The sequence below is a fragment of the Argopecten irradians genome, chromosome 5 (genome assembly GCF_041381155.1).
Source record: "Argopecten irradians isolate NY chromosome 5, Ai_NY, whole genome shotgun sequence".
In the NCBI taxonomy this organism is placed as follows: domain Eukaryota; kingdom Metazoa; phylum Mollusca; class Bivalvia; order Pectinida; family Pectinidae; genus Argopecten; species Argopecten irradians.
This window is the reverse complement of record NC_091138.1, coordinates 8,526,840-8,671,018: the sequence shown is the minus strand read 5'-3', so window position 1 is coordinate 8,671,018 and position 144,179 is coordinate 8,526,840. Positions and strand designations below refer to the sequence as shown.

General features: G+C 36.0%; 8 protein-coding genes across 19 annotated transcripts in view; 4 read left to right on the top strand and 4 right to left on the bottom strand.

Moving 5' to 3' along the window:
- Positions 1-30,055: 30,055 nt before the first annotated feature.
- LOC138322793 (sodium-dependent proline transporter-like) lies at positions 30,056-38,922 on the bottom strand. The gene is made up of 13 exons (XM_069266901.1): positions 38,419-38,922; positions 38,050-38,181; positions 36,192-36,438; positions 35,812-35,944; positions 34,819-34,953; positions 34,496-34,599; positions 34,129-34,253; positions 33,676-33,788; positions 33,422-33,550; positions 32,855-32,951; positions 32,384-32,484; positions 30,538-30,708; positions 30,056-30,351 (listed from the first exon to the last, which is right to left on the bottom strand). The coding sequence occupies exons 1-13, from the start codon at positions 38,597-38,599 to the stop codon at positions 30,205-30,207; spliced, it is 1,815 nt and encodes a 604-aa protein (XP_069123002.1). The 5' UTR covers positions 38,600-38,922; the 3' UTR covers positions 30,056-30,204.
- Positions 38,923-60,335: 21,413 nt separating this feature from the next.
- LOC138322791 (uncharacterized) lies at positions 60,336-67,721 on the bottom strand. The gene is made up of 3 exons (XM_069266899.1): positions 67,042-67,721; positions 64,129-64,281; positions 60,336-61,473 (listed from the first exon to the last, which is right to left on the bottom strand). The coding sequence occupies exons 1-3, from the start codon at positions 67,271-67,273 to the stop codon at positions 60,995-60,997; spliced, it is 864 nt and encodes a 287-aa protein (XP_069123000.1). The 5' UTR covers positions 67,274-67,721; the 3' UTR covers positions 60,336-60,994.
- A 3,120-nt stretch (positions 67,722-70,841) lies between these two features.
- Positions 70,842-75,604, bottom strand: LOC138322792 (uncharacterized). The gene is made up of 3 exons (XM_069266900.1): positions 75,052-75,604; positions 72,815-72,970; positions 70,842-72,209 (listed from the first exon to the last, which is right to left on the bottom strand). The coding sequence occupies exons 1-3, from the start codon at positions 75,278-75,280 to the stop codon at positions 71,821-71,823; spliced, it is 774 nt and encodes a 257-aa protein (XP_069123001.1). The 5' UTR covers positions 75,281-75,604; the 3' UTR covers positions 70,842-71,820.
- Positions 75,605-75,825: 221 nt separating this feature from the next.
- On the top strand, positions 75,826-89,015 carry LOC138322790 (QRFP-like peptide receptor). Of its 3 annotated transcripts, none has more exons than XM_069266896.1 (7): positions 75,826-78,919; positions 79,880-80,022; positions 80,141-80,750; positions 81,855-82,288; positions 82,758-82,859; positions 85,968-86,133; positions 88,684-89,015. In XM_069266896.1, the coding sequence occupies exons 3-7, from the start codon at positions 80,381-80,383 to the stop codon at positions 88,773-88,775; spliced, it is 1,164 nt and encodes a 387-aa protein (XP_069122997.1). In that variant the 5' UTR covers positions 75,826-78,919; positions 79,880-80,022; positions 80,141-80,380; the 3' UTR covers positions 88,776-89,015. The 3 variants fall into 3 exon arrangements, with proteins under 3 accessions (XP_069122997.1, XP_069122999.1, XP_069122996.1); XM_069266898.1 differs by adding an exon at positions 86,712-86,736 and having other exon boundaries at positions 75,826-80,022; XM_069266895.1 differs by having other exon boundaries at positions 75,826-80,022.
- A 4,746-nt stretch (positions 89,016-93,761) lies between these two features.
- On the top strand, positions 93,762-98,174 carry LOC138322787 (QRFP-like peptide receptor). The gene is made up of 5 exons (XM_069266885.1): positions 93,762-94,954; positions 95,496-95,890; positions 96,824-96,931; positions 97,228-97,393; positions 97,561-98,174. Exons 1-5 carry the CDS (start codon positions 94,564-94,566, stop codon positions 97,656-97,658), a joined length of 1,158 nt encoding a protein of 385 aa, XP_069122986.1. The 5' UTR covers positions 93,762-94,563; the 3' UTR covers positions 97,659-98,174.
- A 7-nt stretch (positions 98,175-98,181) lies between these two features.
- On the bottom strand, positions 98,182-131,900 carry LOC138322788 (calmodulin-like). Of its 9 annotated transcripts, none has more exons than XM_069266887.1 (6): positions 130,845-131,893; positions 118,989-119,028; positions 114,097-114,255; positions 111,577-111,621; positions 101,813-102,055; positions 98,182-99,110 (listed from the first exon to the last, which is right to left on the bottom strand). In XM_069266887.1, exons 1-6 carry the CDS (start codon positions 130,845-130,847, stop codon positions 99,073-99,075), a joined length of 528 nt encoding a protein of 175 aa, XP_069122988.1. In that variant the 5' UTR covers positions 130,848-131,893; the 3' UTR covers positions 98,182-99,072. The 9 variants fall into 9 exon arrangements, with proteins under 9 accessions (XP_069122988.1, XP_069122990.1, XP_069122993.1 ...); XM_069266889.1 differs by having other exon boundaries at positions 98,182-98,935; positions 130,845-131,596; XM_069266886.1 differs by lacking the exon at positions 98,182-99,110 and adding an exon at positions 100,287-101,540 and having other exon boundaries at positions 130,845-131,900.
- Positions 131,901-133,394: 1,494 nt separating this feature from the next.
- LOC138324250 (mucin-4-like) lies at positions 133,395-136,879 on the top strand. The gene is made up of 2 exons (XM_069269328.1): positions 133,395-135,365; positions 136,415-136,879. Exons 1-2 carry the CDS (start codon positions 133,395-133,397, stop codon positions 136,877-136,879), a joined length of 2,436 nt encoding a protein of 811 aa, XP_069125429.1.
- A 5,031-nt stretch (positions 136,880-141,910) lies between these two features.
- Positions 141,911-144,179, top strand: part of LOC138322786 (troponin C) — a 12,758-nt gene continuing 10,489 nt past the window's right edge. For both annotated transcript variants that reach the window (XM_069266884.1, XM_069266882.1), the window contains exons 1-2: positions 141,911-142,051; positions 142,245-142,281. In XM_069266884.1, coding sequence (XP_069122985.1) covers positions 142,049-142,051; positions 142,245-142,281 — 40 coding nt within the window. In that variant the 5' untranslated portion in view covers positions 141,911-142,048. The remainder of the gene's footprint in view (positions 142,052-142,244; positions 142,282-144,179) is intronic.

Here is a 144,179-nt window from a genome sequence, read left to right as displayed (position 1 = left end):
CAAAATGAAGGTTAAAACATTTTATCACAACATATTGTCTATATCAAACTGAAGACGTTACTTTTGTACGCAGTGCCTCAATGCAATAAAATCAGTGTAAATATAAATGTCTCGATTATCATAAAAAATGAGAACAGCACGCTGACATTTAAAGAATTCAGACACTATTGGTTCTGGCTGTTTTCTTTTCCTTTTGATTGTCAGATGTTTCTGTACAACTCCATGAAATGACAAAATGGTGGTGACGGGTCTCGCTTAGAAGCAGGTATACCTGTCACTTCTGACGTATTACGTGATTCCCTTGGTGTCAACTATGTCCCCTGTAAGGCAGACGCACGCATATTGCTGTTTGCCATTCAGCTATTGGGTGATTATTTTGATTCCGCCTTTTCTTTGTGTAAACTTTGTTTTTTCCTAGACGATCCTTCAATAACTTTAAGTAGAAATAATTATATAAATTTATGATTCATCTAAATGTTGAATGTGAACACTTTTAAAGATATCCTTTAATGTATTGAAATTGATTTTGTATTCTACGCTTTAACAAAAATTGTTCCGTTTAGTTGAATGATATTTCATTAAAATGCAAAACGAAAATTGATAAATGTTAAGCGCGACTGTATTATCAAACATTAACTACAGTGTAAATAACGATTTACTAATTTCTGATATTATATAAAAATTGAATTCTCCCCAATGCTTGATTTCTGCCTCTAGTGATTTAAAGCATTATCACAGTTTTCAAGTTTTATATAGACACGTTTTGACACCTTATGAGGTAATATTGCCGTGGGGAGAAGACATCCGTCTCCGAATTGTCCGGCCATAACCCGACACCCGAAATGTGGGTATCGAAGGGAGCTAGAGAATGACAATGTATAAGTGATAGGCCACTCGAACTGATACCGGGCGTTACTGGAGGGCATACCCGTTATCTGTTATCGAGGGGATTTGTTAAAACATCACGTAGCATTAGGACCTACTTGTGTCACCCCAGGCCATACTTAACCGATGGAAAAAGACGAATACTGGTATCTAGAACTGATCCCATTTTAAGACTTCCATTTGATACCCCACATACCAAGATATTAAAATATTGACAGAATTGTATTATATAATGTTATACAATTAACCATAAAAATATGCTTTTTTAATGTATATATATAGCACACCGAAAAGACCACAACAAACACAATATCATGTGTTTTTAAATAGTAACAATATGTACAATAAAAACATACAAACGGTAAATAATGAAAAAATAAAAGACCGACAACTAGATCTTAATAGCGTATCTTTTAGATTACTTCTTCCTTAACTACGAGGCCTTTGTCTTTCACAATATGATAAAATTGGTAACAGTAATAAGGATAGAAATCTTATTTTATTTTCGTAGAAAAGGGATATAGATTATGTTTCAAACAAACCTATCAAACAAATTTGTATGCCTGCGATACCATCTTATCCAGTTACGGTCATACACTTTTACCTTTATGAATGAGTTCGTTAAGGAATAGTTAAAATGACTAGAATCCTATAGTACCACACCATATCCTGTAATAAAATGTGCTCTGAATCATCTATCGGTCTTATCATCATTCTTATTATAATAAGATGTAATAAAGATGTTACTTTTTATTTATGAAATCAGATTCATTCAGTTATAAGAATTTAGTTTTAATGACACCATTATATCGAAACGGTAATAGGAAACTCAAAATAATAAATACCTTCCAACTAGAACCTTCATATTGTGATGCAAATTTTATATTCAACACCTAAGGACTGTTGTTAGATATCATTTTTTTGTACACAGTAAATACATGACTAAGCACAATTTATTCCATACTGTTGATAGCGTTAATTGTTAGAACATTATAGTTACAATGTTTTAATATTGTCGACTCTTTTAATTTTGACCAACTCTACTCTAATTCAGTCGGCCTGTTTTCAGTTGTTTATGACTCCACCCAGAGGCACAAAGATCGACATACAACTATTACCTGAATTATTTAGTAAACACGATATTTGTGCGAGAGAGAAAAATCAAAGATCAAGTGTTCCTATTGTAGTAATGACCTTCCAACGATGTGCTAAGAGGTTTGTGTGTGCCGGTCTGGTGATTCTATCATTGTCACACCCACACCACAACCCCGGCACCCGCCACACTAACCGCCGGTACGCGCCAAAATATCACCTCCGTCCAGGCCTATATTCAAATTGACCATTGGCCGAAGTTTGACCGTCGGTCAGAACAAGACAACTGGAAGTAGATGTGGTTTAAGTTTCATTATAAATTCAAAAGAACCAGCTGGTCAGGACAGATCACTGTCTCCGGTTACTAGTTATTACCGAGCATCTAGGGATTGTATCGGGTACATTTGTATATATTTACATACAGTATACCCTTTAGGAGCGTAAACACCTTACTATACCATCTCATTAGATCGCCGAACGCATGCATCAATTAATTCAATATTGATGATAAAAACATAAATATGCATTTTAGACAAGACAGCAATGGGTATCACAATATAATTCTAGTAGCTTTAGCAGAAAGTAGTTTTCGCATCCTTCTAACATCGTGTGAAATGAAGTGCGAGAAGACGATTATGTGCGGCGTTGATTCAAAATACATTGTACATTAGCAGTTGTTTTGTTATCCGTAATGTAATACATGTTCATGATTTCAAGTACAACTGTAACTCTAATTTCAGTAAGTCGGTATCAACTTCTGACACATTTAAACTTCTGTGTGTTTTGTTATTCCAAAGTTATTGTGGGTGGCATGCAGTAAATATTTTAAAATACGATGCTGCGTTGTACACAGGGACCTACGAGGCCAGCTTCGAACATCAGTGCTCATTATCATATTGTCCAACAATAACTAATATAAAAATTAATGAATCTTAGTGAAGATGTGTGTAATTAAATACACACACTTCTGACCTTCTTAATGGTGCGAAACTAATTGATCAATACAAAATGCCAAGTCTGGATCACGCCCCAGTGACCGGGGGTGCGGGCGAAACTATCGAGGCACGCGACAGGAAAGGGCTGGCTAGGTTATTAGGGGTAAGATGGGGTTAACCGCCCGTAAACGTTATATAACGGACATAATTACGCTAGTCATTCTCGCATGGTTAAGGGACATCTGGAATTAAACTAGTGACCCCTAGACCCGAGCCCGAATCCCGAGGGACTTACAATGTGACACTTACCATTAATGCACTCGGGCGAATCCTGTATTTACATGCAGCTTCAGTGGTGGGATCAAAGATGGCGGACACGAAGAAAGGGGGCAGATGATTGGGGATGTTCGGACGATTTTCTGCTTTCTAATCCCGATTTTTTTATGAATTGATCGATTAACTATTTTGACCTATAATTACATGATTTGATATTAAGGAGAAGTATGATAGACTACAAGTATTAATCTTTCGAGACCTTATGACACGCGCTCAGAAACATCTTGTCGCGGGAGACGTTTCGGCACGCGCTCTATATATACGAACTCAAAATGTGTCCAGGACCGCTTCAGCATTAAACTCTGTAAATGGGTTTATCAAAGGTGGAAGCAATATTTACCTATGGGATAATAGTGTAATTTTGTGTATAATAAAAAATGTATATTAGGAACCTTGTTTAACAAAGACAGCTACAAAGATATGGACTGGGAATACTGAAACAAGACACTGGCCCATCACAAACACCTCAGTCAAAATCTACAGCATTTGAAAGGTTATCTCTATTCTCACCTCCGCCATATAAAATGAATTTTGGGAGGAAGTTTTTTGTGACCGAGTAGCTTTTAATTGAAATTACCATGGTACACATTGTAACCCCAAGAACATTTTGATAATTAATTCAAAATGCCTTGTAAATATCGACACCATCTAATTTCGATAACTAATATTCAATATCCAGGGATCCTTGATCTTGACGATGAAGCTGGCACACATAAGTCAGACTGGCTATTATAAAGACGACAGGGAAACAGGAATAAATGCAGAGTCAATTCGTAAAAACTAAGTTTCACATAGAACATTTTTATGGTAGTGTCAACTATGGAAATTTCGTATACGAAACTATTTGCTTTGTTACAGAACTTCTCTATAAACAAGTTAACGTTTGTTCTTTAATGCTAGGCGTACGGTATTTTGATTATCAATTCCGAGATTCCATTGTTGAATAATAACATGAAAGCTATTCGACATAAAAGGGAATGTGGAATGGTAGATAGAAGGTACCCCGCAGCCTCGTGAGCCATGGTTCAAGGAAGGCGTGCAATTAGATGTCAACAAGAAATAGAAGGAACCGATAGTCAACTCTCGTTCGTATCACCTAGGACATGGAATGAAAGGACTTGAAATCTGGGTCTTGTCCGAACCAACATCATCATCCGTGCCAACAAAGCGCCTGACTGACCCACATTGTAACATCATACGGAAGCTTTACATGGTTAATTATAACTTATTATAACCCCTGAAAAGGGATGTTGAATATAGGGATGCCCGTCTCAGCGTGAATTTAATCCCGATCAATTCTGGGTCTGTAATTAGTATGCTACGGTCTAGGAGGCTACCCGGCTAATATTAACGCGAGATCGCCGCTAATCTCAGACACATATATAAAGTGGGCGGGCAATGACGGGGTCACGTGGCCGCAGGTGCACACACGTCAAAGACATATTTTGGTGCGACCTTTAACCTTAGCTAGTAATGACTCGACTGAGTTGTGTAGTGTCATTATTGAAGGTGCAGATATCAATGTAGCTCTAGAACGTTCTGGATCATTAAATCCCACTTCATCAGCCCCTGTCGCCCGACCAGCTAAACATTGCCGGGCATTTATGTAAAATATAAAGATGGGTGTTTCATGTTGGACAGAAGTATAAAGTATACGGTCATCGAATCCTTCTGCCGCCAGTGATGAGATTGACATGTATTAGGGGAGATCTGGTTGAGCATGCACAGCGCATGTGACACGCGACAAAAGTCAGCGTTTTTAAAAGACATTTATTAGACTTTATTTTGTATGTTTGACTGGTATTTGCGGTTTCTTGACGATGTTTCTGTCCAACTACAGCGACTATTACAGATTAAATACGTAAACTTAACACGACACATGGGTGTAGTGACTGTCACATTAAACACGAGTAAATCGCGAACACACAACGCCATTCTTTGCCTATACACTTTGTCTTTACTTCAAAAAACATGCACATATCATCAGAAACTTCTTTTCCCATTTCTTATATTTATAAAATTTGTATTGTCATGTTGATCGGTGATCGTTAGAATTAAATAGTGTTCTTTGTTGTGGTGACTTTGTGTATCAGAACATTTCAGAGTTTAAGATTTTCTTTTAGGTGATTGATATTAATTAAGTACCAATATATCGAGATTTCAGTTGTTGTTGGTACTATGCTAATGGAATAGCACCATGAAGCTTTAGATTCAAACAATACTAACAGTAAATTAAGACGTTTCATACTGCTATTGATTTGTTTGTGTAAACGGTAATATCATTTAGATTATAGCAAAGTTTGTCTACGAAAGACAAATTTAAATATAATATAAAAATCTGACTCAACATGAAGTGGTTTCACGTTTGTTTTCATATGAAATATCTACCTGATGTAACTATAACAGATATATAATGATATAGTTATTGTTATAAAAAATCACAAAGTGCAAAATTCAATTGAGAATAGTTTTACCTTAGAGAAATTGCGTATCTACGATTTAAAGACGTCAGACTGTTGATAAAGATGCTTTACCGTTGATAAATGGTAATTTTCTCTACAAAAAAGGACAAACGAATATGTATTTTTCTTCGGTTACTTACTTCGCACCTTTACCACCATGGAAAAGTTGAACATCTTATTTTACTTCAAAATAAAAACATCAATAAAAAATTAATTGCGTTCCGAAAAAAGTTCATGGTTCTATGCACTATATGGAATGAAGTACTGATTGCGCATCGAACAAAAGTTATTTTTTCAGGGATGAAACTTTTTGAAGTTATTGTCTTGTCAATTACATATAAATATGTTATACATCACGAGAAATAAATTGAAATTTTGTGCTGGATGAAGGAATCTATAATTTGAAACTTAAAAGATTTTAAGAATTATAAAGGAGAAAAAATGCTAAATAGGTATCACACATAAAGTTATCGATAATTTCGTTCTGAAACATATTGTAGATAATAGAGTAAGGGCTGATTTTACTTAGTATGGAATTCGACTATTTTAATTTGTATTAAAGTCAAAATGCAAATTGTCAATATAATAACGCACGTGCAAGTGTTAGATACGTGGTAAACTAGGTGACCGAGCTGGTGGAAGCCTCTGAAGTGATAGCTTTGGAAGGGGTTGCTGGTTTTTATAAAAGCCGTCCACAATTAAAACTCGAGTTTTCATCCCACTTGATTTGGTTAACAATACCACCACCAGCTCTCTCGGATCCGGACTGCTTGAATTTCTGCGGTTTTGATGAGATGGGAGATTGAACCTCTCAAAATATTAGAAGACAAAAAATCGAAACGTCATCATCATCTAATTTTGTCGGATTGGGTGGTTCTGCAATGAAATTCAGCATCGCCTCACATTGTAATTATCTGCGCTTGGTCCTTCAGATTCTCCGTAAAGGGAGAGAGAAACGGGTCCTTTGGTGGACTCATTAGAGGACGGTTTCTGTGACCCTGCATTGAAGAACAATCAAGGCGAAATATGAAATCAGTGAACTTGAGTGAGAAGGTGGGACAGCACCTGTCCAGATCGAGGGATTGACAGACACTTCTAGCTTATCTAGCTATCACATTCCCAAATAAGATTTTCACTGCAAAACCGAATTTTATTACATTTGTTTTCTTCCACCGCGATAAGAAATGAATTGCCCTCCACCTGCTAACCGAAGATGATACACAATATAATGATGCATACCCGTTTCCTGATACTTTGGCGCGGCTATATGTTTATTGACCAGCTTTAATATTTACTCTGAAAACAAATTAAATTCCACCCTCTCATGCTAGGACAGTCTATTCAGTGTAAAGCCTATGTCAAGAAAGGTATCTTTACCTGCGAGGCGGAAAAGCTTTGTTGCATAGCCATTATTTTTAAATAATTGGCCGAGGTATTAATGTCACAATGCAAATATTTGTCGATTTAACATTTCACAGCACAATACACCAGTTTCAGCAATATAGTAATTTTCATATTTATCACTTTTCTTTTGAACTCGACGGAAGTGAGAGAATTCATGTTCGCGTGTAGGAGGTGTTATAGTACCGCTCGAGTGTGACGCCGTACAACCCGTCCACGTGCCGGGCTCGCGCTGTCGTTGCCTTTAGCGTACTTTAATCTACTACCAAAACAAAATCCTGCGTCTGTAAATAAAAGAACACCTACTTCACCATGTTTTAACCTGGAAGATAAAGCTCGGCTTAACGCCCGACGTGATCAAAACGCTAGAAGACTTTGAAGTGACGATATTCTACCTGCCGTGGTGTGAGGTACACGGGGCCTGCAGTCCTCCACGCGCCCCGTTCTAATCCCTGCACTACGTTACCACACGCCGGACAGATGGAGATAAACCTCTTACCTGTTAAACGATTACCTAATTACCTCTCAATTGGTGTTTACTTACTTTTTCTACACAACTCAGATTTAACCAGGGTCAACATTGCAATAAAGCTTTGAAAAATGAAACATTTTGTATATCGATTTTGAAGAGTTATTGATTTTCGGGGACTTTTTTTGTTCTCGTGGAATTAATGAGAAAAACCTTTTAGTTTCGCTGTAATTGACTTTGCATTTGTAAATGTTTACTTGTAATATCTCCGCACATTTGATTTTACTTAAATATGAGACATCCTACGTTTTATATAACCGATGAGCGTACTGGAAGCCGTTAATATTTGATTTACAATAATGATAAAACATCAAACGTATAAAACAAATATATTAACTTAAAGCTTATATTTTGTATTCTTCATAAATACTTATTATTTGACAAACAACTCTGCATCTAGATGTTATTTTTTATCTGACACAAATATTTATAGAGTTCAAACGTTCAAGTATGAAACTTATATCAAACCGCGGCACAATATTTTGTCGGCGTGAATGGCAGCGCCAAGCTCTTTATCATAATGGGAGACAATTTGAGATGCATGGGTGGCGATTTATCATTGAGGATCCTTCAATCTTCCATCAAGTAAATACTTAAAATAGGATCACATTGTCTGTCTATTATATTCAAATGCAGCGATCAGGGCAGGGAACAAAAGGTCATTTGACCTGTTGACCTGTGGCCCTGTAAGGGTTGGTATTTATGCTACCCCGGAGTTGCAATGACAAGGCCCGGGTCCGCGTCAGGCGTGGCGTTATATAAGGCGCCCAGGTAGAAACAAGTACCGTTTGAATGCTGCACTCTCCATGGGACGCTGTCGTATCCTGGTGACCTCTGTGTTGTCTAGGACACAGCATCGCTTGACCTTTTCACTAATAAATGTTCCTCCAATTCTTCAACAGGTGAAAAAGGGTTTAACAAGACGAAAAGTCGCCCGTGACTCTAATATGAATGCGCCTGCCGCTTGCGTCTTTGCTGCATTGTAATACTATAGTTACCTCCCAGATCAGGACAATCCTTGCACGTCTAATTACTGACGTGTCACTGAATTGTCACAGAGAATCTGCAATTGCGAATTGGATGAGCACTGGTTCGCTAATCCAAATGGCGATCATATATAAAAGCCTTTTCATGAATAGCTTTATTTGAAAATAGCAAGCTGAGAAATATTTTTTGTTGATAATGCTTCATAATCGCGATATTCCTCAGTTTTATTCACATAAAATAATCAAAGTCGGAGTGACAAATATTTAAGGATTAAACTAATGGTTTTGTTTACGTATAAGTGTGTGAAGAACACATGCAGGGATATCGCCAAACGGATTGGAATTCACAGATTAAAGCCTATTAATTTATTCTTCAAAGTATAAAATTTGAAGTGGTTATTAATTTGTTGACTTTGGAAATAACCGTTTTCGTACCGTGCCTAATAGGGGAAGTTTGAGGATCCTTGAGTAACCATCGGTTTGTAGTCAGTTTGTTTTTCGTGCGGGTACAATGGTCAGCAAGTCCAGTGTTGTTCTTTTGTAAATCTAAACGGTCAGTCTGGTCACCCGATCTCTCCGGCCATCAATTGATACAGCTCCGGACAATTTGATAAATCAGGTGACCTCGCTCTGGCCAGGTCACACCGGTGGGTGTCCATGTCAAATACTGGACAGCTGACCAGTGGCCGCCAAAGCTTGACCATCGATGACCGCAACTTTGCCCTCGCAGGTGAAATTCAGAAATTAGACCTTTCCATGCTTTCATGTTAAGAAAACCCTTTCAAGGACCCGATATTCCTCAGCCCTTACTCGACCCCATATCAACACCGAGAAGGTCAAAAGAACTCCGGCCATTCAGTAGTGGTCAGTTTTTGGTCAGATTTTGGACAACAGTAGTCATATCCTGTTTATTCAGCGTGAATTTCAACTTTCACCTTATAGAACAACAAGCCGGAATTCAAAAGACTATAAATTCTATTAATAAAGAAATATTTTTGTTCTGGATCAAAGTTAACGAAAATTGACGGACATATGCCATTGTGTTGATTTCATATAAACAGTTTCGCGTCATTGAGAATTACACTAAGCCACGGGGACAGGTGCGCGGGGAGATGGATTGCTATATATTTTATTGTCTGATAAGAAATCAAGATTGATTGATTGTACCACAAACCTATTAAAATAAAAAAAAGATGATACATTTTTTATCTTTAATACTGGTACTCATAAGGAAGGCATTTTGATAACTGTATTCAGTTAGTATTGACGACAAGCACTGCTTTTTATTGAGTGAATCAAAATAAAAAGTGATAATGGAAATGGTAAAAAAAACACACACAAAAACCCACAGAAAAAAAGCAAACCAAAATTAATAAAAAGGACCTTTATTTCTAATGCGATTGCAAAATAGATCCATAAAAAGTTTAATTACCACGGTGATAAGTTAAGTTTGCGTTAAAAAGCCTCATGGAATACTATACGAAAAGTAAATGAAATCATTTCATTTTATATAAACATCCCTAACAGATACCTACCTTAACCACATATCCATTAGTTGTTTAAGAGGGTGTCCTTCAGTGAGACAACACTATCAAATGGGCATTAATTTCACTATTACAAGGAGACACAACACGAACATACCGCCGTCTCCCAAACCGTACTCTCACTTCGCACACACAACACACCATGCTGTCTGCACTCGAGCTGTTTATAGGACGTAAGCGAGCAACAATACATAATTTCGTAATTCTTTTTAAAAACATTGACTCTGCCTGTTAATGTTCTTTAGAACTTTTTATTAATAGCAAACTTGGCTTAAATTAAGAATGATCTTCAATGATGTCTATATAAGGAAAGGTATAACGAGTGGCAAATTGAGCGAACCTCTTTTCTATGGAAAAGTTATCAAAATATGGTTACTTTTAAAAAATGTATAAGAGAAATATTCTTGGAGGAAAACACTTCTTTATTGGTTAGCTTTTTAAACATAGCATTAAAAACGTTTTCTGTGCATCTGAACAGCAGTATAGTTGCTGGAATGTTGTTCCTAATTTACCACTATACAATATTGAGGAAATTTTCCAACACATATCATTTTTAGCAGAAATAAATGGCAAATGCATTTCCGACTTCAGTTTCAATAAATGCTATTCCAATAAAAAGCAAAATGATTTGGAAAAATCCATCTTACTTATCTTGCAACAAATCCGTTTCGGAAAAATGAATTAACAACTTACAATCATGAAATACATGTACAATTTCATTTGATAGTAGTCCAATAGCAAATATTAGAATCATTAACATTTAGATATAAAAATACTTTAAAGGAAACACGAGACGACCCTTACAAACAAAAGGTCATATATCATCACAGTTCTAACACTACTCTATAGTTAGGCAAATCAAGAAAATTAAATCGGGTTCGATACGTCCATTGATGTAGTTGAACCTGAGAACTGTCTCCCTCGGTTTTGTCTTGAAGATCTAGCCAATTAGTACACCCACCTATTAACAAGCTCCTTTACGGGATTTATTGTCCACAGTGTCATCTAGGAGTTTTAAAGCAATTATTCCGAGTGTCGTGTTTGGGCTGGGGAGTAAATTTTGAGTGGAAATCTGACATTATAGGTAATTTATGTGAATTTAGAGGCGAATCTTATTTTATATGTACATTGTTGGACTCCCACAAGGTCAATTTACACACTTCACTAATTGTAGGATAAAAAAGGAAAAAGAACATTCCAAAAATCAATGAAGAGTTTGAAATAGAATATGCGCTGTTCTTAGATTAGTACCATTTATGCAACAAAAAACCGACGAAACCGACAATATATGTATTTTGGCTGCATGTTGAACGTCTTAAAAGGAAGGGGAATCTAAAAGGTGACACCATACCATGCCCTTATAAAAATGGAGAACAATTGTTCATTCAAAACAATATATGGACTGATGATAAATTCAAATCAAATATCCTATTATAATAAAGCATTCTATGTGATATTGAGAAAGGCGGGTATTGAGGACGTTTGATTAAGGACGATTTACATACCAGAAGTGAGACAGAAAAGTTATATTGATAGAAGATATCACATTTGAAGAGGTGACTTTTGAGGACTTGGGATTAAGAAAAGAGGTAGTGAGAATGAGTTGTGAGAATAAAACGTTTGTAAAGTTGCAAGTGAGAAGCATATTGATGGACTAAATGACAGAACGAAATTTATCTACGGAGGAAGGATATTGGGGAGACATAATAGATGATATGAAGAAGTAATCATTGGCGGGATACAATTGAGAAAATCAAACTTTCGGGGAATTACTTTAAAGATGGTAAATGAGGAAAATTGCTAGGTATGATTGGAGATAGAAAAAGAAAACATCGTGTTTTATTAGATATGCACGGATTAGTAAACGTGCCATTATAGCTGACTGCACGAAGGATTTGAGAGAGTTAACGATACCAATCTGAGATAAAGGCCTGAGACAAGAGGGCTTTGTGTGTGCACCTGCACGGCCACCCACTCCAAATCATCATTTCACGCTGTCAAGTAGTCGTCTTCTTAATTTTTCATTCACATATCTCATTAATTCATTATCACTGTTTAACAGCCGAACACATAATTGCTAACACGCAATCGGTCAAAATGTTTGGTGGCAAAGCCATCAATATACAAGGAAACTGTTACATTTAGTTAACTCATTAATTTTTGAAATAAAATGCATCATCAATAGAAATTTAATATTAATTTCACTCTGAAGCCTATGATTTCTACTTTTATCATTGATTCGCTTACCAAGAAAAATGGGGTTAGCGCTTAATTAGCAGAAATAAAATTTGTAATTAAAAGTTGAACGAACATGCAACTGTGGTGATATCGGAGAACATCGATTGTCCCTGGGGAGAACTGACTTCACTTTCACTGTGTTATCCCCATCGATCTGTGACGTAATTGCCTGTTTCTGAAACTCCATCTTCCCATTAGAAATTCAGAGTAATTAGTTGAGTTAGTCCTCAGCGGTTACATACACAAAGTGTGGAATTAAATATGTATATGATAATGATTGGTGAGAGTCTAACAAAAACAAGTATCAGTCTCGAAGTATTGATCGCACGTGCACGTGTCAGGCTGTTGGTGTGTGATTCAGGAATCAAGCGCAGAATGAGCGTCTTTACAAGGAAAACTATTTAAGAATATTTAAAGAGTTTCACTTCTGCTGATACGGTAGCTCGTACAAGAGCTATAGCAAACAGTAATTTCTACTATTTTTTATATACTCTTTGCAGGAATTTGTAGGATCTTGAATGCGTGTTCATTCCTATATTTTATGACGAACTCTTCGAGGCGAGTTTTATAAAATATCATGTGGAATGAGCACGTTAATATACTTTCTCATTACACAACTGCAGCAACCTAACTTTCAAAGATCTTCAACTTCAAAATACGCTGCAAACTTCCACCAAAAGCAGCCATTTTGACCTGCTGTCTTCGAAATCTTGACATCACGCCATTTCTCCTGAAGTCACTTTATTGTTTCTGCAATGGCTTTTGTGCTCAGCACAGCCAATGAAAATCGTTCCAGGTTGTGTGTACTAGCGCACCTACTACACGTGCGGAATCACTAGATATCTGACGGATGATGATATAATATATAACTAAGTATGTGTATGAACTATTTATTAATCTTCCTTCTAGTAAGATTCAGTTTAAGGGTACCTTATATTTTTTCTCAGAATATTTTGATATTTCAAATAAAACATTTGCTGCATTTGATGCTTAATTTTAGCAAATCAGTTATATGAATTATACTAATTACTTCTCCCTAAAATATTTACTTAGAAATCCCGTTGAATAGTTGATTTGTCTTTACAGAAGTTTAAGGTGATTTGATATATCTGATACACCTGGATAGCTAACGTCAGTGTTTTGTTGTATCTGTTATGTGTTAGGGTAAGTTATGATGTGCTACATCATAAAGTCAGCGAACAGTGGATCATTTCTCTGTTCTGGCACATTCACCCGGCCTATAAGCACAGATGGTTTACGACCTGCGAACATATCGTCATTTGTTCATACAAATGAGTCCGACAAGTAACTTCAGGAGCTTGCTTCATGCAATCCATCATATGGAATATATCGGGCAGAGGGAAATAAGAATGGTGAAATGAGGAGAGTGAAATGAGAAGTACTATTTAAGTCATTGGTTACATAATGGTCTGTAGCAAACACGTGCAGTGTATAGAACATCCGTAAAATTACTTATTTTATGTTAAACTGTAACGATAACTATCTTGTAGTTATTGCAGATAGTGAAAGAGCTGATCAGGTATGGCGTTATATAGACCTGTTACCATTACATGACAAAGTGACCCCTATCACACTCCCCAATCTGTCACTGTCCCGCGTGTGGAAGGGATCAACGTTTTATGTCCTTCTAATTAAATATTAATTTATTAACCTTAGGACGCCGTAATGTAACATTTTACAGCGTTAGATTTATGAACATGTTTTCTATTAGGTACATTTATTGGACAAAAAACAAAGTTAATGTATTTAAATGAAGTGATTTTACTTCTTTTGTGATTTAATTCCCTACAAGATGCGATAAATTCATCATTATTACATCTTTCATGATAAGGGACTATTTTTACTGTTAGAGCAACTTTTTGAGTGATAGTTTTCCCAGTTTAATTAAAAAAACTGGTATATTTTACACCACTAAATTATCGATCAAAACTCTCTTACAAATTCTAGACATTTTTATTTTTTTTGCTAGAACAATTGGTAAAATTATGCGGTACTACTGAAATGATTCGGGAATGAATAATAATTATTGATTAAAATATCCCAAATTCAAACGTCAGTTGATTATTTTATTTCATTTATTTAATAATCATAATAATTTTATACTTTTTAAGCGTTAAAACTAGATTGCAATGCCATGCTTTCAGACAGGACATATTCAAATTGTGATTTAAAGATAACGTGAACACATACGTGCTGTGTCGTCTGCTAGCAGGTGATATAGCGTAGTTATAACATTCTTTAAACTACTTGTTTGTGCCGGAATGGAGGAAATTTGAAAATTTCTTAATAATAAATCAGACTGCATCTTGAACTTTCCTCGATGAAATAATTTCAAAGTTATACAAATAAAGCTGTTAGGGATACAGTTATTTCGATATCACCAAGACGACTTAATAATTTCATATTAATATATTTTGACACTTTATTGATTACGACGAGATAATAACCACTTATTTAGCGTAATATGTGTTTAGGGACGAATCGTGACTTGACCAGGGAAATAAATCGAAACTTAATTATGCATATAATGCTTTAAGCTGTAAGACGCGTGTTCACCAGCAATATCCACCATTGGTCAGCTTAACGCTGAGGACTATTTATATAACATTTAAAATCTATGTAATACATATGGAAAGGAATTTGAATATATATAAATTTATGGGTGATGGTTCATTCTTATATCTTGTGTGTTGATAAGTATTTCGTTCAGTTAAGAAAAATAGACCATAAAAGAATAAAGTAACTGCACATCAAGTACACCGTGCTGACGTGATATCGTCCTTGTCTGTGAGTGGCTACACTGGGCAGGTGTCCTGTCCAACGTGTGGCTAGTCCGGACACTGGTGTCGGCGGTACAAGCGAATTACTGCCGCATAAATAATGTACTTATCAGTTTATGTGGCTATTTCCAAAACCCGAAATCCACTAAGCCTCAATGAAGAGATGTTTAAACACAGCAACATAAGATCTTTAATACTACGCTTCACATGTAAACCAAATTATTAAAGTAATAAAAATCACAAGTGTTCGCATTTATTTCATTTTTAAGTGACAAGTGTTTACAACATGTGTAAAGACTTGTGTTTAAGCAAACACAAACATTCCAATGTTCTCTTTGATATGAACTCGTAATTTTGAAGAAAAAAACTGGAAACTTGTTGATACACATCAGAATGTTGCCTTCAGTGGACAAAAAGAGAAAAAAATGGTTAGACCTTTAAATAACAATACCTGTATCATTAGTCAGAGTGAGGTTGACAGGTAATAAGATTTGATGCAGTATTTTTCTGACAAGATAAAGCCACGGTGAAAACTGACAGATTACTGTACATACGTGTGCACCATCACTGCATTTGCAGTTGGGGAAATGAAATACGAGAGAAAAGGGACTGTTATATAACGACATGAGATTAGGTGACAGAAAGATGATAACGACAAGGTTAATCTGTATTATATCTGCTATCATATTATTCTTGTTTCTTACTACAATACCCCCATGTAAATATGTGTTGAAGAGATAATGAGGTGGATAAATAGTTCTCCCCAATTAAAACTTTTCCAAAGATACACGACATTCCCCCAACGCACTCTAATCTTAGTGTAATGAGCATTTGTTGGTTATTCTTTAATTAGATTCCCAGCAAAAATTACTTACCGAAACCACCAATATTTTGACTCTGTCTTATATGACGAAATCTGCTTACGAATATGTAATACCACACTATTCAAACAATATCCTAATATCTTAAATAGATGGCAATACTGTTAATAACGCGAAATCAACCTGATACACACAACGGACGGCTTGATTTATTATGTTTGCTCTGCGTTTAGAAAGCTATACGCACAGACTGAAGAATTGGAGAGGATTTTTGCTCATTAAAAACCAGATTACAATTGTGCAGCTTGATGTATGGTTGCAAACAATCTGAACGTTTGTTAGATTTGGTTAATATGTTCACATCTGAATAGTAACTCGGTGGTAATGATGAACATTATACTCTACAATTGGTGAAATCAAAGCCCGCCTGTACAATGCCAATAAGCTGGCACTAACTGTAACTGTCTTTCCATGCTTTCTGTTGCTGTTTAATTTTGGAGTTACGTGACATCTCATGTCACGGTTCACTGAAACTCCGCCGAAACTCACCCAACCATTGAATTTTAACCATTGTTTAATCACTCAGCCACATAATGCAATCATATTGATTTTAGCTACAGTCCCCTACCAATTGTGAGTGTACATTTGTACATTAACCTGGCGATGAAGTTATATTACAACATATCAGATATGTATTTTTTCTATTAGAATTATTAAAATATGTCTCTAACCACAATATCAGCTTGAGAACAGAAAAATTAGGACGTGCATAAGTTTTAATATGTACATCATATAATAATATATAATATTCTTGGCAAACTGCTCAGTCTTTGAAACAGGAAAATTAGACTTAAGTTGTACCATTTTAAATGTTTCGATCAATCATTTTATATAACACGTTTACAATAACATTATATTTGGCGTAACTGGACGAACATTTTGACATGTCAATTTTCTTTAGTGTTCTATTGAAACCCATAGAGTTTGATTAATAAAGCTGTGAAAATCATTTAAATTGCTTCAGTAATAAGGTTAAGTGTGCTGTTAAAGCGTTGTACTGTACTTTTTTATGCTTTATGTATGTTTAGATGGACACGTACATGCAGTAATCAATTTACAATTGCTAATAACCTATAAAAATGTGAAATGAATTGGCTTCATGGTAAGACCGTATGTATTCATTTTACTTCACTTAGATGTATTGCCAAAATCATTTCCAACTATTATTTGTACTTGTAAAATTAAAAAGTATGAATTGGAAGTACTGTACTTCTCATAATGTTGATTATTCTTTGTGATAAATAACATATTTAAAACTCTTCTTGATTCGGGAATATGAAAAACACGGCACATAACACTTTAACACATCAAATGGAATTTTATTCGATGTTGTATTATAAACATATTTATACGAAATTCACAATAAAGTTGTTCTTTCAGAGTGAATACAAATAACGTTTATAGGTTTTTGAGAAGTTAATAATCCCAGGTATGATATAGATACTTTCGTCATTGACAACATGTTTAGTCACGTGATGCAGGCAGTATCTATCGACAGTAAACAAAGCCAGCCACTTAAATCCTCCAGATATTGAGGTGAGGTCCCGAGTCATTGCTTCTCAATTACAGCTTTTTGACACCGGAGGCTTTCCGCATTAATATTTATGATTAATGTTGTTATGAATTTGGATACATCGATCAAATTTTGAATCCTGATTTATCTTAAATGATTTGCATAAAATTCAAAAGTTCAAAGCAATTCTTTATTAGTATTTATTCTTTTATTTGTAACGTATCTAAAGTATCTACGAAACCCACTGAAAGATGCATGGATTTGATACATTTTGTCCTACATATTTGTTTCTTTTGATACTGTTATATCATTTTTATTTGTAACGAATATTTTAAAACTTAGAACTATCAATCTAAGGCAGAAAAAATGTCACGTTTTATTGCATTTTTCGTTTGTTTGTTTTTGAATAGCTGATTTTTCTTTCGATACTACAATATCAATTGTGAAATACTAATACAACTCACAACACACACTCTGAAAGGTGCTTTTATTTTTATGCCGAAAAGATAAACATATTGTCTACATTGTGTCTTTATGCAGAAGGAGATATATTGATTTTGTTTTAAATTTTATCTCTTGCAGGCTTTTAGGATTAAACAGAAATCCTAAGATAATAATTAGCGTAACTGTAATCCCATAAACAAAGTCACAAACCAAAACAAAAAAGAAATCAAAGAACATGTGGATAGAATGCCCAGGTGCAGCCTCTCACATTAATCAGTTTATGTTTCCGATTCCTCACCTAGGACAAACGGAATACTGACATTTAGTGGAGAGCCTACCCCTATAACAGTTCCAAAGCCGCTCTCAAACATCCAATGAAAAAGTCGAAAACAGTCGACAGTTCGGTTGAACAGGGCGAAAGAAGATACCAATCTTTGCCAAAGGCTAAAACAGGAATCAAAGGGAATTTTTGATTTCAATATTTGAAAAAAACACAGTAAATCAGTATTCTAATACATAACGTATAATTCCTTTTATTTAGGGAAGCAAAGACTTGGAGTTGAGCCTGAAGGCTGAGTGCTTATTGATGGTTAGTTAAGATACAGAAGGGCATGTGAGCCCAAGTGTGACGGATCAGTAACTCGTGGCCAACTTATCTGATTGGACAGGAAATGCTTTATTTTAAAAGCATATATTGAGCATAGAACTTTTTATACGTAAAATAATGCTGTCGCTTTTCCATTAAGATTGCGTTTTTTTTATTCAAATCGAATAATGTCATGCAAGGGTGATTTCAAAAGTAGCTGTCGATACTATTCTTATTCTAGTTTTTATTCAAGATAATTGTTGCAGGTTAAAATTATTTCACTATTTTTCAGAATGGCGTGACTCAATTTCAACTCACTAAAATTCTTGCTTTAAATAAATGGATATAACTTGTCCGGCGTTATATAGTTTGACGAGTTAAATTTTCACGATCATATTGATGGTTCTTGAAATAGGGAAAATATGATCCCCGTCAAAATAAGTGGTTACACGTAATCATCAGTGTCTAAATATAGCAACATAACACGTGCAGCGATCATCCCGTAAACTGATCTGTTAGATATGACATTTATCAGATATCACTCACAAATTATTTTCAATAGAAAGAAAAAAAATGCAACCTTTCTTCAAAAGTAAAAATGCCTTGGGGATAATTTCGTTCGAACGTCTCCATTATAGTATGTATTGTTTGAGAGATCTCGAGTTTTCTCGCAGCAGCCGTATGGGGTTGTCCTCTCGTGTAATGCCGATTCTGACGAACTGATTAGAAATATCCAGTAGTGGATAATGTATTCAAACAACAATGGCCTGTTACATCTGAAGCGACAATGCTTTCTCTTAACCTAGTAATTAACATTAAGGAAAGGACAGACAATATAACGGCCGATAATGTCTTCAATTGTGATCACAACAGCAGTACCAGGAATGGCGTCAATTATCACTCAACAAAATAATCATTTGGGTTTCTGTTTTTCCTGATTAGCGTGCATCTTCAGAATTGTTTTCCTCCCCTCCTTCCCCTGCCAATGCCATGCTGAAGCACCACAGGATAAGTGATTTTAAAGAACGCACGTGCAAAGTGTGAATTATACCCTTATTGAACTGTTCAAATATTGATATTACACAAGAGCATGGAAACTTTCAATTTATCTTAAAGCTACAATCCTTGTCATTGTAGTTATTAAAATACACTGGCATTGATAATCTATTTCCGATTTTTCATATCAGAATTGTTAATCTATTGAGCAATTTGGTGAAATCTGTAAAAAGTTTGGAATCTTTTAGATAGGGAATAATGCAAGTAAAACAATTTATCAACGTATTTCCTCCTTGTTCATTAAACCTTACACGGTTGGGTGGCTGTGGTTAACGTTTGTTGTAAACAGACAAATATATCAGACGTGAAAATATCAAGTGCGTGTCAATCAACTTTACAGACTTTAAAATTAATTTAAATCGAATTTAAACTTAACATATTAAACAAATCTATTAGAACATGCAGAAACACAAAAGTCAGTGTTATTGTAAGATACATACGTCATGATATTAAACAGTTAGGGGTAAACGCAGCGCGAGTAGTCAGTGTCCTGAGTCGACCTCTTCACGCACCAGATTAGAAAGGCATTCGTCATACGAAACATCTGTAGAATAATGATTCTGCTGTACCCGTACCTAGAAAATGGCGGAGCTAACATAAAGGCCAACTTCTATGCTTCATTTGATGCAGAGAACACACAACAAATCTGATGTGTTCTAAAACAACATGGAGATGATGAGAGCCCGTATTCGCTGATCATCGATGTCTGCTTTGAAAAACGATATTTCATCGTTAATGGGTCTGGCGTTGTATACCACGGCTGTGGTGTAGCTAGTCTAACCCAGGGCTGACCATTATCTGCTTTCCCTCTTTTGCTTCTCTCCCGTTGTTTCATTTGCATTTTTACTCGAAATGCTGTTTAGGAACATTATTATGACCCAGGCTAAGAGTACATTGATAAATAGATAAGCTATAACAGCACACTTTACCATAGCTAACCTGCTACTTTATAGCCTCTTCTTAGCGGATTTTATTTTGATACTATTGAGTGGGTTAACTCAAAAGACCTTGTAAAGATGATCTTTTACAGTTAATCTATTTTTTTCTGAAAAAAAATGTTTGTATAATATAACTTTGACAATGAAATCTGTCATTATCAGTGTCTTTAAATAACAACGAGACACTTATTGGTGAAACGCTGTTATAAGAGGTTAGAATCATCTCTCAATATTAATATCATTTCTTTTGTTCACAATGGATACATACAATATTTGATACCCCGTTCATCCAATATCAGATCATCGGCGAGATAGATTGAAGAAGTATTATATAAATCAATAGAGACAATGTAGGGGGAAAAAAGAGAAAAAAACCAATCCTTGAGGCATAAGAGTAACGTGGAGTGATCAGACATTAATGTAGTGCTAAAGAAAAGTAAAAATGGTGTCAGAGTTCAATGTGGCTTTAAGCTTTGATATCGGAGCTTTTCTATGTACCGTTTTTGTGGAAGATGAAATGTTGATAGTCTTGAAAGAAGGGATGCATTCCTGACCCTGTTTCCTTCCCTGAATGAGGCAATCAGTTATCATCTGTCATAGCAGATAGACAGAAGACGAATTCGTCAAATAAAGTACATGGCTGCAGGCTGACTCCAGACATACAGGAACATAAAAATTGGAATCCAATATGAAGCCATCTCCGTTAATACCTTTGCCTGTAGGCAGCTCATTTACTGTTTTTGCAGACAAAAATCGCGAAATCATCCGTTATCTAATATCGATGCCTTTTCAATATAAGACCATTGCACGGAATAACCTGGTAGCTGAATGAACTACCGTCCTCTATTTTTTTCACATCTATTGCGAAATGGCACCTGCTTCACCGACGTCACTGTACCGTGAAAACATCTGACTGGTTAGGGGACTTGTATCGGGAGGGGGAGCAGAAACAGTTACAAATCACGGCTGATTAAGTCCTCGGTTTTACTTTTATGTTTGTACTATTTTCTTATGAAAAAAGTCCTTTTGGTCAATATTAATTAATAAGTATGGAAAAGCGAAAATAGGAAAAAGAATTTGGCATATGAGCATATCTATGGAAATAGTATTTATAATGTGAACTATAAACTCAATTAAGATTTTAGGCATAACATTTTGTAAAATTACATTTTGTATTCGTTATGTATAAAGGCCGATAGGTCGTGGAATACTGTAATTGCAACAGTTGAAAATGTTCTTTTTTCAGTTTGTCTAGCATTATTCGTGACTTGTGCGTATAGAGCTTACAAATACCAGAGTGACATTGTCAGACTAGCGTCAAATCTATTTACCCCGTAAGTCAAGATTGACACACACGCGTTCGGCGCGTGCACCGGTAAATCACGACAAACAGTTTACAGGTTATTTTACGGTCCACATCACCGTGAAGATCGTGTTACCCCAGTCATCTATCACATTTCCTGTTTCTTTCATCGCTGGATTTACCTGTGACGATGTCACAATGTAAGGGTAAGGATGTAAAACGAGAAAACATCGGGAAGTCGACAGCCTCATTGCACAAAGGAATTCAAGTTTAAATGGCAGCGAATAAGATTGAAAAATATTAACAGATGGGGCATGAAATTGAAGTGATAATTTGAAGAATTAAAATTATAAAATGACAGTGTTATTTCATTAGAGATCAGAATGTGTAGCTTCAATAGTACGAATACACTGTCTGATACCGTATCGCACACATATTTAGTAACACAGTGTAACGAAATCATTTTATTTACATATTTCTAATTTACATGACAATTGTTGAAAAAAATATTTTGTCTCGAAATTCAATGGTCCGATATAGTTCTAATTATCGAATAGTGAAACTGCATTATAAGAATCATGTTCTTATCAACAAATAACTAAATATGTATTTTTTCTCATATCATAATTATTTGATTATTCTTTTTTATTTATCTAAGCACCTAATTTTGATAAATTAATGTTATTCGATGCCTCAAATTTAACTTAATTTGTTTCGTCGCCTTGATGATGTATATTCATGATGATCTATTTTAATTTTTAATAAGCCTTTACCACCATTTAGCTGTGAGAATATCCCCCCTGTACCCTTTATAGCTAGGGCTGTCTAGTGTTCCCGTATCTCACTATTACATCGTTTGATGAGGAGGTGAGATATGTACAATTACTGCAAGCTTGTCTTGGTTCCATCAGTTTATCAATGAGACATGCTGCTGACAAGCCGAGCATCCCCCCTCAGACAAAGTCATATCCTTTAACTCTTTGAAGTCATTGCACAGAAGGTATCTCCCTTTCTATAAAGGTGATAATGTCCTGATTAGGATGATAAACCACGCTGCGTGGTGTCATTAGATGTCGGCAAGTAGTTAAACAACATCAAAAATATGTCATCTGAACAAAAGGAATAGTGTAATAGGCTATGTATGTAATGTACCTCATCAGAACGGTGAACAACCGGGGTGATTAGAGACAAAGGTCGGTTATAGTGACTACAAACTTGAGACAGTGGTGGCCGAATGGTTAGACACCATTATCCCTCCACATCTGGAGTTCCAATCCCGCATGCGACAGTTATGTACTGACAGTAGGTCACTGGTTTTCTCCGGATACTCTGGCTTTCCTCTACCCATTACCTTGGACATCTTGACTGTTAATGGAGCGTACAGAGGATAATGCCACACGTGCAGTAATAATGGGTGGATATTTATAGTAAGAAGTTAATTTTAATGATCAGGATTATGTAGAACTGTATACATGGATCAGATACATATGTAACTACCCCCGATATATGTCAAAAGCACGCCAAGCTGGTTCGGTGGTAAGCTAAAAGACTGAAAAGAAATGGTGGAAAGCAAAAAGAAATACCGAACTTTTTCGTAATTGTGATTATTAACTAATAATACATTAATACATGAAATATTTCTATTTCGATGGATTTGCAAGTTGTAAAATGAAATGAAAATATTTAAATTTCAGATTTATAACTGTTTTGTATCTTAAAATATATGTTGACCTTATTCAAATTAAAATTTTTACTATGATATCCGCAGATGTAAGGCTCTGTTCGCTTTCCCATTGTTAGATAAATTGTGGTGGATTTCTACGAATGCATTGTCTTCATTATAAAATTTATGAAAGGGAAATGTAACAATGTTGAACTCAATTCCTGTATTAAGATAGCAGCGGGTTAAATGAGTGGAACCAGACACTGTGCTACTTCTCTACTCGTGTACACAAATAAGAAAATGTCGGCAGGGCACAATGAAACGCTCAAATAACAGTGAAATATCAAGCAATGTCAATGAATCAAAACAAACGAAGGAAAATGAGGAGGACATATAACTGTATTGTTTGGTGGGTAAACCCGAGCTAACGGAGGCTGATTGGTACCCGTGTTGTGAGGGCCAGCCTGGTACACGAGTAATTAGGGTAATTGTAGAGCAACCCAAAGGCCCATTCTATATAACCACCTTACCAACCACCAGCATCTTATTTGCACTTTTCATTTCTGTGATGACACGTTTCGCACTGGGATGTAATATTCATGAATCTAAAAGTACAAGCATCTGTAGAAAATGAAGAAAGGGTAGTTTAAGAATGTATCGTAAAAAAGGGAAAGAGAAAATGATATACAAAACGTTTCATATTAATAGCGAAACATAGAAAATCTGATGCAATCGTCAGAATACCCAGAAAAAAAGAAGAAAAAAAATGAAATAGAAAATATGGATTCAAAATGCTGCTAATGGTATAGATATTAGTGATGTTTAACACCAACCGTTTACACTTCATCTGTGTAGAGAAATATAAGCCGAGGTCTAGCGCATGTACCATTCAAAGTAGAAACTCTTAAATCAGTAGGTTATTGTTAGGATATGAATGGATGGCATTGATATTTTATTAGTTAACCTGGTTTGTGTAACGATTCAGAGGTTGTATTGCCTCCAATACACCACCAATGGGCCTGTTCATGTGGATCGTATTGCTCAGTTTACCGATTGCATGACGATGATTTGCAGCAGCGTTCACAACCAAACGTAAATAAGACGTGTACACATCAGCGCAAACAAAAACTCTAGGAAATTATTTCCATATCATACATAACTGCACGTGTACCAGCATTAATTCGGAGGCACTTATTCATTGAAGCGAGTAGGATAATTTACAAACCATATTCAAATATTGTTAATAGTGATGATGATATACAACCGGTTCCAACTGTGACACGAGTTCAAATTGAGATCAGAAAACAATATTCCTAAATATCTTGTACAAATTGAATTTAGACCTTTATTTAAAGTTACCCAACTTCGCCTTCCGGGCTCACTCGGCACAAGACCCGCACGTGTCCATACTATTGATATTGATGAATCCAAGTCATTCAAGCGTTTTGTTAATAAATCCGCGAGGTGTTGACGCTTGTTTGTTCCGGCCTGCCCCAAGCCAGTCTTCGGTTGTATTAGAGAGTCGCACTTCAGGGAAGTAATGAACCAAGCATTGCGACTACAAAAGCTCTAAGATGTGTATGTTCGGGGCCGTTGGTTTAACGGGAATGGACGGGCGGTTGGACTTGTCAAATTTAAGAGGTTGTCGGAAAATTGCTTAACACTTTATACACTTCCCACTATCTTTATTTTCCATTTATTCAAATGAGGCAAATTTATAGAAGGTTGCGTAAATAGTCTTGTGTTTGGCGAAAATGTCACTGATATGTGGGACACATCAAAACTCCAGTTCTGTCACGGTCCTGAGAGGTAGAGAGGAGAGGACGCGGGTACATATAGCGGAAGGGTGAGGGCACCCTTTTACAAGCAATGTTTCTTTGTTTACCCAATGTCTCAACATGATGGGGAAAATCGTAAATCATAAGCAGCGATACTTCCATCTCAAAAACTGTATTCTTCTGTAGCGACTCAAGTGCTGTGGTTTTGGCCGCTTTGATTTGCATAGCTGTTTTGTGAAAAATGGACAAATGCTAAATTTGTCAACGTCCGGGTTTGTTCGTTAGAGTCAGAATAATAAAACATATCCGAGTGTCAACAGCTCCTGGTGGGTGTGAGTAACAACATCGATTGCTTTTTACTGTTCCTATTCTGTTAGTTTTAAAATATTCAAGTAGGCAGCATCACATCTTACTGTACTAATGGCAATGGACGTTGTGAGGGTTGTTGACAATTGAGTAAATGCTGCTTAATTATTTGAAATTTAAATTATCGTACATTTATTATCATGTTTTCATTTATATCTTTGCAGCAAAAACCATAATTTGGTTAAACGGTTACTTTAATTATTTACTGATTTTTTTCTCTCGCGCCTTTCGCTTTGATATACTCTCATTTTCCCGTGTTTTGATCTGCTCTGCTATTATATGAGACATTTTGTTTCTCATACTGGCCATTCATTTGATACCAGGAATTTGTTGTGTAAAGTTACAAACTTATATGCAAGCACTTTATTGCGTTGTCATGGGGAAATAGGGTTCAACTTACTGTCTTCTTTTCTACCTTTAATTTTACAGTCATTCTGTGAAAGGACGTTTTTTGATTATATCCATAATTATTATTAATTAATTGATTCCTTAATATAATGTCAAATTATTTTATAATGATATTGAGGGTTTTTTGTCTTTGCATACTACAGAGATAGCTCGCTTGCGGGTAGTTATCGATTGTTACGTCATTATTCTGTGAGCGCAATTCACGTCGTTTTTACCATAAATGAATGATATGTTACGCTCGCAAAAACATGACGTCACAATCGATACCTACCCGCAAGTGCAGATAACTCTGTAATATGCAAAAACATAATAGTTATGTTGCATGTTATGTTTACATTTTAATAAAATTAAGTTAAAATTCTGAGATTTTGTTGATACACACACAGCTATTTCGTCACCGTGACTATGAACTTCACAGTGATCTGGTGATAAGGAAAACGATTAAACATCTCTTAATGGCGTAACAAGTTATCATTTCCTTAAAGCATAATGTAAAATAGAATTTCTGTACACTACACTCTGTTGACTTACTATCAATGTGGGAGTTACGGTGACCTAATTATTATGGACTTTATACATTTTATTAGCGCAGGTGTAATGTTGTATGTGATTAAATAACCTGTGATTAAATATCGCTTCGTTGTTAAATTATGATGATGTTTGATATTAGTTTAACACTAACAGTAAGGACATGGCGATACGTTATAAATGAGTTTCACCACAGGATTGGCAATCATTAGACTTCACGTGAACGTAGTCATAATGGACATTAAGGCAAATCAGAAGTCATAATAATAAAATGAATTGACAAAAATAAAGTCTCTGTCATAAAGATTATCACTTTATTAAAATGTGTTGCTTAACTCCGAAATAGAGATATTATTTTCCTTTTACACTAAATCAATACAGAGTGATCATTGTTTATAACAATTCAAGTATTTCTACATTAAAATCACTGCATGGATCATTGAGAATAGGCCTTATTTAAACCACATCAGTGGGGGTTGGTCCGTCAAATCGTAAATGACATCCATGCATCATATTTACGACATGTTTTTGATGCGCCTAGGGAGGGACCCATTAATATAATGGACAAGGCTGACTGACCACACGGAAGGCTTGACCGGTGAGGCTATTTTTTAGTCAGCGTCTTTCCACTCCAACATCTGTCAGTTTTTTAGCCTTGCTCTGTCTATCTTAGAGCGTTCATGATCTACTTTTTCACTGAAGGCACCAATGTAAACATGATTCGGCTTCACTCAAGTGTCTTATTAAATAGTACGTAGGAAAAAGTGGTCTTGTCTGCACTGCAGAACAAAGCTAGCAGGAACACAACACTAAGCTTCCCTCAAATTGCACGAACATGGTTTGGTTGAGCTTTTGTAAGCAACAATTTATGCATACTTAAAGTTAACGTTTGTGTTTGAGTTTCAACAAAACTGTTGACAATACTATTTTAAGGTTAAGTGCAGATGTATACACTTCTAAAGAGGATCGTCTTCAGAAACGTGTACAAAGACTGCAACCAACAGAAACACAGCGTACTAATTCTACTTGACCCCGTGGAGCAGTTTCCGTAGATATTCTCACTTTCCTGTTAAAATTCAAAGGCCTACATTTAATATGCAGAAAACAGCATTTTTCCAATGGACTATTAAATAGGTGAACTAAAGGTTACCAAACTATTTTAGGAACAAGTATCTCTTGACAACTTTGATTATCTTTAAAATGTTTTTGGTCAGAAATGCACACGTGATATTTGAATTTGGCCTCCAACATCCGCTAAATGCCACGCATTGTAGAATGGATAAATACATGGTATTTATACATACTCACGGATTGATATACCGACTAACTACACAATAAAAAAACAGTGTACAAACTTTTTTAATCTACAAAAACTTAAGTCTGATTTATCAGCGTGAATGCGATGCTTTGAAGTCAGTTCAATATATAATCAAGCGGTTCAAACGCTTTTATGATCCGACGAACATAATCTTCGTCCTGTAAAAACTCGATGCTTTTATACAAAGACATGAACATTTTTATTAAATTTAACAAATAGATACTTAGCATAATTGGTATTCAATTGCATGCTACTGTCATGATAAAATGGAAGTATTTGTCAAGATGGTTACAAGTACAAGGTAGAATATAGCTTAGAGGTGTAGCGTACTACGTAATATTGGTATTAAAAACTGCTTCACAAGCTGTAAATATTTATTTGACAATGTATACATTATAATAAAGCATCGTCAATTTTATACTTGTATGTTTATTTCTCACTCATGTCCCCCATTATCCTTTGTATAGCTCGCCTTATTGTTTTTATTATCTACTGTGAAATACATTTAGTTAACATTGTCTTGTTGTCATGATCAAACCAGAAGGTTCACTCACACTTATACACGCATGTAGAAATTTCTGCTAAATATAGATATTAATGCTAAATCAAACTTTTATCCAAACAGTTTAAGAAAATTCGTTCTTTATCAGAAATCCCTTAGGACATAAAATCGTCTTCAGACTTATTGTTTTAACATTACTGATTTTCCTATTAAACCACAACTCCCACAATGGTCTTTCTTTCAATTCATGACTTTTATAAAAATATTAACCTGTAAGAACTTCACTTTGGAAACTTACCAGATATCATCATTGTGCGTGGTATACATGGCAAGGGAGGTAATACAAAGAAAAGTGATGGACAAAAACATTTTGGATTTTGGTAAGAACCTGTCCTATTCGTCAGTTCCATTGTTTGTCTGTTTATCCGTGTTTTATATTCCGACTGACATCACTTACTGAAGTCAGATATAAAATTCGTCAAAAATAATGTCTGTCGTGTTATTTTGTGTTTTTTTTTTACAAATGTATAGCTCTAGTTGTTATTGATTAATGATAAGCACATCGAGAAAAACAAAAGTGTGTAGGTTTTTTCTTCAAAATAACTGTTGTAAAGTAAAATTGTTTGAAATTAAATAAAGAAAAATAAAAAGTGACAATTTATGGAAATGATCATGCAAAATTAAACTACATTTATTTTACATAAGTTCGGTGATAGCCAAATATTGTTCGATATGCTAGATATAATAAGTAGTAAGAACTTATAATCAATATTTCTTTGTTTTCGTACTAAATCTTACTTTTCAAATGGTCGATTGCTTCTCTTTCATAAGACATATGAAATAAAGGTAAGGCTATGGGAATAAACATTTGTATTTGCTTTGCTTGATAAATCAACCCAATCGTACATTGATAATTATGTTTTGTAAAAAAGTAAAAAAAAAATATTGAAACAAGGAAATTTACTTTATTTGTAAATATTTCTCTTACTTTTCTCAGATATTCTAAATAACTAGTATGCATTTGTATAAATAAATATATCCTTTTTGCATATTATAATTTTAAGTCGCAATCTGCATCTGCAGGTCGAAAGGACATCGACGTTTGTGCTTGTGTAAAATTATATCTAATCAAACAATTGATTTGGTTAGGTTTATTGGGCTTAAATTAACTAGAAAAGGTGTAGAGAAATTCAAAGGCATTGGCATTTGAAAAAAAAAGACACAAATTGTATTCAAATGTGTTGAGTATGCTGACGTTATTTTTTAGCATTAAATCTCTTGTATTGCTTTGTTCATGAAGCGATGAAAAATAAAACAATGCAATACAAAATGTTCCTGTTTTGCATTCTTTACAACACCACATTTTATTAAAGCTTCAAGATGTTTTTAAAAATCATTTTGTTTTCAAGAAAATTTTTTACTCAATACTACAAATGTATATGGTTGAAGGGAAGTAACTCTTTTTCAATAAAGTGACGTATTGTTAATAGCTAATATCATTGCTTTATTGGTGATTACAGTTCTCTCACTCTATCGACACCAGGTTAATAGACAATGTCTAGTTAATAGCAACATGTACCTCAACATTCAAACGTTTCGGCATAATCACATTTACTTGTATTTCTCTATTTTCTTTATTCTGTATCCATATGGCAACACAAAACAAATTCTGATTATTAGTGTTTGATACTACGTATTTGGTATATAAGGGCTATGTATTGCTGGGTCCGAACAAGTTTAACCTGACTCTGGTCCATAATGTTGTATTCTGGTATATATTATCATACACATATCCCCGAGCATGAGGCCGTGATGCCGGTCTCCACCGATCTGATGGTTCTGTAGCTTTTATCAATTTCTGAAAAATGGATGTTTAACTAAAATTATTTATTAAAGAAAAATATTTGCAACATCTTTGCGTAAAATTAATATATAAGACGATAATTCTGAAAAATTTGTAATATATGTACATTATGGACTTCATTGGGTTAATAATTATCAAAAAGCAATGTCATTGAACCATTGAGACACAAGGTCATCCTACCTTCATTATAGTTTTACCCTCTGCTCGATGAACTGCGACGCAAGCCAGAGCCAGAACAAGAACGAATGGCATAGCGCCGAGGAAAAGTCCTATGTTGACGGCGTACCGTGGGTATTCATACAGTCCGTAGGTAGGAGGCGAGTAGGTCCCAAATGCAAATACAGAGATAAACTGAAATGTAGGGCCATTATATAAGATAATATTTATCTTTACTTAAAATGGAAAAGTCTGTAGCGATATGACTCGTTATCTAAGGGTTAAGACCTTGTTTGATATAGTGTTTCTTTGTGTGCCTATATAGCACTTGTTAGGTGCACTTGAACATAACTTAGTTACTAAAACGTGTCTATGCATCCGTCATAAACTTAGATATTACTGTTGACTCGTCGAAAACATTTCAGTTTTGTCCACAGGGTTCAGTATATATTTCTGTCAGCAAATAACCATGCCATTATGTTAACTAGTGTTTATAGCATGTACTAAGAGCGCTTGTTTGACCAGATTCAACTTAACAAAGACACACACATCGAGTCATTTTAGTCACTGTCAGGAAAATGGCGGCTGTAGGTAATATGATGCAAATATAGCATAGAGGAAGGCTTTTCAATCATCTCAAATACGTCTGTTATATACTTTTAGGCACACTGAACATGAAACGAAGACTACTTGTGTGAGAAAATGTTGTATTTGGGGCAAAACTTGCAGATTTGTGGAAATGTACTGAAACTTTAAATCAAACATTGTTTCTTTAAAACATTATTCTCACTATCAAATGACATTATAACATTGAATATGTACATTGGTATCAATTGGGACGTCCCATATATGCATGTTAAAATATACAGCCGCCATTTTCCTGACAAGGTAAAAAAGGACTCAATGTGTATGTGTTTGTAAAGTTGAATCCAAGCAAGCCAGCGCTACTATTACATAATATAAACACTAGTAAACATTATGGCATGCTTATTTGGTGACAGAAATATAAACTGAACCCAGTTGTCTAGCAGAACTGAAATTTACGTGTTTTTTTGTATATTTTGCCAACATTTAAAAACAACACAACACTCTCCGAATCAATAGTAATATCTAAGGTTAGGACGGATGCATCAGACACTTTATATCAACTAACTTATGTTCAAGTACACTTAAGAAGTGATATATAAACATACAAAAATCATTAGTTTAAACAGGGTATTAAGCCTTAAGGATCTCCTCTGGTGATTTTTCAGTCTCGTTTTAACATTAATCAAAGACTTTTTGTGATTGTTAAAAAACTAAGTGTCTCATTCTGTAACAAGTTGCCATATAGAAAATATGAAAAAAAAAAAAAAAAAAAAAAAAATAGAAATTAGACTTCTATTGATTTTTTTTATTTGAATTTTTATACACAGATTTTAAGAAATGACCAACTTGACGGGCATTATGAAAAGGTGAATCTGTCAACAATTGTAAAACACATGGTATTCTCATCTTCAAGATTAAGAGTGAAGGGTTAACATATACAAGGGTTAACATATACAACTGAGAAAAACATTTCCTGTGTGATATGATTGGTTTTGTCAATTTTACCAATATTCATACTTATCAGACAGTTTGTCGTGTTAATGCTCAAAAAGTGAAATCCAGTAAAATCACAATTTACGTCAAATAGCTATCTTTCATTAAAACAAGCTCAAAATTTAGCACACGATCTTATTATTTTATTAAATTTGGTATCAATTCCAAAGTCTATATAAGAAAAAAAGTTAGTCATCAGAAAATTTTTACTTTTCACGAGAGCAGATCCTTAAGTGTAGTTGTATATCGTATATAAACTATATTCTGTGTATCCATAGATGTATCTTACCAGCATAATTAGTGGAACGATAAAACAAAGGGCGATCCGCATGGTGAAGGGAAGACCGTATCCAAGCATCATGCTAACGTCACGAGAAAACCGCTCGGCACCTGAGATGAGTAAATGTACTTGACTACAAACAGTTCTTGTTTGATAATTTGATATCTACGCTTGACTGCAGAAACGTCGCAACTTCTAAACATGGGATTCGAAATCAAAATCGCGAGATAGAGAGCTAGCGGTATAAGTTTGAATCACCTTAACCACTAGCCGACTACGACCCGTTTTGTTTCAAAGAATCCAGATGTGAATGTTTCTTAGCTATTTTTTGTTTCTTCAAGAGAAATCTAAGGATTGTAAATAATTTTTGACCATATTATTTATCTGAAAACGTTCTTAGCAAATACTGCATGATGAGAAGATAATTTTGTCTCTAAATGGATGTTTTGTTTGTAAGACGAATAGTATAGTAACACCAACCATATATCCAAGCTATGATGATACATTCCAGGAATCCAAAAACAGGAATAGATAGACCGATGTACCAGTCCAACAGATAAAATACATACATTCCTCCCTGTGGTAGACAAACGGTCAGTACTGAAGGATACTCCTTGGAAGACTAATGACGGAGATTTCAATACTACACTACATATGTACAGAGGGATGATATTAATCAGAATTTGAGATCTTATTATGGTCTATTTTATTGATAAATATTGTATCGATTCGTGTTTTTTTTCGATTCAACATTAAAATTTAACGTCTACACGTAATGAAGGTGTCATTGGCTGTAGCAGGATACGCTTACACTCTGAAGTACCCCAACTGTTCTGAAACCATTGTCCTCCCCTGATAATGTCTCCCTACTTCATTGTATATATTTCGAAGACGACAACGAGTAGTAAAGCTACAACTATTGCTGACTAGAATATTCATAAATCTTTAAATGTCTTTACATTTGACATTGTCCAGTCAAGGGTTATATTTTGTTTTCTGCTGTTTTTAAAGAGGTGCATTGTCTTACCCGAGAAACCATTATCTTACCTGAGAAACCATTATCAACCCAAAAAGGTACCAGACTACGCACATAACCACATGGATTACAAATCGTCTATGACGTAGAGACGGAAACTGGTCCAGCAGGGCTGTCACGAATGTTTCCAATGTCGAAAACTGTATTCAAACAACAAACTCGTTCAAATGGAATATGTCAATTATCCTATTTTAACTATTTACAAATGGTAATGCAATATTCACGACATTATTTTAATGGGTTTATATAAACAAGTAATATTTACCTGACTATCCAAACCGACACTTAAAATCATCACAAAAAATAAAACGGACCATAGATTCGGAAGAGGGAGTTTGGCCAATGTCTCTGGGTACGTCATGAAAACAAGTCCCGGTCCTACAATGTGTGTGTCCGAGTATTACTTTAAATATGGCCTTACGAAAAAGTGATATTGATGATGCGCCATACACATTGTATGATATACAATACTTAATATATTATACTTTGTATTCAGAAAAAGATGCAGCAGCTTCAGAGCTGAAGATATCTTTACCACATTCATCATCATCATCTTATATTCTTCCATGTTAGATTTGATAATATATTAGGTGTTTTATCCTTGCTGTGTATTACACAATTTTCAAACAGTATTTATTTCGTGTAAAATTGTATAGCATTATCTTTAATTAGTTTCTTACACACCATCTCATTTTTAACTTTTATAATTATTGCCTACCTGAAGTAACGACCGTTGAAATGTCCTTTCCAGTGTCGTGTGCGATGTAGCCAAGTACAGCAAACACAACGAACCCGCCAAATATACTGGTTCCCTCACAGATAAAGGTCAGCGTAATGGCGTCACTACCGGAATGATGCCATAATGAAGGTTTTCATGAATGTAATATATGTAATATGGGATAGATTCGTTTAATCAAACACATAATACAAGTACAAAGACTCTAATAAAGACGATTTTAAGTTTTGAAATGTGTATACGTATCATTCCAGCGCATTTAATTTGAATTATTGTATAATTCAGTGTCGCCATGGTACAGCTGGATTCGAGATAACAGAATCGTAAGGTCTTTCAGATGTAAACTTACCGGTAGCAATTGTTGTTGAATTGGTTATAACTGGCTAATGTCATGATAGGACCCCAGGCTGCACCTAGAGAGTAAAACACCTGAATAGCTGCCTCTAACCAGACCTAAAAAGTCAGACATTGAAACATCATTCAAAATCAATACCATTTTGCCAAGATATGAACTTATTTTTATCAATTAGATATGTAAGCTCTAAAATAAGTTACTTATCAGTAATCTTCAGAATCAACAGTTATAAAACCATTTGGAATCATCAAAAGAACAACAATACCATGTACAAGTTGGTAAAGGGAAATCACATGTTACCATCAGAAAGTAATTACCTGTAATTCCGTAAGTCGGTTTAAGTCTGGAGTTATATAGTACAGCATCCCATCGCCAGCCCCAGGTAACAGTGATGCTCTTATCAGAAGGACCGTCAACAGGACATAAGGCAGACTAGCGGTGACATACACAACCTTTCGAAGATTTAAATTGCAATTATGAAATTTTTCTGTTTGTTTGATTAATTAACGTCCTATTAACAGTTGGGGTCATGTAAGGACGGCCTCCCATGTATGCGGTGTGCAGCGTGTATGTAGTGTAGTATGCGGTGAATGTTTTGGAAGACTGCAGTATATCCATGTTGTGTCTTCAGGTAATATTGCCCTTTTTATAGTGCTATATCACTGAGGCATGCTGCCAAAGACACCAAGCAACACATCCTATCGGTCACATTATACTGACAACTGGCGAACCAGTCTTCCTACTCCCTGTATGCTGGGGCCAAGCAGGAGCAGCAAGTATCACTTTAATAGACTTTGGTGTGTCTCGGCCAGGGAACAGAACTCATAGCCTACCACAGAGGGGGGAGCACTTAACAAAAGGCCAAAAATGAGGCAGTGTCAAGGGAGACGTTAGGAAGAACGAAGTTAGTTAGGAAGGATAAAAGAGATAAGATCCTAAATTTACTTGCCTTTTACGATGATGCAATAGGTGCAGCAGGTACAATGAGTGAGTTTTTCAGAAGCGTCAGTTTCGATGATAATGGTTTATGATAAAATTATAATTCAACTTCTATATGTCGGCATACCTATAAGGGTATGGTTTTGATCATATTATATCTAGATGGGTTCCACTGGTGTGGTCGATACATTAGAAGACGTTTGTCCATTAAATCAAATACTGTTTAAAACAATGTATTTCATGTTTTTCTTTAAGTCTTAAATATAGGTATAGTTCAGGGAAACATCAAATCTACTATTTTAATTGTTTGACGAACTGAATCAAACCACAATTTCTAACGAACACTTGTGTTTCAACACTACCTGACTTACCTTTCCTGAGGAGTGAATACCACGCACCAGACACATAAACATGATGAGCCATGCAGCTAGCAGACACACACATAGGTGCCATGTTAGACCTCCTAAGTCTTCGATACCAGAGGACAACTGCAGTACACCGCGTCTGTGAAGATAGATAAAGGTCGTATGTACTACAGAAATTATGAATTTGATAAAATACGTCATTCAAGACAAGTCATTTGTCTACAAACCCAATCTTGCAGGTTACATTTATTTCGTAGTGGAAAAATTTATACTGATATTTACTTTACCATTTCTATTTTATTTATATTGATAGCAGGAACTAAAAACCTCAGGTGGCTGTTCTAAAATTTGATACTTGGTACTGCCCTCTGTAGGAATCTACATACTGCCAAAATTCCTCCTCTGATGTAACTAGTCCTGAAAGTGTTACATTTGATGCGGTACCAGCTGATGTATTTGAGACGGCGCCGATATTATGGGTGATGCAGCTGTTGGTGTTCCAGGTATTATCACAGGTTGTCCAAGGCAGGGGACTGTAGAAACTTTGGACCATGTAGTACAATGTCCAGGCTATGATAGTGGTGTAATACGTACTTATCACGGTGTTGACGAGCAACACCCCGGGACCTATACCTGAAGATGGACACACGGAGTAGGAATAACAAGAGGTAGAAGGGTTAACGGTCATCTATCTATCTTGCCACTAATTGCAAAGAAAGGGAATGAAATATTTGGCATTGGTCTTGGATTTTACGCTGACATAAGGTATTGTTTTTGCATTCATACATTTAAGCTATATCAGCCTAGTGGAACTAGAGAAGAAGCTTAATGTGTGTTTAAGAAGGCGGCTCTGCTGTGGTAGTCATTGTCACTTTGAATTTTGGACCGTCCAGCATTAGCAAATTTTAATAACACTTAAAGGTGGTTCGATACAGTTAGGCCTAAAAATTTCCCCTCGATTAGAGATTGGTTGATAAACTGTTTATTAAGGCTTTTATTTGAAATTTGACCGAGCGGTTTTGGAAATATTGTACTCTCAATAACCCATCTTTACCGTCTGTTTTTCTCAAAATACAATTTTACACACATATTTTCAAAGCTTGGTAATTGACTGAAATATTACAAACAACAACATTTTTTTATCTTTAATATCTAAGTTTATATGGCTATCAATGACCTCAATGTCGTTTCTACCCTTAAAAAATACATTGATTGTGAATTTTTTACGCGAATGCGTATAAATGAGACCTAAAAAGGGCCACTGTTCGCATGTGAATTTCAATTTAATACCTAATTTCAAAAAATTGTGTAGTTTAATTTTCTTTATTTTTTGTCCACATAATTAGACAGTTGATTGGGTTACGATGAAAGAATATAAAAAATTTGACCGCGGAATATTTGAGTAATTAGCCTTTCTATACCTCTACCCCCTAAAAAATTGACTTTTTTCACAATTATATTATCAGACCGAAATCGAACGGTAACATTTTTATAAAGTACTACTTATTTATTCAACATTATAAAGTGTAATAGTCTGATAATATAAATGGTTATAAATAATAATTTTATGTCCCGTTGCCACCGATTTGATGCTATACAAAACTAAGAAATGGCACAAATAAGCCATTATCCGAAGTAAACTAAAACAGATTTTTGGATCCTCAAGATTACTTGTTCTGCAAGTGTACGCCTATGAAAAAAATCTCTTCTTTTGAATCCTCGATCTACGTTCAGCTGATTACTGTACAGTAGACAGGAAAATAATTAGTCTATGCCTACATGTACAGGTTTAGTTCTATATCACAGATATAATACTGTTTCGTAAGATAGTATTTGATCAACTGAATCAGATTACTTCCATGCATTTTCTCAAAACCGGAAATACATGCATCACCTACAGTGTAATTACAGTAGTTACGTCTTATCGTACATGTATACAGTAAATATAGTCTTGTTTCCCGAACTTGTTAGTGCTTATTGAAGATCATATTAGCTAAACATGATACATGTAGACATCTACATACGCAATATTCATGAAATATACTGGCTTGTACAAATTGAACGAAAAGCAGGGATGGGGCGATGGGGAGGTGAAAATATTTCTGTATCTGTAGTTTTATACTAGGGGATTACTCGGCAAAATTGGAATATCTTGATTAAATTATGCATCTCCCTTAAAACACATGAATATCAAGTGTCAAATATTCACAGTCTAAGATTAATTTAAAATTATGTTTGCTTTACCTTTAAGCAATGGACAAATATCCCATGCATGTAAGGCTGTCTTTCCTGTGAACTGACCGATAGCTAAGTCAAGGAAAAACATCGGCAGTCCGCACACGACCAAGAAGAAAAGAAAGGCAAGGAGAAACGATCCTGTAGAAAAAGGATGATCATATCTTACATGTTAACGGACATTTCGTCAAAATTGTGTGTACAGTAACGTCGCTATATGCATGCTTCTTTAAATTTTATAACAAAAAACTTTTAAACAATAATGATTTTTATTGTTATCGTTCTAATTGCTACTTTGTTCCGGTAACCTATGGTTGTGCTATGAAAAACCAATGTTTATAAACACTTTCTCGCATTTAATACAAGCATATATCTTACCGCCGCCATTTCTCATACAGAAATACGGAAATCTCCAAATATTTCCCAGACCAACACAGTAGCCGATCAGCGAAAACATGGAGTCCATTTTGTGAAGCCAGTGCTCTCTCTCAAACTCCTCCACTGGACTTTCGTTGTGTAGGGATCCTTTCTCCTCGCCGTCAGTACTTTGGAGCTCCATAGCCTGCTGTTCAATAACTAAATAAACTAACAGATTCTGATTCCAGCTAAAATATCAAATAATCGGTTATAAGTCGAAGGGTTATAAACAGAAGTTTTCAAGTTAAACTACGATAGTATTTTTTTATTCCATTGATCTAAATACGATGGTTACAATAATGGACGAAATCCACAACAGATTAAAAAACAACTAGAAATGTTCGATTACATCAGGCATGCCAGTCATATGTCACCGGCCAAACATATCTCCTGTTTCAACCTCAGTGAAAAAGTAAACGCATTTAAATCAAAACTCAAAACAAGTGCAATTCAGTCATGTTCCATGGCAAACTCGTGTCTGTAAATGATTTAGTATATATTGTTGCCACATCAGATATAATTTATTGTATGACACTTTCAAAAGTCGGCCCCTCGAGGAAGTTTATCACATGGCTGGTTGGTTAGTTGTTTTATTAGTCCTAATGTCGTATCACTATCAAATGTCATTTTAAAACCCTTTAATATAGCGGAATTCTTGTCCTTTTTATAGTGCTATATCACTGACACTTGCTGCCGAATACACAAAACAACTCACCCGGTCACATTATACTGACAACGGGCGATCCGGTCGTCCCACTCCCTGATATGCTGAGCGCTAAGCAGGAGCCAAACTACCACTTTTATAGACTTTGATGTGTCTCGGCTAGGGGACAGAACCCAGAGCCTACCTAACAGGAACGACCGCCCAAAGAGAAGGCCAAAAGTGATGCGGTGTCAAGGGAGACGTTTCGAATAATAGACGAGAAAAGATAAAATCCTAGATTTAGTTGCTTCTTACGGTCATGCAATAGGGTCAGCAGGTAAAATTCTAATGCCCTACATACATTCTAGCAGATTCCTCAAACAGTTACACTAAACAATTGTGTTGGTCTGTAAAATTCAAGACCTGTTAATTACAGGTATGGAAAACAGCCTTACAAGGGGATGAAGTATTTATGTTACATGGATAACAGCAGCGTGATAGGGCGTTTTGTTAAAATTCCATGTATGGTATGTGAAATATTCATTTAGGTGAGTTATGACATTTCAAAGTGATTTTCAACTATGTAAAAAGGGTAGCATTACATCATTTTAATTCCTGCACAGATAAAGCAAAAATGTACGACGACCCGCCGTAAAACTGAGAACCTTGGCTAACACATTATACAATGCAAGTTATGACTCGCAGGCATCTCTCAAATTATATGCATGCCTGATATTGAACAAACCACATTGTTCAATGCCATGAAAAATAGGATTATTTTCTTAAAGATGTACTATTCTGAGATGTCAAAAGATCATACCACAGAAGAAAATGGAAGAAAACACATGTCCACTCAAAGATACCTAGTTGACAAAATATTGGATGTTATGGGAATTTTGGCCGTTTTGACCCTATACATGGGTGATTAAAGCCAGATTTTCCTAATGAGGTTTTTAATATCTATGGATATCTGCAGAATCTACTTTCCAGTGATCTTCACTAAAAATATATGATAAATAAGATATATTTTTTCGCAGAATAACAAGATATGCTACGCCTACTCCTTAATTTTGAGCTACAAAATCACCATTTTCAGCCATTTTTGCCAATTTAACCATTTATAGAAAACGTTCTGGTATGAAACTTTTGTAAATAGTTTGCATAAATGGGTCTTTATTAAAACGTATTTTTAACTATAAAAATGCCTTTGTAGTTTCAGCAGTGATAAATAATTATGTAGTCTTTTCATATTTATTACACTTTTGATTCTGGTTCCATTTTTACAAGCAATTGGTTGGCACAAGAATGAAATTCTTAGTCATTCGATCCTCATCACGTCTGTTTACTAACAATGTGGTCGGAATAACTGTCCATACAAGTGAATGAGTTTTGCGTTCATGTAATAATCACCACTAAGATGATGGTGAATGCGTAATAATGCGTAGTTGGGAGCTAAGCGGCTAAGGACGACCTCCCCTGTAGTTAATGTGTTACATGTGTGAATGCATGTGCTTTTTGGGAGACTGTGACATGTTTTTGTATCATTATGATAATGAAGCTTTTGTCGACGTTGCTATGGTGGCCATACGATTACATGCCGCTTTAATCTATAGGGTTTTATACATACACTGTTTTAAATCAAAATATCACCGAAAAGACTTCAAATAATTAGTCATATTTAGCATCTAAAGCAGAAAAAAAACTGAATATTTGCCGGGCAATCGACACATTGTAATGTATATACAACTTAATAGAATTAATGTGATCAAAAATGAAATACATTAAACCGAATTAAAGCTATATGTGCGTCTGAAAATCTAAATATCAAATCAAATATATTTTCCCTATTCAAATGAATTTACGAATTCAGATGTATTTTAATCAATCAAATATAATTTCCACATTCAAATATATTTTCAACATTCAAATGTATTTTCATTATTTAAATGTATTTCCATTATTTAAATGTATTTTCATTATTCAAATGTATTTTCAACATTCAAATGTATTTTCATTATTTAAATGTATTTTCATTATTCAAAAGTATTTTCAACATTCAAATGTATTTTCAACATTCAAATATTCAAGTGTTTTTTAGACAGTCTAATGTGTTTTCAACATTCAAATATATTTTCCACATTCAAATGCATTTTCCTCAATCAAATATATTTTGAACATTAAAATGTAATTTCCATATTCAAATTTAAAATTCCACATCCAAATGTATTTTCCACAGTCAATTGTTTTTCAACATTCAAATAGATATATTCCACATCCAAATGTATTTTCTACATTCAAATGTATTTTCCACATCCAAATGTATTTTCCACATTCAAATGTATTTTCCACATTCAAATGTATTTTCCACATTCAAATGTATTTTCCACATCCAAATGTATTTTCGACATCCAAATGTATTTTCCACATTCAAATGTATTTTCCAAATCCAAATGTATTTTCCACATTCAAATGTATTTTCCACCATTCAAATGTATTTTCCACATTCAAATGTATTTTCCACATCCAAATGTATTTTCCACATTCAAATGTATTTTCCACATTCAAATGTATTTTCATTAAGCAATGTTAGACGACTTTATTCTTTAGGTCAGCAGAAAAAACATTTAAATTATATGTTCATACTCATAAATCAATACAGCTTTTACTAGGTTATTCACCACCATAAATTACCAAACTTTGACAATTACATTACGTACCATGCATAGGTTTAAATTTTACATATACTATACAAATACGTGCTGAAAATGACAGTACTGTATTTCATGTATTTTCAGATACAGTCTGCGTTGAAATGATCATATACGATCGGACTATGAAGCTTATTTGTGGTCTACAATTTCATTTCAAATGCTTACAGTTTTATAAGTAATTTTTAAGCGATTTCTGAAGGTAAGCTTCCATACCCTAATGCATAAATTCTGTTTTGTAATAAATGTTTGTAAGGCATCATATATGCTTATATGTCCATTTGAATAATTTTTACTGCTTAATTAATGAAACCTAATGTTTTTAATAGATTACTGAGGAAACTTTAAAAACTGATTTATTTATTCAGATTCGATAAGTAGAAAACCAATTTATAAAACTTTACTTTTGTAAATAGAAAAAAATGCCTACCTATTTTTTAAACACCACTTCACAGCCAGCTTTCCACTCAATAAGTTTTAGAACATATTGTCATGTACCACGAGCCAACAAAACGTGTACCCTCATAATTTATCAGAGACCCAATGACTTTAAAGGTTATCTGACAAGCCTGGCATCAGTTCGATAGAAAAAGAAGTAAAAACAGCAAGCCTCGGGTTTTACCACATTGTATAACCTCTCGGATGGAATACTCTATCCCCCATGTATACATGTGAAAGAGTCTTATAATCATATGCAATACACTGACCCATGTCGTCTGAGGGTTAATTACACGACTTCCCATGCAATACAACGTCACTGCCCAATCAAAATTTCAACGCTATTTTTAAAATCAAGGCTAGCATTTTAAAAAAAATAAAGGACGCAAATAACGGGATTTGTGTACTTTGCACAGTTTTCATGTATAGAGAATTGAATTATAGTAGCAGTTTTATAACTTCGAACTTATTTTCATATGTCGAGATACATATAATATAATATTACAGTAAGTTTTGCAAGCAGCACAAGTCCCGTGTCATCAATTGCATTTTCTAATCTACGGCAAGTTATTATTGCTTAGATATGCTATCATTGTATGAAGTTTGAACAAGTTCTGTCTTAAGTTATTGTCCAGAAACAAAATTTGTGAAACAAACTATTGTTGTTGTTGTTGTTATTGCTGTTGTATTGAATTTCCCTCCAGTATATGGAGCACTCCTATTTAAAGGGTAGGTCTATTCTTCCGGTATATCTGGTATCATAAAAGTTCTAAGATGAGTTGAACGTCTCTATGTACATTATGTGCAGCCATATACAGCATATAAGAATCTGGTGGGTCTACCAGCAAAGTGTTCCTTATCATGCAGCCAGCATACATAATATTATATACAAGGATGCATCACATACACTGCTACTATAGTTCTTGGGTGAAAAGCGTTATTTTAGTAACAGTTATCTTTTGACCCCAAATTCAATCCCAAGCTATGTTTTCACCTATGTTACCATTGTATGAAATTTAAACAAATTCCGTTGAAGTGTTCTCAAATTATTGTCTGGAAACTAATATTTTGTGAAAAAATATATTTTTAGTAATACAATGTAGTGACCTTTGCAGTTGACCTTTTGACCCCAAATTTAATCACAAGCTGTATTTTCTCATATTTTACCATTGTGTGAAATTTGTTCAAAACCCGTTGATGTTTTTTCAAGTTGTCGTCTTGAAACTAATATTTTGTGAAACAATCTATTTTCAGTAACAGTGAACTATGTAGTTGACCTTTTGACCCCAAATTCAATCCCAAACTATATGTTTCCATATGCTACCATCGTGTGAAGTTTGGTCAAAGTCCGTTGATATTTTTCTCAAATTATAGCCTGGAAACTAAATCCGAACAGACAGACATACAGACGGACAGACAGACACACGAGACCTAACACTATAGTCCCCTCTCGTTTCACCGTAGGGGACTAATGAAAATACAAACGTTGAGGCACAGAGATAAATAAACTTCGCGTTTTGCAACATTTTGTGACATCGAAAGTAGAATATCCATATACTTCATATCCACATATGTCTCTCTTATAATCAGGATATTAGGTGGAGAAGATTACACAACTAGAATAACTTGGATAAGAATCAGACCAAATCACCCGTTTTCATCTTATACGCTGCCGGCTAGTTAAACGTTTTGACGACTTCTTTATAAAATAAGTTTTGTCCATTTTGACCCTTAGACATCTTTTTTGGCTTTGCCTTATTGAACGCCTATTTTTAAGTGAATATTTTTATAGAAGCAAACCGATTCCTCTTTACCTCATAAGTACGTTATAGGAATACTATTTTTTCTCAAATAACCCAAGGATGATGTCTTGGGTACTTTTAACTTATGGTTACACAAACCGTTAGCGGTACATTAAGTTCAAAAACAAGTCCCGTGAACCCAAGGTCTACATGTGACAGTAATTAACCCCAGGTACGCTTAGAGACACAGCAATAAGGATGATGTGGTAATTATTCCGTCTTTTACCTCTGGTGTACAATGATAGCAGATATTATAACGCTGTAAAACTTAAAGTTATGAAATATGTATATCAACAGTGGGAATACTGACGGAGGCTGAGCGCGAATTGACAATCTAATTTGTCTAAGAGCGACCCAAATACGCAATAGTACTATTAACAGTAAATACCGTGTTCTTTTATTAGAATTTGTTTTTGTTTCAGGTGGGAATCATACTTTGCATGCAATAGACACATACTAATTGTTTCCTAATTAAACAGGTTACAATGACTTTCTATTCCGATAATCACTAATTGCTGTCCTCATTGTTTGCATTTGTAATGAGCAATGGTGATTATTTGCATAGACAATCGAGTCCCTGTAGGGATGTAGAAATAACTAAGTTAGCTACATACAGCATGTACAGCAGAAAGAAGCTCAGAATTTCTGACAATGTCGACACTTGCAGGACAATTAGTACTTCGGGGTACAGGAATGGTGACAGTTGTGTTTGCGACAATTTGCATGATCCTCCTCTTCCAATACATCAATGCCACAATGAAAGTCTCCACAGTGTCCCTGACACTAACAAAGGGTGGCTATCTGAGCGCAAAATACATCCAGACGATTCGGATAGCTGGTCTTAAGATGTGTACAACAATGTGTTATCGGAGTACTAGCTGTTCTAGCCTCAATTATAATAGGAAGCAGTTTGAATGTCAACTCATTTTTTCTAATGAATCGAACCCCACGGTTGTTTCTGACCCCGACTACTCATACAGCACCAAGGGTTCGTGGTTTGGGGTAGGTTGTGCATTTTATTATACTAATCAGGGGGGAAAAGTCGATTAAAGCAACGTTTGTCTTGAACTACTCAAATCGCTTTTACGATAGTATGTTTATCTTATCTAGTGCATGGTGTTGTCTGAAAAACCCAAATTGTATCAACTCTTCGATGGTTATTTATTGTATTTGTTTAATATGCTTATCATGGCTCGGGTATGGGTCTAGCATACATAGTGTGCCTGCTTGATCGTAATCAATGGTATGAATTAAAACAGTAATCATTGTGGTGGAATTTGTGAATCTCATTTATTTCATATTTCTTAAGGAATGATGAACAATATATTTATACCATATTTTACTTTGTTTGTATGCGATATAATCAGCCTCACCGAATTGTTGTTCATTAAAGTGAAAACACCTTCTTCTTTTAAATCATTTCGCTTTAAAATATAGTTACGTTCGGTACAGAATCTTGGGTACAATTGTAAGTCATAACTTTTATCGTGATTGTATATTCATACAGTTTGGTGGCCCATGTGAACAAAATCCCTGCAGCGATCCAAATCAGATTTGCGTTGACAGAAATGATAAAAGATTCTGTGTCTACTCTGGTAAGTGCTGCTTTCACTGGAATTTTACAAAGGTAATTAAATATGTTCTTTCAGTAAGGTTACCCAAATGTAACGTGGTGATATCTGACTACTGACTCCTCAACACGCTGCGACAGAATTTATGAATTTTATCTAAGTAAACATATTTTATCAAATACTCGACGGAGTGATAACAAGCCGTAGTTTTCCTTGTTATTAACAGGAGCCATAAGTTTTTATTTTCATTTTTATAAAATAAACCTGCTGTATGATAATTCATGTATCATAAGGGTTCAGAACAAGAAATCTCTCTAGGATTGTGACGCCCTGCTGTACGATAATCTAAGAATCATCAAATTTCAAAACAAGAGATCGCTCTAGGATCTTGATACCATGCTCTAGGATAATCCATGAATCGTTAAGGTTCTGAACAAAAAATCCCGCTAGGATCGTGACGCCGTATTGTATGACAATCCATGGATCATTAAGGTTCAGAACAAGTGATTCCTCTAGAATCGTGACGCACTAGTGTATGGTAATCCATGAATCATTATTAAAGTTCTGAACACTATTTACACGAATAATTAGTAACAGACTTAACAAATACTCCGAAACTGTTAGTTTACTATCTAAAAATCAAGCATGATTTCGGAAAAAAACACTCAACCATGGACAACATTTTAATTTGCAGACTTTAATTTCTTTATTTCTTTTTATACATCAAGTGGTAAAAAACTTTATAGCATATTCGTTGATTTTCGTAAGGCGTTCGATGCTATCTGGCGAAGAGGACTTTGGAAGAAAAATAAGAAGAAAATGATAAAAAGTGGTATAAAGAGTAACTGTTTCAAATTTTTTTTACAAAATGTACGATGATATCAAATCCTGTGTGAAATACCATTCGGAAACCTCTGATTTTTTCCCAAGTTGGGATACACCAAGGTGAAAATCTATCCTCATTTTTGTTTTCTGTGTTTGTTAATGATCTGAAGGAATTTTTGATATCTGAAGGTAATACTTCTCTCCAAAATCTTAATTAGATTATAACCAGAGAATTACGTATTTTATTAGAAGTATTTGTATTATTATATGCTGATGATACTGTTATTTTTGCGGAAAGTGTTGAAGGTATGCATGCTATTGTAAAGTGTGGAAGCTAGAAGTAAAAGTAATGATATTTGGCAAAAGAAAGTGTAAACGGCAAAACAACTTTATACTCGATAATGAAATATTGAAAATTGTAGACTGCTGAACGGAATCCATGAATCATTAAGGTTCAGAACAAGTGATTCCTCTAGAATCGTGACGCGCTAGTGTATGCTAATCCATGAATCATTAAATTTCAGATCAAGAGATCCCTCTAAGATCGTGACGTCCTACGTTGAATATTATTATCAGAAGGATGAATTGTTTCTGATTTTCTCTTCTCTACTTTTCCATTAGACCTGTGATAACAAGGTGACGCTACACATAAATACTAAACAATTTTGTCAAACATTATAGATGGCGTCTAGATCACAAAATGAAGTATTTATAAAAAGTTTAATATGCAGATGACATATTCGTTCAGTACTTTCTGAGAAATAGCGGTAAAAATATTTGTTTACCGAAAGACGAAAGACGATGTGAAAACTAATCTTAAAACACTGGTTAGTTAATGTGTAGTGACGTTGAACATAGACCATAGCTCCCGGACTATGGTGTTTACATGGTTGTATGATAGCCATATTAAAATTTGAAATGGTGGCCTTATAACTTATCACCTAAAATATCCATAATATTTTAATAAAACTTTCAACACATTAAAATATTAAGTTAAAGACAAAAATCAAAGAAATACATTCATTGAAACGCGTGAAGAATTGCTGTTATAAGTGTATTCTAAAACGGTCATGATGTATATAAGACGACGGCCGTCATAGTATAGGTTCAAATGGAAATATATCAGAAAATGTTCATCTATTTTTCCGAAATGCACAATCTGATTATTGTATGGGCGTGGATTCTTCCTTACTTCTCTCTTGACACCGCCTCACTTATGGCCTTCTGTTTCGCGCTCGCCCCTGTTTGGTAGGCTCAGGCTTAATTCTGTCCCCTGACCGAGACAAAATTCTATAAAAGTTGTAGTTTCTGCTCCAGCTTAGCGCTCAGCATACAGGGAGTAGGACGACTGGTTCGCACGTTGTCAGTATAATGTGACCGGGTGTGGTATGTTGCTTAGTGTCTTTTGCAGCACGCTTCAGTGATATAGCACTATAAAAAGGGCAACAGTTCCACCATACAAGAAGACACAACACGAACATACCGCAGTCTCCAAAACACATACCAGAAACATGGAGGCTTATCTTACATTACCTTGGCTGTTAATAGGACGTTTGAAATTTAATAAAACAAACAAGCATCAAAAGCAATAACATTATATTCCAGAGTGTATGAACTTTCCGGAGAGTGTCCGTCACGCATCTATACGCAACGCCACGTCATTGACCAAGAGGACGGTTTGGAACGAATTTTTGTATGTGTGCAACGAAGGTTTCCGGAGATTCGGTCCTGCAATTACAACGTGTCAACCAGACCTGACATTCACAGACCCCGATCCAGATCTAATATGCTGTACGTTTTTGTTAACTGTCCAAATTCTCGTTTTCTTGCAGCCGGTAATTTCGGCGGGGCAATATTGAGGCGGCGAAAATTTAATCCACAACAATATGAAATAGGAAAATCTATACTATGATCGCGAAATCTGAATTATAAAAAAAAATGGTCTCATTAAAAAAGCCGATTGGGCTCATTTTGGTAGAAGAAAAAAATCGCTTAATAAAGTGAAAAGTTGGCGTCATTACGCGAAACTATCACGTTATTACGCGAAACTATCACGTCATTACGCGAAACTATCACGTTATTACGCGTATACGTAGCTATCACGTTATTACGCGAACCTATCACGTTATTTCGCGACACTATCACATTATTACGCGACACTATTGCATTATTACGCGACACTATCGCATGATTACGCGAAACTTTGGCGTTATTACGCGAAACTATGGCGTTATTACGCGACACTATCACATGATTATTACTCGACACAATCACATAATTTCGCGAAACTACGGCGTTATTACGCGACACTATCGCATTATTACGTGACACAATCGCATAATTACGCGAAACTTTTGCGTTATTTTAAGCGAAATTATCGCGTTATTACGTAAAAAATACTATATATAATCACATTGCTTGAGCCCTCGGAAGCCACATTTTTTTCCGGAAACCAAATTTAATATGAACGAGGAAGAACTTTGTCATCTATACCCATAACGTTGGAATGCCGAAGTTCACTCAAAATAAAGGTTGAAACGTCGTGTAAATCAAAACTGTTTCTATCTTGTTTATTTCAATTATTTTTGATACCGCTTTAGAGTTGATTTGCTTTTAATAACTTTACGTAGCTACCATATACTTCCGTAATCACGTGCATCCACATAATTTTCATGTTCATTCTAGAATGAATTCTGATTACCATTATACGCACAATTTATAAGAAGCAAAATTTCTCTTTGCTTGTATCTATAGAAACATCAATTTAATATCAGTGTTCTGACGTCATAGTCGCAATGATATTGGACTTTTAATTTCCACTATTATAAACATTGAGTTCATCAGGAAACTGTCTACCTCCAATAATCCTATTGACATTCTTCTGAGAAAATTTTTATCTAATACAAATTAGAGGCATTTGATTCGGTTAATATGCTTAATATATTATGCATATGGTATTAAACTGCCCCGGTAAAATTTAAAAATAATGACCTTCGATTGTGTAAATATGGAGTTACACTGCCCCGGTAAAAATTTAAAATAATGACCTTCGATTGTGTAAATATGGGTGATATACATCATAACACATTTATTAATTGTTTAAAACTTAATTAAAGGTTCGCGTAATAATGCGATTGTTTTGCGTTATAAGGTCAGTGTTTTGCTTAATAATGCCAAAGTTTCGCGTAATAACGTCAAAAAGTTCGCGTAAAGACGCGATTGTTTTGCGTAATAACGCTAAAGTTTCTTCCAAAATGAGCCCAATCGGGTTTCGTTGAATCATGATGTTTTTGAATCGTGAAAATAATCGGCTATTCATTATTTACAAGGACTCACTTGTTGGTAAATGGAAAGTGTCATGATGCTACTCACCTTGTAATTTGTGTAATACCAGATTGAAAGCCACAGTGCATTTTTCTTAAGATACCATTCTTCCGTAGATCGGGTCTATGGTGACTGGATTCTAGCGGCCCGTTTTACCGAGGGCATTGGTGGAAGTCCAAGATCACTTTGGGCTACTTCCGGCGAGGACTCCGATAAAGATGACGACGTGGAAGACGAATGCTTCTCTATTGAGGCTAGTAACGCTTGTACACATCACTACAGGTCTGGTTTAGTTGACCAGTGGGCATCCATTGGAGTACAGGAGGTAGTGTAACATTTAGTTAAAATAATAAACGATCTTATTGGTAGAGAAGGCCTGATTCCATAATGGATAATGCATGTAAGGACGAAATTTAACATTATGCACACGAAATATTGTATACTCAACCATAAAGTGATTCACAATATATACTGGATTAAAATAAAGAAATCTTATTTTAAAAGACGAAAAACTTAAAAAATATTGTATTGCAATGTCTTGTTTATACGGATTTGTGAAATGTGTCACCGGTTATTAAATAGAAGCAGACACAATTTGGGAAATATTATATTCAAATATTTTTTTTGAAATATAAAAAGCCTAGAAAGCCTGGAAAAGACTTCTCCATGATTAAATATCAGACATAATAGAAGGTTAAATTAGTCGATAACCGAGTATACCAAGTCTGTAGCGATACTTAATTATTTGTTTTTAAACAGTTACAATGCTTTAATTGCAATTTTTATTTGATGTTTTATAAATGCCGCGATATTACCTTTAATTAGACATCACATCATAAAAAAACCTTGCGATGTTAAACATATTTTTTTCGTCCCTCTGAAACACCACAAATTGTACGACTTGTCCATTTGATGTCGTATCCCACTTTGGAGGATTAATGTATTGGAGTCACCTTCACAGGTAAAGATAGCCTTCTACAATAATGGAGTTGAGGAAGCTTACATAACATTTAATGGGGTTGGTACCACCGCTATGACATGGTTCGATGTGAACAAGATTACAGGCTCTAGTTGGACGGACGTGGATACGACTATGAGTTACATATTTTTCAGTATGGCAGGCTTTAGGTATGCAAGCACTTTCATATAGTTTAATAGTAAGCATATTTTAGTTTTGAATCATTCATCCTGGTGTTTTAGACAGATATTTCACCAATGGTATGGTTGGCACATTAGATATTGGGCTTTTGGTTTAAAAATACATACTGGGAGAAAATTAGTCCATCAAGTCGAGGAGAGAAGTTCGACTAACAGAAGCTTTGATTCGTCCCTATCGGTATAATTAATGAAATTATGAGCTACATGTTTTCTCTAATAGATTCATCTGAGGAAAGAGATCATTGTGTAATTGTATGAAGATTATATTGTAAACCTCTCAATTTCATGTAAACAATATTTTGCGTCTTTGTTATTTTCCACATTTACAAGAATACCTACATTGACGGGTAAGGACTTGATAACAGTACATTCTTATAGTAAAATACTCGCCAAACTTTCGAATTCGTTTTCGAGCGTAAACGAATATGTTGCAAAATAACGCGAAGCCGTATATGTCGCAAAATAACGCGAAGACGTATGTGTCGAAAAATAACGCGAAGGCGTATATGTCGCAAAATAACGCGAAAACGTATATGTCGCAAAATAACGCGAAATAGTGCGAAAATTATATGTTGCAAAATAATGCGATATAACGCGAAAACGTATATGTCGCAAAAATAACGTGGTTTACAGTAATCTGTAGGATAGTCTTTGTTTGCAGTAATGATCAGCTCGACCGTTCATTTGTGATCAGTAAGGTCCTAAACGTATGCTACGATGACTTCGGCTGGATGCATATCCTCGAGGGTACGGGCTTCTGTGGCTATGATAACTTCAGAAAATACCCGTTCTTCATGTTCTCCAAATCATCTGGAGCAGGCAACCAAGACACAGGTAAGGTATCAAAAGTCATACAAATTTTACCCATTATCGACACATTATAGATAAGTTCACGTTCATTGATTAAAATGAGTTCACGTTCATTGATTAAAATGCTTTCACATACATTGATTATAAATGGTTTCACGTACATTGATGATTATAAATACTTTCACGTACATTAATTATAAATTGTTTCACGTACTTTGATTATAAATACTTTCACGTACATTAATTATAAATTGTTTCGCGTACATTGATTATAAATAGTTTCACGTACATTGATTATAAATAGTGTCACGTAAATTGATTATAAATAGTTTCACGTACATTAATTATAAATTGTTTCGCGTACATTGATTATAAATAGTTTCACGTACATTGATTATAAATAGTGTCACGTAAATTGATTATAAATAGTTTCGCGTACATAAATTATAAATAGTTTAACATACATTGGTTATATTTATATTATTTGAATTCTCCGTATATAGGTAGCTTTTTTATAACACATTGTAGACTTGTTTTTATACCGCAGGCTTCGACTTCGCTGATGTCTTTGCGATTCTACTGAAGGTAAACAATTTGCCCTAGATAAACAGACAGTCTTGCCATTATACCCATTTTAACATAGTGGAGGACTTTTGTTTGGTGATGGATCCTTAAGGAATGTGAGAATTTGGTTACACGGCTCATTGGACGTGCTCGGTCATCTATGACTAGGTATCAATATAATTCCCGGAAGACTATTCAAGGAGTGTTAACGGAACTCATCATATCAAGTAATGAGTTTTTGGTAACACTTACCTAGGATTTAGTGATACGATGGCGCCATTGGTGGGGCAGGGGTGTTTAAAGTTTTCATTGCATACACAATCGCAACAAGCATATACCTTTGCATCAGCAATGGTCACGTGACGAACTATGCTATCGGAGTGCTATATCGTGTGATGTTACACGTTAGGGAAGAAGACGACCACGTGATGTACCATTTGTGATGTTTATGTAATGTTTAAGTGTTACTGAATATGAGATGCACATAGTGGTAAATACCAACTTACATCAGATACTATCGATCGATAATCTATTAATAAGATAATTTAAAGTCTGAATACTAGAACAAGTGTTATTATACCATTGTTGGAGTTTAAATTGGATCACGTGATGTACCTTGTTCGGGTGTATAGGAAACCAAATATCGTGATGTACCTTGTTCGGGTATATAGGAAACCAAATCACGTGATGTCCCTTGTTCGGGTGAATAGAAAACCAAATCACGTGATGTCCCTTGTTCGGGTTATAGGAAACCAAATCACGTGATGTACCTTGTTCGGGTGTATATGAAACCAAATCACGTGATGTCCCTTGTTCGGGTGTATAGGAAACCAAATCACGTGATGTACCTTGTTCGGGTGTATAGGAAAAAATCACGTGATGTACCTTGTTCGGGTGTATAGGAAACCAAATCACGTGATGTCCCTTGTTCGGGTGTATAGGAAACCAAATCACGTGATGTACCTTGTTCGGGTGTATAGGAAACCAAATCACGTGATGTACCTTGTTCGGGTGTATAGGAAAAAATCACGTGATGTACCTTGTTCGGGTGTATAGGAAACCAAATCACGTGATGTACCTTGTTCGGGTGTATAGGAAACCAAATGACGCGATGTACCTTGTTAGGGTGTATAGGAGAACTAGATCACGTGATGTACTTTGTTCGGATGACAGGAAACTAAATGATGTGATGTACCTTGTTCAAGTGTATAGGAGAACTAGATCACGTGATGTACCTTGTTGAGGTGTATAGGAGAACTAGATCACGTGTTGTACCTTGTTCGGGTGTATAGGAAACCAAATAATGTAATGTACCCTGTTCGGGTGTATAGGAAACTAAATAATGTTATCACCTTGTTCGTGTGAAAGAAAACAAAATTACGTCATGTACCTTGTTCGGGTGTATTGGTTGATCAAGATCACGTGATGTACCTTGTTCGGGTGTATAGGAGAACTAGATCACGTGATGTATTTTCTTCGGGTGTATAGGAGAACAAGATCACGTGATGTACCTTGTTTGAGTGTAAAGGGAAACAAGATTACGTGATGTACCTTGTTTGGGTTTATAGGAAAATTAGATCACGTGATGTACCGTGTTTGCGTGTATAGGAAACCAAAATCACGTGATGTACCTTGTTCTGGTGTATAGGAAACCAAATGACGTGATGTACATTGTCCGGGTGTATAGGAAACCAAATCACGTCATGTACCTTGTTTGGGTGTATAGGAAAACTAGATCACATGATGTTTCTTTTTCAGGTTAAATTGAGAACCAGATCACGTGATGTACCTTGTTCGGATGTATAGGAGAACTAGATCACGTGATATACTTTTTTTCGGGTGTATATGAGAACCAGATCACGTAATGTACCTTGCTCGGGTCTATAGGAAACCACATCACGTGATGTACCCTGTTCGGGTGTATAGTAGAACTAGAACATGTGATGTCCCTTGTTCAGGTGTTTAGGAAACTTAATCACGTGATGTACCTTTTTCGGGTGTATAGAAAACCAAATCAGGTGATGTACTTGTTCGGGTGTATAAGAAACCAAAACACGTGATGTACCTTATTCGGGTGTATAGGAAACCAAATTACATCATGTACCTTTTGAGGGTGAATAGAAGTAGATCACGTGTTAAACAAGTACCTTGTTCGGGTGTAACGGAAACCAAATCACGAGATGTCCCTTGTTCGGGTGAATAGGAAACCAAATTACGTGATGGCCCTTGTTCGGCTATATAGGAAACCAAGTTACGTGATAAACCCTGTTCGGGTGTATAGGAAACCAAATCACGAGGTGTACCTTGTTCGGGTGTATAAGAAAACTACATCACGTGATATACCTTGTTCGTGTGTATAGGAAACCAAATAACGCGATGTACCTTGTTAGGGTGTATAGGAGAACTAGATCACGTGATGTACCTTGTTCGGATGAAAGGAAACTAAATGATGTGATGTACTTTGTTCAAGTGTATAGGAGAACTAGATCACGTGATGTACCTTGTTGAGGTGTATAGGAGAACTACATCACATGATGTACCATGTTCGAGTGTATAGAAAACCAAATAATGTTATGTACTTTGTTCGTGTGAATGAAAACCAAATTACATGATGTAACTTGTTCGGGTGTATAGGAGATCAAGATCACGTGATGTAACTTGTTCGGGTGTATAGGAGAACTAGATCACGTGATGTACCTTGTTTGAGTGTAAAGGAAAAATAGATTACGTGATGTACCTTTATTGGGTGTAAAGGAAAACTAGATCACGTGATGTACCTTGTTCGGGTGTATAGGAAACCAAAATCATGTGATGTACCTTGTTCGGGTGTATAGGCGAACTAGATCACGTGATGTACCTTGTTTGGGTGTATAGGAAAACTAGATCACATGATGTTTCTGAAATTGTTAAATTGAGAACAAGATCACGTGATGTACCTTGTTCGGATATATAAGAGAACTAGATCACGTGATATACTTTTTTCCGGGTGTATATGAGAACCAGATCACGTAATGTACCTTGCTCGGGTCTATAAGAAACCACATCACGTGATGTACCCTGTTCGGATGTATAGCAGAACTAGAACATGTGATGTACCCTGTTCTGGTGTATAGGAAACCAAATCACGTGATGTACCTGTTTTGGGTGTATAGGAAAACTAGATCACGTGATATACCTTGTTCGGGTTTAATGGAGAACTAGATCACGTGATGTAACTTATCCGGTTGTATAGGAGAACTAGATCACATGATGTACTTTGTTCGGGTTTAATGGAGAACTAGATCACGTGATGTATAGTCGTGTGGCAAAAGTCTTCGTAATATTCAAAATGGCCGACACGGCCGGAACAGCCCGCTTCACAATTTCTAAGTTTTAAATTTCAGAAACTAAGAAAGCCACTTACCTCAATATTTGGTTATGTATCCCTTTGATGATATTACGTTCCGTAAACGCTTAGGTATAGACGTGTACAAATTTTGAATGAAGTTAACGCTAATTTTTTCCCAAGCAGACCGAATGGCATTCTCCAATAAATTATTTGAAGTCAAACTTTGAGATTGTTTTTGGAGCTCTAGTTTCAGTTTATGCCAGACATTTTCGATTATGTTCATGTCTGGGCTCTGCGCTGGCCATGTCATAGTATTAATATTATTAGTTTCTAGAAATGTTGTCACAATCCTGGCTCGATGTACCGGAGCATTGTCATCTTGAAAAACATAATTGCTCCGGGGAAATGGCGTGCTATAACTGGCCAAAGATTATTATCTAACACTTCAATATATTTTTCAGCATTCATATTACCATTAATAACACAAATTGTTCCAACACCATAAAAAGTAATGCATCCCCATATCATTAAACTTCGGGATGTGACAGCTGGCGTGTTCAAACATGGCAGACGCCATTCCTCTCCAGCTTTTCTCCAAATATAAACACGATGATTATTTCCAATTTCCACCTTACATTCGTCAGAAAATATCACTTTACTCCAATAATCATCTACAGTTTTGTTTTTATTTTCTTTGCACCACGATACACGTTTTTTTATATTTTCTTTCCTAATACGAATTTTCTTCTTAACAATTCTTCTATGAAATCCTTCCTCGTGAAGTTTTCTCTGCAAACTTCGTTTAGACACTCTATCGCATCTATATTCATTAAAAGTATTAGTAATATCTTGTAAAGTCCCCTGCCTGTTTCCCCTTACAGTTCGAAACAGTGCCCTCGAGTCGTGGTCAGATAATACGGGAGGTCGTCCCGATCTTTTTCCATTTTCTATCGAACTACGCACTTTAAAACGTCTCAAAAAACTGTATATGGTAGTATATGGCTTACTGAATAAACTTGCAATGTCCTTAGGTCGATGTCCTTCTTGATATAACTGCTGTATTACATCTTTCTCGGCATTTGTCAACTCCATGATAACAGATACACGTGGAAAGCCTGTGTTTGTAAATACCGCGAAATTCTATCAGAAGACAACATAACGCTCACGTGATCATTCTGATATGACGTATACATATGTGACGTGATCTATGTGTAGTAAGGGGGTAACTCTTACATATTTATTGAGTTATGGTCAATTGAAACTGAGCGATAAATTCAGTAAAACCAGATAACGTTACGCTATTGTTGAAATTACGAAGACTTTTGGCACGGTACTGTACCTTGTTCGGTTGTATAGGATAACTAGATCACGTGATATACATTGCTCGGATTTATATAGAATGTAGGAGAACTAGATCACGTGATGTACCTTGTCCTGGTTTATATGAGGACTAGATCACGTGGTGTACCTTGTTTGGGTGTATAGGAGAACTAGATCACGTGATGTACCTTGTTTGGGTGTATAGGAGAACTAGGTCAGGGGAGAGATTGCTGGTATATGTAGATTAACCACCCTCGGAAAAGCGCTATGAAAGCGTCATTCCATATAGAAAGGTAAAGGTTTACGAGGTGATCCTTCTAACTATAGACCTATTTCTGTGACTCCTGTTTTCAGCAAAAGTTTGGAAAATTGTATTAAAAAATCTTTTTAACTATCTTTTCATATATTGTTTAATTATGTGAATTATTCTAGTTAAATAATGGATAGGCTTATTATGAGATGCATTTGGAAAATACATTGTATATTATAATATTGTATGTTATAGTTTCACACTCTAATGTTATGTTACCTTTATTATGTAAAATGACACAGAATCTCCTTGAAGGAGGAAATAAAGAATGTCTGTCTGTCTGCATAATGGCAAATAAGCAAAGCTTTTGATCGTGTTTGGCATTATGGTTTAATATATAAGCTTTAAAAAATTGGGCATACATTTTAATTCAAATAAAAATGTATCTCTTCTTTTTCTCAGGCGAGTTGGCTCCCAAATATTAATTAGCGATTTATTTTCAACAATGCAAAAATTAATAATGTTACTAATCATAAGTACCTAGGAGTATATTTCAATTCAATGGTAAATTGGTCTACCCATATAAAGTACATCTATGAGAAAGCATACAAAAGAATAAACATACTCAGAATACTGAAATTTAAACTTGATAGAAAATCTCTTCAAACTATTTATACTTCCTTTATTCGACCTATTCTCGAGTACTCTAATATAGTATTAATTTTAGTATGTAGTAACTGGTTTAAGGAGGGGAACTTGAGAGAACCTGGCCTAGTATCACTTATTAAAGAAGACATCTACATCGAAATATAACCTGTTTAAATATATTTAATGAAAATTGCCGTTCTCATATTAATGAATTATCAAAACCCTCTATCAATAAAAGTGATAATTACAATTTTCGACATAACAGATTAATTAATGTTTCTGCTGCGCAGTTATATAAAAACAGCTTCTTCCCGTCTATTATGACGGAGTGCAATGTACCTTCCTGTCCAATTCCTACAATATCATCTGTTAGATCCATCAAAGGTTTTACAGTAAATACATATATCAATCATAATCTCATTGCTCCGATATTTTCAAATATAATGGTCATCGTATGTCAAATATTTTATTTTCTCATTTTTCTTGATTTTTTGTCACTTCTCATTGGTCAAAAACACGCCACGTGATCACTGATAAAAAAAAACCTATATTGCACGATTTTTCCGAAAGTAGTTTATAGAAAAAGTATATTGCACGGTTATTTTAGATAACGTTATCGTCTACGTTACCTAAACGCTTCCTGTTTCTGGCACTTTAAACAAACGCTTTGATGACCTGAGTTTGAAGCGTAACCAAAAAATGTGACAGACGATCGCGACGTTGATTGATTCGGTTTCTAGCAAAGATGATGATGACTTCCAACTGATGACTACAGTTGAAGCTTTTAAATTTTCAACATAAACACGGTAGGAGAGTAGGAAATAATCGAATAACATTCATTAAGTGTCTGGAGCCATTGAATAGTGAATATGTTTTATGTTTATTTTTTAAATGCCACCTAGGCTAGTTACAACATTAGGCTTAGGATAATCCTACTATATGAATACGATTTGTATTTTACGGAATGGAGTACTAAGCACGATTTTTCCGAAAGTAAGGAATGTATCTTAATGTCAATCTGAATCTGTTAACATATGTTTGACGTCGAAGTGGATTATTTCAACGGAGAACAAACTATACATTTTATTGACTATGTCCTTAAGACATGGAGCTACATGTAAAATGGAGTACATGAACATGTATGCAATTTACAAACACGCATGCACCGGATGCATGTAATAAAAGCGTGAAGTGCATCAATTGATACTGCTTTCTTATGTTGTTTTTAAATCATACTTGTTGCAAAATCATAAACTTCAAACATCTGTCTGAACGTGCTTTCTTATTGTATTTAATTCGAATTTGTGTATCAAATTTAACTCATAGATATGTTTCGCTGCATATTGTTCATTTAATGTTGGGGCATGTGGATTGTTTAATTTTTTGCTGGTCTTTGGCGAGCAAAGAATAAAGAATTAAATTGTTTTTAAAATAATTACAGAGAATTGTTGTTCATATTGTACATATTTTACTAGGCTATCATATATATTTGCTGGATAAACGATTTTGGGTAATGTGTCGGTAGTACTCATCTATTTACCACTCGAAGTGCATTGTGTATATCACTTTTTTTCGAGGAGAGTTCAAACACAGCGCTTAAAGAATCAGATTACGATGAGAGTTATCTCTCCTTACATACATGTAAAATAGCAGACATAGTAGATTTATTTCTATACAGCAATACAAAGCTTATAAAGTACTTGATTCGAAAGTAAAGCAAACACTCTATTGTATGACTCTGTCAAACCTTTGCTAGGATAGTTCTTTTCATTTGTTACTAAGTTGATTATTACGTCTTCAAACGTATTACTTAAGCCTGAAGTAATTGCTTTCGAAGAAAACAAAAATTTGCGATGTTGCGGTTTTGGAGTTGTAGTCCGGAAACAAAAGGAAACAGTAATTTGGCATTTCTCACGAAGTTTCCATGGTAACGGAAAAAATCTACAAAATGGAAAGTCCGCAAATAGCAAAAAGCACAACTAGGGCACTTGTCTGATGTATACAGAATGTTTCAAGGACCAGCGTTGATAGGTTTTTGAGTTGGAACCCATAAAGGGATCTCGGACGGACTGACGGAGCCAAAAACAATATTCCCCGCAAACGCGGTTCGTGGGAGATAATCACTGGCAGTCACTTTGTACTTTGACAGCATTATATTGTTTTCGTTGGTTATGAAGCATTTGATATTAAATTTTGGACGAGTGTAATGACTTTATTTTGTACACCAATTGACGAGTTATCCTTTGTTTTGGTAAGATTGACTAAGCAGGTTCTGTGCAGGAAGTTACTCATCTTCGCCTTTCAGAGATTTAAATTGCTGTTTATGTTTTTTGTTTCGCATCATTGTCGTTCTTTTAATTTGGAATATGCTAAATACTTGAGCACTAATACACAGGAGATCACCTGCAATATGCACCTGGCAAAGATGTCTATAGAAATGATATCCAACTTCTTCTAACAAAACAAATAACTACTCAGTTTTGTGCATGTACATTTTCTTTCTAGTTTGCATTTAATGAAAAAAAATATACAACAAATTTATCATATATATCAACTAATGTACAATATGAACGATTTATAGTAAACAATGATAAAGTGAATTGTACTAAAGCTTCAATAATAAAAATATAATATAAAAAAAATCGTAATGCTGCATTACTTAATATCGGCAGCTTTATACCATGTCGTTGATCATAGAGACGAAATTCACGAAGTTCCTTGAGTGTTGGAGCTTGGCCGTAGTTGCTGACTAGAGCAGTTCCCACTTTAATTAGCCCCATTGTTATGTCGGCAGAAGGAGTGCAGCGGTCGAACGATACAGTTCCGGTGAGGTAATGACTGCTTAATGTGTCCCGTTGCTCTAAAAAGCGAAACTCGTTCGCCTATCAACCTGTGACAGAAATTGCTTCGTTAAAAGAAGTTTTTTTGCGTGTCATAAATTAGGTACAGACATGTTTCCGGACAAAGAAAAAAACATGTAGAGACTCAAGAGATGAAAAGTAACTCTCGTAGTAAGAGCGAGCCAGTCTTGTTGTAGATCCTAAAGAAAGATAATGTTGCCAAGACGGAAGGTCATTTTTGTCAAGCTTCGTGCATGTATGCTGCTTCATTTCAATCTGGGACACTTTCCTTACTGTCCAACAGATGTTCAGTACCGGTCTCGTCTAGTCGAGGCAGCTATAGGTCTGTACATGTTGGCGGTCTGTCGGTACGGACTGGAGGCCTGTACGTACTGTGGAGAGTGACTGGATGGCTGACTGGGCCGCTGTGAGCTACCATAGTAGTATTGGGGTTGGGGCTTCTCGTATTCGCTACGAGATGTCGGGTATGCATAATTGTGGTATCCTGTGCGATCGTAACCACGTTTATGATCAATCTGTGACAAAGGTACTTGTCTATGTCCGCGATCGTAATAATCATCTTCGTCGTCGTCATACATGTGGTATTCCCATCTACACAATAATACAGCCAGTACAATTGCGGCGAAGAGAGCAAACAGAGCCCCAAGGCCAGACGCCACAACTCCCCAGGGAAATGACCGTCCGTCTAAGTTGTAGCTCGGCAGGTTTACGTGAGTATCGACATAGATCCATGCAAAGAGACCCAGGGAAATCAGCACCAGTATCCCTGCAACAGGTAAACAAATCATCACTGTCGTTATCATAATGAGGCTTAACGAGGCTCAACACGGTTAGGATATCTGGAGTATTGGCACGATCATTCTTTAAAACTTAAATAAAGAGAGTGTGGTGTCTGCAATTTGGTTTAGTTTATTAGATTAGCGTGTTATTAACAGTCTGTCATTTAAGGACATTCTCAAATGTTGCGGTGTGTGAATTTGTTGCGGGAAGCTGTGGTATAGTTAAGTTGTGTCTCCTTGTAAAAGCGAGTCTCTTGCCCTTTTTATAGCGTTAGCACGGTGAAGCAAGCGGTCAAGGACACCAAGGAAACACACCCCGTATAGTATGACATATGTTGAATATCCCTTACACTTGCAAAGACTTATTGCTTTCGATGATTAACTATACGTGTTGCTATCAGTGTGAAATTTGTTAAGCTATTTGTCAGTTTTGGCGAGACAATGTGCGGTTCAGAATATAGGCAATAGTCAAGCCGATTAAATACTGACAACGTGTGAACCAGTCGTCCAGCTCCCTTAATAGTGAACGCTAAGCAGGAGCAGAAACTACTACTTTATAGACTTTGGTGTGTCTAGGCCAGGGGATAGAAACAAGAGCTTACCTCACAGAGGCGAGCGCTAACCAGAAGGCCAAAAGTGAGGCGGTGTCAAGGGATACGTTAGGAAGAACAAAGTTAAAAATCTCCCTTGCATAACACCCCCTCACTTTCGGTCTTGTGTTGAGCGTTTGCCCTCTGAGGAAGACTCTCGGTTCTGTTCCCTGGTCGAAATACACCGTACCATTTAAATATAGTAGTTCCTGCTCCTGTTACCAGTCCACATAAAGGATATTCCCATAACATGAGAGTCGACTGGTCAGCCGTTTTTTATCGGACGTCATTTTGTTGATTCCAGACTCTCATTTCCGAAGCCGTATTTCTTAGATACGCCTTCCGATGTCAAGTGAAAGCGGAAGAGAAAATGCAATAATGTAAATATTCATAGCTCTAACAGAGATGACATCGATGAGTACATACGATGTAGGTATTAGTCATCCCATTTATATAGTAAAAACCATAAATTGGTGCCATTGAAATAGCAATTTAGCGGATTAAGTATGATGCATCCTTTCAGTGACCTTTTGACCTAGTTTTAAATATGGCGACATGGTTACAACAAAAATAACCGGAATGGGAACTCAAGCAGAATACAAGTAAAAGTGAAGGCAGATCAAGCGTTTAAGTGACTATGCAATGCGTTTTTTCTACTAACCAGCCGGATCACTATCACCATGGAGGTTTGTCTGGGTAATGAAAGTTTATGTTAGGAGGTGTTAATATTTGTTTTTGAAGGATTGTACGGCTAATTTTGTCAAAATATTTGTTTCTCTATGAAAAAGAGGTAGGCATTTGACATTGATGACTATTTAAACGTGATTTAAACTCTAACTTTGAAAATATAACTCACAGCATCGGGAAAAATCGCCTATCGGAAGTTAGAGGTTAGACGCGACGTAGTGTTTGTCTCATCGTACTATACCTCTAACATTGTTAGAGTACATAGGAGGGATAAGCAGTTTGCCCGTTGTCAGTATAATGTGACTAGGTTGGGGTATGTTATTCGGTGTCTTTGACGACACGCTTCAGTGAGATAGACACTATAAAAAAGGTTCCACAACTTCACTTCCTGACAAGTAAGGCGATAAAATTGTACCTGCTGCTTCCATTGCAAAATGTAAAAGGCGACTAAATTTGAGAAGTATTATTTTCTATTCTTCCTAACTGATTTTCTAACGTTTCACACTTTAGCCCAAGTTGGTCAACACGCAACATAATAGACTTTAGAGTTGGTAGTTTCTGTTCTGTTCCAGCTTAACGCTCAGTTTAAGGAGAATGGGATGACTGGTTTGGCTGTTGTTTATATAATGTGAACGAATGGGGTGTTTAGTGATGTCTTCGGTGGCATGATTCAATAAAATATCAATTTAAAAAGGGCAACAGTTTCACTATACAAAACATGCACCGCGCACTTCAACTCGCAACACACTGCATACATTGGAGGCCGTCCTTTCAAGACACTGGCTGTAAATATGACGTTTATTTAATCAAACAAAGTGCAACTTTATTTTAAAGAAGGTGTAAAAGAAAAGTTGAACATATATTTATGGAGATTACGTATTAGCAATTATAAGTATTTCGGTCATACAGTTAGGGCGTTTAATACAAAATGATTGCAGCCCCTATTGCATGATCGTAAATGGCGACTAAATTACCATCTCTTTTTCCTATTTTTTATTCTTCTTTGCGTGGAAGGCTTTGGGTTCTGTCCCATGGTCGAGATACAGCATAGCCTATAAAAATTGTAATTTTTTGCTCTTTTTTAGCGCTCAGTATAAAGATAGTGGGATGACTGGCCTGCCCTGCGTCAGTGTAGTGTAACCGGGTGTGTTTTGGTGTCTTTGACCGAATATCTCAGTGAGATAGCATTATAAAAATGACACTATTACAAGGAGACACAAAATACTGCAGCTTTTAAAAGCATGCAGACATCCACACACAGCAACACCTTGCACTTATGAGAAGAAAAGTTTGTTGGTGACTTCATCGACAACTTATCGTTGGAATTTAACGTACTTGACATCAATATTCTGTTTACTGACTTACCTGAGATAAAAAGGAAAATACATCCCCAGGCATAGCCGGCTTTGGCTCTACAGGAATCACAGCCTCCACAGATAAAGCCTAGTGCTACGAACAGGAGAAGGCCCAGGGCCACGGTACTACACACCTGTACACCCGTGAAGTAGCTCTGCGATACTGAAAACAGAAAAAAACCCACTTAGGTTTTTTCTTTAAGCTTCACACCTTGAACTGTTTCCCCCCTGTGTCACTATTCACCCTGTCCCCTTAGTGTCACAATTTACTCAGATTTGATACAAAAAGCTTTCCCTTATCACTAATTTAGTAAAATCTTAATACCGACAATCACCAGATTGTATTTGTTGCGTTCGGTTTGGTTGGCTTATGATATTTATGTCCTGTGAACAGTCAGGGGCCTCCCATGTATGTGGTGTGTGAAGTGCGAGGGGTGTGTTTTGTTCGTTATATGTAGTGTATTTATGTATATATAAAGATGGATATCAATATAATGAAGTAAAGAAAGTAGGTGGAGTTTTAAATAAACGTGAGGAGACATGTCTGTACAGATTCTGGGGACGAAACGTCCTAACAGGCATGAGTGTGTGTCCACCAAAGGTCGACCAAACTTGTGTATATTTGTATTTGTGAGGTATCTGTAGAATAACATACTCGAGTCTGTGGTGATCTTTACACATTAGCTAATCCTCGGACATTATTGGAGGTCATCATACCCTGCCCAGTATTATAACATAATCTCTTGTATCAACTTTTATCTAACTTCCAACTATACTATACACCTGTACGTTGTTTACAGGCACCATTTAATGTACGCATACAAACAGTATATACAAAACACAGCAATGATATATACAAATTACCTGTATTTAATGATAAATCATAACACTAAAAAATAATTTCATTAATACAGTTATGATTCCATGAGCAATATTCATTCTGTCGCTAAACCTTTGTACGCTTACTCGTGTGCAAGAGAGACACGTAACATTATCGATATTTTAAACTTATTGTGCACAAAAAATGAATTTTTATGTATACACCAGTCATTGAAATGAAGCAACATATTATATACTAAAGTTATTTAACTTTTAAAGTCCTGACTACAGTTTCTGTCTGAAGTACATTACCCATTGCAAAAGATTAGCTGCGCAGTTTGACGAATGAGACTAAAAACTGAGCAGTGGTAGTCGCCTTAAAATTATTATCAATATATTGGTGTGGAAAAGAATTTGCTGGCAATTATTGTCCTATATATATTATTTCACAATCAATGCATTAATATATATATCTTTTTTTATTAGGACAGTAAACAGAGCACATTGATCTCTAGAAACTGACGGAGTTCAAATTATTGATGTTATTCATTTTTTGGGAATTGAAAACCAAACATGCGTTAATCTGTTCTTTTCAGCGATCTGGCCTAGCTAGATAGTACCACTAAAGAATATGTTGTGTAAATACTGTTTTGTTCATGATGCAGTTTTATAAAGGCGCCTGTGTCTGTGTCCATCGTTCCGATTTCTGAAATATTAGTGGGCGTATTTCTGTAAACATACCTGGCTATGTCGGAGACTTAATTATACAATAACCACAAAGTACCTACCTGACCAGGTATCTATAGATAGATGGGTTAATAAATGTCCGGAGTCAGGCCGGAATGGCCCGCAACAAAGAAATCGAGATGACCTCAGCTGATACTGTTACGATAATATCAAAGGCTGTCGATCACTTTACAATTCCAGTATGGCTGAAAACTATGGCTACCTGTATGTGATGTTATCAAAGGAACGCTGGCTTGTACCTAAATACGGTAAGGGACAGGGATAATGTTTCGTTTGATGTTTGAATTCTCCTTCACGCCTACTCACAGAGAAGAATGTACGTAATCCAAGATGGCTGTGTTCCATTCACAGTATGATATACGGCTTTATCCTTATTTAAAAATTAAATCGGTACCTGACATATGATAGGACATTTGTTACGGTAGGAGTACGGAAAAAAGATCATTATACCTAACACATTTGTGGGAAAATATTAAAGTTGTTGACGCCAAGCGACAATTGTACAGAAACATGTGCATCAGAAACAAAACAATACTAAACTTTGAAATGATACTGCTTTACAGTTAAAGGAAAGCAAGGATATTGTACAGAAATTTCTTCCCACAGATTTACAGAACATCGATTAACATTGTAATAACAAATAACACAGTTTATTAACTTAAAAGGACTTCAGACGCAACAAGTTGGCAATTTATAATCTCAAAATTTACTGCACTGATACGATTCACTGATCTAAAGGTTTTTAAATCTTGAAAAAGTCGTCGTATGTTAATATAACTCAATGTAAATCTGAAATTGCTGTACAATACATTATATGTTCAATAGAAACATATCAATGGCCGTCACCAGGTACGCAGCAATGCAGAATAGCTAGAATAAGTACGATTTTACTGCCATTTAATGTTTCCCTATTGAAACCTTATCCCAGATCGTTTATTTTGTTTTATTGTGAGACAGCCTGTGTCAATGGGAGTGCATTCTAGGTATCAACCTAACGTCATCAAACAAGTCAGGTAAATAACCGGCAGGGGAGCTGCGGGGAGTATTTGACACTCGATACGTTTTAATCAAGTTCATTCCCTCCAGTGGACAGAAAACCGACAAGATTAATAGGCAGTTTTATATTGATCGGTAATTGGTTGCGCATGCGTCATTTCCATGTTTACAAATGAAGCTGGTTTAGGTACAGATGCTGCTGTCTGCTAGTAAAAACACACCATACTCGTGTCATCCTGTCATACAAATACCACAACACTAAATGTGATTCACAAAATAAATGTAGGATTTAAAGCCTTACCCTGTTTATCAACAAATGATAATAAACCTGTGTGTAATATAACGTGCCCACTGGCCTTACCTATGGCGGTGGCGTTGTAATCAGCGATGCTACTGTGTTCCCTGTAGCTGTAAACTGAACAGTTTCGGACGGCTGCGATGCCACTTTTACAGTCCAACAGGTACCATATTCCGATATACGCTCCGTCTCCAATCACAAACCACCACGGCAGGACAAAACCTGCTACTTGAAAAAACAATCCAATGAAAGTTAAAGTGGCTGCTGCCAGTAATATCCCCGGCCAGCTGGCCATAATTCTGTCTGTCCGTAACGTCCGAAATGTAGCAGGTGTCCGTCCGAATCGCCAGTCAGGGACGTTAACCTCTCGGCTGTATGACTGACAAAGGTTCGAAATTCAGATTGAAAATGTGACTTGACATGTGTGTGTATAGGAGAGACACGCCCTACCTACACACACATTATAAGTTAGAGTGAGTAAGGAAGCCGCTTCGTCGCCGATGCGTGAACGTCGCTGGTGATATCGTGACCCGCGGTCTTTTACCTGGCCAGGTAACGCATTCTTTATCTCTCGCAGTTACTTTAGGTGGAGAGTTTCTTCAGCACTGCGGATACTTCACAATCACCAGACATCGTGTGAGGAATATTTACCGACTTGAATTAGGATTTAAATAACACCATGGACGACTTACAATTAGTACGTGTGTGTGCATTAACCTCTAGGTATATATAGACACGGCTTTTGTAGTGTAATATGCTTCCAGGTTTCACTAAATAGAGTCGGTAAAGGTCGAGGACAGGTCAACAGCAAATTTACATATCACAAGAATAAAGAAACAAAGGCTTAGTTTACCGATACGTTTTCTCAAGTCCAATATCATAAAGACGAAACCCTATCTACTTCTAGTATATGTATTCTCACTTGTTTGACGTCCAGGATATAACTATTTGGGTTTCTAAAAATACAATTTACCACATTATCCGTAAATATTTTACATAGTTACACCTGTGGAATTAAAGTAAGCAGGTGAGTACACGGACAGTACATGTATTGCAATACACGATCTCGTTTATTATTTATTACTGTAATTATAGATAGAAGTCACTTTTGTAAGATATGCATAAACAATTCTTGTCAACATCGATAGAGACGCTTTTTTACATTCATTACGAAGAAGTCTATGGGACAACTGTTATTTCACGACTTGAATTGCTTGACTTGAGCCGAATCGCACTTTACAACCGACGCTTTGTAATGTTCGCCACATGCACAGACTTTCTCAGTGACTTTAGACATTATGTATTGTTACAAATGATGCAGCCGACCGCACGTCAAAAGATCGATCACAGATTGGCCTTAATCACGTATGTTTAGGCTTCGTTTGGCAGTCTATGTGCATACAGTTATTGCTATGTGTAATGGCCTCGAGAACATAGTTGGCAGTTGGTATAACAACATAATATTTTATTTTTACCTTACAAACTAACATTGTTTTGTCTGTTATGTAAAGGACGGCTGTATCTTCACGGAAATGATTAGAGATGCTCTTATCTGCAGTACATCGTATCTACAACAACATACGAATGTATCATTATAAGGCCAACAATGTGTTTCTATAGACTAAAAATTCCCATTCTGACGTGGATGCAAATATGAAAATAGATTCGTTTTCATTTTTTATACTTTTTTTTACATCCAGTTTAGCTAAGAATTAATGCAAAGGCGTATGCTTCAATGATGACTACATAAACATTTCTTTGGCTATACCCGTTGTTAAGGTAACTATTAATGCATGACCATAACTGCCTATGTTTGTTTATGTTATAAATCCTTTCGCTCAGGATTACATACAAACGACGATTTATCTGGTTAATATATTAATAACAATCCATCTTACGAAAAGTGAACATTTATTTACGGCTTCGCCTGCTTTTCTTGTCAACTCTACCTCCATACTACTGAAGCAATGTATATCTGTCAATTGTCCACATTCAATCATTAAGCAAGTGCAACTCTGTCTCAACGATGAAATGTGCTAGGATAGGGCTTCGCAAACGAAAAATGTCTTGTTAGTGTTTACGTAGGTCACTGCCAGATCTAAAACCCATTACATCCATACGACTTTTATTGTAATACTGTATACGACATATCATGTGATTTGGTATTTACCTTGTTTATAGAAGATATGATACGAGATGTTGCGTTCCTGAACTGATTTATCTGTTCATCCCGCAAATTGACAACCATGTCGTTTTAAGAATTTGCAGTTTTTAGACGTTTGTTAAAAGTAAAAACTGCAACAAAATAACACAACACATAGATATTAGCCTTGCAATACGTAGTGCAAAACAGATGTACCTCACGTTGACTAATGCATATGTGTTTTCTTACATCATTGTGTCAGGTCAACAATATATTATATTTGACGTTCGACAGACTAATTCGCACGGATAAAAGCGACTTTGAAATTCAGGCTGCACCATATGATTATTCGTCCTTCTAGGACTAGTCAAGATGTTAAACATTCTTTACACAACTGGTAGAAGTATCGATGTCAGAGATAAAATCTAGGGCAGTCTCGCCATTCCGCAGAGTTACTGAAATATGTACTTCAGAAGTATAGACATTTAACATGACCCGTAATTATAATAGATATACCTTGTCGCATCAGTATGCATTTCTTTTCCTACATCTTTACGTGTTTTCTAAACATGAATAGAACATATTTATAGAGAACGTATGTTTGTGATGAAAGAAAGGTTTTTACAAGAGGAATTATCGACTCCGCGGATGCCATTTTAAAATTTACTTTTACTGTATTGGGCATTCATTCCTTTACGGTTTAGAGTACACTGTCTATTATAAAAGGCAACACCTTGGTAATAAAGACTCCTTTAAAATGTTAGTTGGTTGATCTTGCCTTTTAAGACGACTAACTAGTCTGCTGATAATGACGTTTACTCAACAGAAATCCTGTCTGATAGGTAATTATAATATGATCAATTTGATATAAAGATAAATATGGTACAATTCGTGTTTTAGAAAAAAAGTATTAATTGTCAAAATATAAGAGTTGTTTACCGCAATATTTTGGCTTAAGGATTTCCTGTTTTATTATTAGGTATGTTTAAATAACAGTAACATTAGATTGGATTCCACTTAATATGGGATGACTTTTCTCATTTAAATCAAGAAATTAAAAAATATTTCAAAATATTGATTATTCAAATATTATACTACATTTTAAATTATGTAAAATAATGAAACAAATAAATCACCACCCTAAGCACTGTTAGGTTGATTGACGTCCTATTAGGATGTTGATAACTTTAGAATAGTGAAACAAGATACTGTTTTGAAAAAGTAAAATATACTGGATATAACTAAGGAGTATGACTAAACGTTTATAATCATCGGTAATTTTAGTTTCGTTAGATTTAGTTTACTCAGCGCTGTGTGATTGCTGCCAAGTGTGTAACAGTAAAAGCCGACTACATCAGGGATACTTCTGGTAATGTCCTCTGGTTAGACACAAAAATGTCTATACATTTGGTAGTTTCTGAACTGCTTAGTCCTCAACATAAAAGGAGTGAGGCGACTGGTTAGCCGGTTGTCGCTGTAATATCATTAGATAGGATATACTTTTAGCATCATCCCTCTCTTCTATTTTTACTTATGCGTGTATTTCTATCATGAATTGAGTTTTATTATCAATACATGTTCCCTCATAATTTCCATTAAGTTAAGATAATGAGTTATTCTGTCGGAAATTGTGTTATTTTGTTAACATCGCCTCTTGCCGAAGCATCGAGACGAGGAGACGATAATTTAATAACAAATCAGGACACGAGAGGAGTTTTAAAAAATTTTTTATAAGATATTGATCCGAGTACAATGTGTTCCATTTAGATAAATGCAAAAAACTCTTGGTTTATACTGGCTCGTTTGAACTTGTACTCGGATTCACACATATAGATGACGTCATTCCTCACTCCGAATCACACAAATATATGCCGCCATTCCTCCTTCGCTAATAAACAATTGAAATTGCACAGACACAAGACACTAGTATTTTTAACGACATAAGGAATCCCATGTACACAATAACGACACGTTTGTGTCCTTAGATATAGGGTTTAAGTTGTTCACACGTCCTTTACCATATTAAATCGTGTGGAACAAACGGCACAGTAACCCAGCAAACCGCACAGACACCTCGCGCCTCATCAACTCAGCACATAACAAATGGAATTCATAACGTTTACATAACGAAAACGCGACAGACATCATCTTCTATGCAGTTGTGTTGAGATTTGGCACTTATAAACATTCCTTTGGATTTTTGTATTGATATCTTAAAGCACTAACCATTATATATGATCACAGGTACTTATATATATATTGGTTTCCTATTATTACTACAGCTTAAATGTTAAAAAAATGTTTAAAAAAAATTACGTCATTCGTTCTTTTACATTAATATATACACTATGAGCATGCTTTCTGAAGCTGTGTAGTATTCACAACGAAAATGCAGCGAAATAGGAAACTAGATTGTGCTTATGATACAGATTGTTCGAAATCATCTTCAAATCTAAATATTCGATATATACGTCAAGCAAACAACGCTGTTCCGGAAGTATTACTTTCTTGATGCTGATCATTAAAAATTTTACTTATTTGCTGTATGCTAAAGCATGTGAACACGTAGGCACAATCTTATATTGTATGACGAAAATATTCCCAAACTCCTATTAAGTATACTTTTTGCAGTCATTGGTATACGGATCATAATAAACGTACACTCTCTTACAATGTAGTATGCAAATTAGATGTTACTGTCAGTATCTCTTTGCTGCCACCGGTCTGTACATGTTAGTGGGCTGCGCGTACTGATTCGGTTGGGATCTCTTTTCGTAGCCTTGATTCGGGTAACCATAGTTATCATATCCCTGTTTGTTACCTGGGTTACCATAGCCACCCGTGTACCCTGTCTGGGTCATCGGTGTGCCCAGGTAACCGTCGTCATCATCATCGTCTTTCATGTATGAGTTCCATGTACACAGTGCTATGGCAAGTGTGATGGCCGCCACAAACGTGATGAAACATCCGAGACCGGACGCTAAGGCCGAATAGGGGAAGGTCGTGGCTGACAAAGTCTCCACCAGGTAGCTACCAAGGTATATATATGCTATGCCAAACAGTGCCAGGGCTGGACAAACCAGAAGGGCTGTTAACAGAAAACATACATTAAATATCGACAATTACCTATAAGGAAACATGTTATGTAACTCATCCATTATAGTGTAGTTTATGTTTTACTCAATGTATTTTTCAGAAATTAAGTATAGTCAAAGTCCTAATACAGAACATCGTGTCATGTTTTATATTGTGCAGCATTCTTCCTAATGTGGCATGAACATAAACGATAAACGACATATCCTGTTCCCACACCAAACCGATGTGACACTAACATACCGGAAGTCTGTGCATATATACCCATTTCCCTTTTTATTTATAAAGACTTTTAATGTTCTATGATGTAGTTCATGTACTATGCAATTTCTGTATGATGATCGAAACCCGAGCATAAACGGCTATTGTTAGACTATAATCCTAACTATTGTTTGTGTTCAACATTCCTAGAAGACAAAGAAACAACAAAATACAACCTAGGACATTCATGTGTATACCTACCTCACAAAACCAATTCTATAAACCTATTTGGAAAAACATTGTCAAATGACATAATAATATAGACATATATCCGGCAAACATTTCTATTGGCTCAAAAGGAATGAATCTCGTTAAAATATAACAATGCAATATACCTACCCGACAGAAACAGACCCACACAGCAGAAGACGTATGCACACTTGTTTTTGCAGCATGCACAACATACACCAAACATTAATCCCACCAGACATAGTAACATTAGAAAGACACCGGCGGTCGTGCAGATCTGGAATATGACATAAAACCATAGTGAGCCTGGAATAAAAACAGAATGTAAAATTAGAATGTAGTCTTACAAGTTTAGTACAAGGACAGAACCGGGATGTCTCACAAAGCTAGAATTAAAAATAGGATCGTATCCCAATAATAATGTATCCAGTATAATAGAGTAATAATACCCGTTTCATATATGAAACAAAACGGGTGTTATAGGATCAGGTGTTATTTTTGTGTTGAATGACATAAGAGGTTCTCCAACAGGAAACAGTTTATCATGTTTATCGAATTTGGGGTAGTTAATTTTTTAATTGTTGAGACTTAAGCAAAATTTTAAAAAATGATTACTAAAAAGAGGTAATACACATAGTAAATAACAGTCATCCTTTAAGACCGTGTTTACTCTAGCGATACCATAACTCTAACTTTGTGATGAGCTTTTGCTCGTGATAAAATATCTATTGTGTCATACATATATTTCTGCCATAAGCTATATTACGTAAATAAAGAGTTTGTTTGTTTTGTGCTTGATTACTTAACGTCCCATTAACAGCTATGGTCCCATGTATGCAGTGTGTAGCGTGTGTGAAGTGCGAGGTGCGTGTTTTGGGAGACTGCGGTATATTCATGTAGTGTCTTCTTGTATAGTGGAACTGTTGCTCTTTTTATAGTGCTATATCACTGAAGCATGCCGCTGAAGACACCAAGCAACACACCCTACACGGTCACATTGTACTGACAACGGGCGAACCAATCGTCCCACTCCCTTAATGCTGAGCGCTAAGCAGGAGCAGAACTACCATATTTATAGACTTGGCCAGGGGACAGAACCGAGAGCCTTCCTCACAGGGGCGAACGCTCAACTCAAGGCCAAAAAAGATAAGATCCTAAATTTAGTCGCCTTTTACTATCATACAATAGGGGCAGCAGGTACAATGCTAACGCCCTACCTGCAGGGCAATAAAAAATCAATAAAGATTAAATCTTCTACTGTTATATTTTAAATAAGAGACTACCTGTTAAAAATGCAATTTAAACAAAATGCGTAATGAATCGAAGTCCAAAGTCGAACGCCACTATACAACCAATGATAATCCAGAGTGGTTGGAGATGACCAATGGGATGTGCTTAATGTTGGGTTTGTAAAGATAAAAATATACATCACATGATTTCCCATTATGAGACATGTATAGTTATGGGATATATACAAATTTGACTTCCTGGTTTAATAGATATTGTTAGTGTAGTTATCAGTGTTAAATTCCCCCATGTAAAGTCCGATCAAATTGTACTGCACAACTGAAAATAATATCTTAGATGGCTTTGTTCAGTACACATGAATCAGACCATATGATATTTAAGGCTTTTTCACACAGTTCAGGTATTTTGATACCTAAAGTCACCAGGTGTGACACGCCATGTTGTTGTTCATCGGTACTTAATAAACAGGTATGTGGGTGCTGATTCATAAACAGGAAGAATCCTCGGCATACACAGTTTATTTCTTAATATTTATCACGTTACAAGAATGTTCCCATATCGAATATGTCAATGGCGTTTCATGTTTACTTGTGTAGATGTTGATGTACATCAAAAGACATGACCAAATTATGTTGTAACAGTTAGTACGAGGAGATATAAAGTAGATACACATATATAATACACACAAAGGTCAACGTTTGGAGACCAATCTAAACTATACAGAGTTAGTCGAGTGTGAAAACGATACTACATCGGTGTTTAGTAAGAATATATTAAATATTAAGTTTCCTAAGTAAAGATAGTCTTAGAAACTAAATCATGAGTGTTAAATGATACAGAAATTGACCCAGGAACAAGGATCTTGTGCTAGTGGTGACGTCATAATCACTAAAGTAAAAGATGGATGATCGAAATTTGGTTTTGAATCGTTGAGTTAGAAGAAGAATCTATACCGTAATCAAGAGCATTAGATACTTTATAGTATGATGGGAAAATGTATCACAAAGTAATAAAATATTATCCATCTTACAACTGTACGTGTTGACATGAACATGCTCCATGTACTTCTAAGTAAAAAAAGACAGTAATGCGTGACACAATGACCATATGAATATACAAGATGGTTTAATTTGCCTTACCGACTTCGCTCCCTGGTTGGTTAATCTCGTCTGCCGCATTAAAAACTATGGCCGTACAGTTACCGGATTCAATGTTTCCACCCCAGCAGAAAGCAAGGTACCACACTCCCAAATACACTAAATCGTTCACCACGAACCACCATGGCAGTACCAGTCCTGCTACTTGGAAGAAAAATCCAAGAAAAGTTAAAACGAGCACGGCAACGAAAATTCCAGGCCGTTTCGCCATGATGTCTAGTTGAATGGCGGGTAGTTTCTGTCAAAATGATACTTATAAACAAGTGCGTCAATCTGTATCTAGATCTGGGACACACCCTCCAGTGTCCAGTTACGCCTGAGTGAGTTCCTATTATGGAGACATGGTTTAAATAACACGTATTGTAGCCGAGGAAGGGACCGTGACGTCTGGAAGGCCATTCCACTACACAACACCTGTCTAGTCTACTCCATTGTGGAAGATAAAGTTTTAACAAAACTGACCACCTTCAATGAATGGAATGGAAGTGCAAGGATAATTTGTCAGCTTCTCTTGCCACGTGGTTATGAACAAGGACTTACAATCCGTGCTATGAAGTATAATATACTGGTCCAACGTATGCGATATGAGGAATGTGTACATGAGTAAGCAATGCTATATAAGGTTTGTCCAGTATGTGACGAATGTCTGGACTTACCCACATGAATTTATAGCTATTACTGGAAGTCTATAAATAGCATACACTAGGAAAGTCGTCAAAGTTATAAACATGGACGGGATAAAAGTCATAGACTTGGGATGCCGGAAACAGCGGCATCCGTTCTTGGTACATCGAGTACTCTTCATATTTTATCACACACATACACATATCATAGCAATTATATAATAACTTGTCGTGTATGTTTCATTTATAACCTGAACTCTAACAATACAGCGAAAATCGACAATTGGCGTTTTCTGAATTAGAAAGCAAAATTAATGCCACTATAGATTTTTTTTTACTTTTTGCTCGAACGCTTATTTTACTTCCATAGGTCGTTTCGGGAATCATTCATAGAATTGTAAAATTCAACGACCCTTGTTTGTAAAAAATGTATTTCATACAACATCAAGTGGGTCTAGATCTACAATCAGCGACAAACCACGAAAGAATGTTCCAACGATCATGTAATGTAGTACGTTAATTACTTTGTTATGTAGGGTATACGTAATGAAGGACATGTGTACCGTTTATTGAAATGATGTAGATTATCGTGATTTATCCTAACCTATAGCGATTCACGGGTTGATTCCTTGGCTGATAGAGAAAAGATGCAACTATTCTATTAAGTAAATACACAAATCAAGTAAATCAGTTAATGCCTTATAAGGAAAGAAGTTATTTTTATTGAGACATTATTAATGTGTGTTATGTACATGTATGTTTGGTTATCGATCCCTTTTGTATGGATGCAAGGAAGCAATAAAGTTGAATTGAATTGAACTGAATTGAATATAATATCTTGTAATTGACACAGTGTCAAAATGACATGATTTTAATGACACTGGATGACTACTATGTCGGTATCCAGTGGAAATTTCATTTCTGAAACATAAAATAGGAAAATGTTCTTTCCTATTTTTGTCTATTTAGTTTTATATGGTTTCCTCAACATCCATAACAACCAGGGAAGCCATCTCCACTTAACAAAAATAATCATCTTGCTAATATCATATGGTTGCATGGACAATCATTATAATCATTTTGATATGTTTAGTAATAAATCTAAGTCACTCTTTTCGGTGGTCATTACAATTTCATAAATGTACTTGTTGAGTTCTTCTTAAATGCGATATGTGTGGAGGGGGTACAGTTAATGTTAACGAAAGTTATCCTTCCGTCTCTGCCATTGACGTCATTTTGTTACTTCCGCATTTCCTTACATCTCTCGAGGTTTCATGCTGACATCACTTTCACTATATCTTGGACTACAGTTATACAAAAAGATTTTAATTGTTTTACCCTCATTTGGCCTTGTCAAAATAAGCGTTGTTTTTAAAATCGACGTCACCAACTTCACAAATTATGGTAAATTTTAATATGGTCAAATTCTTAACAATCAAGTTGGAATAAAAGTATCATTTTAAGGATACAAGATATCCTGGGAAAGGACAGTTTTGACTGTGACTTGCACAACAAGGTATTTCCTAGTAATACCTTGTAGAGACGTCTCTATAGTAATGTACACACTTCGCTGGCGTTGAAAACAAATGTTAGTTACACATCTCTACCAAAGAACGTGGCTTTGACCATGTCTGTCAATGATAATAAGGATAACATCACATAATATAGCTGAAATCTATATTACCTATTTCGATAATGTAAAACGTTAACAACACATTTACGGGACGCAGAAATCTTCTATAGAAAGGGCATGGGTTACACGATTACAAGGAATACATGCATTCATACACACACACACACACACATCATATGGGCATACAGGGGAGGTCGTCCTTAAATGACCTTATTATGACGTCAAGTCCAACCAACCAACCATCTTTGTGTAGGACATAAACTTATAAATATGAAATATTTTGTTTTTCACCCGACTTGTCCCCGGCCAGTCCTAACCGGCCAGAGACCTATTTATCACTCCGAACATTAATGGACATTGTTTATCTCAGCTTCAGAATGTACCTAATGTAATGTATTTTAAATATCTTCTGTGGAGAAGCGGTAAAGTTACAACTTGTAAACAAGATAAATAGCTATGAATCATAGTTATTTACTAATATACATCGTCATGGTGTGTCTGCTCTAGATCTCTAATTGGAGCGTTCTGTATTACTTTGATGTTTAGTTATTGTTCCGGGTTTATAAATAGAGTGTCCAATCAAGTTTTACCACTAAATGGTTTAGAGTCTTTAGCAGACGTAAAATGTAATAAGATCCGCACATGATTGAGTAACGTCATTGCAATTTGGATGTCGTTACACAAACACGAACAGAATACATATTTATGATAGTAAAAAAGTAGAGAATATGTTATAGATTAGTACGTGAATGAAATAATCACAAAGATTTTAATGATAAAGAATGCCATTTGTTCCTCCAGCATCTTTAATTATAAAGAAAGAATACGTTATGTCTTATTTCATGATGATTATATGACTGATATGCCTTAAAAATAGGGCTTCATGTGCTGAGACTAGCATACAAATCAGAAAGTGAGCGGAGCAAAACTAAACATATTAATAACAATACATCTAAAACGCAAGGCACACAGAAAAACCCACCTTACCCCTTTATATTGTTGTGATTTTTAATTTCTGGTCAATTGATGTCATTTCATATTAATCTAAAATCAAATGGAATGGTTATCACCTATGAGGCAAATATGTTTTATAACATCAAAAAAATTATCACAGGAGAATGTCGTAAGAATTACATAATGCGAATTATATGTGTAATGCAAACAGAAGCGATGCGAAAATGTAGCAAATTGCGGCAAACGTTCATATTGAGGTGGTTTTCTTACATTTCATTCGTTTTCTCTCAAGTACAAATGCTTGATACATTACACGTGTACTTTGACAACTTGTTATAATATACAACAGAGACCTAACTTAAACTTAGTGTCCGGGGAAGGACGAAGTCATTTATAAAATCTGTTCCCATCCTATCTATCCAAGTAATAGACAAATATTGACTAAATCAGCTGGAGCCGTCTCATTACGAACCGCCTTGGGGTGAGGAATGTGCACTGTCAACCACACCAACGATTGTTTATCAAGGAAAATTAAGTTGGATGGCTTGGGACGTAATTATAGATCGCGTACAGGAGCCGCTCTGATAAGGCAGGTAAATGACCCAGGTAGGACGATTAAAGGAAGCTACCGCCGGTACAGGTAAGGAAAGGGATTACCTATACTATAGGTAAAGTTACAGACTGTAACGCCTGGTTTCAAATGTCGAATTAACTATTCATCATATCGCGTTTTAAGTTTGTGTCGGGGCCTGGTACATAAAACTCACTGTGCCACTGTAACCATTCTTGCATGGCTAACTCCATGTATATAACATCTTTGCTGTATGTATAATTGCCATTTAGACCTTTTTTATAGGTTAAGAACAAAAATGTAGCTACAATGTACTACTGTGACAGGATAGGTTTTGGTTTCATGGGTTTAATAAATCATTTGGACTGCTATATGTTGGTATGTATCTTCATCCAACAAGCTGTTGTACATATATGTTCCCCCTATGGCAATGGAAAATAGTTTCTTTAAAACACCATTATCATAAATTATTGGGAAATCGTCTTAAGCTATACTTACAATACTTACAGTTAAATATCGTTAAATAAAAATGTTTTTATTTCGGCTTTTGACTTAACCTTTCACAACATATACATATAAAAAAAACGCGAATGGCTTGATAGTTTCGTCAACTTCAAGAAAACGAGGCTCGACTAGTACTGTACATTATTCTAATATATTTGTCATATAATTAGCAATGCCACCTTCTGTACTTTTCATACTAAAAAAAGTTTTTTTTTTTTAAACAACAATAATGTAAAGTAGTGCATATTTGAATATCACTTTTGGTTTATAATTTCCTGTTATTTAACATTTAGTGAATGTCGGTAATACTGGATGAAATATATTATCTGTAGATTAAAGATATAAAGAAGGTTGAAGTATTTCATTGATAAACATTTTCCGTGTTACTTGGGGGCAGCTTCAGTTCGGAACCAATTTGCCTTCGCCCTAGTGTTAATATTTTTGCGAAGAGTCTTCGACACATAACTATTTCATCTGTATTATTAATTGGTTTTAATATTTCTTACGATTCTTTTTCACATTTAGTTCTGCACTTTGTATCAATAATGTAACGCCTGAGCTGAAGGTTACGAACTCTATAACCCGACCACTGACGTAACAATGGAGATAAGATGGGTGACAGTTTGATCGTCTGAGGAACACTGGGAACTTAGCGACTGTCCCAGCTGGTAAGATAATAACACTTATAGTCTATTGTAGAAAATTTGACAATTAAAGCAATCATAGAACTATTTGATTAAAGGATTGCCATTTTTTATGCTAATTATCATTAATCGTTGTTGACAGGTGAAGATGAAATCACATTTACCCGGTGTGTGACCCTATTAACTACGGAAACTAATCAAAGCAATAATTATGGTGCATATATGAAACGCTTGCTTATTTGATCCTTTTCTTGCGGAAAGAAATGTCAATGAAAGAAGATTGAACAGCCAGACACAATTGTGAAAGACTCTAGTTTGGTAAAAAACTTTTGGGTAACAGTCATCAGTTGCTGTTTCAAGTGGATTTCTTCTGGGCTTTACAATGAGTTTTGCAGGCATTGGCAACAGGACTTGTGTTCCCGGTGAGCCGGTCCAACCTTCGCCACATCTACTAGCCATGCTAAAGTACGTAGATGCACCGCCGCTTCCTGTGAAGCCTACCTGGGAAATATCACTAAAAATTCTGTTTTATGTTTTGTCGTTCGTGGTGGACGTGGTGGGAAATGTGATTGTTATTCTCATTATATACCTGAACAAACGGATGAGGTCTACTACAAACATTCTCATCCTTAACCTGGCTATATCTGATATCATGGTAGGCCTGTTCTGTATGTGGGTCCACCTTGGTAACCAAATCAATGCTAACTGGCCATTCGGACCATTTATTTGCAAGGCTAGCACTTTTACGCAAGGTAAGTATCATCTTAAACTTTTTGTAATATTTCACTGATCATGAAATTGCCAAGCGAGTCATATTAAACTACTTGTGCTTTTGAAATTTCTTATTTAATAGACATTTACGTTTCTCACAAGTTTAAAATTGTCATGGAAAGGCCTATATACATTTTAAATTCTCAGCCAAGGGTTCGTTGGGCCATTGTCAGTTATGTTAATGGCCATTGTTTCGTTTAATATAATATACATATAACCATGTTAATCTAAACAAAGGTACACTTTATATAAACTTCCGAAATGCACAATATTATTGACCATTTCAACCAGAAAGAAGAATAACAAATTAAAGCAACTGGAACGTTTCGCGTTTTTTAGCTCACCTGGTTTATTGATAAGGGTATACTCTCACCTACTCTCGGATTAAATTTTATCTAACATAGTAATGAACTGCAAAATATCAAAATATCTCAGTGTCAAAAATGACGAGCTATATGATATAAAATTAGTCCTAATATTATTTATTTTAAAGTTTATCTATTCACATCTAAGTTTGGCGTCTTTTCCGAGCTTCGTTTATAGTCGTCTGCTATAGGTAGTGTAACGTGCATCGCCATTTTATAGAAAACGAATTAATTTTATAACATGCATAACGGTCATGTCTTGTATCACCAATGCATTTCTTAATTTAAAATTATTCATAGGTAAAAGAAGTTTACGGAGTTAGTTAAACTAAGTTTTTCTTAATGTCTGTACTGCTTTCAAATGGAGAATGTGAAGTTATGGTTTTTCCTTAAAGTAAATAACATCGATAAAACCGTGAAAATAAACGCAAAATGCCATTAAAATTCCTTTATTTTCGAATCCTTGCGTATGCTTTACAAATTGCATTACAATTAAACTATTAAACGTTGTCCATCAATTACATAGGTTTGATAGCATCGTGACTTCGCTAAGTATTAAATCGAAGTTGTATGTTTTGCAACATACTTTGTGGATGTGAAAAAGATGATAATTTACGTATGTTTTGTATATCTTTTTCATTATACCCCGATATTTAATTAATTACTTTTATATAGTTTTTCAGACTATTCTGCTATTTTGGATTTAATTCTATATTCCAGTGTTCGCTGTTACCTCGAGTATACTGACATTGACGGTGATTTCAATAGAGCGATTCTTCGCTATTGTGTTTCCATTGTGGGGTAAGATGACCCAGTGTACCATGGGGACGTCTATAGCGGTATCCTGGCTAGTCTCGGCCGCAATAGCAGCACCACAACTGTTTGTGAGGAAAGTCATAAGGTATGAATTCAGGAACAGAGATGAAGTTTTCTGTACCGAAATTTGGCCCAAATTTTACAAGAACGCTGCGTGCGTGTCGCACGAGCCTGGCAAGATGACGTATTATGTAATAGAAGGCATTGTTATGTACGTCATTCCAGTCGTCATAATGATCGGCGCCTACACCGTCATCGCGATCAAACTGCTGCTGAGAAAGGCGCCCGGAAATAACATGCGCTCAAACTCTTCGTCACAAGACAGGACACGTAAGAAGGTGAGTTTGGTTGATTTCCATGTTAAATTATTGTTTGTAAAATCTCTGAAGTTTGTTCATAGTAAGTATAGCAGATATAATGTTTGTCGGACATGTTTTAGTACTACTATAGAAATTGGTCTTTGGTAAAATCTACTTTGTTTAATGTATAGTTGAAAGTGATGAAATTGCCAAAATTATTAATAGAAAATTAAGAAATAAATGACTATGTTAAGAAATAATTTTTCAAAAGATACTTTAATTGTTGCAATGTGAAAACGTATAGACAACATTTCCGTATTATAAAGTGTAAAATGTACTCTTAGTGTAGAACAGTATCCTCAGTGTCTCATTTCTCAATTATGTCGGCTCATCATTAAAGGCGATAAAACGCTAAGAAGAGCCTGTTAAGTGTTTAGTACATCACATGACCTGTATTTATCACTGTCACATCCTGTTCTCTCACCTGTCCACCTCACCTGTCCTCCAGGTAATCAAGATGCTGGTGGTCGTACTGGTGGTTTTTGTGCTGTGCTGGACTCCACAGCAGTACTTCCTTCTGTGGGAGGTGTTCAGGTCACACACCACAAAGGTAAGTAGGTTATGTCATGTACCGGTAATACTCGACAAATACACATCAAACACATCGGTCCTGTTAACACTAGTCCAACAACAGTGATTAATCGGTGGGAGAAGTACATGTATAGTCGTCAGTAAAATTCTAGGAAAAATAGGTAGTGAATAGCTTTGTTTATCATAAAATGATAGTGTTTCTGTGTTTTGGTTAGCTTAAAAAATATCAAATGGCAATGTGCAACACTAAATTGTGAAACTACATATAGATACTAAATTGCTCTCGATATACATTATCTAACAATGTTGAATAGCATCACAGATTAGAGAGATAGTTAAGGCTTCAGCCACTTTATCCTGGGTTCATTGTATAAATGTAAGATGCGATAATATTTTAGAAATATTGTTTTGTTTAATTATTTTGCATCTGAATTCGTCTTACTGTATGCAACAATTGATTATGTCCCCTAGCTGTAATATATAAGATTTAAAAAATCGACATGTTCAACTTAAAAGGTACTGAACAGCTGGTAAACAGGTTGTCATTGTTATACATACTTTACCGGATGATCTACTTGTGTTTGTTGCCGTATGCTTCGATAGGGTTGCACATTAAATCGTTGGTTGATATTGTAGATGGAAACAATTAACTTAGTAAAGCCGCTGAGAAACAACCCAAGGTCTTGACATGGTTACGATCCGAAAGATTATATATGTATATTCATTCATCACTCAAATTGGCAATGGCTAAATAATCATTAATGTGATGTTATAATAGCCAATTTATTCATCAATTGAATTGCATACTTTATTGGAAAAGTTATAACAGAGTTGATCAAGATACAACAGTTTATAAAAATCATTTGAAACAGATTATAAAACGCGAATGGGTGTAATATCATGTAAATAGTTTTTATTTTGTTTACAAAAATATGGTTTAAAAATTCTGTTTAAACAAGTGACACTTTGTATGACTATGTATCACTTCCTTGGTATACTTGAAAACTAAGTTGATGAAAAGTTTGTATGTATCAGGTCTAACCTTAGGTATCACAGTTGATTCGAAGATTGTTGTGTTGCTGGTAAATTTGGGCAAAATTCCCACCAAATTCTATATTTCATTTTATTAATTCTACAGGGTTCAGTACATATATCTGTCACCAAATCCCATGTCATTATATGTTTACTAGTATTTATTGCATATATACTAGGAGCACTGGTTTGACCGGATTTGACTTTACGAATGCATACTTCGGCATTAAATTACCTTCTTGTGTGATTCATGGTCCTATAATTCTCCTAGGATTGCAAACAAATTGAATAAGGCCCTCAAGAAGGCAATTTAAATGCTTATATTTTCTCTTTCTGTTATTTTTAAGCCAACCTGTAATGTACAATTTTATCGCTATTGCCAAATAAAATTCCTCGCTGCCCCTATCGGTGTAACCCTTACCCTAATAAGTACCTCCGATGTCATCACAACCCCCGACGTCATTCGCGGTAAAAATAAGTCCATGGAAATAAACAAAATATACTAGTACACTTCCAACATTTTAATCAATGTGTTCCATCTTAAGGATATTCAACATTTTAAAATCATACAAGCTCAAATAACGTAGAGTAAATTGTTTTTTTTTATTCCGGCGGCACGCAAGTACGCACAAAAAAAGCGCATTACGTCATGACGTTATTCAGAACGACGTCAAAATACATGTTAAACATATCACTACACCAACGGGAGTTGGAGGAGAATTATGATTTAATAAATTCCCTTTTTGTTAGTAAGATTATATACCTGTAGTGTCAGTCCCGAGCAAATGGAAGTATATAGAACATATTTGACTTGACTCATGAAACCTGACAACCTCGGTATACGAACTAATTTTAGCGGCGACTTGATTTCGCGTTTCCAAACCTTACGAACCTGTCACGGCGACTTGATTTCGCGTTTCCATACTTAACAGCCTGTCACGATGATTGAATTTCGCGTTTCCATACCTAACAAACCTGTCACGGTAATTTAATTTCGCGTTTCCATACCTAACGAACATGTCATGGTAATTATATTTCGCGTTTCCATACCTAATAACATGTCATGGTAATTTAATTTCGCGTTTCCATACCTAACGAACATGTCACGGTGAGTTAATTTCGCGTTTCCATACCTAACGAACATGTCATGGTAATTTAATTTCGCGTTTCCATACCTAACGAACCTGTCACGATGATTTAATTTCGCGTTTCCATACCTAACAAACCTGTTACGGTGAGTTAATTTCGCGTTTCCATACCTAACGAACATGTCACGGTAATTTAATTTCGCGTTTCCATACCTAACGAACCTGTCACGGTAATTTAATTTCGCGTTTCCATACCTAACGAACCTGTTACGGTGATTTAATTTCGCGTTTCGATACCTAACGAACCTATCAAGTGAGTTAATTTCGCGTTACCATACCTAACGAACCTTTTACGGTGAGTTAATTTCGCGTTTCGATACCTAACGAACCTACCAAGTGAGTTAATTTCGCGTTTCCATACCTAACGAACTTGTCACGGTGAGTTAATTTCGCATTTCCATACCTAACGAACCTATCAAGTGAATTAATTTCGCGTTTCCATACCTAACGAACCTATCAAGTGAATTAATTTCGCGTTTCCATACCTAACGAACCTATCAAGTGAATTAATTTCGCGTTTTCATATCTAACGAACCTGTCACGATGATTTAATTTAAGCGTTTCCATACCTAATATATGGTTATATATAAGTTAATATATGTTCACGATATTAAGTGGCATGGTTCCACTATACTTGTGTCTGTGATAAGAGCATTATCGCGGTGTTTAATTTTCGCGGTTTCTTATCCTCTCCGAAATACGTGAAATTGATTACCACTTGAAAATATATTGGTTAACAGTATTTGGGGTCAACGTTAACAATAAACAGAACGCCACTAATACGATTAACAAGAAACCATATACATTACAACCATCCTCTTGACTTTTAAGGTAATGCAATTTCACATTAATTATTTGGACTAGACGTACTATCAACAACATAAAAGAAATGGGTTATCATCGGAAAAAAATGTCTCGATTATCAGATGATTGCTTTATATTTTTAGACGTCGAAGATCGTGCCGACTATCAAGTACATAGCTGTGTACTTTGCTTACCTGAACAGCGCCATCAACCCGATTCTGTACGCAGGCTTCAACGAGAACTTCCGGCGAGGGTTTACTGAGGCATTCAAGTGTAGTTTGTGGAGAAAGAAGAACCGAGTGACTCCAGGTACGCCGAGAGTAGAGCTAATCCATTGTCAACATTTCCATCTGGCTTTATATTATAATACCTTGTGGGGGACACACACCAGGATTAATATAGGTCGCTAGGGACCGGGTTTAATAATTGCTAGATTTAAATGAAAATCATTTATCAAATTAGCAAACTATTTGTTTAATTGAAATACTTATAATCTGGTAAGTCTTAAGGTTATTTAGTTGATAACGATAGAAACTTTGTCTCAATATCGTATGTCATCGGGGACAGTGGTATTTTTGGGATGTGTTTCCTTATACGAGTGGAAATGTTTACCCATTTTATAGCGCTATTTTACTAACTAATAATGACCTTTGACAAATCAGTTGTCCGGCTCATATGATGCCGAGCATTCTCGCGTCGCGGCCAAGCACAAAACAAGATACAATTTTAATTTTAGTCGTCCATTACAATCATGCAATATCGACAGGAGGTACAACTTTAATATTCTACGTGCAGGACTACATTCGTAGACAGTTTAATGTAGGTTAGTAAAGCCATTGATAGATTTATCTCGTATGTATATAATATGTTTGATTGATTGACAACAGCTGGTGGACTGAGCTGTACAACCATGTACGTATGTTTTACCTGTTTGCTAGTGGCGTCCGTTGCTTCATACATTGCATTTTGTATTCAAACGAAATTGAAATAGATCGTTTGATAACTAAGCCAATAGATCTCTACGATAAATCTCCCTGTGGTTTTTCTATCGGTTTCTTAAACCTGAAAACATGGTTTGAGTGTATATGATAGATAATTTTCAACAAAAAATGTTGACGGTACTTAAGTGCCGACTCACAATTGATTTCCACACGCACAACCAGCAAAAATGCATTAAATGATTTAATATCATTGGTTTAAAGAATATGTGGTAAAAGTGCATCATATAGCAAAAATGTGGCATTGTGGTGTATGGGATGTATGTCAAGACGGGTTTCGGTTTGTCTAATGGTTCCATTGAAAATTATCTATATGTTTTATTGAGCCTAACTTTACCGGTCGTTGATAACATGATATAAACTATACTATTATTATTATTCGGACAATTATACACAGTTGATGTCCTACGTTCATGTATGTGTTCATAGCTCTCACAGAGTTGTCTCCCATGCACAGTGATTATTACTATTTTAATTCAACTTATGTGAAGCTATCAAAAGTAAATTAATATAATGGAATATGTATAAAATATTATCCCATCTTTTTGAAAAAATTGTGTTATTTATAATATTGGTTGTGACAACAGTCTAGTTTTCGATATTACTTTAACTTGTCAAGTGGGTAATTTCGGAAGTAGTAATTGAAATAAGAGAATAATGAATTCAAACATGACCTTATAAGATTTTGAAACAGCTTTTATTTTCTTAAGCAAAAAAATAATATTGTGGCTTTTCGATTTTCGTTTAAATTATTAAGAACTGCATGACATGCGGTATCACAGGGGGCCAACTCAATGAAAATGGATATTGTCATACATTTTTATGTATTTGGTGGATGGGCTGATGAGTATATATGACAGTCATGTGATTTTTTTTCCAAAAATACCAGATTTGAAAAATTGTTAAAAAATCTGGATATTTACTATAAAACAGAGAAAGGGACGACAGTCGCCATATTGGATTTTTCACCCCCACCTCGATTAAAGTTAATTTTTTCACAATAGTATACCTTTTTTCCTAGAGTCATAGTCACGCATCAGTCCTCCGATAATCCATAATTACACACATACCATGCAAAAGCATATAAACGATGTCTATATAGTCAAACGCAATATTTTAATCCAAAATTACCGGCGCTTTCTGACTTGTGACATCGAAAGCAACGTTCTAGTGAAGAGCGATTAGAGTGACTTCCCCTGCAATGTCATTCAATGGGTTTAGTCAGAGGTATTCCGATACATTTTAATGTTCAAATTTTCCGCGAAAACAAACGTATCGGAATATCTCTGATTAAACCCATTGAATTACACTGCAGGGGAAGTCACTCTAGTCGCTCTTTACTAGGACGTTGCTTTCGATGTCACAAGTCAGAAAGCGCCGGTAATTTTGGATTAAAATATTGCGTTTGACTATATAGACATCGTTTATATGCTTTTGCATGGTATGTGTGTGATTATGGATTATCGGAGGACTGATGCGTGACTATGACTCTAGGAAAAAAGGTATACTATTATGAAAAAATTAACTTTAATCGAGGTGGGGGTAAAAAATCCAATATGGCGACTGTCGTCCCTTTCTCTGTTTTATAGTAAATATCCCGATTTTTTTAATAATTTTTCAAATCTGGTATTTTTGGAAAAAAAATCACATGACTGTCATATATACTCATCAGTCCATCCACCAAATACAAAAATGAATGACAACATTCATTTTCATTGAGTTGGCCCCCTGTGAACTGCATGACATTGCGGTAAGCATATAGCAGGCGCTTTGGACTTTATAGCGAAAAACATACTCAACTTGAGTCACTTTTATGAATTATCACATGTGTTTCTCATCTATATAATATTTTATCTCATAGGTCCGGCAGAACGATCTGTTGTTACCGCGTTTGATGCCTCTAAGGGTGGAGGTGACAGCAGCGCAGGGGTGACACTTCACAGCCACGCATAGAGATACCACGTGATGCTACTACATGGGGTACCATGGGTATATCACGTGAGACTAGGACATGGGTTACCATAGAGATGAGAAGGCACCGGAGATATAATACAGAATCACGCGCTATTAGTACACTTGTTACCATAGCGATAACATATGACATGAATGTATTACCTTAGCGTTGTCAAATGACACAACGCAATAGGTAATCTAAATAGATACATCCTGACATGATAAAGGAGTTACCATCTTTGATCTCGTGCAGTGTAAATTATTGGTGTGCTTTTGATGCCACGTGACAATTTTAGAGCAGCAATAAGATAGTAACATAATGTCACGTGCAACACGTCCTCTAAACTGTCATCATGTTTGTGACATCCTGCATAAAAAGTGAACTCGAGTACACGACACAGATTGTGGTTTCACCACACAAAAGACGTGTCCAGTGACATTACGTGAACATTTCTGATAGTAACCCTTCTAGACTATTTACTTAAGCCGTCCGTGTTGATGTTGGTGTTTATATATTATCTTCTCTGATCATATCAGAAATATGAATTTTAAAACTTCACGGGAAAAAGTCTTTACTGCTTAGTCGTATCTGTGCATATAAATCTTCAATGTTACATAGTATTATAACAAGATCCATGGTATGTGCATTGTTTGTTAAGTTTGTTTACCTTAATGTTTATAGGTGATATTTATTTATTGTTTGATTTGTTTTTTTTTTGCTTCTTGTCTACTCCAAATATGTCGAGTCCTTGCTGATAAATTAAGACGTAAATCTATAATCTCATATTGTTGTTGTTTAGAAATGAAAATAAAGTAATAGCAAGACGATATATAAACATAATGGTACGTTTGCATATTACAGAGTCATCCCTCCTTCTGGGTAGGTACTGCTTGTTATGTTAAGTATTAGTTAGCATAACAATATATGTTGCAGTGAAAACAACGTAATTTGTGCTCATAAAGTAATACAATCTGTAATGAAGACATATCGTACGTATACATTTCTTAGTTGTTAAAGGGAGGCAATTCATGTAGGCTTTAATATAACATGATTTACCATATATTATCTTTTATACCAAAGTGGATTATTCCAAATGTAAAACTTATTTATCGTATTTTATGGCAAATGTATAATAAATGTTAAAATTCATTAAATAAAATCAACCAACCTATTATCAAGAATTCCTTTGTCTTTTCGTTACCTCCGTGACTTAATCATTTGTATACTGCTATATAAACTTTGTAATATAAACACACAAAAACAGAAAACGAAAGTATTTTATATCAGTTATGATGATGTCGGCGAAAAGGATACATTGACTAATCACTTTTGAGTTTAGATAACGGTTTCTATTTTATCATTTGTTCCAGATTATCGTGTATTGTTCATTACTGTTTTTTTCATTCCGATGGCCGAATAGGTTTTCTGAGTATGTGAATAATGAAAATACACAGGTAATCAAAAATCATCATTTGTTTGTTTGATGAAATTTACGTCCATTTAACAGACAGGATTATATAAAGAATGTACATGTATGTTGTTGTTGCGTGTGTGAAGCGCGTGGCGCGTGCTTCGGGAGGCTACAGTATATTCGTGTAGTGTCTTCTTGTAAGAGAAGAACGGAACTCTTGCCCTTTTTATAGTGTTTTTTTCGCTGAAGCAATGCCGCCGACCAACCAAACGAGCACATCCAACCCAGTCACATTATAATGACAACGAACAAACCAGTAGTCCAGTAGGAGTAGAAACTACCTCTTTTATAGACCTATGTATCCACCAAATATTTCCAACATTTTGAGAAGTACAATACTGACAATGCATAGGTTTTAATTCAACAAGTAAAACTAAGAGCTTAAAATGATTTTGGCAGTACTGCCAAAAAATCATTGTAATTAATTAAATATACAGTGCAACCAAATCAGTACATACTGTCTGACCATAAAGCAAAGCTGTGGTCTACAGCTTCACTTCACATTTTTCCAGTGTTAATAGTCTGAGATTTCTGGTATGTTTCCATCTTAACATACAGAAGGCATACAAGCAAGATAAGTATAAATTTAATCCAAAGGTAGGTCAAATCTTACTTTTAAAAAAAAATTTAAAGAGATTTTACATGGGTACAAAAAACATTTACATATGATATTCAATATTCATTATTTCAATCTAAATCGTAATATTCATTTATAAATTTTAAATTTCTCTAATATTGTAAACCAAGTTATTTACACGGGCTGCTAGATATAATGCACTCTCAAGGTGTTCATTGAAAAGACAAAGTTTACTCTCTCTGTAGAATAATATATATGCATTGTATATATTAATTTGTTATTAAGTGTTTTTACATATATATGGTCACTCAACTGAATTATATCATATCTGAAAAAGAGCCAGGAAAAAATAGTTGCAGTGTAGACAAAGTAGTTTACAAATCTTAATCTTCATAGGCGGAAATCTCAAGCGATGTAATATGGACACCCATGCAAATATTACATTCAAAGTCAAGCAAAGAATTCATATTATCTCAGTCAATGTAGAAGGATTTCAATGACCAGTTGATGATATAGCCTGCAACTTGAAAGCAATATGAGACCAGGACTTACCGAAGAATGTAATTACAATATGATCGGCTAGATATTTTTAAATAACTGAAATCCTAAGGGAATTGACGATATTATGATATCGACTACATTTGTTCAGGTATTATAATTTAAGACTTTTACATATATTTTCTTGCAGCAATGTAAACAATATTCATTCCAAAATCAGCCAACTTAAATACTAAGATATCATTGCTTGGTCAACTATTCATTCCAAAATCAGCCAACTTAAATACTAAGATATCATTGCTTGGTCAACTTGAAGAAGGTGATAAATGTATGCATTAAAACTGAAGAAAATTATAACGGAAGTAATAATTATTGAAATAGAAATAAGTATTTTGATGACCCGATAATAAATATTTCTTTATCTTTCAGAAACACGACCAGTCCTGTGTCTATGAGATAAGATCTATGTATGACGATTGTAAAATTAGGTCATTATCATTTGTTTACCTAGGTGTAATGACAGACATTGATAGTTTGCAGATTAAAAGTGTACTAAATGTAATAACATTTCTTGATAGCAACCTCACTGCTTCCCCTTCATTTGATATCTCCATGTGCCTACTGAAGTGATATAAAAAACATACTTTTGCATGAATAAGAAAATTGTATCAATATGGAGAATTTAATATCAATTGAGGCTGTTTATCTAAATAAATTTAAAAGAATAACCGATTAAACAAGTTTGTAAACATTTTTGTAATTTAGTATAGTACTAAGGTTACGTTAAAACACTTGTCCTTCACGTAAATCGGTGAGGAATGATTACCTTCTACCTTAGAACTATGTCCGCTACCGCCTTGGCACTGATAAGACCGTGTTTATGACTACGCCATTCGTAAATAGTCTTGATTAAGGAGACAGTAGCTGAAATATTACAATATTGATGACGTCAATTTGACGTCAATATTTGTAGGTAAGGAACGCCTTAGTAACCACAGAAGACCAGGATATAACCGTCCATACTTAGACCACGCCCATTTTTATCATTTGTGTTAGGAGTTATTAAATTTGAGTCCAATGGATTTTTTTTAATTATGTTAATTAGGGTACTTAAACTATATACAAATATTTATCACTTAAGCACCGATTCTGCTCATCAACTACCACCGGTCATTCTATGACAGATTAATAAAAACATCGAGATTGAAAGAGTGACAGAAATAAACAAAAACAAACAACAATACTAAGACTAAGGTATACGCATATTGTACGTAACTTGCTGGAAAAAGGAAATTCAACAAATGAAAACTTACAATACTCTTTATTGTCTCGCACATAACTTTCTGTTGTCTTGGTTACTTATGACTGTACTTTAAACTAGATCAAAGCAGGAACCCACAACTGGATGATTTTTTGTTTCAAAGAATATTTATGCGAAAAGGAAAACTGAGTTGAAACTTAATATTTGAAACAAAGTTTTAACTTCCCAATTACTAACCTTGCAGTCAAAACCTTAACAAAAATGATATAGAGTTACACCACTTACTCTGTTATTCTTTTAATACTCATGTGCTTTAATTACGGGTATTATAATTGGAATCTGACCACTGTAAGTCAATATTTTCTTTACAAGCTTTGAATTTAAATTTGTCGATATTAAACGAATGTGAGTGATATGATAAAACAATTGCTATGTTGTAAACCAAGTGTTTTACCGTATTATTCAGGATGTAATTAGCAAAAAGATTATTTCCACGCTTTAACACGATAAAATATATTAACGATCCTCAACTGCTTCATAGAAGTTGATACCATGGTCTAAAATGGCAGAAACATATTTTCTATATGCTGTTTTTAAGCCCTTATCAGGTGAACATACCTATTTGACATATATAGTTTTACTGGTGTATTATTTTGATCAAATGCACGACAAATTAAAGGAAATAATTTCCAAAATAGTCACGGATAAGATCGTTCTTTATAACATTTATTCAGAACAACAATATTTTACCATATTCCTATTATCTAAATTAAACGATTCGTCAAAAGTAAATGAAAATTCTATACGCAATAAAAAAATATTTCATAACATCATCATGTCAACTTTACGAATACAAATATATCTTTATCGAAAAGGCGGGCAGTAAGCATTGATTCTAGTATTATGAGGGCCCGCATACGTAGTTAAATTTAATAGCTGAATTACACTGATAATGTTTGATTACCCTATTACAACGATAAAGAAAGAAATTGTTTAATTCTGTCTTGCAACTTTTTATTTGTTTATTTCTTAAAATGTGAGAACATTTCAATTTCCCAAAGTAGTGGTGATTCTAAAATACGTGAACATTGCGTCATCAGTTGCTTGTCACGGGAACAAAGCATTCGACCAAATAATATCGCATACACGTTGTGCACATGGTCAGAACCTTACTGTGAAATGAACACAGAAGTTCAGAAAAGGAGTTATATCGACAATGATTTTTCTTCAAAAAACCTGCATGCACGTCTATATATGCATGGTTCCCAACATTACTGCGAAGTTTCCTTAAAATTGATCCAGTGGTTTAGGAGAAATTGTCCGAAGAAATGTTTTCTATAGACAGAAAAAAAGACGGACAGACACGATGATTCAAACATACAACCTGACGTCGTTCAGGTGGTATAAAAAGACATGGAATACCAACCTCTATCCGAATGGAAGCGTTTCTGTCGACGATATTACGTCTTTGTTTTAAATGTGTATTTAAATGATAGCTACGTTATTTATATAAAATGTTGCTCCTATAGTTGTTAGGCGTGTTGGTTTGATGAATTTTGTTAACGATAAACCCTCAGCTCCCTACAACCCCTTACACCCACGCCCATCTCACTCTGGCTGACAAATGCTCTTCCAATTCACATTTGATTGAATGAACATAATGGTGATATCAAATGAAGTTCTTAAAGTGTGACACTCAGTCACAATAAATTATTTCCATATCAAACCAAAGTACGTAATATGTCCATCTTGTCTTATCTATTACTTACTAAAAATAGAAACTCCTACCTATATTTGGTGTGGCGATTTAACGGCATATCTATTCCTTCCAAACAAGACATTCGTCATGTGCCGATTCTGTCGCTCATTTTAACACTTTAACACGCTGAGCTATGGTAAAAACCTAACGATACCAGAGGTGATGTTACCTAAAACCACTACTGTGTAGCGACTCCGATATTGGCATCACCTTTATCGACCATGGGTACCAGAGGTATATACAACACTTCCCTTGGACTTTTAAACAGGACAAGTTTAATCAATTTAGATTTTTCTGCTTTTTTAAAGAGCACTAATCTTTCGATCAGTGACCTAAGTGTACTTCCTGAGATCTCCACAAGTGAACGAATCGCGAAAATCTCCATGTACGTATTGGCGATTCTGTTTGCACTAATACTGAATTCTCTTATCATCATTGTTATCATCAGAACAAAAAGTCTACGAACAAAGTTTAACATGTACGTTGTGAACTTAGCCAGCGTAAACATTCTAGTCGCCCTCACATGTATGTGGCTTCACCTGGTGACCAACCTCAATCCTACAAAATGGCCTCTTGGCCCATTCTTCTGTAAAATTAACACATTTTTACAAGGTAAGTTATCCAATAGTAATTGTTATATGTTATTAAAGTTCGTTAAGGAATTTAGTGCACTATCATTTGGTAATATTAAGAATATTTCAATTATGTGAAAGAGAGGTTGCGCCGTTCAATTCGTTTCTTTGAAATAACATTTTGTTCCTAAGCAATTTATCAATGCTATTGTAAACATTGTAACAATGACCTAAATAAAGATGATGCAATTATTGGTAACATTGACAACAATATTTTCATGTGTACATTGCAAAGTGGTTGGTGATCAACATGCGTTATTTTCATAAACACTTTGGAAATAAATAGTTCAATGAATGGCAAGATAGCGTAAACCGCAATTGCATCATACATCAAAGTTGGTAACATTAGCAAAAATAGGAGGGAAAGTACAAAGTGTGAGGGATCACCACTTCTATTCTTATTGATAACATTGTGAGTACTCTTTGTTTCCTTTTGTCTCAATGAAGTTGTAGTTATCCGGTAAATGAAACTATACATTTGTTTACACCATTAGGCAACAGTGATGTCTTCTATGTTTCAGTGTTAGTGGTTACTGCGTGTATTTTCACTCTAACAGTGATAGTGTTGGACAGATTCTTTGCTGTCCTCTACCCACGATGTCTTGTCATCACACAGGCCCACCAGGTCACCTTAATAGTCCTTATATGGATATCAAGCGCTGCTCTAGCCTTACCAAGGCTACTCTACTCCCATTTCGTAGAATACGATTTTGCGGGAATTCATATGGTTCTGTGTCAAGTACACTTTCCGTCCCAGGATTCCCGGAAGGCCTACATCACAGCTTCCGTCGTCGTCGGCTACGTACTTCCGGTCATTACCATGTTCGTTCTTCTCATCGTCACAATGATAAAATCAGCACCTCCAAAATTACCAGCATTAGAAGAGAGAAGAATATTTGACGACGTGAAACAAAAAGTAAGTTGCATGATTTTCTGATAGACCGATTGTTTTCCTTCATACATCTTTGACGAAAAAATCTGAGAATGGCGCATAAATCTGACGTAATCATGACGTCACAATAGAGAAATCGACGATTTGTATTTATTTGGAAACATTATCCAAAGGAAAATCAATAGAATTGCAAGTTTAAACGTACAGTATTTTACTTTATCAAGTAGACTACCATTAATGTCACATTTTGAATTTCGTTGGTGTTATGAAAGAAATGTTTGCAAACTTTTGTAAGAATCCGCTACAAGATTCACAGTTTGCGAACAAAGTTTCTTTCATACCACGATATTTAAAAAATAGTGACATCAATGCTTAAAGAAAGAAAAAGTATTTTCCTAACAAATATTCCGTTGTCTGTCATCTGATTATGAGAGTATATTATGTGATTACCATCAAAGAACATATATATTTTCTTTTACAAAACTGTTGAGATACAACTGTAAAAAGTATTTCTGACGCTTAAAATGAAATTACAACAACTTGCGATCGATGGCAATGATCATTGTATTACCAAAATTAATGCAACAAATAAATAAGTCAAGTAAAAATTAAGAACACTTTGCATCTTCCAAATTACTTGACAGTTTGGTAATTAGAGAGATATATTTGAGCTGCATGATAAAGATTTTACCTTTAATGCAGTTCGCAATACTTTCATTGGAATCGAGCGTTTTAACCGTTTGGAAATATAAGCTTACTGCAAAGCATCCATGGTGATTTGTACCCACAATCCACCATATAAAGAAATGACCCCCAAAAACTTGTGCTGGCCGGAATGTTGGAGATAGGTTATTGTTATATTTTTACGTATGTGTTATCTTAGAAGTGCTTGGTACATCGTGTTATTCGTGCGCCCTTATAAAATAGGTGGTAAATTGAAAATGTTTGTCTTTCCAGGCCGTTACCATGATATTGACGGTTCTATTAGTGCTCTTTGTGTGCTGGAGTCCGCCACAGTTTGAGAAACTCTGGGATGTGTACCGATACAAGGGCCCAGGGGCAAAGGTATGGAACAATAATTTCCATAGCATTGAGTCTCTTGTAAAATATCAGAATGCTAGTTAATAACTAAAGAGCAGCATTACGTAGATTGTGAACAGGTTTTGATTGGTATGAGTTGTCATTATTCGTAAATGATCCTTCATACAATGGTCGTTCCATTTCAGTTCAACCGGAAATATTTCGACATATTTGTTAACACATTCAAACTAATCATGATAATCAGACACAATCTATCGATTGGAAAGTGGAAAAAAAATCTATTTTGATGTCTTTGTAATTCATGCCTTCTGTTTCTCTAGCTGCCGAAAGGTATACACGCCATGACGTACGCTGCTTACTACATAGCCTATCTCACCAGCTGTATCTGCCCCGTAGTCTACATAGCATTCAACAGTTGTTTCCGTCACGCTGCATGGAACTTCCTGTGTAGGCGACCAGCCATTCCAACCACGTCCGTACTTCCGGGTAGGTATTGTACTTCCGGTAATTGTTTATTTGTCTACTGTTATTGACTACGCGTGGTAACGTACTCTCTAACTATAAACACTTTTATAAGTTTGTAAACGCAATACGATTTGACGCAATACGATTTGGTACATTATTTCTGTTACCAGTCATATTTGTATTGGCAGGCGAACCAGGTCCAAGTTGCTCAATTGAGGATCCATGTCCTATGGAGCCAAAGAAAAAAGGCGATGATGAATGTTTCTCAGAGATGTCAACGCCGTAATAATGCTTCCGTTATATGGAGTTGGGAGTACTGGCTAATTCGGATCCGTCCTTGTTGAAACGTGGTTTATGGATACAAGTGTATGATAACGTAAACATAAAGCGTTTAAATATAAACATATTGTCTCGGACAGTGTCACTTAATTATCCACTTGTATATAAATATACTTGTTCATTACATTTGTATTGCATATAATACACTTTTTGCATATTTCAATAAATAATATAGTTGTTTGTGAAATTATATAGTTTTACTACAGCATAACCTGTCTAAACCGGATGTCATCGGGACCAGAATAAGTGTTCGGTATGGACAGTTTCCATGTTGTAAAGGTTATAATAACTCTAATTAAGAAGCAAACTGTCATACAATGAAAGTCGGAATAAACAGGAATCCGGATTAGACAAGGATAGGTTCTGACAGATTACACTGTACTTTCAATGCGAAAATAATGATCTGTGGTATAAGGTATTTTATTGGAACGTTTTCTCTACTGCCTGGAAAAATATAACAAACAGTGGACTAGGATGGTACAATATTTAATAGCCGGTGATTCATTAACTGCCCTGGACAGTTAATGAATACAACATTTAATTATTCAGTATATTTGATTGTATAAACGTGATTTTGTTTGTAAAAATATCCTGAAAAATTCACTTTGAACAAAACAATATCTGTAAATAATCATGATTTTAATTAGTCATGTGAAAGCATTTTATTCATTTAATCACAATTTTTATTTGGTTATTAATATCTAATCATAGTAGTTTAATGGTGTACCGGAGCGGTTGTCTATATAATGATTGATTTGATTTCAGCACGAGTTCGCTTTACAATATTAAATAACGATAATAATAATATAAAAAAAAACTCAGAACGTAAGTTGTAATCTTAATATGATATATAGTTATTAAGATAGTCATACTTATTTTTTTATCTTTTTACTTTTTATTGAAAACCTCAATGACTTTGTCTGAAATTAGGTCATCCTTGTTAAATGTTTTACTCTTTGATATTCTTTCAAATCACACACAAAACAAAACACATGGCCACAAATATCATATTTGAGTATAAAACGTAATTGTCCTCGGAATCAGCGATGTTTTAGTTTGTGAATTGAGATCAGATCATTCTCAAAAAACTACCACGTGATCACATCCGGGGATTCCTTCTGACGTCATAACAAGTACTGATGATGTGGCACGGTCCACTCCGCCATATTGTTACTTACTTCTATACCTCGGTAATTCATTTAACAGTCATCATCGTTACAAACTCTGAAAATCGACATTATAAACGATTACTTTAGTTACGTCAACATTGAGTATATGCATTGTCTTTTTCAAAGTCAATAGTGTTGTGTTATCATTATATCACATAGTTCCATCCATCCAACCACCGATGCATCCATCCATTAACCATCCACCCATCCGTGAACCATCGTTTTAAACTCTGAAATCGACATCACAATTGATTACTGTAATCAAATACATATCGGATTTACTGTTGTTGTTTTTTTTATTATTCTTACTAATTTCTTAATTATCAAGTTAATTTGATTCCGTACCATTTTCCACAATGATTTATCCGCTACGTATTCTTTATTTTGATTTCACATATGACATTACGAGTTGTTTGGGCTATTTTGATATGAAGCAAAGAATGAGCCAAGAATGATCGATACAAAAATGTCCGATTTCTGATACCAGATTTCATATCCAAGGTTCAAATCCTGCGGGGAAGAAAACCTTTATGTAAGATTACTTATCTATATTTTTTTTTAAATTTTGATCTTATTAAAATAAATGATCTAAATCATAATTAAAGTAAATATAACGTTTAATTTTTTTCCTGGTCGTTTTCCTCTCTTTTGTTGGAGAATTATGTTATTTTGATAAATATCAGCTTTTTGAAAAAAAAAAAACAAAAAAAAAAAACGAAAAATCTTATAATCAAGAAGTTTGTCAATATCAGTTATACAGTTGAGTTATAGCAAAAATATGCATGAGGATTGCAATTGAGGGGGGGGGGGGGGAGGGGGCGGGGCGAGTTAAGGGGGTTGAAGTAAGCTGGAAGGGGAGATGGGACGCCAAGGACATTTTAAGGAATTTTGATAGACTTCATTACAATTAGTAATTGTTTATTTTGGTATTACACATTTAAAACAAGGTTCCTTCCATTCGTTTACTCATCACTCACTCCATCCATTCTTTATTTTCCATCATCAATAGTAAATTGTATATCATTGTATTACATTTCTCCATTCACTTTCCGATCGATCTCTACAGTCATTAATCACCCACACATCATCTATCAACATTACATCATCTGTTGTAATAGTTTTTTGTGCGTATAAACATGATTATTCTCCTAGCATGCATTTACGTTAGTTTGTTAATTAATTACCATTAGTAGCGTAGAACAATCTAGGTAGCAAAATAACTATGCATTTGTTTATCTTCTGTATGTGTTCCATCATTGATAAGTTACAGTTCCAAAATACGATATAGTATCACATTGATTAAAACTGTTAATGATATCAACAGCTATATAATTACAGATGGATGATGCTAATAAGTTTTTATAAAAGCCAACATAGACACATCCGAAGGAAGACACAGCTGATAATAAGTTTTTATAAAAGCCAACATAGACACATCCGAAGGAAGACACAGCTGATAAAAATCAAATTGAAGGATGAAATATCCAGAAAAACAGAAGCGTATGAAAATTAAAAAAGAAACAACTTTCATTCCGGAAAAATAATCTTTGTCTAAACTAAAAATATGTCTATGTGCTAATTTGAGTACTGTATATTCAGGACAATTTTTATGTCATTACGTAAACAAATTATTGAATATAAAATACAATTAAACAGATACGGTGACCATGATTGGGGCGTAGGTAGACAAACCGTAACTGCCAACAAAGGGAAATATTTTATGAATGAAGCAGATTATCTGAAAGGATTTTTACAAGCACCATTTGATAATCAGTGACAATACATTGAATTTTAGAAATTGTATTGGACTGAACAGCTTATTACTAAATTCAATCCTATCTATCGTCTGTTAAAATACAAAGGATAAACTATCAATCACATTTATAGTGTTTTACAATGGTAGTTCATTTATGTATTTAGGTTAAACACACACACACATATATATATATCTATATATTCTAATACCAATTAACGCATACATCATAACAAGAGTTTTATAAAACATCGTGAAAAAGTATCAAACTTATATAAATAACGAATTCTATTATATATCATATTGCCAGTATATATAAAAATATGCACTGGTGTAGCATGAGACTTTGAATATGTTCAGTATTCATCATTAATTCCGCAGCCGCTTATACCACCAAGGTATTTAATAATAGCCGTCTAAGTAGTACATACTTCAAAATCAACAAAATTGGTATTAGTACCTCCAGCCAATCAATTTTATGTCAATGACACCAACACTGATTACGTAATACACACGAACTGTTTACGTCTCAATAAGCAGTGCAGTCTACGAAATAGAGATCACAGATTCTGTCTCTACACATTTGTGCCGTAAGTATGATCCCTCAACACTGTCATCTTTTTCATTGTATGCAGGATATATATTTTATTATCACCAAGTCACTTATTTGAAACACAATGAAGGTAAAAACCTTCGTACACAATATCTTCGTTATAACACGCCAATTTTTATAATTTTCCAATTCATGCCCTACTCATGCAGAAATGCTGAAAGGTGTTAAGATTTTCCTATCCCGGTAGTATGGATGTACGCCCAGTTGGAGGTGGACAAGAAGAGACTGTGTTAGTCATTAGGTATCCCTCTCATTTTGTCTGGTTCATTAAATCAGTAGTATAGCCCATGAAATCTGAAAGTAAAGCAACATTACACCCCCATCGATAGAACTGCAGAATTAGTAGATACATGCTATTTTATCAAAAAAGGGTTGTCTACCTGATAACTAAACTTAAGGCGCGCCTGATCACACTCACATCCATTTTCAGAGAATATATATCGTTAGTATTGACAGTAGAGAGATACAGGTGAATATGACATGCAATCAATAAGTATTAATCATTCCCGGGTTAGTGGATTTTACAATGTTACTAAAGGCGTTAATAAGCAGAGCAAGTGTTATACCTTCATAGTTCACCATTCCGTCGCCATCAAGATCAGCTTCTTTTATCATTTCGTCCACCTCCTCATCCGTCAGTTTTTCTCCAAGATTTGTCATTACGTGTCTAAGTTCTGCAGCACTGATGTAACCATTTCCGTCTTTATCAAATACTCTGAAGGCTTCCCGAAGGTCCTCTTCGCTGTCTGTCTCCTTCATTTTCCGTGCCATCATATGGAGGAACTCCTCAAAATCTATCGTGCCATTACCTGTAACAGATACCAGTATAAATCACTCTGAAAGTCGTACTCATAGTAACAAAAAGTGAGTAGTAACCGAAGCAACAAAATTTTTATTGTCACCAAGATAATTGAATGATATAAAAAATTTCAATTTAAGGTAAATACACCGTAAATAGTTACCGCGACAAACAGATTTTCAAATCGTTATTATGCCCAAACTACGGTGGCTGGGAGCGGACATGAAATATAAAAATGTTATTGCGTGTGAACGCAAAAGTATTGCGTGTGAACGCAATAGTAATTTGCGTGCGAACGAAATAATTATTGCGTGTGAACGAAATAATTATTGCGTGTGAACGCAATAATTATTGCGTGTGAACGCAATAATTAGTGCGTGCGAACGAAATAATTATTGCTTGTGAACGTGATAGTATTGCGTGCAAATACTATTGCGTTTGCACGCAATAAGTATTGCGTTCACGCGCAATAGTATTTCGTTCGCACGCAATAATTATTTCGTTCGCACGCAATACTCTTTCGTTCGCACGCAATAATTTTATTTATTTTATGTCCGCTCCCAGCCACCGTACCAAACAGACCTTCAGTGGCTACAAATAAATTAATAAATTCCCATCCTTTCCTATGAAAACATTTTCTTATCATTACCAACGTAACCAATTATTCAGTTGTCATGGTGACATTTAAATCGCTGTAGTGGTCCCCTTGATATAATAAGGACAGAAGGTGCCAAGAGAGACAATTCATGTCCACATTACAACATTGACAAGGTTAACAGAATCCTTACTGTAGATATTTAGCAGTTTAACAATAATAAGATACGAGTTCATTCAATAACTTTTTAGGAACGCGGCTCTTCTAGATAATAAAAAAAACAGCAAAAAATATTATATGACAATTATCAAGGATTTAGAACATTAAGTAACTTTGGAAAAATGGACGATCTTATGTAGGAATCATGTATGAAAGCTCGAAATAGTTATATGTCATATGCATTATGATTTCTTAAAGTCAGTAGTGAAGCAGAATTTGAAAAAAATATTAAGAAGAAGTAGTAGCTGTTCATTACAAGCTATAATGTATATTATATTGACTTTGTGATTGAGATTGTGATATATAACTTAGTCAGTGCTCCAGTTAAGACGTCAAGTCTGCCAATTACCCCCACAAATTATATGAACGGGTACTGATTACCCCAACAAATTGTATGAACGGGTATTGATTACCCCTACAAATTGTATGAACAGATACTGATTAACCCCACAAATTGTACGAACGGGTACTGATTACCCCTACAAATTGTATGAACGGGTACTGATTACCCCTACAAATTGTATGAACGGGTACTGATTACCCCTACAAATTGTATGAACGGGTACTGATTACCCCCACAAATTGTATGAACGGGTACTGATTACCCCTACAAATTGTATGAACGGGTACTGATTACCCCCACAAATTGTATAAACGGGTACTGATTACCCCTACAAATGGTATGAACGGGTACTGATTACCCCTACAAATGGTATGAACGGGTACTGATTACCCCTACAAATTGTATGAAAGAGTACTGATTACCCCTACAAATTGTATGAACGGGTACTGATTACCTCTACAAATTGTATGAACGGGTACTGATTACCCCCACAAATTGTATGAACGGATACTGATTACCCCTACAAATTGTATAAACGGGTACTGATTACCCCCACAAATTATATGAACGGGTACTGATTACCCCACAAATTTATGAACAATTACCCTACAAATTGTATGAACAGATTACTTTACCTCTACAAATTGTATGAACGGGTACTGATTACCCCACAAATTATATGAACTGGTACTGATTACCCCCACAAATTGTATAAACGGGTACTGATTACCCCTACAAATTGTATGAACGGGTACTGATTACCCCCACAAATTGTATGAACGGGTACTGATTACCCCCACAAATTATATGAACGGGTACTGATTACCCCTACAAATTGTATGAACGGGTACTGATTACCCCACAAATTGTATATGAACGGGTACTGATTACCCCTACAAATTGTATGAACGGGTACTGATTACCCCCACAAATTGTATGAACGGGTACTGATTACCCCTACAATTGTATGAACGGGTACTGATTACCCCTACAAATTGTATGAACGGGTACTGATTACCCCACAAATTGTATACATGTAACGGTACTGATTACCCCTATACCCAAATTGTATGAACGGGTACTGATTACCCCACAAATTGTATGAACGGGTACTGATTACCCCTACAAATTGTATGAACGGGTACTGATTACCCCTACAAATTGTATGAACGGGTACTGATTACCCCCACAAATTGTATGAACGGGTACTGATTACCCCCACAAATTGTATGAACGGGTACTGATTACCCCTACAAATTGTATGAACGGGTACTGATTACCCCCACAAATTGTATGAACGGGTACTGATTACCCCTACAAATTGTATGAACGGGTACTGATTACCCCCACAAATTGTATGAACGGGTACTGATTACCCCTACAAATTGTATGAACGGGTACTGATTACCCCTACAAATTGTATGAACGGGTACTGATTACCCCCACAAATTGTATGAACGGGTACTGATTACCCCTACAAATTGTATGAACGGGTACTGATTACCCCTACAAATTGTATGAACGGGTACTGATTACCCCTACAAATTGTATGAACGGGTACTGATTACCCCCACAAATTGTATGAACGGGTACTGATTACCCCTACAAATTGTATGAACGGGTACTGATTACCCCCACAAATTGTATGAACGGGTACTGATTACCCCTACAAATTGTATGAACGGGTACTGATTACCCCTACAAATTATATACAAATTGTATGAACGGGTACTGATTACCCCCACAAATTGTATGAACGGGATACTGATTACCCCTACAAATTGTATGAACGGGTACTGATTACCCTACAAATTGTATGAACGGGTACTGATTACCCCTACAAATTGTATGAACGGGTACTGATTACCCCTACAAATTTATGAACGGGTACTGATTACCCCTACAAATTGTATGAACGGGTACTGATTACCCCCACAAATTATATGAACGGGTACTGATTACCCCTCCAAATTGTATGAACGGGTACTGATTACCCCTACAAATTGTATGAACGGGTACTGATTACCCCTACAAATTGTATGAACGGGTACTGATTACCCCTACAAATTGTATGAACGGGTACTGATTACCCCTACAAATTGTATGAACGGGTACTGATTACCCCTACAAATTGTATGAACGGGTACTGATTACCCCTACAAATTGTATGAACGGGTACTGATTACCCCTACAAATTGTATGAACGAGTACTGATTACCCCTAAAAATTGAATGAACGGATACTGATTACCCCCACAAATTGTATGAACGGGTACTGATTACCCCTACAAATTGTATGAACGGGTACTGATTACCCCTACAAATTGTATGAACGGGTACTGATTACCCCCACAAATTGTATGAACGGGTACTGATTACCCCCACAAATTATATGAACGGGTACTGATTACCCCTACAAATTGTATGAACGGGTACTGATTACCCCTACAAATTGTATGAACGGGTACTGATTACCCCTACAAATTGTATGAACGGGTACTGATTACCCCTACAAATTGTATGAACGGGTACTGATTACCCCTACAAATTGTATGAACGGGTACTGATTACCCCTACAAATTGTATGAACGGGTACTGATTACCCCACAAATTGTATAAACGGGTACTGATTACCCCCACAAATTGTATGAACGGGTACTGATTACCCCTACAAATTGTATGAACGGGTACTGATTACCCCTACAAATTGTATGAACGGGTACTGATTACCCCTACAAATTGTATGAACGGGTACTGATTACCCCCACAAATTGTATGAACGGGTACTGATTACCCCTACAAATTGTATGAACGGGTACTGATTACCCCTACAAATTGTATGAACGGGTACTGATTACCCCTACAAATTGTATGAACGGTACTGATTACCCCAAATTGTATGAACGGGTACTGATTACCCCTACAAATTGTATGAACGGGTACTGATTACCCCCACAAATTGTATGAACGGGTACTGATTACCCCACAAATTGTATGAACGGGTACTGATTACCCCTACACAAATTGTATGAACGGGTACTGATTACCCCTACAAATTGTATGAACGGGTACTGATTACCCCTACAAATTGTATGAACGGGTACTGATTACCCCTACAAATTGTATGAACGGGTACTGATTACCCCCACAAATTGTATGAACGGGTACTGATTACCCCTACAAATTGTATGAACGGGTACTGATTACCCCTACAAATTGTATGAACGGGTACTGATTACCCCCACAAATTGTATGAACGGGTACTGATTACCCCTACAAATTGTATGAACGGGTACTGATTACCCCTACAAATTGTATGAACGGTACTGATTACCCCACAAATTGTATGAACGGGTACTGATTACCCCTACAAATTGTATGAACGGGTACTGATTACCCCTACAAATTGTATGAACGGGTACTGATTACCCCTACAAATTGTATGAACGGGTACTGATTACCCCCACAAATTGTATGAACGGGTACTGATTACCCCTACAAATTGTATGAACGGGTACTGATTACCCCTACAAATTGTATGAACGGGTACTGATTACCCCACAAATTGTATGAACGGGTACTGATTACCCACAATGTGAAGTACTGATACCCCACAAATTGTATGAACGGGTACTGATTACCCCTACAAATTGTATGAACGGGTACTGATTACCCCACAAATTGTATGAACGGGTACTGATTACCCCTACAAATTGTATGAACGGTACTGATTACCCCTACAAATTGTATGAACGGGTACTGATTACCCCACAAAATTGTATGAACGGGTACTGATTACCCCTACAAATTGTATGAACGGGTACTGATTACCCCTACAAATTGTATGAACGGGTACTGATTACCCCTACAAATTGTATGAACGGGTACTGATTACCCCCACAAATTGTATGAACGGGTACTGATTACCCCTACAAATTGTATGAACGGGTACTGATTACCCCTACAAATTGTATGAACGGGTACTGATTACCCCTACAAATTGTATGAACGGTACTGATTACCCCACAAATTGTATGAACGGGTACTGATTACCCCCACAAATTGTATGAACGGGTACTGATTACCCCTACAAATTGTATGAACGGGTACTGATTACCCCCTACAAATTGTATGAACGGGTACTGATTACCCCACAAATTGTATATGAACGGGTACTGATTACCCCTACAAATTGTATGAACGGGTACTGATTACCCCTACAAATTGTATGAACGGGTACTGATTACCCCTACAAATTGTATGAACGGGTACTGATTACCCCTACAAATTGTATGAACGGGTACTGATTACCCCTACAAATTGTATGAACGGGTACTGATTACCCCCACAAATTGTATGAACGGGTACTGATTACCCCTTTGTATGAACGGGTACCCCAAATTGTATGAACGGTACTGATTACCCCTACAAATTGTATGAACGGGTACTGATTACCCCACAAATTGTATGAACGGGTACTGATTACCCCTACAAATTGTATGAACTACTGATTACCCCAAATTGTATGAACGGGTACTGATTACCCCTACAAATTGTATGAACGGGTACTGATTACCCCACAAATTGTATGAACGGGTACTGATTACCCTGTACCCCACAAATTGTATGAACGGGTACTGATTACCCCTACAAATTGTATGAACGGGTACTGATTACCCCTACAAATTGTATGAACGGGTACTGATTACCCCTACAAATTGTATGAACGGGTACTGATTACCCCTACAAATTGTATGAACGGGTACTGATTACCCCTACAAATTGTATAACGGTACTGATTACCCCACAAATTGTATGAACGGGTACTGATTACCCCACAAATTGTATGAACGGGTACTGATTACCCCTACAAATTGTATGAACGGGTACTGATTACCCCCACAAATTGTATGAACGGGTACTGATTACCCCTACAAATTGTATGAACGGGTACTGATTACCCCCACAAATTGTATGAACGGGTACTGATTACCCCTACAAATTGTATGAACGGGTACTGATTACCCCCACAAATTGTATGAACGGGTACTGATTACCCCTACAAATGTATGAACGGGTACTGATTACCCACAAATTGTATGAACGGGTACTGATTACCCCCACAAATTGTATGAACGGGTACTGATTACCCCCACAAATTGTATGAACGGGTACTGATTACCCCTACAAATTGTATGAACAGATACTGATTACCTCTACAAATTGTATGAACGGGTACTGATTACCCCCACAAATTATATGAACGGGTACTGATTACCCCTCCAAATTGTATGAACGGGTACTGATTACCCCTACAAATTGTATGAACAGATACTGATTACCTCTACAAATTTTATAAACGGGTACTGATTACCCCAAAAAATAATATGAACGGGTACTGATTACCCCTCCAAATTGTATGAACGGGTACTGATTACCCCCACAAATTATATAAACGGGTACTGATTACCCCTACAAATTGTATGAACGGGTACTGATTACCCCCACAAATTGTATGAACGTGTACTGATTACCCCTACAAATTAAATGAACGGGTTCTGATTACCCCTACACATTGTATGAACGGGTACTGATTACCCCTACAAATTGTATACAAATTGTATGAACGGGTACTGTACCCCCTACAAATTGTATGAACGGGTACTGATTACCCCCACAAATTGTATGAACGGGTACTGATTACCCCTACAAATTGTATGAACGGGTACTGATTACCCCTACAAATTGTATGAACGGGTACTGATTACCCCTACAAATTGTATACAAATTGTATGAACGGGTACTGATTACCCCTACAAATTGTATGAACGGGTACTGATTACCCCTACAAATTGTATGAACGGGTACTGATTACCCCCACAAATTGTATGAACGGGTACTGATTACCCCTACAAATTGTATGAACGGGTACTGATTACCCCTACAAATTGTATGAACGGGTACTGATTACCCCTACAAATTGTATGAACGGGTACTGATTACCCCTACAAATTGTATGAACGGGTACTGATTACCCCCACAAATTGTATGAACGGGTACTGATTACCCCCACAAATTGTATAAACGGGTACTGATTACCACTACAAATTGTATGAACGGATACTGATTACCCCCACAAATTGTATGAACGGGTACTGATTTACCCCTACAAATGTATGAACGGGTACTGATTATCCCTACAAATTGTATGAACGGGTACTGATATTACCCAACAAATTGTATGAACGGGTACTGATTACCCCTACAAATTGTATGAACGGGTACTGATTACCCCCACAAATTGTATGAACGGGTACTGATTACCCCTACAAATTGTATGAACGGGTACTGATTACCCCTACAAATTGTATGAACGGGTACTGATTACCCCTACAAATTGTATGAACGGGTACTGATTACCCCTACACATTGTATGAACGGATACTGATTACCCCTACACATTGTATGAACGGATACTGATTACCCCTACACATTGTATGAACGGATACTGATTACCCCTACAAATTGTATGAACGGGTACTGATTACCCCTACAAATTGTATGAACGGGTACTGATTACCCCCACAAATTGTATGAACGGGTACTGATTACCCCTACAAATTGTATGAACTGGTACTGATTACCTCCACAATTTGTATGAACGGGTACTGATTACCCCTACAAATATTTGTATTACGCAACCTTATAATGATGAGCGCTCTCCTTCAGATACAAAATAAGAAGAAATTTAGTAAAATTAGAAGAATTCAAGTCATGCTCTAGAAACTGCACCAACTGTGCTCTTGTTTCAGATAGATAGTTGCACAATTGCTACCGCAGTAGCTCGTTAACAATTACTTTACACTGAATGTAATAATCCTATAACCTTTTTTCCAACTCCAATCTCTTCGTGTTAACTTTTGGCTTTAATCAAAAGTTAAGTTGTAACCCTCCCTTTTCAAAAGTGCGAGTACAATCACTCACCCCTCCAAAAATTATCTGGAGCACTGCTTATTGAAATATTTACCTCGATTTACAATTTCTGTTTATAAACAAATAATTGTTTCCGTTATCAGTAAAATAATCGTAATGTACCATGTTAATAGTCGAGAGAGCTTGTTAAAACGGCCTATTATGAATCACACAAGCTGCGGAGCATCTTGATATCTCAAACATTTCATCTAGGAAGAAAATAAAGCGTCGTTCAAAACATCACACACATGTAATGCACACAGTCATGATGCACAAACCGAGACTCATACTCTAACGTATCTGCGTGTTAATGACGCATCTCTTCAGATATTGTTTTTACTGTTTCCTAATGCTTGTACATCAAACAGGGATTATTTAAAACAATATGAAGGATTAGAGTTTTTTATTAAAATAGTATAAATCCTCATAATATGTAGACAATTGACAAATCAATCCTACACATACACCTGTTTCTGTATTAAGTACAGTATTTCTTCATTAATTTCACATTATAAGAATATATACTATGGAACTGCGAAAATAGATAGCTGCAGATTAATGTTTCTACAAAGAGACGATTTACGCATTAGTAAATAATTATGCAACTTGCAATTTTTTTTCAAAATCAGGTTTTAGCTAGCATGATACCTATAGTATCAACAAAAAGCTGATAGCAGAAAAATCGTCTAAATAAAATCGCTAATTAGAGCTATGATATCTACATTATCAACAAAATAGTTAATAGCAGAAAAAACGTCTAAATAAAATCGCTAATTAGAACTATGATACCTATAGTATCAACTAAAAAGCTAATATCAGGAAACTGTCTAAATCAAATCGCTAATTAGTACTATGATACCTATAGTATCAACTAAAAAGCTTATATCAGAAAACTGTCTAAATAAAATCGCTAATTAGAACAAAGTGCGACCTCTTCGTATTCCTTCATCATCCGCCCACGAGAAGAAGGTAATGATTCTTATGCATGGCGCTGTATCGCAAATTAATAATTAATGACTTGAAATTAGAAAACCTTCTCAAAATTTACGACAATGCGGAAATACGAAGGGACAAGCTAACCACTAGCTAAAAGTAATATACAATAGCTATTGTGAGACAGTCAGTTTGTTCTTAAAAGTAATACACAATAGCTATTGTTTTCTATCAAAACAATGCAGCTATGTAGCTGTTTATGTACCATTTTTGACAAAGGACACACACTTGGAATTGAGCGCCAGCGCCATAGCAGCAAAACGTCACACCCTGCGCTGAAATGTTAACTAGCTTGTTGCTAATAACTACATACTCAGTCCTCGAACACCTCGTCAAACCGAATGGCGGAAAAAATGTTCTCTGGCAGAACGCATTGCCATGGTTACTTACCTAATTATCTCATCACTTACCTAGGCCACAACAGTTGGTCTGTATCGGTCCATAAAATGCTAACTCTTATGATTGAAAATAACAAGTACGCATTATTGTTTTTCTTTCTTTTTCGTTTTAGTTTTTGTCTTGTTTAAATAAATTTTGTCTCAATTACAATATACGCCCGCTCATATTAATCAAAAATACACGTGGAAGTTATAATCTATTAAAACAGTAAATCTTTTTAGTATTCTCGATTTATTATCGAGTGCCATTTTAATATAGTTACAACATAGCTTTGTAATTCACGTATTAAATCATTCCAATATTGTTTCACGTTCTTATACAAACCCTACCGAAACCTAATACGCTGTTTCATCTGATACCGCTACGTAACTGTTCCGTAGGAGTACTTTTTACTGGGGTTACACAATTAACGACACACTCCTTCAGACAACATAAAGCTGCAGAAAGCAGAAGAACTTCCACCAATTATGCTATTAAGCATGGCAGATTCTAGTCTAGAACGATTACCGAAGTTCATAACGAAATCGTATAACTCGTGACTGTTTATGTATATTAAAACTGAGATCACCAAGCAATGGTATTGACGCTATTTAAGAAATATACGGTATTGGAAAATTCGGGAACAGTCTTGATTGTTCCTCATCATGTGAATTAATTCAGTATACACACAGACAGTAACATTGGCTGGTAGGTGTCATTGCTGTTTATCTATCAGAAGGGGGTCAGTTCCTATAAATTCTGATGAATGCAATGTGTGGCGAACCTTTACAAGACACGACACTTCATAATACCGGAAGTTGTCGACGGCGGCTGAAATAGCATCTGCTGTAATATGTTTCCAGGCCAATATCGAATATGTTAAGAGAGATTTCTGTCTGAAATAGCTTCCGGTCATTCTAGTAGAATATCTTCCCGTTCTGGCAATCCCTCGTGATCACAGGACGCCACTTACTGACAGCGCTTCCGGTCGGCGTCAAAGGAGCGCAATGCGAGCATCTTACAGTATACATTGCTAAAAGTGTCTTGTATATGGCTGATATGATACGCACGTGGGTTCATTATTTCTCCTCAAGATATATGTAGACAATAACAATTCACTGCATTTTTCCCAAAATGACCAAACAGCGTGAAATTAAGTAAACAAATATTTTCAATATTGTTTAGTTTGATAATCGAACTACAACATAATGTAATTAATACTAATAATAAGATTAAACAACAAACAACTCTGTATACATCAGGCAAGGAATCATATTGTATTTGTTATTTAAGTATATTCCAGTCATTTGACAGTATCACAATATTTTACAGTACGACAGTTTAAGGATTGATCTGGGTTGTTGTTTTTTTTTAATTTTTATTTTATTTTTTTTATTTTTTTATTTTCGAAACTTCATTATTTTCCATACTATGTATATATGCCGTTTTTCTGCCAGACAGTACTTTTTTGTAAAGGCTATATCGCACAGCACTGTCTCATTGAAATGTTTTAACACACTGTGAAATTTTAGGCAATCGATTTCACGACCACATAACCGCTAAGGTACATGTTGAGGAAGAGATATGACGTTTTACCATCAATTATTTAGTTAAAATGTTTTGATGGAAATGTATGGGAAAATATACAATTGAATTGACACAGTGTATCACGAACTCATGTGTTAATATCTTAATATGTCGTCAGCCGTAGTATTCAGCTGTCTTCAGCTACTGCAGTCAAATACTCTATTAGATTCGTTATCCATAATCATAGTACTTTTACTTTAGAATTTAGATTTTTGTTCACGACATAGAAATTAACATCATAAGTAATTGAAAGCGAGTTAATGTCTCCAGTAGTTATATTTCCATCGCCAAATTCTCTTTTTAAATGGCGAAATGTTTTATATTTGACCCAGATGTGTGTAGCGGATGCCTTCGATAGCCAGATCAGAAAGTGTTTGATATTCCAGACCACGTCCTCATGTCCCTTTCTAGTCTGCCTTTGAACAGACCTACTGGAGTATGATACTACAGTTTGATATGATATGTCCTCGCCAACTTGTTCGGGTATTATGAATAGTGGCGTTGGTGGTTTTATCAGGTGCATTCCACCATTATACAATATTGTTGCTTAAATCACCTTCCTACGATCAAGCAGTTCAGATCCAGATAGCTAGATCATAATCTGTTAAATATACCATTACTTAATTAATCTTTATTCAGACATCAATAAACGCAATTCCAAAATAGATTCCGTACAGCAACGCCTTGATTAAGTTACTTATAATCATACCGGTACGTGCGCTCACCAGCAGCTCAGTCTGTAGTAATCAAGTGTTACATACTGGATGTTAATTAATACGATGTCTACATAATTAAACACTAATCTACTTAGTAACTACAATGTTATCGCGGTTTATGTAGTGAGCTTATAGAATATGGAAGTCTCGGACGTACGTCATGACGGACAGAGGACAGACACTGACACATGGGTATACGGACACTTACCGTCCGCCACTGACGTATGATATGTATAAGGACAGACTTACCGTCGGCGTCCACCTCGTTTATCATGTCTTGAAGTTCGGACTCGGTGGGGTTCTGTCCTAGAGAGCGCATCACTGTTCCCAACTCACTGGTGGTGATCGTCCCATCCCCATCCTTATCAAACAGCGTAAACGCTTCCTTAAACTCTGGAATGGAAAACTCTGAAAAGTTACAGACGATTAATTCACGGCATAAATCATGTAACTTTTGAAAAGTTACAGACGGATAATTTACAGCACAAATATTGTATATTAATATTATACAGCGTAATCTGTTCTGTTGGGTACGTATCGATGGTGACATCAGGTGATTGTTAGCATCATGTCATAATGTCAGAAGTAGTTCCCGCACACAAACTTGGAACAATATAATCAATAATTTTTTAACTTTGTGGGAAGAAACTTTCGTGATTTTCTCTTTGATATATTTTCGTGAGAAGAATTATTTGCGCATTGTCAATTTCTACCTGTAATATTTCTATCTATTTCATTATCGGGTGTTAAAATTAACAATTTAACAAACAGGAAATTAACTCAACGGCGTATGTAGCGAAATCCCTCGTAAATAAAAGAAACTATAGTAAAACACGATTGTAACGAACCTCTTGGGGACCAACGATATCACTTCGTTGTAAGCATCGTTTGTTATAAACATGTTACAGACATCTTAAAGGAACCATAACATTAATGACAATGACCATTTCATAATAATGAATCTGTTATACGGTATGCAGTATAATATCTACCCCCAAAAGCAGATGACACTCGTGTATAAAGACGGAATACTCTACGAAAATCATTTATACACTGGACAGTACACAGATAGATGGTTGGCGTATATTTAATAATGTCAGTGTAAAGAAAGGTGTTCTCTAATCAATTAATGAACGCGAATGGCTGGAGGGTGAGTAGTAGCGAGCACCCTTGATGAGGAAGCACAGCATCAATCACGGACACGTTTCCTATCAACAGGATTTAATTATACAACAAGGCTATAGTCACAATTTAATCTCGGGTATCGATTGTTGATATACACTGCCCTTGTAATACACCTCTTGTTTGACTTATATGACACATATCGAAAGACTTGTAACACAACATATTGCCAGATTGGTGTTATTCAACTCCCATCAAATTAGCATTGTAAGCATTGAATAACACTCAGTTTACAACTCCTTCAGTATAAATTATAAACAAGATTTGTTTGGATAACAGAGAAACCTTTCAGTAAGAACTAGATTTTATCACAATATTTAATACATGTATTGCTAACTCTTACAGACCACACCACTCTTACTCTACAGAGAGGCAGTAAGTGAAAAAGTCTATACATGTATAATAATCTTTTTTCTATAAGTTCTAAAATTCTGTAGTCGCTTTAATGATAAAATTATGTATGTTTTATTTGATAAGTACTGAAATTTACCAAAATTGCTCTAGCTGTCATTTTCCAAATTAAAGACAGGCATCTCACTCCAAGTCATAACATGGTCACCAACTCTTGAACAGGACACACGACAGTCAATCTATTTTCCAAATAACGTTTCCGTTGAAGTAGAACAAGGGTCATGTCAAGTTTTGACAGATAATCAACTAGATTGAAAGTTTTACATAACATCTATAGATACTAGTGCAACATATTGCATATCAAAGCTGTTAATGAAATGCTAATATTGTGTCGATCAAACTAACTTAAACCCCTTTATTTAGGAGATAACTTTGTGGAAAATTGTCTTTTTTCCATAGGGACTTATTCTTTATTTGCATGCTCTATGTAAACTGTAGCTTATCTATATTGGTGTGATGTGATATGAATTATAAGGATGTTGTCATTTCGGTGTAATATGCGAGAGAATATCACCCTGTCTGTGTGTATTATCTGATTATTCCTGTGTGTACTGTTCTACATTCTTGATGATTACTTAGAACTGCGATAACACATGGCCACACTACTCGGAGGTGTATCGCACGTGCTTCACATTTGACTCGTAATTTGAAAGGTACACCTCTTGTTACACCAGGCCTTGAACGACAAACACCCCTAGTATACCCACCCACCACCAGTGTGCAGCAAACACAACTGTTCTTTGTCGCTAATTAACGAATCACCAAACAATTAATTAATTCTCTATCAACTCTTACAGCTACAGTACCCTATCCGCCAAATAAGAGGGAACAGGAGCTCCTTGTGTGTGTCCTAACCTATTCTGTGTGTATCGCCTCTAGAACATGTACCGGGACCAATTTTGCAGTGTAATGAACAAGATGCATACTTTCTAACAAACAACTTCGTTAATTTTATGTGTAACGTTTCTTGCCCGACTTGTGAGACATTAATCAAATAGCTAGGTACTTCATTGATTTATTTAGTAACGAATCTGGACTCAGGATTTCAGTACCGAAATCCACCAACATATGACCCAGTACATTGATGGACTTCCCCTGATATGTGGGGTTGTGTTAGTATTTATAGTGTGTATTAGTATATATAAGACACGGCAGTCCATTAGTTGAGTCCACCCTGTCAATAACTGACTTGTACCTGGCAACATTTATAGTTCATAATATAAGCCAACACCAGCAAAACTTTACTTACTTATCATACCGCGCTTCTATGCCACAAGAATAAAATCAGATGTTTCTGCATGGTAAGCGCAATTTGTGTCACTCACTGGATCATATTTTATTTAGGTTGATGTTCAAAATTATTTTACCAATACAGCATACATTTATAGATGCAGATGTTTACATAAATTATTAAATGATATCAAAAGGATTACAATTTGATGCCAACGAGAAAGGCTAGTTTATAAAAGTCTTTTTATATGGATTATGATTAACATACTAAAATAAAACTGATTGATAGTTACTGACAACATACAACATCAGGCATGACATTGAATCTTTAACCGTCACACTTCTTGACACGCTTTGTGTTTCTCAGTAATTCAGTTGTCCATTGTAACGCACATTATAATTGTGAAATGACCTGATTGTATACTAAATGTGCATGGCGGGTATGTCTGATGAAGGAAAGAGAGTTTAAAGTGAACAGTCGGGCAAGGATGGCTTAAGTCGGTAAAAATGGTGTGAATGTATCCAGTATAATTTCTTATGAAATAGAAAAATAAAATCTCTCGTCAGAATCTATCTGCGTACGAAGAAATTAATTTAAAGTATAGGAATCCTAAAACGTCCTCCCGGCTGACTATGGCCGTGGTTACATTTCCACGCAGCCTCGAACGTATTAAGACTGGTATTCTTTGCCCGACTATTCACTTTAATACTTTGGAACACTTGGTTCTTAATCTTTAAAGGATTTGTCTCTACTCTGTATTTCTTTGATGGTTTCCCTTTTCTTATTAAGACTTTGAGTTGTGTGTTTTCTTTTTATATTTATATTCCACTGAAACTTAGCATTTAATCAAGGCTTCAGGAAATCGTCTATTTTCTGGGCAACGCCTTAGAAGTCTTTTTAACTAGAATGATGTTTGTATGTTCCATGTGTATGGTAAAAGATACATTGCTGAACTGTTTTGCGAGCATTACATGTCACATTGAGTTAAACAGCATCCCTTGTGATTTTTGTAAAATACCATTTGACTCCATGTTTTAGTGTAAATATAGACCGTGCTATGTTTGGTTTAACTGTCACTACTAACACGTGTCATGGTGCTATATAGAATTGGTCTTGTTTCTTACATGTGTCTACACCTCATTGGATTAGAGCACGCGTTTTAAGACAATGGGACATTCACATTAGCAGCCCCGAGGACGCGGAAGTGATTACCACAGATGTAATCGTAAACACAGCGTTCCTATGATGTCATCGAGAACAAAAAAAAAATGTAATTTCCCGCGGGAAATGTAACTGATGAAGCGAGCATTCGGTTGTTCAAGATATTAAAACTCAAACCCCAAAAATAGAAATGGTTTGAAGCAATCCTTCAGAGCTCGATATTGGCTCTTGTTACTCTATATTCAGTGTCCTTATATTTCCGTCCATCCAATACTCGCGACAGTAATTCAAATACTTTCTATTTGCTTTATAAACTCATCATATGCTACCAAAATAATCTTTAAATATATTTTGCAATGTGTTTCCACATGTACAATGTATAACTCCAAAAACGTTCCTTTATCATTCAATTATTAATGGCATCAGAGTCGCCCCTTCTAACTCGATCAATGTTGGTGGACATGCATACAATGTAGTTTCGTGACAAGGAATAGACGCATTCCTTCATCAAAATTTTCGCTAAATCTTTGAAACATTAATATATCCTGACTAAAACCTCCAACTTACCCAATAAAAGAGGATATGCAACCTTTCTGATGTCTAACTGTAAGGAATCATATAATTTTCTTACGTCTAGATCCTTAAGGAATTGTTCCATTCTAATGTCTAAGTCTAAGGAATTATTGTAGTATTCTATTTGTTCTATCCAGGGGTTATATCCAGTTTTAGTTTATCTGTACATTTCTTTTCAGGTGTTTTATCCAGTTTGAGTTTATCTGTACATTTCTATTCAGGTGTTTTATCCAGTTCCAGTTTATCTGTACATTTCTATTTAGGTGTTTTATCCAGTTCCAGTTTATCTGTACATTTCTATTTAGGTGTTTTATCCAGTTCCAGTTTATCTGTACATTTCTATTCAGGTGTTTTATCCAGTTCCAGTTTATCTGTACATTTCTATTCAGGTGTTTTATCCAGTTTTACTTTATCTATACATTTTTGCATTTTTCCTTAAGTACTGTTCATAGAATTCTTTGGAGTACATTTATATTATATCTTCATGAGTATGTATAACAGTTGATGCTTGAGAAGTGTCTACCTAGCTAAACCATGAAGCGTCTGCGAGGTCATTGATGGTGGTGCCTGGCCCTGTACGTACCTGCTACTTGTTCATCTGTCAGTATCACCGTGTCTGGATTCTGTAACATACAACGACATCCAATATAAGTACAAACCATTGTAGTAGGGACTGACAGAGCACGAGAACACGTTATAAATAGCCCCGACAACATCGAGTACTTGACGGAATAATTGTACCAGCGATAGTACCGATATCTGGAGGAGAATAAATGGAACGCTGAAATTATTTGGTTGGAAATGTTACAAGTAGTACATGTATTTCATTTGACCCAATTTGAATGCTAAAAGCATAACATTGTAAGTTAAGACACCTTGCCAATGTTCATCGCTTCCTTTCCTCACATACATCTCCCAGATCCTGATTCAGTACAGTACAAGCGAACCTGCTGTACAATATTATATGTTATATTATGGAAACGACACAATATATTTATAAGCTATTGTATAAGAATGAGAATTTGGTTCGAGTTATCAATTGACCAAAACCTAATACAACCGCGTTTCAAAGTTTATGTGAGCTCATGTCCTATATATCCTATTATAGACCCCACTTTGGGTATATTGTATACTGATACAAAACTAACATTGAAGATGACTTATAACACATACCTGTCACAATGGAAAACAAAAATAGAATAAAAATTATACCTCGTATTATATTAAAAATCGTCTTCAGTAATGTAAACTGCTTAAACCATCTTCCTCCTTTTTCCAACGTTGATATAACATAATATGCAACGTATAAAAATGTACACAAAGTTATTTAAAAGTCTAACATAATGTATCCATAGCCTGGTAAATCCAATGACCAGGCAATATATAGTGCAGAGGTCATTAGCAGGTAAACAGTCCGTATACTTATATTCCAATAGCTAGTTAAATGGGCATTACGTGCAATAAAGTGAAAGGTCGAAGTCTGTGCCTTTTCAGTTAAAGTGGAAGAATATGTTACAAATGTAGCGTTACTGTTTCGTGTTTTTAAGTTTGTAAGCTCAGAGTTACATTGAACATCCAACAGAGGAGCTATATGGATCTCTTCATAGGTACATTAACATGATTTCAGTTTTAACTAATAGATTCTACAATATGAATAGTGACTCTATACACATAATACACAGTAATAGTAATGTATTTGAACCAAATGGTTACTGTTTAAAGTATATTTAACAAAACTATTCCTGGTTGTATTCTATAATGAATTTGATTTGAAAACAAAATAAGTAAGCTGAACTCAAACTGGTATATTGTCATGGCTACCAATAAAAAAATACCACAATGTTATGAAAATGATTTATATGAATGAATGTATAATAACTAATAAAAAAATAAATGATTAGTTTAGTGTAAAAATGAACTACAGGAGCAGTCATTGGCATTAAATCGACAATGAAGTGTTTACATGTAGCATTTTTATAGTTGGGGATCTGTGTGGGAATCAAGATCATTAACAAGTTTTAAAGCCATTCGCAGACATTGTAGGCAGTACTGGTATTTATGGTAGAATGTAGTGACCATCATGAGAGACAGTAACGACCGGATCGCCCGTTAGTAATGTGGCTGGGTGTTGTGTGTTGTTCGGTATCTTTGAGGGTATACCTCAGTGATATAGCACTATAAAAAGGGAAGAGTTCCACCATTACAAAGAGACACAACACAAACAACCACAGACTGCCGCCCAAACACACACACACAACACATTACATACATATAGTAGGCCGTCCTAAAATGATCATGGCTGTTAATATGTCTAATGTCTAATGTTTTGAATGTTTTGAAAATTATATTTCACAAAATGATATTTAATATCTGCTTTTTATTAGAAATATTGCATTACTTCGGGTTTGAGGTGTTTATCTACAGATTTTTATCCTCTGGAGTTAATATGTATGTCTGATTGTAGAGTTAACGTGTGAGTTCTTTTTTTCTTCTATGAATGGTTGGTTGATTGATAACATTAACATTATATTACAAAGCATAACAACCATGATCATTTAAGGACGGCATCCAGTGTGTACAGTGTGTCGCGTGTGTGAAATGCGTATTTTGGGAGAATGCGGTATGCTCTTCTTGAACTATACTTATTGCTAAAGTGTTAGGGGTGTTAATCACAGTTTATTTCTAGAAATATCGAAAGTTAAATGCATCACACATCTTGTATGACAGAGCCTTCTTTGTTTGAGAGTAAAATTTTACATTTTGTTTTTATTTTTTAGTTATTTAAATGTTTTAAAACACTTTGCATTAGGTCAGTTTCTAACAATGAAAACCGGGGAAAGAGAAATGCATTTTTTTTGTAGAAAATTATTATCATCTACTTCGTTCCAAGAATGAAACTGTTATTTATATTATTTCGAAAATATTAAATTGAGTTATTGAGTAAACAAAATATTATTTGTTTACAAAAATGGACTATTTGATAATGCTTTTAATAAATGGTGTTTCCAGAATGACAGTCTAAACTTCACTGCTTTAATAATGATACTTGGTATTTTTCATAATTATTTTATAAACAAGTGTTTTTCAAATACCATTTTTATTTTTTCATAACAATAGATTTATCACGTGGTTTTTTTCTCTCTCAAAACATGAGTTTGTATTTTTTATCGGAACAGGCTTTTGTACACGTTTAAGATGTTTTAAGACACGTTGTTCTAAGAAAATGGTTTAGAAGTGCGCCATGTTAGATTCATTTTCATATTGCAGTTAAGATTCACAAGATTTGAGACTTTTGTAGGCATGTTCAGAATACACTGACTTATTTAATTAAATATCAGATGGGTGCTGATTCTAGAGCTATTTCTTACACAGTACCTTTAATATCAGTAGTTTCATCTACATTTTTTGTTGCAGAAATCTGCTTACATACTTATCATAAACTCAAACACGGTATTGTTTATACGTCTGTATTACGTTCCAAAAGACATTTGGCGCCCTTGACCCTCTATGAATGAATGTTTTATAAGATGCCCTTGGTCAAGATAAATGTTTCGGGGTATTAATCCTCAAACGTACCCCCGAGACATTCATCTTGACCATGAAATATCATATCAAAAACACTGTTATCGAAATAGGGTACATGTGTAATATATAGCTCTTGAATCAACAACCCTATGGAATATAATGAAATAAGTGTATTCTGAACATGCCTACGTAAATCTTTAGCCTTGTGAACCCGAATTTCGATTGTAATTGGCAAAATGAATGTGAGACGATAGCGTTAAAATATCCTGCTTCATCCGCATTCCCCAACTTTGATTTCAGTTTTCTAAGGAACTTTGATTGCGCCGGTTCTTGAGCATATTTTCATCAGCTATAGTGATGGTATGTAACAATATTATCGTTGGATACTTCGTTGAGAATGATTGTTGAACCTATTGCTATTGTATTGCAGAACGATACCTAGTGATAAAACCCAATGTATTCCACAGTGGTGTACACACGCGAATTATCGCGACTGTGTCTGAGGTTAATGAGGGACAGATACAAGACATCTGAAATACGTCATATTACCGTTGTGGTGGTACTGTTACATACCGGTGTGGTGGTACTGTTACATACCGGTGTTGTGGTATAGTTATATGCCGGTGTGGTGGTACAGTTATATACCGGTGTGATGGTACAGTTATATGCCGGTGTGATGGTACAGTTATATACCGGTGTGATGGTACAGATATATACCGGTGTGATGGTACAGTTATATGCCGGTGTGGTGGTACAGTTATATACCGGTGTGATGGTACAGTTATATGCCGGTGTAATGGTACAGTTATATACCGGTGTGGTGGTACAGTTATATTCCGGTGTGGTGGTACAGTTATATACCGGTGTGGTGGTACAGTTATATACCGGTGTGGTGGTACAGTTATATACCGGTGTGGTGGTACAGTTATATACCGGTGTGGTGGTACAGTTATATACCGGTGTGGTGGTACAGTTATATACCGGTGTGATGGTACAGTTATATACCGGTGTGGTGGTACAGTTATATACCGGTGTGATGGTACAGTTATATACCGGTGTGATGGTACAGTTATATACCGGTGTGATGGTACAGTTATATACCGGTGTAATGGTACAGTTATATACCGGTGTGATGGTACAGTTACATACCGGTCAGGTGGTAGAGTTACATACCGGTGTGATGGTACAGTTACATACCGGTGATGGTACAGTTATATACCGGTGAAATGGTACAGTTACATACCGGTGTGTGATGGTACAGTTACATACCGGTGTGTGGTACAGTTACATACCGGTGTGGTGGTACAGTTACATACCGGTGTGATGTGGTACAGTTATATACCGGTGTGATGGTACAGTTATATACCGGTGTGTGGTACAGTTACATACCGGTGTGATGGTACAGTTACATACCGGTGTGATGGTACATTTATATACCGGTGTAATGGTACAGTTATATACCGGTGTTATGGTACAGTTATATACCGGTGTATGTGGTACAGTTATCTATACCGGTGTGGTGGTACAGTTATTATACCGGTGTGGTTGGTACAGTTATATACCGGTGTGATGGTACAGTTATATACCGGTGTGGTGGTACAGTTACATACCGGTGTGGTGGTACAGTTACATACCGGTGTGATGGTACAGTTATATACCGGTGTGATGGTACAGTTATATACCGGTGTGATGGTACAGTTATATACCGGTGTGATGGTACAGTTATATACCGGTGTGGTGGTACAGTTATATACCGGTGTGGTGGTACAGTTACATACCGGTGTGATGGTACAGTTATATACCAGTGTGATGGTACAGTTATATACCGGTGTGATGGTACAGTTATATACCGATGTGATGATACAGTTACATACCGGTGTGGGTGGTACAGTTACATACCGGTGTGATGGTACAGTTACATACCGGTGTGATGGTACAGTTATATACCGGTGTGGTGGTACAGTTACATACCGGTGTGGTGGTACAGTTACATACCGGTGTGATGGTACAGTTATATACCGGTGTGTGGTACAGTTATATACCGGTGTGGTGGTACAGTTATATACCGGTGTGTGTGGTACAGTTATATACCGGTGTGGTGGTACAGTTACATACCGGTGTGGTGGTAGAGTTACATACCGGTGTGATGGTACAGTTATATACCGGTGTGATGGTACAGTTATATACCGATGTGATGATACAGTTACATACCGGTGTGGTGGTAGAGTTACATACCAGTGTGATGGTACAGTTATATACCAGTGTAATGGTACAGTTATATACCAGTGTAATGGTACAGTTATATACCGGTGTTGTGGTACAGTTACATACCGGTGTGATGGTACAGTTACATACCAGTGTAATGGTACAGTTATATACCAGTGTAATGGTACAGTTATATACCAGTGTAATGGTACAGTTATATACCGGTGTGATGGTACAGTTACATACCAGTAATGGTACAGTTATATACCGGTGTGTGTGGTACAGTTACATACCGGTGTACAGTTACATACCGGTGTGGTGGTACAGTTACATACCGGTGTGATGGTACAGTTATATACCAGTGTGTGGTGGTTATATACAGTGTACAGTTATATACCAGTGTAATGGTACAGTTATATACCGGTGTGATGGTACAGTTACATACCAGTGTAATGGTACAGTTATATACCGGTGTTGTGGTACAGTTACATACCGGTGTGGTGGTACAGTTACATACCGGTGTGATGATACAGTTACATACCGGTGTTGTGGTACAGTTACATACCGGTGTGGTGGTACAGTTACATACCGGTGTGATGGTACAGTTACATACCGGTGTGATGGTACAGTTACATACCGGTGTGTGGTACAGTTACATACCGGTGTGATGGTACAGTTATATACCGGTGTGTGGTACAGTTATATACCGGTGTGATGGTACAGTTATATAGCGGTGTGGTGGTACAGTTACATACCGGTGTGAGTGGTACAGTTACATACCGGTGTGGCGTGGTACAGTTATATACCGGGTGTGGTGGTACAGTTATATACCGGTGTGGTGGTACAGTTATATAACCGGTGTGGTGGTACAGTTACATACCGGTGTGATGGTACAGTTATATACCAGTGTACAGTTATATATACGGTGTGGGTACAGTTACATACCGGTGTGGTGGTACAGTTATATACCGGTGTGTGGTACAGTTACATACCGTGTAATGGTACAGTTACATACCGTGTGTGGTACAGTTATATACCGGTGTGGTGGTACAGTTATATACCGGTGTGATGGTACAGTTATATACCGGTGTGATGGTTACAGTTACATACCGGTGTGATGGTACAGTTATATACCGGTGTGATGGTACAGTTATATACCGGTGTGATGGTACAGTTATATACCGGTGTGGTGGTACAGTTATATACCGGTGTGGTGGTACAGTTATATACCGGTGTGGTGGTACAGTTATATACCGGTGTGGTGGTACATAGTTATATACCGGTGTGATGGTACAGTTACATACCGGTGTGATGGTACAGTTATATACCGGTGTGGTGGTACAGTTATATACCGTTGTGATGGTACAGTTACATACCAGTGTGGTGGTACAGTTACATACCGGTGTGGTGGTGGTACAGTTATATACCGGTGTGGTGGTACAGTTACATACCGGTGTGATGGTACAGTTATATACCGGTGTGGTGGTACATTTATATACCGGTGTAGATGTGGATGGTACAGTTATATACGGTGTGGTGGTACAGTTACATACGGTGTGTGGTACAGTTATATACCGTGTGAATGGTACAGTTATATACCGGTGTGGTGGTACAGTTATATACCGGTGTGGTGGTACAGTTATTATACCGGTGTGATGGTACAGTTACATACCGATGTGATGATACAGTTACATACCGGTGTGGTGGTACAGTTACATACCAGTGTGATGGTACAGTTATATACCAGTGTGTGGTTACAGTTAAATACCGGTGTGGTGGTACAGTTATATACCGGTGTGGTGGTACAGTTATATACCGGTGTGTGTGGTACAGTTATATACCGGTGGATGGTACAGTTACTTACCGGTGTGGTGGTACAGTTACATACCGGTGTGGTGTTAAATATACCAGTGTATGGTACAGTTACCGGTGTGGTGGTACAGTTTATATACCGGTGTGTATATAGCGTGTGATGTACAGTTGGGTAAGTTTACATACCGGTGTGATGGTACAGTTATATACCAGTGTGTGTGGTACAGTTATATACCGGTGTGATGGTACAGTTACATATACCGGTTGGTGTAAAGTTAATACAGTGGTGGTACAGTTATATACCGGTGTTGGTGGTACAGTTATATACCAGTGTAATGGGTACAGTTATATACCGGTGTGGTGGTAGCAGTTACATACCGGTGTGATGGTACAGTTATATACCGGTGTGGTGGTACAGTTATATATACCGGTGTAATGGTACAGTTATATACCGGGTGTGTCGGTGGTTACAGTTATATACCGGTGTGGTGGTACAGTTACATACCAGTGTGGTGGGTACAGTTACATACCGGTGTGGTGGTACAGTTATATACCGGTGTGATGGTACATACCGTGTTTATATACCGGTGTTGTGGTACAGTTATATACCGGTGTGGTGGTACAGTTACATACCGGTGTTGTGGTACAGTTATATACCGGGTGATGTGGTGGTACAGTTATATACCGTGTGAATGGTACAGTTATATACCGGTGTGTGGTGGTACAGTTATACCCGGTGTGTGGTTACATACCGGTGTTGAGGTACATACATATACCAGTGTGGTGGTACAGTTATATACCGCTGTGTTAATGGTTACAGTTATATACCGGTGTGGTGGTACAGTTATATACCGGTGTGGTGGTAGAGTTACATACCGGTGTGATGGTACAGTTATATACCGGTGTAATGGTACAGTATTACATACCGGTGTGATGGTACAGTTTATATACCGGTGTGATGGTACAGTTATATACCGGTGTGGTGGTACAGTTATACCGGTGTGGTGTGATGGTACAGTTACATACCGGTGTGTATGGTACAGTTATATACCGGTGTTGTGGTACAGTTACATACCGGTGTGGTGGTACAGTTACATACCGGTGTGATGATACAGTTACATACCGGTGTTGTGGTACAGTTACATACCGGTGTTGTGGTACAGTTACATACCGGTGTGGTGGTACAGTTACATACCGGTGTGGGTAAAGTTACATACCGGTGTGTAGTGTACAGTTATATACCGGTGTGATGGTACAGTTTAATACCGGTTTTGTGGTACAGTTATATACCGGTGTTGGTAGTACAGTAAGATAATCGGAGTGGTAAATTATATACCGGTGTAATGGTACAGTTATATACCGGTGTGTGGTACCATATATACATAACCGGGTGTACAGTATATACCGGTGTTGTGGTACAGTTACATACCGTGTGTGATGGTACAGTTTATAATACCGGTGTGATGGTACAGTTATTATACCGGTTGTAATGGTACAGTTATATACCGGTGTATGGTACATTATATACCGGTGTGGTGGTACAGTTATATACCGGTGTGATGGTACAGATTATATACCGGTGTGATGGTACAGTTATATACCGGTGTTGTGGTACAGTTATATACCTGGTGTGAATGGTACAGTTATATACCGGTGTGATGTACACAGTTATATACCGGTGTATGGTACAGTTATATATACCGGTGTTGTGGTACAGTTATATAACCGTTGTGGTGGTACAGTTACATACCGGTGTGATGGTACAGTTATATACCGGTGTGGTGGTACAGTTATATACCGGTGTGGTGGTAACAGTTACATACCGGTGTTGTGGTACAGTTATATACCGGTGTGGTGGTACAGTTATATACCGGTGTGGTGGTACAGTTATATACCGGTGTGGTGGTACAGTTATATACCGGTGTGGTGGTACATGTTTCATACCGGTTTTGTGGTGGTACAGTTACATACCGGTGTGATGGTACAGTTATATACCGGTTGTGGTGGATACAGTTATATACCGTGTGTTGGTACAGTTATATACCGGTGTGTGATGGTACAGTTACATACCGGTGTTGGTGGTACAGTTATATACCAGTGTGGAAGTGGTGGTACAGTTATATACCGGTGTGGTGTGGTACAGTTATATACCGGTGTATGGTACAGTTATATACCGGTTGTGGTGGTACAGTTATATACCGGTGTGGTGGTATACAGTTACATACCGGTGTGGTGGTACAGTTATATACCGGTGTGGTGGTACAGTTACATACCGGTTGTGGTAGAGTTATATACCACTATGTAAGTACAGTTACATACCGGTGTGATGGTACAGTTATATACCGGTTATGTAATGGTAACAGTTATATACCGGTGTGGTGGTACATTTATATACCGCTGTATGTGGTACAGTTATATACCGGTGTGGTGGTACAGTTACATATACCGGTGTGATGGTACAGTTATTATACCGGTGTGGTGGTACAGTTATATACCGGTGTGGGTGGTACAGTTAATATTACCGGTGTGGTGGTACAGTTATATACCGGTGTGTGGTGGTACAGTTATATACCGGTGTGGTGGTACAGTTATATACCGGTGTGGTGGTACAGTTATATACCGGTGTGGTGGTACAGTTATATACCGGTGTTGTGGTACAGTTATATACCGGTGTTGTGGTACAGTTATATACCGGTGTTGTGGTACATTTATATACCGGTGTAATGGTACAGTTATATACCGGTGTGGTGGTACAGTTATATACCGGTGTGGTGGTACAGTTATATACCGGTGTTGTGGTACAGTTATATACCGGTGTTGTGGTACATTTATATACCGGTGTTGTGGTACAGTTATATACCGGTGTGGTGGTACAGTTATATACCGGTGTGGTGGTACAGTTATATATAACCGGTGTGGTGGTACAGTTATATACCGGTGTAATGGTACAGTTATATACCGGTGTTGTTACAAGTTGGTGGTACATTTATATACCGGTGTTGTGGTACAGTTATATACCGGTGTGTGGTTACTCGAGTACAGTTATATACCGGTGTGGTGGTACAGTTTATATACCGGTGTTGTGTGGTACAGTTATATACCGGTGTAATGGTACAGTTATATACCTGTGTGTGTGGTACAGTTTATATACCGATGTGAATGGTACAGTTACATACCGGTGTGATGTGGTACATTTATATACCGGTGTGAATGGGTACAGTTAAATATACCGGTGTGATGGTACAGTTATATACCGGTGTGATGGTACAGTTATATACCGGTGTGATGGTACAGTTATATACCGGTGTGATGGTACAGTTATATACCGGTGTAATGGTACAGTTATATACCGGTGTGGTGGTACAGTTATATACCGGTGTGATGGTACAGTTATATACCGGTGTGATGGTACAGTTATATACCGGTGAAATGGTACAGTTACATACCGGTGTGATGGTACAGTTATATACCGGTGTGATGGTACAGTTATATACCGGTGTAATGGTACAGTTATATACCGGTGTGGTGGTACAGTTATATACCGGTGTGATGGTACAGTTATATACCGGTGTGATGGTACATTTATATACCGGTGTTTGTGGTACATTTACTATACCGGTGTGATGGTACAGTTATATACCGGTATTGTGGTATGGTACAGTTATATACCGTGTAAAGGTACAGTTACATACCGGTGTGATGGTTACAGTTATATACCGGTGTGTCATGGTACAGTGATATACCGGTGTAATGGTACAGTTATATACCGGTGGTACAGTTACATACCGGTGTGGTGGTACAGTTATATACCGGTGTGATGGTACAGTTATATACCGGTGTGATGGTACAGTTATATACCGGTGTGATGGTACAGTTATATACCGGTGTGATGGTACAGTTATATACCGGTGTAATGGTACAGTTTATATACCGGTGTGGTGGTACAGTTTCATATACCGTGGTGTATGGTAACAGTTACATTTATATACCGGTGTGGTGGGTACAGTTTATATACCGGTGTGTGGTACAGTTACAATACCGGAGTGATGGTACGTTACATACCGGTGTGGTGGTACAGTTACATACCTGGTGTAATGGTACAGTTTATATACCGGTGTGGTGGTACAGTTATATACCGGTGTGATGGTACAGTTATATACCGGTGTGATGGTACAGTTATATACCGGTGTGATGGTACAGTTACATACCGGTGTAATGGTACAGTTATATACCGGTGTGGTGGTACAGTTATATACCGGTGTGGTGGTACAGTTATATACCGGTGTGGTGGTACAGTTATATACCGGTGTGATGGTACATTTATATACCGGTGTGGTGGTAGAGTTACATACCGGTATGGTGATACAGCTATATACCGGTGTGGTGGTACAGTTACATACCGGTGTGATGTTATAGGTAGGATACAGGCATATACAAGGACGGCTATACATTTATATACCGGTGTAGTCCTAGTCGATATTCCAGGGGTTAATTTTACTGTAGTATTAGTAACCCCTGGAGTATCGAGGATGTGGTGTAGTTTACATGTATTGTAGTACAGTTGTTATGTCTCACAGTGTGCTTGCAAATATAAACAAGATTGCGAGTATAGAACTGAACATTAGACGTTTACGAGCCTAAGAATTATGTTAGGCATTCGGAATAATCATTTTTGAAGACTAGCTGTCGGACACTCATTCTTGAGTATTTTAAGCATATACGTATAATTATATAGCTCCACGGTCTAAGAGATCTTGCGAAGTCCCTGTGATGATTTGTTTTGATAGACGAATGTTACTTTTCCGCTGTCTGTGAATAGACTATGAATATACATATACATACAAAGTTAGAGAAATCAGTATAAAACCCTTGGTAAAATAAGTGTGTGGGTACTTACCATTGTGAACAGCTGTTATCTTTGTAGTGTGGATGGTCCAGATTGGCGTTAATATTCCAGCGGAGGAACTGGACAATAATGATAAGCACACCATCAATAATTACCCCTGTTTATACAAGCTCCACGCTAATCATATGGTTCACATTAGTCCTCGAGTGGAAGGCAGTCGCCATTCTCTTACTGCTATTGTAAAAAAAAAACTTTCAAAACACTCATGTGTAGTCATTCGCTACAATCATAGTTGGAGCAGGTAAAAGACACGTTATACTCCTGCTGTCATATACAAACTGGTGTGTCTACCTTGGTACGATAGCTCTAACACTGACGGAGGGTGTCAGTAACCAGTGTAGGCCATACAGGCTTCAGCGGCTGACAGCGTAATATGGACTAGATGTCCCCGTCACGTATTTTCCCAGATTATTGTGTATCTTAATGAAGAGAATACTAGACACCTGTTGATTGGCGACAGCCTTACAAATGCACGTGTGTCAAGCATTACCGTTTGTGCATGATGCGGTAACTGTCAAATCGAGATCGATATAATGTTAACGGGCTATATTTAGCAGTGTGATAGAAGCTGTTGATGTATTCGGTCACCGCCATTAATAAAGAATTGATGTTTGACACCCTTGTCGGTAAATAAGCATCGATCTAATCAGTGCAAAGATAGTGATTGGATTAGCTCCTCGGGAGCTGCTCCGTACACCGGGGAGTTCAGCTAGGATATAGGCTGATGATTTGTCATTACGAGTATGGACAAAGTGGCGTATAGATACTAAATACGTGAGTCCTATCACGATATTGTGACAGGTCTATTACTGTGATGTTTCGTCTCAAAATATCTAATGACGTCTAATACTATAACACGGCGTGTGTGGAATATGAGACGCTTTTATCATCATGCGACATTCTCTTCTATTGCCTATATAGACTACACGTACGTTATAGTATAGTACCTTTATGTTATGATAAAATTATGTGTCTTACAATTGTGTAAGGTGTACATGTAATACAATTAAAACGTCTGCGTGTTTGTATTGATCACGTGACGTATGACACGAGACGCATGTACGCCGTATATATATTGATGACGTATGGTACAATACGACTGTCACAACTGTTATATCACGTGTGTCTTTAATGCATGACGTGTCCTTTGATGTTTTATCAAATGCAAGCTCCTGGTAAAATATACTGGTTTTCTTCAAAGTGATGATTTGAAATAATATAGCCATGTATAAATATATATGTGATGTTTACATGTATTGACAATGCAGTTCAGTATCTGGCCGCTGTCAAGCAAATTGCTGATGTAATGTTGTGATTCACATGATGTCACAGAGACTGTTGAGAAGGAAGCTAATATAAAGGATGCGTGTTGGATCAGTTTGCACGTAACGTAGACAGAAGAGCCCCGATAGATGTAGGGTGGAGATAGTGAGCAGTTACGGTACCAGAGAGGATGTGTCCCGAGGCGCACGTGCCTTGTCAGATACATGTCGGAGATAAGACAAGCCGGCTCGAATCATCGTACATAACTTATATGAACCCGACATAAATATTTATACAAACGCGTATTCTCCTAACTCTGGCGCTATCTTATTAATTTGAGGTACTACTGAGTGTTACTCGGGCCTTCGAGATTTCTGCTCGTCGTCATAAATATTCCCTTGGTAGATATAAAGTGTAACCACAGCATTGTAAGAAAACGCGGCCAAATCTCAACGCTCTAGATTTGAGAGTGAAAAAAAGCCCCAAAACATGTCCACTTGTAATCTCATTCGGTATAGTAATGCATTGATGTGATAATTGATCGATCAACTATGTTCATATATTGATGCATTTATATTATGGTATTAGTCCAACTACATACATATTTATCCACGCAATTATGATATCGATATTCGGTCAACTAAGTATATCAATGATGTCAGATTTCATTTTCTAGCATAAAAGTTATCGAAATTCGGTCGACCAGGTGTACTTTATTCATTAATGTTATCGATATTAGAAAACTATAGGTTTATTCTTGCATTTACGTAAATTGGTCAGCTTACGTGATTTTACTTTCCCGTGGCCTTGAGACATTGTATTCTCCATTTTCATTGGACACATTAATGCTTCGGACAATAATGTATTGAAGTGGACAGTCGGTAAGTTAATTACCGAACAACGTGCTTATTCGTAAAATAAGTGAATAGCTTCCAATTAGATTATATATCAAGTTTGTGCGTGCTCACTCTGTAGCTGTTCCCTTGGTAACATATTAAGAGAATGCGATATTGTAGTCCGGAACATACCTAAACGATTCCAACACACGCATGCATCCAATGTCCTTTGCTCGAAAACCGAGGTTTGAAAATTAATAAAATTATTTCTATATTTGGAAGTAACTAAATGTTAAAATTATTACGACAAAGTATGATTTGAAAGGTGGTATCATTAAAGGGATATTCAACGCAAACAAAACTCCCAGTTGTATCGTTATAACGAACTGTTAATTATTCTTTACACCGAACCATTGTGTCCATTCTATATACGGCTCCAGTAATGGTGGTACACGACGCACAATGCCATAGGCCAAACAGACAACTACTGCTCACTACACAAACGATCTACCTGTTACCATTACAACTACAGCTCACTACACAAACGATCTACCTGTTACCATTACAACTACAGCTCACTATACAAACGATCTACCTGTTACCATTACAACTACAGCTCACTACACAAACGATCTACCTGTTACCATTACAACTACAGCTCACTATACAAACGATCTACCTGTTACCATTACAACTACTGCTCACTATACACAAACTATGTACCTGTTACCATTACAACTACTGCTCACTACACAAACGATCTACCTGTTACCATTACAACTACTGTCACCAACTACACCACTATGCCACTATACAAACGATCTACCTGTTACCATTACAAACTACTGCTCACTATACAAACGATCTACCTGTTACCATTACAACTACTGCTCACTATACAAACGATCTACCTGTTACCATTACAACTACTGCTCACTACACAAACGATCTACCTGTTACCATTACAACTACAGCTCACTATACAAACTATGTACCTGTTACCATTACAACTACTGCTCACTACACAAACGATCTACCTGTTACCATTACAACTACAGCTCACTATACAAACTATGTACCTGTTACCATTACAACTACTGCTCACTATACAAACGATCTACCTGTTACCATTACAACTACTGCTCACTACACAAACGATCTACCTGTTACCATTACAACTACAGCTCACTATACAAACTATGTACCTGTTACCATTACAACTACTGCTCACTACACAAACGATCTACCTGTTACCATTACAACTACAGCTCACTACACAAACGATCTACCTGTTACCATTACAACTACAGCTCACTATACAAACTATGTACCTGTTACCATTACAACTACAGCTCACTATACAAACTATGTACCTGTTACCATTACAACTACTGCTCACTATACAAACGATCTACCTGTTACCATTACAACTACTGCTCACTATACAAACGATCTACCTGTTACCATTACAACTACAGCTCACTACACAAACGATCTACCTGTTACCATTACAACTACTGCTCACTATACAAACGATCTACCTGTTACCATTACAACTACTGCTCACTATACAAACGATCTACCTGTTACCATTACAACTACAGCTCACTACACAAACGATCTACCTGTTACCATTACAACTACTGCTCACTATACAAACGATCTACCTGTTACCATTACAACTACTGCTCACTATACAAACGATCTACCTGTTACCATTACAACTACTGCTCACTATACAAACGATCTACCTGTTACCATTACAACTACTGCTCACTATACAAACGATCTACCTGTTACCATTACAACTACTGCTCACTATACAAACTATCTACCTGTTACCATTACAACTACAGCTCACTACACAAACGATCTACCTGTTACCATTACAACTACTGCTCACTATACAAACGATCTACCTGTTACCATTACAACTACTGCTCACTATACAAACGATCTACCTGTTACCATTACAACTACTGCTCACTATACAAACGATCTACCTGTTATTACAACTACTTACAAACTACTACTCACTACTATCAAACGATCTACCTGTTACCATTACAACTACTGCTCACTACAACAAACGATCTACCTGTTACCATTACAACTACTGCTCACTATACAAACTATCTACAACATTACAACTACTGTTACAAACATTACAACTTACTACAACAACGATCTACCTGTTACCATTACAACTACAGCTCACTACACAAACGATCTACCTGTTACCATTACAACTACAGCTCACTACACAAACGATCTACCTGTTACCATTACAACTACAGCTCACTACACAAACGATCTACCTGTTACCATTACAACTACTGCTCACTACACAAACGATCTACCTGTTACCATTACAACTACTGCTCACTACAAACATCTACGACCATTACTACCTGTTCTACCATTACAACTACTGCTCACTATACAAACTATGTACCTGTTACCATTACACTACTACACACACAAACGATCTACCTGTTACCATTACAACTACTGCTCACTACACAAACGATCTACCTGTTACCATTACAACTACTGCTCACTACACAAACGATCTACCTGTTACCATTACAAACTACTGCTCACTACACAAACGATCTACCTGTTACCATTACAACTACAGCTCACTATACAAACTATGTACCTGTTACCATTACAACTACTGCCATCACTATACAAACGATCTACCTGTTACCATTACAACTACTGCTCACTATACAAACTATGTACCTGTTACCATTACAACTACTGCTCACTATACAAACTATGTACCTGTTACCATTACAACTACTGCTCACTATACAAACGATCTACCTGTTACCATTACAAACTACTGCTCTCTATACAAACGATCTACCTGTTACCATTACAACTACTGCTCACTATACAAACGATCTACCTGTTACCATTACAACTACTGCTCACTATACAAACTATGTACCTGTTACCATTACAACTACTGCTCACTACACAAACGATCTACCTGTTACCATTACAACTACTGCTCACTATACAAACGATCTACCTGTTACCATTACAACTACTGCTCACTATACAAACGATCTACCTGTTACCATTACAACTACAGCTCACTATACAAACGATCTACCTGTTACCATTACAACTACTGCTCACTATACAAACGATCTACCTGTTACCATTACAACTACTGTACCTGTTACCATTACAACTACTGCTCACTATACAAACGATCTACCTGTTACCATTACAACTACTGCTCACTACACAAACGATCTACCTGTTACCATTACAACTACAGCTCACTATACAAACTATCTACCTGTTACCATTACAACTACAGCTCACTACACAAACGATCTACCTGTTACCATTACAACTACTGCTCACTATACAAACGATCTACCTGTTACCATTACAACTACTGCTCACTATACAAACGATCTACCTGTTACCATACAATAGCTCACATACAAACGATTACCTGTTACCATTACAACTACTGCTCACTACACAAACGATCTACCTGTTACCATTACAACTACAGCTCACTACACAAACGATCTACCTGTTACCATTACAACTACAGCTCACTACACAAACGATCTACCTGTTACCATTACAACTACAGCTCACTACACAAACGATCTACCTGTTACCATTACAACTACTGCTCACTATACAAACGATCTACCTGTTACCATTACAACTACTGCTCACTACCCAAACGATCTACCTGTTACCATTACAACTACTGCTCACTATACAAACTATGTACCTGTTACCATTACAACTACTGCTCACTACACAAACGATCTACCTGTTACCATTACAACTACAGCTCACTATACAAACTATGTACCTGTTACCATTACAACTTTATTTGTGAATGTCATTGAAGACCATGCATTTCTGAAGGACAAGCGGTGACGTTATAAAGAGTTATAGTACTTGATTTATACAAATTGGATTGGACATATCAATGCCAGGTGGCATATTAACGTATTTAATGTGAACAACATGACAAGGTTTTCAATTTCACCAATATTCTACACAACAAAAGTAAAATGTTGCTCATGTAGTAACTATTTAGTATTTTCTATCCAATAAGTAAGATATTAACCAGAGAGATTAAAGACAATGCAATCTAACGTCTATTTTCAGAATTTACCTATGATAGTATTTGAGTTTGAGAAATAAAGAATGTTTATCTGTCTAGTGATAGAATAAACGATTTCAAATCGCTGTCGCTCTATGTTTTAATAAGATATTAACGGTTGTAAACAACGTCTTGGTTTTAATAAACGTTTGCGTAATAACTGCGTTTCATCCAGGCATTGATCTTGGTGTTGCGGATGCGTTTCATATCAAGCAATGTGTTGTGTTTTACTTTATATCCAATAATTTCTTAGCGTTCATTAGCGCTTAATTGCTTGCCATGTGAGTTTACAACTTCCTTGTGAGTTTGGTTTTCGGCAAAAAACAATATGAACTTATTTTTGTGTATGAATTTGTCAGTATAATGTGAGCGGTTGGGGTGTGTTGCTTGGTGTCTTCGTCGGCATGCTTCAGTGATATAGACCTATAAAAAGGGCAACAGTTCCACTTTACAAGAAGACACAACACGAACACACCACAGTCTCCAAAAACACGCACCTCGCACTTCACACACGCTACACACTGCATACATTGGAGGCCGTCCTTACATGACCCTGTCTGTTAATAGGACGTTAAAATGTGTTGCATATGAAATTGATTTTCAACTTTACCTAAACCTTTTACGCTGTGTATGCATTTTAATAACTAACAAGGATTTTAGCGGTTATAATTCGTTTAGCATTTCAGAAAGTTGTGATGTTCGTACTGCACTGATATTTACATTCGGCTAGGATAATATTTCAGATTCAATGATCATTTCAATACTGTCGCCATTGTTGTTTATGTTGACATTTTCTTTCACTATTACTTTGGGTGCACGCTTATTTTCGATGGAATTCTTTTTGCTTACGTTACGTTGACGCTTGCATTTCAGCTTGTTTTTTAAGAATTCACCTTCCCATTAAGATTCTGACCCCTGATCTGCAATCCTCACACATGTTTTATACGTTTGCTGACTTTGAGTCTTCAGAGTTTGCAATAGAACGTTAATATTTCGGCAAGTGTTAAACGTTTTCGTTCACCTTAAGTTTTGAGATTTTGCAGATTTTCCATAATTTGCGCTGAGTTGGCGTTTTTATTCCTGGAGAGTTTATCCTCAATACCAGACTGGTAACAGCGTTATTCACACCCGAAAGCCACTAAATGACTTTGGGATACATAGTTACTCTCTAAAACATACTGGGTACCGATTTTCCGTGTCGCGTTCGGACACGGTAACACTATGTAGTGATAATGTCGACATTAATACAATATAATGACCATTCCCTCTCTCTATCATAACTAAAACCTTTTAGATCTAGGGCCTATCTACTTTTGGTCCGATGTACAAATTACCTACTTGGGCTGCCGTTTTGGCTGTGAACCAATGATTCCTGCTATCCTTTTACTGTCCAGCAATATGACGATCGATTGGCTGACTTGATGGCCTAGTGAGAGGCGCCCAGGGACACAATTACATCTCGCTAAGATCACACATATTCATACAAACCTTACTATATCATTTATCATTAGCAGAATAAAACGGCGATCCAGTGATTATGATGATTATGTTGTACCAAATCCTCGATATTTGTTGCAATTTGTTTCCATATATGTAAACAACCACGTCATTATTGCATGGTTTGATTTGAAATTAAAAAAACTGTTTTCCAGGAATATATTTCCGCATCTGAATAGGATTTTAAGGTAAAGTGGATTGTGAGATGCATGACTATTAGTCAGAGATTTAAAAATAAATTGGAGTATGTTGAAGCAAAATAAAATGCAGAGGCGTAGCTAGGTATGGATAGGCATGCATGCCTGGGGGTGCAGGGGGCGACAGTCCCCTGCTCAGGGTGCAGGGGCGAAGCCCTGGTAGGGGGTATGGAGGAAATTGTTGCAATGTAGTAACCATTTTACTTCTATGGTAACTTTTAACGTATATACCAATGGTTAAATGGAGGTCACGATATTTAGGTGATAACCATGCAAAACTATACACAAAATTAGAAAAGAGGTGATTTTTTATATACATATAATCGTACTATACTAGACTCCCCTGACAAGTGCTCGAACAAAAAACACGGATTTTGTCTGTAAAAATTAAAATAGTAAGCAATAGGAAAATTTTGTGTTATTTTAACTGATGAAAAACTTATGGCGAATATTTTAAACAAAATTAAAATCAAGTTTACGTGTTGGTTTGTTTATGACAGCGAGTCAAAGACCACTGTCAAAATGGCGGAAATTGCGTAAAAAAGGACCAGTCCTCGACCACCTCAATAAAAAAATTAAACATTGTATTTATAACCTATTTTTCTACCTATTCTGTTCTATTTCTAACAATTACAACAACAAAAATTATTTTCTAAATCAACAATTTGTTCATATTCGACAAAAATAAAAGTCAACTATTTTGTGAGTAAACACCGGAAATCGTGGATTAACAAGCGTTTTAACGGGCGGGAAGTGAACCAAAATTGAAAAATTCGCTTTTGGCCAAGAACATGTTTCAATTGCAATTTTAGTTGTTTTGCTATCATTTTAATATAGTTATATGTTTTTAGAATATTTCTAACTTTTCATGCGATGTTGTTTATTTTGGTATTCGTAAGTGTTTCCCGATTCAAAATCCACATTTGCTTGAGGGATTTTGGTAAAGAAGTCTAATATTGTCTTCGACAAGATTCAAACATAATCAAATTTAACAACTTAATGCACTTGGTAACTGGAAATATATAGACTATTCTAATAAATTTCCAGAATGGCCAATCTTCAAGTCTTTCAAATGTGCACAAAGTTATGTTAGGCATACAGTTGGACATATCATATGAATTTATACGTAATTTATATTCGGCAGCGTTACGTGTATTCAAATGTTGTGGGTTTTTTCTGACTGTACAAAAATGTAAGTCAGATTATTTTTTGCATGCTTGAGCATGCAAGCTTGCCCGGGCGCTATGCCACTTAAATGAACATTTAGTGTAAGATGCAAAGCATAGACAATTCCGATCTTCACTGTTTCCCCGTGAGTTATTGGTCTTTAGAGTGATATTATTGGCGGTGAATGAGAACTGTTCTGAAAAAAGGCCTACCATATTCACCAAGGAGTTATTTATTTCCTTGGGGACATGTATGACTAGTATCTGTAACAAATCTTTATAAACATTATGAAACAAGTTCATTGGACAATGCTATTGATGAATTAAGACAACGGGTGAGAGTTGGATGTTTGCTTTGATGACTCTTTATAAAGTCATTTAAGAACATATTATGTCTGATAAGTAAAGCCTAAGTATCTGGGGGAATAACCCACCAAACAACAACAAGTGGCTTAAAAATGGCCTACGGGTATCCCATTCCTTTCTCAGGGGTGAGCTGGTGGTAGAATATACTAGATACTCCTGGGGTTCCTATCACTGACGTTATATAGGATGGTGGTAGATTGACAAGAACCTCAATAGTAAGTAGGCTTCAATGTAATATTTAATATGGCAATAATATTTATCAGTATTCTAAACTTTATATTTTCAATAATTGTTTAATTATATCAACCGTATCTCAAAGCATGGTTAAGCAGAGGGATAGACTGTCTACCAGAACTTAAATTACTGATAAGATTTTCTTAATATAATTCGAATAATAGATATTTCCCTCCTAATTTGAAACTCTAGAATCAGATATATTGCAAAGACAAAACATTATTAAGCCAAATTTTAGTGATGCTATAAATATCCTGGAGACTAGAAGTCAGTCTAAACTAAGGGGTATAACTCGCAATAAATTTGGAACACAAAGAAAGGCAAGGTGTTTCGCGAGTTTGTTCCCTTGTATTGAAAAACAGTAACTGGAAATAAATGTTTTAAATAAATAAATATTACTGTATTTAATGTATACCCGCATTTTGTAGCAGACAAATATGGAACAAAAACTTAAGTCAAAATTTCCAATTTTTTACAGGATTAACTTATGTTAAAACTTTAAAACGCTAAATTATTTTCCGTTTTAGTTGATTATGTGCGTTCTGAACACTTTCTAGGTCAGTAATACTCGGTATGTGGTCATTATGCATTGCTACGATTGATTTTAAAACCAGATTTTTCAATTAACATATCAGATCTCAACTCCACCAGAAATGACCAGGTACATTAAATTGTGTAAATATATATTATTGTGTACTTGAGTATCTTCCTACACATCGTAACACTAGAAATGCTAGCAATATTGTCTAAACGGTTTGAACTGACTGAAGATACAATGTATGACCTATCAAAGACACTGATGAAACAGGTAATGGTTTGAATCATTTCTGTTGATTCCATAATGAACACTGTTTGTTTAACATCATTTCTACAGTTAAACTGTCCAACAATAAAATGTATTTCCTTTAAATCCTGTTTCTATTTCCGATTTCAAAATCTCGAATTTAAACTTGACGACATCATTTTCAGTAAACATGTAAATATCGGTAACCTGTAGCGTCTTGTCTCTCTCACCGACATCTGCTATCAGTGGGTGCTGTTGTACTGGTCTATCTGTTGATTAGCACTGTAGTAAGATATCACATCAGGATCAATCTCTGTAATTAGCCAAGTCTAAACAAACAAGATGGTCCGACCCTTACACCAATGGGCCTGGCAGCGGGGGGTAATATAGAAACATGGCCACATGTTGTTACAAACACCGAGGTCTCAGGACAACTGTCGTGCACCGTCTTTATATTGATGCCATCAGTACCTCGTGGTATATACCTACCTAGCTACTAACTAGTGGTACTCACGCTCTGCCATAGCAACCTTAAATGGTGCCAGCGCCATCTCATAGTATTAGATCAGATTCCAACATCACAGCGCATGCGTCATCTATAACTTTGCGGAAGTTGCTGAGGCTTAAAGAAACGAGGCTTGTCTCTAACTATCCATCTTCTTTTTGGTGTAACGACGTCCGAATCAACCTATCAACATGGTAAGTGTGGCAATTCCCCGAGAAAATATTGAGAAGTTATGGATTATATATCATTGCCTCCCTATTCTCTAGTTTTGTGTGGATTTCGCGTAATAATAGCGACGCCGAGAAAGGTACCAAACAAGACCTTCTATCCGTGGTCATTCCTTGTGTTTCTCAAAACTAACCATGGGATTTATTTCATTTTATACAGAGTGAAGAGTTCAGGCCCACAGAAAAGCAGGTCCTCGGTAAGTAGCGTTTATGTTAGACAATTCGTCTGTATTGTTTACGGTAATCGTTATACAATACTATTAATAACTGTGTATTGAATGTAGTGTATTCGTAAGAACGTAAGATAGACTTATTTTCTTGATGACAAAATGTATCAATCATTATTTATGATGTACACACACTTTATGACTTTTATTACCCACTAACAAGTGAGATATCAGTATGAAGAGGAATCAGTACTGGTGTAATGTCATTGTGATAGTAGCATTGTACATACACTATATACTAAGTGTATCTAAACATATAATCGGTAATTAAACAACACGATAGAAGGATACGGACGATTGTTGAGAAGCTGGGAAAAGATTGTTCTATGATAACTAGAACTGATAGTTGAGATAGGGCTGTTGATGCTACAGTTACTGAGCCTTAGAACTCTCTGGGAGGTAACGAGCGTACTCGTGTAGATAAAACAGCTCTTGGATGTGGCTGTTCTGCACTGTAACCAGATATCTTCTCTACGGGCCTGTCAGCTCCAAATACGGAGGGGGCACGTCATCGCCATGGCTACAACCCCGCGCGCACATGCTACTAGGTAGGATCTCTCGATAAAAAATGGTATGTCGATCTTGTTTCCATGTAAACAGCTCCGTGCTACGTGTTCGCTAGTTAGCATCAAAATAAACAAATAAAACATGTTACCACTTAACTCACTGGGTATAACGTGAATATGGTTGTGGAAAAACTATTTTATATTTTCAGTTTTACAAATTTTATACACTCTTTGGCAACATTAAAATAATTAATAAATATACATATCAAACCAAACGTTGAAATGCCTCTATTTAAGAAATGATGAATGTTGTCGTGTGAATAACCTATAAACAAAATACAATATTGACATTTGTCATCTTACCTACCTGTTATTTATGCCTTCTGCTACTGACATTTGGGTAAAGTAATATATACATTTTTTCTAATTAATCTATTTCTTAAAATTAAGTTGTATAACGGAACATCTCGTACGATTGTGAATGAATAGTCATGGTGGCTTGTATAATGATGATGATACAATTATTATCGTATTTTGGTAGACAGAGTTAGCATGACTTTGTACAAAGTTCTATTTAAAGATATTCGCTGAGGGAACCCGAAGTTCCCTTAACTTTCGGATCTTGTAGCTACCTTAAGTCAGCACGTGCACACAGTAGGTATACTGTTATACATAAATCTGGTCTATTTTCGTTTTATTATCGTCAGCGCGTGCCAGGGAGAAGTAATGTTACCAATGTGTTGAATGTAGACTGATGTACGTGCTGTTACACGTGTGGGAAAGGCTCTTGTTATAAACACAATAATGGTCTACATGTGCATGAGATAAACAGAAAAAAAGATTTATACTCGGGGCTCACTGATACACAATCCACACATTTCTTTTCTGAACAATGCTCTGAGTCAGGTTCTTTATTCCCTTTTAACATATTTTACAACTGCTGATATTAACATCATATTTGTATTGCATAACAAAGTAACACTTTCCATAAACCAGAATGGTATCATTACAAACCTTTACAGCCTGACACACACATAATTCCAGATTAAGCCGGAATATCACTCTGCAATGATAAATAACTGGAATGACTTCTTATTTTATAATAACATCCAGACTTATCATATAGCGTTGGCCATATGGCACAATATAACAATGATAATTATGTTGTATTAATGATGATGAACAATAGGTACATAACTGCATTGTACCACACGATTGTCTGTATTACACACGGCATATGGCACAATACAGCAATGGTAATTATGTTCTATTAGTGCATTGTACCATACGATTGTCTGTATTACACACGGCATATGGCACAATACAGCAATGGTAATTATGTTCTATTAGTGCCTTGTACCA

Bases quoted from the DNA above. Each gene is read 5' to 3' on its own strand.
- LOC138322793 (XM_069266901.1), bottom strand. From the start codon at position 38,599: ATGGAGCTCCAAAGTACTGACGGCGAGGAGAAAGGATCCCTACACAAC. The intron at 36,439-38,049 runs GTAAAGCAAACA...GTCCATCTTCAG, and splicing joins TATTTGTCCATTGCTTAAAG to GTATAGGTCCCGGGGTGTTG. The intron at 30,709-32,383 runs GTAAGATACATC...CCTACATTTCAG, and splicing joins TCGTTCCACTAATTATGCTG to TTTATCTCTGTATTTGCATT.
- LOC138322791 (XM_069266899.1), bottom strand. From the start codon at position 67,273: ATGGCCAGCTGGCCGGGGATATTACTGGCAGCAGCCACTTTAACTTTC. The intron at 64,282-67,041 runs GTAAGGCCAGTG...TTCTGTTTTCAG, and splicing joins TTACAACGCCACCGCCATAG to TATCGCAGAGCTACTTCACG. The intron at 61,474-64,128 runs GTAAGTCAGTAA...TACCTGTTGCAG, and splicing joins TATTTTCCTTTTTATCTCAG to GGATACTGGTGCTGATTTCC.
- LOC138322792 (XM_069266900.1), bottom strand. From the start codon at position 75,280: ATGGCGAAACGGCCTGGAATTTTCGTTGCCGTGCTCGTTTTAACTTTT. The intron at 72,971-75,051 runs GTAAGGCAAATT...TTTTTATTCCAG, and splicing joins CCAACCAGGGAGCGAAGTCG to GCTCACTATGGTTTTATGTC. The intron at 72,210-72,814 runs GTAGGTATATTG...TTCTGTTAACAG, and splicing joins TGTGGGTCTGTTTCTGTCGG to CCCTTCTGGTTTGTCCAGCC.
- LOC138322790 (XM_069266896.1), top strand. From the start codon at position 80,381: ATGAGTTTTGCAGGCATTGGCAACAGGACTTGTGTTCCCGGTGAGCCG. The intron at 80,751-81,854 runs GTAAGTATCATC...TCTATATTCCAG, and splicing joins GGCTAGCACTTTTACGCAAG to TGTTCGCTGTTACCTCGAGT. The intron at 82,289-82,757 runs GTGAGTTTGGTT...CCTGTCCTCCAG, and splicing joins AAGACAGGACACGTAAGAAG to GTAATCAAGATGCTGGTGGT.
- LOC138322787 (XM_069266885.1), top strand. From the start codon at position 94,564: ATGGGTACCAGAGGTATATACAACACTTCCCTTGGACTTTTAAACAGG. The intron at 95,891-96,823 runs GTAAGTTGCATG...TTGTCTTTCCAG, and splicing joins TTGACGACGTGAAACAAAAA to GCCGTTACCATGATATTGAC. The intron at 96,932-97,227 runs GTATGGAACAAT...CTGTTTCTCTAG, and splicing joins ACAAGGGCCCAGGGGCAAAG to CTGCCGAAAGGTATACACGC.
- LOC138322788 (XM_069266886.1), bottom strand. The intron at 111,622-114,096 runs GTAAGTCTGTCC...TTCAATCATAAG, and splicing joins AAACGAGGTGGACGCCGACG to AGTTAGCATTTTATGGACCG. The intron at 101,541-101,812 runs GTATAACACTTG...CTTTACTTTCAG, and splicing joins CGGAATGGTGAACTATGAAG to ATTTCATGGGCTATACTACT.
- LOC138324250 (XM_069269328.1), top strand. From the start codon at position 133,395: ATGGTGGTACACGACGCACAATGCCATAGGCCAAACAGACAACTACTG. The intron at 135,366-136,414 runs GTTCTACCATTA...ACCATACAATAG, and splicing joins ATCTACGACCATTACTACCT to CTCACATACAAACGATTACC.